Source organism: Capsicum annuum, chromosome 1 (genome assembly GCF_002878395.1).
Source record: "Capsicum annuum cultivar UCD-10X-F1 chromosome 1, UCD10Xv1.1, whole genome shotgun sequence".
Classification (NCBI taxonomy): Eukaryota; Viridiplantae; Streptophyta; class Magnoliopsida; order Solanales; family Solanaceae; genus Capsicum; species Capsicum annuum.
The window spans coordinates 215746803-215878217 of NC_061111.1; the positions used below are offsets into that span (position 1 = coordinate 215746803).

General features: G+C 35.9%; 1 protein-coding gene across 3 annotated transcripts; it reads right to left on the minus strand.

Moving 5' to 3' along the window:
- Positions 1-61149: 61149 nt before the first annotated feature.
- Positions 61150-120500, minus strand: LOC107847838 (vacuolar protein sorting-associated protein 53 A). Of its 3 annotated transcripts, XM_016692379.2 has the most exons (25): positions 119834-120500; positions 118711-118768; positions 117908-118002; positions 114741-114797; positions 114459-114609; positions 112679-112749; positions 111693-111817; positions 90042-90202; positions 89819-89960; positions 89313-89376; positions 68896-69081; positions 68757-68798; positions 68010-68114; positions 67862-67921; positions 67021-67098; positions 65165-65272; positions 65012-65077; positions 64640-64717; positions 64434-64567; positions 64258-64351; positions 64054-64131; positions 63771-63833; positions 61989-62057; positions 61798-61893; positions 61150-61654 (listed from the first exon to the last, which is right to left on the minus strand). In XM_016692379.2, the coding sequence occupies exons 2-25, from the start codon at positions 118757-118759 to the stop codon at positions 61352-61354; spliced, it is 2475 nt and encodes an 824-aa protein (XP_016547865.2). In that variant the 5' UTR covers positions 118760-118768; positions 119834-120500; the 3' UTR covers positions 61150-61351. The 3 variants fall into 3 exon arrangements, with proteins under 3 accessions (XP_016547865.2, XP_047264861.1, XP_047264863.1); XM_047408905.1 differs by lacking the exon at positions 67021-67098; XM_047408907.1 differs by lacking the exons at positions 67021-67098; positions 67862-67921; positions 68010-68114.
- Positions 120501-131415: the final 10915 nt, after the last annotated feature.

The following is a 131415-nucleotide window of genomic DNA, read 5'->3' on the forward strand; positions in this document are numbered from 1 at the left end:
ATAAGATCGATCCCAAAATCAATTTCACAATTAGAAGGAACATCTAGAAATTCATCAGAAAACACCTCAAGAAACTCATTAACTATGACAATAGATTCTAGAGAAGGCTCTTTTGAGTTAGAATCTTTAACTCAAACCAAATGATACAAACACCCTTTTGAGATCAGTTTTTGGTCTTTAAGATAAGAAATGAATTTTCTTCTAGGCACCAAAGAACCAGCTTCCCATACAATGACCGGCTCATTAGGGAATTTGAACATGGCCTTACGGGTTTGACAATCTAAGATATCATAACATGAATACAACCAATCCATCCAAAAAATAACATCAAAATCAACCATGTCCAACTCTATCAAGTATACAAGAGTATCTTTACAACCAACAGATACCACACACCCCCTATAAACCCTTCTAGCAATCACAGAGTCTCCTTTTAAGGTAGAAACAAAAAAAGGAATTGATAGACTCTTGGGACCACAATCAAGATGCACAGACACATACAGGGTCACATAAGAAAATATAGACTCTGGATCAAGAAAATAATATACATCACGAGACAAAAGTCTCAACATACCCATGAAAACATTTGAAGATACCTCAGAATCCTAGCGAGTTGCAAGTGCATACAAGCGGTTTCATCCAGTATTAGTGCCAGAAATAAAAGCAAAAGTAGTCATATTACCCTTTGGTCCGAGAGTATATGGAGTAGCAATAGGTGCCCTGTTGGCCCAAGAAGTTGCTAGAGAAGGGCACTCAAGCTTTATGTTCCCAATCTAACCATAATGAAAACATCTGCTTTTGCCCTTGTCACACTGACCATGATGACTCTAACTATCGAATCTACAAGAAGGATGGGGTAAAGCTGATTGGGCACCACTATCCTGGAATTAGGAACCATGTACCCGAGGCCCACTACTTAATTGAGATCAATGATCACCCAAAAACTTTGGGTAAGGAGAGCGAACAATAGTCCATGGCCACTTGCCACCATCTCCACCACTATGCTCAGAGGACCTAAATATCTTTCCTTGCCTTTCACTAATCTTAACTTGGTTCTTTTTCTCTTCTTTCACTTGTTTTATATACACAATCAACCTAGGAGATGTCCATGTTTTCAATCAACAAGGCCATCTTGGTCTCAAGGACTAACTCAAAGGATAATCCCAAGATAAACTTATGCATACTAGCCCTCATGATAGAGACTATCTCAGGAGCATACCTTGATAATTAATAGAGTTCAAGTCATACTCTTGAACGGACATCCTCCCTTGGTTCAAGTTCATAAACTCTTTCGCCTTTTCTTCCCTCAACTCTTGGCGAAATAAGTGATCGAAGAAAGACTCAAAAAAATCTTCACATATGGCAGGACTAGCATCAACACCTCTAGACAACTCCTACCATTTGTACCATTGGTATGCTAAATCTTTCAATTTTTAGGAAGCAAACTCAACGGCCTCAACCACCAAAGCATGCATGATTCGGAAGATCTTCTCCAATTGATCAATGAAGCCTTGAGGATCTTCCCCAACCATCGTACCCAAAAATATAGGAGGGCTCAACCTCATGAATTGTCCAATTCTTGTGGCCTCTGAAGAAATGGTAGCCAGAGCACCACACTCCGAATGAGAGGCTAACAATTGAGTTAAGAGGTTGATCGAGCGATGAAACTCGGCATTAGTAGCATCCCCTTAAGATGACAAAATAAGAGGGTTACACTCATAGTCCAGGTTAGTGGGGATAGGTGGAACCCCATTAATATTGTAATACCCCATACTTTTTCTAGCTTGAAAAGTTTTCCAAGAATGTTAGAACCTTTCTTTGAAAGATGAATACACTTTTCTACACGTGGTATTTTCAAGATTTTCACTTTTTAGCATGTGGGGAATCGAATAATCTTTCCATCGATACAAAATTTTCCCAAATCCGACACCCGGGTGAAGATTTAGAGCCTTTTTAATGAGACAGTGTATCACCTGAGCCTTCAACGCGTCATGGAGATAGCTCAAATGGCAATTGTTAATTTCCAGTGTTTCTCCATGATAGTAGCACATCGCGCAAAACTTCCAGGTCACAGACAAGGTGGCAATTCCATAGCTCCGCATCGCACCATCGTGCAATTTCCCACTTGTCACATTCAAGTGACTTAGCACGATAGTGGCGCGTCGCACCAAGGATAAAAATTGGGAAATTTTCTCCAAAATTAAAGATGCATCCAGGGTTAAAAGGGTCAATTTCCTACCCCTATTAAACCCAATAACACGTGATTTAGCCATTATTCACCTAAAATATACTTGTTTCTCTTAAGTTTCTCTCAAGAACAAGCTGGGGGTTTTATTAGGGGTTCAAATTCAAGAAGGTTTCACCGTCTATCCTCAAGAAATCATATCCCAGGTATGCGTAGTGTTCATTCATGGATTCCTTTCATCCATGAAGTCCAAGAATCTCTTTTCAAATTCAAGTGTATGGATTTTTGTATAAATTCCATATTGGGTGTGTGTTGCTCATGTTGATAATGACCAATTGAGTTTTAATCCATATTTGGTGATAAATTTCATGTGGAATTGACTAGTAAAGATGTAGACTCATGTAAACCTAGGATTAAAACCCTTGGATGATGAAATTATATATGAATCATGATGTTTGATTGTTGTATAATGTTGTCTACATATATTGTGCCTACCAAGTGTTTGATTAAATGCCTATACAAGAAAAAGTGCCCAACTAGCATGATATTATGAAATCCCCATGTTTGTACAAGTTTATGCATACCACATGTTTGATGGAGTGTTTCAACATATAAATTATGAATTGTGTTGTTAGTCATGTGTTCATGTAAGTCATGCTATGTCAGCTTCTTTCCATAGAGTCTTGGGGGTACTTATACCCGATAATTTAGATGTGTGCCTAAAGCCATGTCATGTTTTCAAGATACTCTCAGGCAAGCTATGATCCAAAGAACTCAATCAGTCATGTGACTCAGGAAAACCCAGAAATCTCCGTAATCTCAGTAGTTTAGTAATCTCAATGATCTTAGTACTCAGTAATCTCAGCAACCTCAGTATTCCCAATCAATCTTAGTAACTTCAGTACTCTCAGTAAGTCCTCAGAACTCAATACATTTTTTCAGTCAACGGATCTCAGTAAACTTAGTTAGCTTCGCTAAATAATATCATTAGTATCATCTCAGTTGAGATAATCACTTCAGTTTAGTTAATCAGTTCAGTGTCTTTCAGATAGGAGTAGGATTTAATATCGAGTGAGCCTAGGGATAGGGACTCACCCACTAGATAGGACAGAGATCCCTAGGAGAAATCCCTAAGTTCTAGAACTATATAGCCAGTCTAGGTATGAGATATCACCAGTTAGATAGGACTGACATACTCAGGGATCACCCGTTAGCACATTTAAATATATAGGACTGATCCTAGGAGTCACCCGCTAGATTAAGACTGACTCCACAGCAGTTGTCTTTATTAGTAGCGCCGTACTGACACCCTTCAAACTAGGGTTACAGGTTGGACCCTAGTTAGCTTAGAATGGGGCATGTTGGTTAGATAAATACATCCCACAATTTCAGTTACAGAATCAGGACTGTCAGATACAGTTAATTCAGCTCAGTACTATAGATTTAGGACTGTCAGATACAGTCACTTCTTATCATTATAAATAGACCTCAGGATCACCCACCAGATAGGACTAATCTCAACTATGGTCAATCAGTATCAATATAATCAGATGTAGAGATCACCCTCTAGATAAGACTAATCTTAGATTTAGTTACTCAGATACAGTACAAAACTCAGCTAGTTCCATCAGGTTCAGGAATGTCAGATATAGTCACTCATATTATTAGTTATATCAGTTATCAGAACTTATGTTATTAGTATTTAGCTTCAGGACTGTCAGATACAGTCACTCATATTATCAGTTATATCAATTATCAGAACTTATGTTATTAGCATTCAGCTTCAAAACTGTCAGATACAGTCAACCAGACTAGTTCTTCATAATCAGAACTATCAGACATAGTTATCCATATATCAGTAACATAGTATCACTCCCTCAGTATTCAGTAATATAATATCAATTTCTTACTCATCAGTGACTCAGATATCAATGTCAGTAGACTCAGTAGTCAGAACTCAGTATTCAGTACTATCATGATCTCAGTTACAGTTACATATGCATGCATGTATTCTCACGTTCATATTAGTTAGTTAGTTAGTATTGTTCATGCATATAAACCTATTGCATTTAGCCTACCTCACTTGCATATCAGTACATTCAACGTACTGGAGTATTTGTGCTATGGTGTCTTATACCATAGGTTTAGAGGCACAAGCTCCAGAGAACCAGTAGCATCCGAGTTCAGCAATCAGAGTTAGCAATGAGTCCTCATGCTTCGAGGACATGATGATCACATTACTATTTTAGTTTTTAGTTTATTTTAGTAGTTGGAATTAGTTGGGGACATGTCCCATGAACTCCTTATTCAGACAGTTTAGAGGCTTTCAGACTACAGTATGTTCAGACAATTATCTTAGTTGTTTTGGTATTTTTATACCATATTTTTCAGTTATGTACTAGTATTGAAACTTATGGCATTTCAGTTCATGTTTCCGCATTTATGATATTATTACTATTATTCAGTGCTTAGTTTACAAATATCAGTCATTGGTTAGCTTGTGGTCCTTCGGAGTCATGGGCACCATGTAGCATTTTGGGTACCAGATTTAGGGCGTTATAAAGATGGTCGGATACTATAGCCCTAGCCCGGGTCTGAACTCCAGAAGTTGGATGAGCTTCGTTCGTAGGGCCCATAGAAGGGTTTGACTAAGTCTCAGATCTCTTTAGAGGCATAACCTGAAAGATAGCAAACAGAAATCAGAGGAATTCAAGATCTTAGTCTCTATAGCTTAAGATTGAAACACAAGAAAGGGAAATATTTCCTAAAATGTCTTGTAGCCCTTCTTTTATAAGTGTGGCACACTTCACACGCATAAAAGAGACTCTTCTTGACACAGTATTATGGACACCCAACTGACCAGGAACCTAGGCTCTGATACCAACATGACATACCCTAAAATTAGGCCATGTCGTAGGGGTACCTCAAGCTCATATAAACTGAAGGTCACCTAAATAACCCAACTCTTATCATCACATCGAACACAAAGATCGAGTGAATCATGATCATATAATTAAATAACAAAAACAATGCTAGAAATCTTAACATATACATGTCTAATCACTTTATTAGGTCCATCAAACTAACCAATATACCCAGTAATGCCCGAAAATATGATCCTGAGACATCACATGGTGCTCAAGACTATGAGTAGCCTTAAGCTAACCCTGTCTGCCTTCTACTAGATATGAATCTCATAATCAAGGTAATATAGACAAAAAAGTCATACTAATTGTGGAAACTGTCTAAAATAACTAAGAATAATCTGAATATAATGTATGAAACATCAATATAGAATAAGCTAAATCATAACTAGTAGTCTGACAAGCCTCTACTACTAACATCTAGAGAGTGACTGGGACAAACCCCTCAGCTAACTTGAACTGTCTGAAATGAATACTAAATCATATAAACTGATGAGCAGCAAAATTTGAGTGAACAAGTCCCCAAACTATGAGGACTCACCAACTGTAGGATGTAGATGAAGATGCTCTGACTACTCATGCTTATGATACTGAGCACCTGAACCTGCATTATGAGACAATGTAGCACATAGCATATATGTGGATCAGTACTTTGAGGATGTACTGAGTATATGGGGGTGAAATGTATAAGTAAAACATCATCTCATCATCATAATTTAAAATAATGCATGCTATATATAAATGACTCACATAAGCTAGAATATCTGAAATACTGAAATCATGAATAACAAATCAATCAAAATTTATAAATCTAGTATATCATAACATTTAGTTATGAAAGCTATACTCGTATTCTGTTTGTAAATCATACTGTCTAAGTGTAGGAAGAGCTCACTTCTGAAATCTAAAATCTAAAAGTTGATGTCTATAACTGTTATCTTACTGTAAAGCATAATCTGAGTAAACTGTGAGCCTTTACACTTAGTTTTCTGAAAATCATTACCACTAAACTGTAGGGAAAACACTTTATCTTAAGGGGATTCTTTCAAATCTTTTCTTTACTAGTAGGGAGGATCTCTTAACTGACATAAACCATGCGAGCTACATGGAGTCCAATGCTTTATCCTCCTAAGGAAGAAACCTCACGTTGGGCTCATACTCTTGCCAGGGAGTATAACATGAGCTAAGTGATCACATCTGAAACTATCATCCACATAGAAGTGGGAATAAGCTGATAATCTATACCTACATTGGCTTCACAATTCTGTAGAAGTAGGATGAATAAACCCACACTTCCTACTCGGTGCTAAATACTACTTCCTTTAGTTTTCTATGCTCATTCTAATGGAAATCCACTTTAAAACTAGCATAAGGGTTCATCTAAAACCAATTATGCATTTATCTGATAAAATCTGTAAATAAAGAATGATATGAATTCTGTAATCTGTAATAATTTGAAAAGTGAATTCCAAAACTTATCTAATGATTAAAAGATCAAAGTTTTACTGAAAATATGTAAATAATCTGATAAAAGAATGCTTAAAGCATCATTTTTCTTGAAATAATAATATTCAATCTTGAGGTAGTAACCCATGCCTCAATCTCATGTCAAAACATCATAATAATCATGCTTGATAATGAAACAATGATAATTCATCTCAAAATCTGTAAATTACTGCAATAGGCATGAAAATATGAAAATAGACATGCAATTCAACTTCTAAAACACTTGAAATCTAAGAATCTTGCAAAGAGCAATAATGAGTATGAACCCTAATTCAAATATAATGAATAATCATTCAAAATCATATGAATTTTAAATAAAATCTTAGTTTTGGGCACAAGAATGGAAGAAGATCCTTGTTCATAAATCCCATACCTTGATAGATGATAAGATGAAGGAACTTGAATTATTGATTCCTAATTGAGTTCTTGGAGATGGATTCTTAATTATCTTGCCTTGGGAATCCTCCATTTTAAGCTTTCTTGGAGAATCAATATAGGATTTGATTTGTTGGAGAAGAGGTTTTAGAGCTTTAGTGTTTTGCTTTTGAGGAGAATGATGAATAATGAGCACAAAGTTCTTTGAATAAGATTAATCTTGTGTTTTGGACGGAGTGGGGCCTTGCAAATTAACCAAAATACCCTTTTTAAACACCTAAACGGAACTGGAAAATGTAACATTTTTTTTATTTGGCTGGCCACCACGACGCGCCACAATCACGGTGGCTTACTGGAAAATGACGAGTGGGAACTGGGTTTTCTCCGCGATGCGGAGCTATTGCGGTGCCATATAATTTTGCCATTTTGGCAACTAGCGCAACGCGCCAATATCGCATTGGGCTACTGGAAATTGACAACTAGGAAATTGGCCATCTCCGCGATGTGTTAATATCGCTTCGGTCTACTGGAATGGGAAAATTAGGAATTTGGGATTCTCCACGATGTAGGGCTATCGCAGAGGGCCATTGGAATTTGACAATCATCATTTTACCCACCTTCGCGACATGCCAAGTGCCTAGGTGGCACACTGTAAACTTAAAAATACTCTAACTCATTCATCAAGTGTCGAAATTGGCAAATTTGGTATTGATGGAAAGCTTATTCAATTTCCCACATAATAGGAGATCTAAATCTGGAAAATTACACATAAAATAAATATTATTCATTTTGGAAGCTATTTCTTAGCATTCTAGGAACGAATTTAAGTTAGGAAAATTATGAGGTATTACAATATCACTTCCTTGGGACCATTTGTCCTCGAATGTGGCTAGATAACATGAAGATACTGAGGAATCTAAGGCTATAAGCTATCATTCAGAACTGAAATAGACTGAATAAATGAATCTCAATTAAAATGAGCTACAGAACTAATCTAAAAGTGCATGAATTCTCATGAAGATAACTATATAGCTAAATCTAAATCTGGAAAAGAACTGAATGAAGGAAAACTATTACCTTTGGCTGAATTTGAGTTCGTGGAGAAGAGATGAGGATACTTGGTACACATTCTACTTCTGCTTCCTAAGTAGCACCCTCAACGGACTAATTTCGCCACAGAACTTTGACCAAGGGAACTTCTTTGTTCCTTAGTCTACAAATCTGATGATCAAGAATCTCTACTGGGACTTCTTCGAAAGAAAGGCTATTCTGAATATTTGTGCTTTCTATAGGAACTATAACGGTTGAATTGTCCATGCACTTCTTTAACAAAGATAAATGGAATACTGGATGGACTGAGGATAAATATGCAGGTAGCTCAAGCTTATACGCTACCTTCCCAACACGACTCAAAATACAGAAGGGACCTACATAACGGGGACTAAGCTTCCCCTTCTTGCCAAATCTCTTCACCCCTTTCATGGGTGAAACTTTCAAATACACAAGATCATCAACCTCAAACTCAAGATCTCTTCTTCTCACGTCGACATAAGATTTTTGATGACTCTAGGCTATTTTTAATCTCTCTCTAATCAATTGAACTTTCTCCATGGCCTCAAACACCATGTCTGGCCTAATCAAAGTGGCCTCACCCACTTTAGACCAGCCAACTGGTGACCTAGATCATTGCCCATAAAGATCCTCAAATGGAGCCATTTGAATACTAGCATAATAACTATTACTAAGCCGAACTCAATCAAAGGCAAATGATAATCCCAACTACCTTTAAAATCAAAAACACATGCCCTCAACATATCCTCCAAAGTCATAATGGTCCTCTCTTCCTGGCCATCTTTCTGAGGATGAAAAGCTGAACTAAGGTGAACTGAGGTACCAAGACCCTTGTCATTCCAAAACTAAGAGGTAAACTGAATAACCCTATCTGAGATGATGGACAAAGAAACTCCATGTAATCTGACTATCTCTCAGATATACAACTTAGCATAATCTTCAGTAGTGTAAGACATGTTAACTGGAAAGAAATGCACTAACTTAGTCAGTCTATCTACAATAACCCAAATCGAGTCATGCTGGTGACGCGAATGGGGTAAACCAGTCATAAAATCCATATTTACCTCTTCCCACTTCCAAGTGGGGATTCCAAACTTTTGCAATGCACCACTAGGTATTTGGTGCTATACCTTAACCTGCTGACAAGTTGCACACTTTGCTACAAACTCGGCTATATCACTTTTCATACCACTCCACCAATAGATTTCTCGTAAGTCGCAGTACATCTTAGTGGCTCCAGGATGGATAGAATAATGCGCACCATGCACTTCCTCCATAATCCGTTGACTCAAATCATCAACACAAGGCACACACAATATACTATGGTATCTCAACATACCATACTCCCCTTGGGAGAAAACCTCTACCTTTTGATCTTTAACTGACTCCTTCAGTTTGACCAAACTAGGATCCTTATAGTGCCTCTCCTTCACTTCTAAAACTAGGAAAGATTCAGAACTACTTTAAACCCAAATATTCCCTTCAGTTGAGTCAACCAACCTAACACCCAATCTAGTTAATCGATGCATTTCTCAAACTAACTCCTTCTTTTATTTCTCCACATGAGCAACACTGCCGATAGACAATCTACTAAGGCATCTACCACTGCATTAGCCTAGTCTGAATGATACAATACACTCTTTATCATTATCCTTCAACAATTCTAACCACTTTCTCTAATAGAGATTCAACTCCTTCTAAGTAAACACATACTGTCAGATTTTGTGATCCGTGAACACATCAACATGCGCTCTATGCAAATAATATCTCCATATTTTCAAAGCAAACCCAACAGTAGCTAATTCAAAATCATGGGTTGGGTAATTCTTTTCATGGGGCTTAAGTTGTCTAGAGGCATAGGCTATGACCTTACCTCTCTGCATTAAAACACAACATAAACCAACTCTAGAGGCATCATAATAAACCACAAAACCATCTGTACTATCAAGCAAAGCTAAAACTGGCACTGAAGTGACTCGAGTCTTCAACTCCTGAAAACTCTTCTCACAGGAATATGACCTCACAGGAATATGACCATTGAAACTTAACTTTCTTTTGGGCCAATCTAGATATAGGAGATGCAATAGACGATAAACCCTCAACCAAACATCTTTAATAACCTGCTAGACCAAAGAAACTCCTAATGTCTAGTGGAGAGACAGGTCTAGACCATTTTCTTATGGCTTCTATCTTTTGGGGATCAACTCTAATACCCTCACTAGAAATAATATGACGAAGGAAAGCTATTGACCTTAGCCAAAATTTGCACTTGCTGAACTTAGTGAACAATTGGTGATCTCTAAGGGTCTGTAACACAATTCTATGATTATCTGCATGATCATCCTCACTACGAGAGTAGACAAGAATATCATCAATAAAGAGTACGACAAACATGTCCAGATACTGTTTGAACACTCTATTCATCAAGTCCATGAAGGCTGCTGGGGAATTTTTTTGTTCGAAGGACATAAATAGAAACTCAAAATGACCATAACGGGTTCTGAAGGCTGTCTTTGGAATATCATATTCCATTACTTTAAGCAGAAGATAGTTGGATCTAAGGTCTATCTTTGAGAAATAACTAGCACCTTGGAGTTGATCAAATAATTCATCGATTATAGGAAGAGGGTATTTGTTTTTTACTGTAACTTTATTCAACTTATGATAGTCAATGCATATAAGCAAAGAACCATCTTTCTTTCGCACGAATAGGATGGGAGCACCCCATGGAGAAACACTAAGCCTTATAAAATCTTTATCTAAAAGATCTTTAAATTGCTCTTTCAACTCTTTAAGCTTGGCGGGAGCCCTACTATATAGAGGTGTAGAAATAGGCTGAGTATTTGGAAGAAGGTCAATACCAAATTTTATTTCCCTATCGAGTGGCACCCCTAGCAAATCTTTGGGAAAAACAATATTTGTGACCTGAATTTGAACTTCTTACAAAATATTTTCTCCTTCCCCATACACTCCTAATTAATTACCCTATCCCTTTCCCATTCATGTCTAACTAATTGGGGGAGTCTTTTTAAATTACTTCTCCACTTTTAATCTCTTTTCAAGAAGACAGGTCTTTTTAATTCCCTTCTTCGTCTCTTAATCTCCTTTCAAAGAGACACCTCCCATTTCTCTTTCTCTATTTTATAACTTCATCTCTTTTGTTTAATAACTTAAGTAAGGCTAGTAATATCTAAGAGCTAAAAAATGGAAAACTTATTGCTAGTATGTATAGATGATAATGATCTATGTCGTGAACTGGAGATGAGGTGCGGCCATAGCTATGTGTTGTTGATGAAGACTTGTTTGGATGCTTCAAATCCCGAAAGATGGTATTAGGCTTGTCCTCTATATGGTGTAAGTTATATGTTCAAAGTTTAATTTAAACTCATCTTTTGTGTTTAGTTTTCTTCCTTCCTACTCGTATTTTAATGAATTTAATTAATATTATAGGGCCCCAAGTATTGCAAATTTTTTCTTGGGAGAGATATGGAAATTTATCTCTGATTGCATTTTATTTTTTCTAAAATTATTGCTCGAATTAATCAGTTATAACTACTGCCGAAATTTCGTAATAGTGAGGGCGATCCTAATGATGATGAATGAAACATCTAGTCTTTAAGCCATTGGATAAAATCCTTCATTTGGTGTCTCTGAGTTGGGTACGACTAGGGGAATGAGTCATATACTTTGGATACGAGTCGTATCCTCCTTCCCCTTCCTTCTCATATCCTAGGCAGTATGGTGAGGGTTACTTATTGTCCTAAGTACAAGTGACCCTTTACTTAATCTTACCAAAGGGTACAAGTTGTACCCAATATGATCGTATGGAGTGAGGTCTTTACTTGAGTGAACAGTTTTTGATACGGTTTAAGCATACGAGTTAGGGGTTGAGTCGTACCCTTTGGATATGACTCCAGGGTGTGTGGTCGTATCCTTAATAGTGTAGTTAACCTAGGAGAATCATAGGTTATGATTTAGGGTACCACTCATACCCTAGGGTATGATTCCTTTAGTGAGTCGTATCCATGGACAAGTCCATTTCTAGCTTTCGACTAAGGGCTTTGTGATCATTTACTATACCTAAAACCCTAAGTCCCTTCAGTATATAAGTGTATATGTCTTTCTTAAAAATATTCTAAGTGTATCAACATCCAAAATTCTCTTTCTAACTTATATTTGGAAGGATTGGAGGCTAGGGTTCAAGGGTGTTCTTTAAGAGGCAAAGTGTAGTCAATATTCTTGGTAAATCAAGTTGTTTAAGGCATTTACCTCTTTACCTTATTAAATAAGTCTAAACCCATGTATTTTACACTTGGATTAGTAAGTTTACATGGTGATTTTGAAATCAAATGAACAAGGTTTTGTTGTCTAATGATGAATAATGTTGAATCTTTCTTAGACTTGTGTTTACGCATATTATTGAAGATGATTTGCACATGTGGTTTCTTGTTGTATGTGGTTTGATATGAGGGTCTTGAGTAACCCTAACCTTGGTGATGTATACCATGGAAATAGCCTTGGTAAGGAAATGCACATAATGTGCTTGTGAAAATATCTAAATGAATTGTCTAGTCAATTATTGATGATGTGTTAATCTAGGTCAATGGCCCAATAGTTGTAAATGGTTGATAAATGATATTGTAAAGGTATTATGAGCCATGCATTATGAAATTGATAACCTTGTTGGTTGATGGCTAATAAAGGGTTAAAGTCCCTAGACATAAAGAGGAACTTGAATTGTGTGTGGAACTAAAGTACAATGAGAAGGTAGTATAAGATTGCTAATGAAATGTGAATAGTTTGTTCGAGTCTTGGTGACCATAAATTGAATTGTATGATGAACTTATTTAAGTTATTGGCCTATTGAAATAATTTAAAAATGAAGTCTCCCATGAGGACCATGTGGCCATATGTAGTGATGATTTGGCTACATGGGTTAAAGTCCTTAAAGGTGAATTGAATAGATGACAATGTATGAGCAAAGGGTTAAAGTCTCATGTCAACTAATGATAGTTATTTTGTCTTGAGGTTGAATTCCCTTACCTTATTAAATGGCTTGAGATTAAAGTCCATTGCCTTATGAAATGGCTTTAGGTTGAAGTCCCTTTTCCTATGAAATTGGTCGAGGTTAAAGTTTTTTTCTTGACGATATCTCTTGAGGTAGAAGTATCTCACGAAATGAAATGGCTTATGGTTAGAGTTCAAGTATGGCATGAGGTTATATTACCTTGCCTAACCAATGGGAATGAGGTTGGAGTCCCTTGCCTTAATGAAATTATGTGTGGTTAGAGTCTCTTGCTGAATGAATGTGTATGTGGTTAATGTCCTTGACGAATGAATGTGTTCACATAATTAAATCCCATTTGCTCATGGTATGTTAATATGTCTAAAGTCCTATGACTACATAAAATAGTGAATCTAAGTATGAAAGGTCAGAGTCCTCCACTTGATGTTTAACGATTAAATGCCTCGAGGATGTTGTTAAGTCTTGATCTTTTGTTTAGAATGTGATGTACTGATATGAATAGATAAGTGAATGAATGTGATTGAATATGATATATTGGCTTATTGTTAAATGAAAATATTATCTATTCCTTATCCTTGAGTTACATGCTAGTGCTCCAACCATTCACCTTCTTTAGACGATTTATTCCCACGGAGCATAGCGGCTGTATCATCATCTTCTCTTCCTGAACAGTGATTAGACAATTGAAGCAGTTCGTGCCTTGACTATGGAGTGGTAAGCTTCCTTACTTCTGAAGACATTCATTCTTTGTCTCCTACCTTTATACTTAGTCTTATTTTGACATGGTTTGGCTATTGTCAGGGGATTGTCCCAACATATACTTTTCTAAACATCAGTTTGTATTGAGGTATTGTGGATGAATTTGGACTTGGGTTGTAATACCCCACACTTTTCCTAGCTTAAATTCATTTCTAAAATGTTAAGAAATATGTTCCAAAATGAAGAATATTTATTTCGTGTGGAATTTTCCATATCTAGACATCCCATTGTGTGGGAAATTGAATAATCATTCCATCAATAACAAATTTTCCCGATTTCGACACTCGATGAAGAAATTAGAGCATTTTTAAGTTGACAGTGTGCCACTGTAATACCCGGGAAATTTTTCATTGAAATTTTCTGCATAAATATGTTGGGTTATAAATTATAAATGAATTATTAATTTTCCATATGTAATGTCTTAGATTATGACCCACCATTGCATAGAGTATCGAATAAGCTTTCCAACGATATGTGGATCATCCAAAATGGATACCCGAGCGATGAGTTATGAACATTCCGATCGAACCGTGAATAGTAGTGAACAGTAAAATGTGCAGGGAAAAAGTACTGAGGCCTGACGTATTTTTGCTCCAACTTTAAATGATCATAACTACTTATACATAATAATTTGGGTGACCTACTATATATCAACGGAAATCTCTGCGAGTCCTCTTTCCAATGAAATTGGTTTCATCTAATTTGTCTATCGGAGCAAAAGGTTATGGTCGATCTACTTCAGCCTATCAAAAGTGAATTTTTGGGTCAAATTCAAACATTCATAACTCCTCGTACACAATGATCTGGGTGAGATACTATATATAAATAGAAATATATGAGAGTCTTCTTTCTAATGAAATTGGTTTCATCCGATTTGGATATCGGAGTAAAACGTTATGGTTGATCTACTTCAAACTATCAAAACAGTCCACCAAAGGATAGATTCGAGAATTTTTTTGGTTTTTAGGGGCGTTTTAGTCATTCCCCCGCACCCAAAATCTGTCCAAACCGTATATTAAAGCCTATTAGAAGCATTATATGTTATATTTCATCAAATTCCCTCAAAAAGAAAACCCTAAGCTCCTACATCCAACTTCAAGAACCTCCAAAGTTCATCATTAATTCTGCAAATTTATTCAAGATTCCAAGTTCCTAGTTCAAGAACTCCAAGAACCATTATTCAAAGGCACGATTAATATCTCAAAAATGAGTATCGATCTAAAGTTCATCATTCAAGGTATGTGGGGTTTTTCAACAAGAACTCTCTTTTGTTCTTGTGCCCAAAAGTAATTTTCTTTACAAAGGCATGATTTTTATTTGATTTTTATGAATTTGAAGCATGAACCCATATCTTATGATGATTATTATGAAATCTTGATGTTTATGATTTTGAAAGATGAATTTATATGTGTGGAGATATAAAGCATGAATCTTGAATGATATTTATCATGATTTTAATATTTGGGTCGTGAATCCCCATTGGAAATTGTGTTTTTTTAGAAAGTGTGTGTTATAAGCACGTTGATGTTGAATATTTGAGATATTTTGAATGATTTGACCTTTTGGTCTTAATGGAGTTGTTTTGAACTCGAGTGAGAAAGAAATCCACAACGTGGTTGATTTTGATAGAAGGGAGGCATGATGGCTCCCGAAGTATATTTATATATTACTAAAATTATTTTGTTGTGGATTATCTTTGAAATGATCTGAGCTAAATCTGGGAGAAATCTTTAGCAACGAGTGGGAGGTATAAAGCGACCTTACTTACCTAGAACTACATGCCCCCGTAAGAGTGAGCCTGAGGCTAATTTATATAGTGATCACTAGTTTGTGTGGATTTGATATTGATAGTCCTACTCCAATGGCAAGGATAAGACAGATCTCCCCAATGTGGGTTGTATGTTGGACTCCATGTTGCTCACATGGTTTATGTCGGTTATAGGATCTCCCAGTGTGTGTGTGTTTGCTTGTGTCTATGGTGAACAGTGAAGTGATTTGAAAGTGGAATTGTGAAAGTTATTCTTTTGAAAGATTTAAATGTTATTTACATTATGAGAATTGATATTCTTGATGAAATGAAAGTGGTTGACAAATTATATGATGACTTACATGTGTTATTATACTTTTTTCATCCTCTCATGATTATGATGATTTTTTTCAGGCTATGTGAGTCTTTCATACATCCTGTATATTTCTTATAAATATTTATGATGATGATGTTTATAAAACTACATACACCCCCATATACTCGGTTCCTTTCCATGGTACTGACCCACATCTTCGGATGTGGGCTACATTTTCTTAGAATGTAGGTTCAGGTGCTCAGTTCCAGGTTCGACAGTAATTTTTTAGGCATACTGTTCTACATACTCTGTCGTGGTGAGTCCTCATGTTCCGAGGATGTGATGTTTGATATTGGTTTCACGGAATTATTTACATTTGATAACTGAGTATGAGTCAGTTAGGGCATGTCTCAATGGCTCGCTGGTTTTATTGATTTTCTTAGAGGCTTGTCAGACTAGTATAGATGTTGGGAGTTGACCAATAAGTCGTATTTTATTATCTTTTAGAAATTCTTTTATTCTTGGATGATGATTACTCTGTTGATATTTGAGGGTTATTTATGGAAACCCCATTGATTTGTGTTGAACTGAATGAAAATAGATCAAAGGGTTAGCTTGGGGCTACTCGTAGCCTCAAGTACCGTGTGACGCTCCGAAACCCATTTTCGGGGCGTTACAAACTTGGTATCAGAGCCTAAGGTTTTAAGGTGTCCTAGGGAGTCTGACAAGCCACGCTAAGTAGAGTCTTGCTCATTGGTGTGTAGTGCGCCACATCTATGAGCAAGAGGATACAAGACGTTTTATGAAAAAGTGTGATTCTTTCTTTCAGAAGTCTATCATGCTTAAAGTGTCTCTCTCTGCTACTGATTCGTGCTCTCCTCTTTCAGAAATTAGCAGCTCTCATGGACCTTATGAATCAAGTGTTCAGACCATATCTGGATATGTTTATCATAGTGTTCATCGATGATATACTGGTGTACTCCAGTAGTGAGGATGAATATTCTGATCATCTCCGAACTGTCTTGCAAACCCTTAGAGATCATAAGTTGTTTGCCAAGTTTAGTAAGTGTGAGTTTTGGCTAAGGTTAGTTGTTTTTCTAGGTCATATCATTTCTTTCGAGGGTATTAGAGTTGATCCCTAAAAGACCGAAGCTGTTAGAAATTAGCCTAGACCTATTTCTCTGACTGATATCTGAAGTTTCTTGGGTTTAGGTGGCTATTACCGCCATTTTGTTAAGAGTTTCTCCTCTATAGCGTCTCCTATGACTCGGTTGACCCAAAAGAAAGTGAAGTTCTTATGGTCCGAATCTTGTGAGAAGAGTTTTCAGGAGTTGAAGACTCGACTCACTTCAGCCCCTGTTTTGACTTTGCCTGATGGTGTTGATGGTTTTCTGGTGTACTGTGATTCTTCGAGAGTTAGGTTGGGTTGCGTATTGATGCAGAAGGGTAAGGTGATAGCTTATGCTTCTAGACAGTTGAAACCCCATGAGAAAAATTATCCCACCCATGACCTTGAGTTGGCTGCTGTTATGTTTGCTTTGAAAATCTGGAGACACTATTTGTATGGTGTCCATGTTGATGTTTTCACTGATCATAAGAGTCTGCAGTATGTGTTTACCCAGAGAGAATTAAATCTTAGGCAGAGACGATGGTTAGAATTGTTAAAGGACTATGATATGAGTGTGCTGTACCATTCGGGCAAGGACAATGTTGTGGCGGATACCCTAAGTAGAGTGTCCATAGGTAGTGTTTCGCATGTGGTAGAAGGTAAAAAAGAGTTGTCTCGTGATGTACATCGTTTGGCTAGATTGGGGGTTAGGTTGTTTGACTCTGCTGAAGGTAGTATAGGGGTTCAAAATAGTTCCGAATCCTCCTTGGTTTTGGAAGTGAAGGAAAAGCAATACTTAGATGCTAGTTTGGTCGGACTGAAGGAGTCAGTCAAAGACCAAAAAGTAGAGGTTTTCTCCCAAGGGGGAGATGGTGTGTTGAGATTGCAGCGTAGATTGTGTGTCCCGAATATTGATAATCTGAGACAGAGGATTATGGCTGAAGCACATGGGGCGCGATATTCTATTCATCCTGGTGCCACCAAGATGTACTGAGACTTGCGGGAAATCTATTGGTGGAGTGGCATGAAGAAGGATATAGCAGAGTTTGTAGCTCAGTGTGCAACATGCCAACAGTTTAAGGTTGAAAACTAAAGACCTGGTGGTATGATGCAAGAGTTTAGTATTCCCACCTGCAAGTGGGAAGAAATAAATATGGACTTCGTGATTGGTTTACCTCCTTCCCGATATAATTATGATTCCATTTGGGTTGTGGTTGATAGGTTGACTAAGTCTGCTCATTTCTTGCCTGTTCATACTTCATATACTACTGAGGATTACGCTAGATTGTATATCCGAGAGCTAGTCAGACTGCATGGAGTTTCCTTATCTATCATTTCGGATAGGGGTACTCAGTTCACTTCGCAATTTTGGAAAGCTTTTCAAAAGGGTCTTGGTACCCAAGTGCTTTTAACTTCTGCTTTTCATCCGCAGACCGATGGTCAGGCTGAGCGGACCATCCAGACCTTAGAGGATATGTTGAGAGCTTGTGCACTTGACTTTAAGGGAATTTAGGATGACCACTTACCATTGATAGAATTTGCTTATAATAATAGCTTTCACTCTAGTATTGGCATGGCTCCGTTTGAAGCCTTGTATGGGAGGAAGTGTAGATCACCCACAGGTTGGTTCGACATGGGTGAAGCGGCTGTGAGTTGTCCTGATTCGGTATTCGAGGCTATGGAAAAAGTTAAGTTGATTAGGGAAAGGTTGAAAACTGTGCAGAGTTGTCAAAAGTCATATGCGGATGTTAGAAAGAGAGACCTTGAGTTTGAAGTTGGTGACCTAGTGTATCCGAAAATTTCACCCATGAGGGGGGTGAAGAGATTCAGAAAGAAGGGGAAGCTTAGTCCCCGTTATGTTGGTCCTTACAAAATTCTTAGCCGTGTTGGTAAGGTAGCTTATGAGGTCGAGTTGCCTTCCGAGTTGTCCTCTGTTCATCCAATATTCCATGTCTCCATGCTTAGAAAGCATATTAGCGATGCTGTGGTAGTGGATTCCTCTGTGAGTGCTGACATTCAAGAAAATCTTTCTTTTGATGAGATTCCTGTTGAGATTCTTGATTTCAGTATCCGAAGACTAAGGAACAAAGAAGTTCCCTTGGTCAAGGTGTTGTGGCGAAACCAATCTGTTGAGGGTGCAACTTGGGAAGCTAAAGCGGATATGCGATCCAAGTACCTACACCTATTTTCCGCGAACTCCGATCAAGCCGAAGGTACCGTTCTTTCCTAAATCATGCACTTTTGATAAAAGTTGCAGCAGTTTAGCTGTCATTTATTATGTGTTCAACTGTAGTTTCTTGAATTTATGCATTCTATGTTGCATTCAGAGTGAGAAACGATGTGGTGATGAGTCTAACGAATGGTTTCAGCTGTGTGCTATATTCCCTATCTAATCTTGGCATGTCTAGTGTCATTCGAGGATGAATGTTTCCAAGGGGGGATGATGTAATACCCCAAAAGTTTTTTTGTTGAAATTTTGTGCGTAAACATGTTGGGTTCTATCTTCTAAAATGAATTATAAATTTTCCGTGAGGAATGTCTTAGATTATGACCCACCATTACTTACAGTATTGAATAAGCTTTCCGACGATATGTGGATCATCTAAAACGGACACCCGAGCGACGAGTTATGAACATTCCGATCGAACCGTGAATAGTAGTGAACAGTAAAACGTGCAGGAAAAAAGTACTGAGGCCTGACATATTTTTGCTCTAACTTTAAATGATTATAACTCCTTGTACATAACAATCTGGGTGATCTACTATATATCAACGGAAAGCTCTACGAGTCCTCTTTCCAATGAAATTGGTTTCATCCAATTTGTCTATCGGAGTAAAAAGTTATGATCGATCTACTTCAGCCTATCAAAAGTGAATTTTTGGGTCAACTTCAAACGATTATAACTCCTCGTACACAATGATATGGGTGACATACTATATATCAACAGAAATATATGAGAGTCCTCTTTCTAATAAAATTGGTTTCGTCCAATTTGGATATCGGAGTAAAACGTTATGGTTGATCTACTTCAGACTATCAAAACAGTCCACCAAAGGACAGATTCAAGATTTTTTTTGTTTTTTAGGGGCGTTTTGGTCATCCCCCCTCACCCAAAATCCGTCCAAACCCTATATTAAAGCCTATTAGAAGCATTATATGTTATATTTCATCAAATTCCCTCAAAAAGAAAACCCTAAGCTCCTACATCCAACTTCAAGAACCTCCAAAGTTCACCATTAATTCTGCAAATTTATTCAAGATTCCAAGTTCCTAGTTCAAGAACTCCAAGAACCATCATTCAAAGGCACAATTAACATCTCAAAAATGAGTATCGATCTAAAGTTCATCATTCAAGGTATGTGGGGTTTTTCAACAAGAACTCTCTTTCGTTCTTGTGCCCAAAAGTAATTTTCTTTACAAAGGCATGATTTTTATTTGATTTTTATGAATTTGAAGCATGAACCCATATCTTATGATGACTATTATGAAATCTTGATATTTATGATTTTGAAAGATGAATTTACATGTGTGGAGATATAAAGCATGAATCTTGAACGATATTTATCATGATTTTGATATTTGGGTCGTGAATCCTCATTGGAAATTGTGTTTTTTTTTTGAGAAAGTGTGTGTTATAAGCACGTTGATGTTGAATATTTGAGATATTTTGAACGATTTTACCTTTTGGTCTTAATGGAGTTGTTTTGAACTCGAGTGAGAAAGAAATCCACAACGTGGTTGATTTTGATAGAAGGGAGGCATGATGGCTCCTAAAGTATATTTATATATTACTGAAATTGTTTTGTTGTGGATTGTCTTTGAGGTATAAAGCGACCTTGCTTCCCTAGAACTACGTGCCCCCATAGGAGTGAGCCTGAGGCTGATTTATATAGTGATCACTAGTTTGTGTGGATTTGATATGGATAGTCCTACTCCGATGGCAAGGATAGGACGGCTCTCCCCAACGTGTGTTGTATGTTGGACTCCATGTAGCTCACATAGTTTATGTCGGTTATAGGATCTCCCAGTGTGTGTGTGTTTCCTTGTGTCTATGGTGAACGGTGAAGTGATTTGAAAGTGGAATTGTGAAAGTTATTCTTTCGAAAGATTTAAATGATATTTACATTATGTGAATTGATATTCTTGATGAACTGAAAGTGATTGACAAATTATATGATGACTCACATGTGTTATTATACTTTTTTCATCCTTTCATGATTATGATGATTTTCTTCGGGCTATGTGAGTCTTTCATACATCCTGTATATTTCTTATAAATATTTATGATGATGATGTTTATAAAATTGCATACACCCCCATATACTCGGTTCCTTTCCATGGTACTGACCCACATCTTCAGATGTGGGCTGCATTTTCTCAGAATGTAGGTTCAGGTGCTCAGTTCTAGGTTCGATAGTGATTCTTCGGGCACGCTGTTCTACATCCTCTGTCGTGGTGAGTCCTCATGTTTCGAGGATGTGATGTCTGATGTTGGTTTCATGGAATTGTTTACATTTGATAACTGAGTATGAGTCAGTTGGGGCATGTCTCAATGGCTCGCTGGTTTTATTGATTTTCTTAGAGGCTTGTCAGACTAGTATAGATGTTGGGAGTTGACCAATAAGTCGTATTTTGTTATCTTTCTGAAATTCTTTTATTCTTGGATGATGATTACTCTGTTGATATTTGAGGGTTATTTATGGAAACCCCGTTGATTGGTGTTGAACTGAATGAAAATGGCTCAAAGGGTTAGCTTGGGGCTACTCATAGCGTCAAGCATCGTGTAACACTTTAGAACTTATTTTTGGGGTATTACAGCCACCTGGGAACTTGACGTATCGTGGAGGTGGGTAAAATAATGATTGTCAAATTCCAGTGGCCTTCTGTGAAATCCCCACATCGCGGAGAATCCTAAATTCCTAATCGTCTCATTCCAGTAGACCGACGTGATATTAGCGCATAACGAAAAGAGCTAATTTCCACGTTGTTGATTTCCAGTAGCCTTACACGATGTTGGTGCATCTCGCTAGTGGCCAAAATGGAAAAACTATAGGGCACCATGATAGCTCTACGTCACGGAGAAAACCCTGTTCCCACTCATCATTTTCTAGTGCGCCACCGTGATTGCGGTGTGACGCGGTGGCCAGCCAAATTGAAAAAAATGTTATGTTTTCTAGTTCCATTTGGGTGTTTAAATAGGGTATTTTGGTCAATTCCCAAGGCCCCAATCCATCCAAAACATAAGATTAATCAAATTCAAAGCACTTTGTGCTCATTATTCATCATTCTCTTCAAAAGCAAAACCCTAGAGCTCTAAAACTTCTTCTCAAAGAAAACAAAATCCTCCATTTATTCTCCAAGAAAGTTTAAGATTGATGATTCCCAAGACAAGATAATCAAGAATGCATCTCCAAAAACTCAATTAGGAATCAATAATTCAAGTTCTTTTATCTAATCATCTATCAAGGTATGTGGGGTTTATGAACAAGGATCTTCTTCCATTCTTGTGCTCAAAACCAAGCTTTTATTTAAAATTCATATGATTTTGAATGATTATTCATGAGATTTGAATTAGGGTTCATACCCATTTTTGCTCTTTGCAAGATTTTTTGATTTCAAGTTTTTTAGAAGTTGAATTGCATGTCTATTTTCATATTTTCATGCCTATTGCAGTAATTTATAGATTTTGAGATGAATTATCATTGTTTTCATTATCAAGCATTATTATTATGATGTTTTTATATGAGATTGAAGCATGGGTTATTACCTCAAGATTGAATATTATAGTTCAAAAAAATGATGCTTTAACCATCCCTTTATCAGATTATTTATAGAATTTCAGTAAAGCTTTGATCTTTCAATCATCAAATAAGTTTTGGAATCCACTTTTCAGATTATTACAGATTACAAAATTCATATCATTATTTATTTACAGATTTTATCAGATAAATGCATAACTAGTTTTAGATAAACCCTCATGCTAGTTTTAAAGTGAATTTCCAACAGAATGAGCGTAGCAAACTAAAGGGAATAGTATTTAGCATCGAACAGAAAGTGTGGGTTTAGCGTATCCTACTTCTACAGAACTACATAGCAAATGTAGGTATGGATTATTAGCTTATTCCTACTTCTATGTAGATGACAATTTTAGATTTGATCACTTAGCTCAGGTTATTCTCCCTGGCAAAGTATGACACCTCTCCCCAATGTGAAATTTCTTCCTTAGGAGGATAAGACGTTGGACTCCATGTAGCTCGCATGGTTTACATCAGTTAAGAGAACCTCCCTACTGGTAAAAAAAAGCTTTGGAAGAATCCCCTTAAGATAAAGTGTTTTCCCTACAGTTTAACGATAAAGATTTTTAGAAAACTAAGTGTAAAGACTCATTATTTACTCAGATTATGCTTTATTGAAAGATAACAGTTATAGACTTTAACTTTTAGATTTTAAATTTCAGAAGTGAGCTCTTCCTATACTTATATAGTATGATTTACAAACAGAATACGAGTATAACTTTTAGAACTAAATGTTATGACTCACTAGATTTATAAAGTATGATTGCTTTATTATTCATGATTTTAGTATTTCAGATATTCCAGTTTATGTTAGTCATTTACATTTAGCATGCATTGTTTTCTAAATTATGATGATGAGATGATATTTTACTTATGCATTTTACCCCATATACTCAGTACATCCTCATAGTACCGATCCATATATATGTCTATGTGATACATTGTCTCATAATGTAGGTTCAGGTGCTCAGTATCAGTAGCATGAGTAGTCCGAGCATCTCTATCTACATCCTACAGTTAGTGAGTCCTCATAGTTTGGGACTTGTTTACTGAAATTTTTGCAGATCATCAGTTTACACGATTTAGTATTCCTTTCAGATAGTTCAAGTTAGCTGGGGGTTTGCCCCACTGACTCTCTAAATATTGGTAGTAGAGGCTTGTCAGACTACTAGTTGTGATTCAGCTTATTCAGTATTGATGTTTTATACATTATATTTAGATTATTCTTAGTTATTTCAGATAGGTCCACATTCAGTATGACTTTTATGTCTATATTACCTTGATTATGAGATTCATATGTAGTAGAAGGCAGATAGGTTTAGCTTAAGGCTATTCATAGTTTTGAGCACCGTGTGACGTCTCAGGATCATATTTTGGGGCATTAAAAACTTGGTATCAGAGCCTAAGGTTTTTAAGAGTCCTAGGGAGTCAAACAAGCTGCGTTACGTAGAGTCTTGATCATGGTTGTGAAGCGCACCATATTTATGAGCAAGAGGCTATAGAACCTTCTTAGGAAATCATCTCTTTCTCTTTTGATCTATCATGCTTACAGTGCCTCTATCTGCTTTTAAATCATGCTCTTATGTGATAATTGAATATGCCTCCTCATCGAGCTAACACCTACAAAAATGATAACTAGCCTCCCCAGCCCACAGATCCTTTGAATAGGAATGTATCCCATGCTGAGTATAGGGCTGCCTTTCAAGCGTTAGCCCAAGTTGTGATAGCCGATGTTTAGGGCAATCATAAAAATCAGGGTGCAGTCCCACTCTAGCAGAATGGGGATTTAGTAGCAACTAGAATCAGAGACTTTATGAGAATGAATCCGCCAGAGTTCTTTGGGTCAAAGAAAAGTGAGAACCCGTAGCTTTATTTAGATGAGGTGAAGAAAATCACCCAAATAATGCATAGTTTAGAAGAGGAGAGTGTAGGGTTAGCATCTTATAGGCTGAAGGATTTAGCGTATGATTGGGTAGTGATATGGAAGAATGGTAGAGGCGAGAATGCTATTCCTATGAGTTGGGAGGTATTTTAGAATATTTTTCTAGATAGGTTCTTCCCACGTGAGATGAGGGAAGCTAAGATAGAAGAGTTTGTGAATTTGAGACTAGGCTCGATGCCAGTGAAGGAGTACTATCTTAAGTTCAATCTGTTGTCTAAGTATCCCATTGATACGATGGCTGATCCTAGTGCTAGTATGAGTAAGTTTGTTACAAGAGTGAATATATTGGTAGTCAAGGAGTGTAGGACTACCATGCTCATTGAAGATATGGATCTCGTGAGATTAATGATGCATGCTCAGTAGATTGAGGCAGAGAAGTTGAAGAGAAGAGAGAGAGAAAATAAGATAGCTAGAATAGGACAGTTTGAATATGGTCAGAATAGGTCTCAAGGAGGAAATCATTTGTAGTTTCAAAATTGTTTATCTATGCCAGTACTATCTTCAGCTAGTACTCCCGCTCCCAGAGGTAGACAGGAGTAGTGGGGTAAGTCTTCTATGTCCAGATCTTAGAATAGTATAAGTGGAAGGCCCAATTATCCAACCTATGATAAGTGTGGTAAAAATCATTTGGGTGAGTATTTGGCCATTAAAAAGATTTTTTTGGATGTGGTAAGTTGGGTCATAATATTAGGGATTGTTCGCATGCTAAGTAGGGAAACAAGGATGTTCATCCCCAGACTCAGGCTAATAGTGCCCCAGCTCTTTTAGGTCGCCTAGTTCCTCCTCAGGGTGCATCATCCAGTACCAGTGGCGGTTAGCGCCAGAATCAATTCTATGCTTTACCATCCCATTGGGGGTAGGAGGATTCACCAGATACTGTTACTGGTATGCTTCGTGTCTTCCACCTTGATGTTTATGTATTGTTAGACCCTGGTTGAGTTTTTCTTATGTGACCCCGTTAGTTGCAGTAAATTTTGAGATAAGTTCCGAAAAGATCCTTGAGCCTTTCTTGGTGTCTACCCCAGTGGGTGAGTCAGTTATTGCTAAACAGATCTATAGAAAGTGTCCTATCACTGTCTTTCATAAAGTCATATTAGTAAACCTAATAGAGTTAAATATGGTTGACTTTGATATTATTCTTGTCATGGATTGGCTTCATTCTTGATATACCTCTATAGATTGTCGCACCCGAGTGGTGAAGTTTCAGTTTCTAGATGAGCCAGTCTTTGAGTGGTCAGGTAATTTATTGTCTCTTAAGAGTCATTTCATATCTTATGTCAAAGCCCGTAAGTTGATCTCCAAAGGGTGTATCTATCATCTTGTTTTTGTTAAAGATATTAAGTATGAGACGCCAACAGTTCAGTTAGTCAGTGTATTTAATGAGTTTCCAGGTCTGGAATTGTTAAATGGTAAGGGTTGGTGGTTATTGTTATGGATAATTAAACCTACTTGTGGGGTACCCAGAATTTCCATAAGCAAATATAATAATGGAACACATGTGGGGGACATATGAATCCCTCAAGTTAATTTTATAATATAATCTATGGGTACATGGGAATCCCTTTACATAAAAAGGATGGCTAAGGATATTTCTTGAAAACTATAGTCGATATGACGATACCACTACTCATAGCCTTGGTTAATAATAATGGTAAATGGTTTGGTTGGATGGTAATGGTTATAATTAGGAAATAATGACGGGGGTGATAGGTAACTATGAAGGTGCGAGTCCAATGGACAGATACTAAAAACATATATTTTCCTACATAAGGGTTGGTCATAGCGACCATATATGATACTATAAGGTATACAGGAATCCTCTAAGTACATTTTACTTTTCCTAGCTTGAATTCATCCCTAGAAGGTTAAACAAAAGCTTCAAACATAGATAATATATTTTTTGCTTAGAATTTTTCAGATTTAGACTTCCCATTTTGTGGGAAATTGAATAAAATTTTTAATGATATAAGATTCGCCTAAATCAGATAATTGAGTAAGAATTTATGGCCATTTTAAGTTCCAGTCATTAGACACCGTCATTTAGGTTGCTAGCGCATTGTGGGGAAGGTTTAAATGACGTTTTTCAATTTCTAGTGGCCATTTACGATATTGGCTAGTCATAGAGAGGGACAAATCCCAATTGTCCAATTCCAGTGAGGGTCGGCGATATTAGCGTGTCGTTCTAAGTTTCCAGGTCCCATCCGAGGTGGAAATGTGATACCACCTCATTGCGCCACCATGTATATTCCCAATTGGCATTTTCCACTGGCTTGGCGCGATAGTAGCGCATTATGCCAAGGCTAAAATTTGGGATTTTGGTCATTTTTGCAGTTCCATTTATGAGTTTAAGAGGGGCATTTGAATAAATCTCCTAACCCCTAATCTGTCTTAAACAATGAATTAAACCCCACCAAGGAACTTTACATCCACTTTTCATTAAATCTCTCTCAAGCAAAACCCTAGTTCATCAAACTTCCTCCCCAAGAAATCTAAATTTCTCCATTTATTCTCCAAGCAATTCAAGATTGAGAATCCCCAATTCAAGAACTCTAAGAAGTCATCTTCAAAGCATCAAAAGAGACCCAAGATTCAAGTTTTAGCATCTAGTTCATCAATTGAAGTATGTGAGGTTATGAACAAGGATACTTCTTTCATCCTTGTGCCCAAAAATTATTTTTAATTACAAAAGTTATTTTATTTTATGTGATTTTCCATGAAATTCAAGTTAGATTTTATATCCATTATTGTTGTGTACAAACTTATGAGATTTCCATTGATTTAAATGTTGAATTACATGACTATATTCATATTTCTATGCATTGTGCAGTAATTTCCAGATTTTATGTTGAATTATAAATGTTTACGTTATTAAGCATGAAATTTTGAGATGTTTTAACATGAGATTGTTGCATGGGTCATTAAGCCCTAATTAAAGATTGTTATTTCAAGATTTTTGTGCTATAAGAACCCTATGACTAGATTCCTTTTAGATTATTTATAAAGATTTGACCTTTTGGTCTTAGAATAGATATGAAATCCACTTTACAGATTTAGATTACAGATTTAGCTTTACAGGATTACAGTTGGTTTTCATTATAAACCATTAAACTATTTTAAAAGTGGTTTTTCATCAGAATGAGCATATAGATATTGTTTTGGGAGTAGTATTTAGCACCGAGATGGGTACGTTGCTATGGTTTCATACCCCAGAACTATATTCCAATGTAGGATGTAGATTATTCCCACTTCTACATGGATGACAAATATGTGATTACTCAAATAGGTTATACTCCCTGGCAAGAGTATGACTCCTTTCCCCAACGTGAGGATGTTCCTCCTTAGGGGGACAAAGATGTTGGACTCGATAAATGCTCACATGGTCTATGTCGGTTAGAAGAACCTCCCCTACAGATAAACCTTCAGATAAAAGATAAAGTATATTCTATATAGACTTACAGATTTCACTTAACCTATATGATTGGAGAAAAAGAACAAAACACATATTTCAGAACTAAGTGTAATGGCTCACAAGATTTATATTATGTGCTTTACTATTCATGATTTATGATATTCAGATTTCTGATTATTCAAGCATATGTGAGTCATTTACAGTTAGCATGCATATTTTATAAATTGTGATGATATTGCTTATTTATTGCATTCACCCTCATATACTCAGTACATCCCTAAAGTACTGATTCACATATTCGTCTATGTGCTACATTGTCTCATAATGTAGGTTCAGGTGCTCAGTATCAGCAGCGTGAGTGATTTTCGAGTATCTCATCTACATTTCCACAGTTGGTGAGTCCTCATAGTTCGGGGACTTAGTTATTCAGATTTCCACTCTATTAGTAGATACTTTAGCATTCCTTTTAGATAGTTTGAGTCAGCTGGGGCCTGTCCTAGTGACTCCCTAGTTTCAGTTAGTGGAGGCTTGTCGGACTACCAGATTTAGTGTTTAGATTTTATTTCAGTATTCAGATTTTTAGTATTTGGTTATTTAGACTGATGATATTAGTATTATCAGACATACTCAGATAGTTCAGACTATTTTTTATATTTAATATGATTTTTCATTCATATTTCCCTACTTTGAGATTCAGATTTAGAAAAGGCAGCCAGGGTTATCTTAGGACTACTTGTAGTTCAAGCACCGTGTGACATCTTGGGAATCAGATTTTGGGGCATTATAAATGTGGTATAAGAGCCTAAGTTTTAGAGAGTCATAGGGTGTCAGAAAAGTCGTGTTATATAGAGTCTTGATCATCGGTGTAAAGTGTAACACATCTATGAGCAAAACGCTATGGAGCATTTTAGGAAATCATCTCTTCTTTCATGATCTATTATGCATTCAGTGTCTCTATCTAATTTTAACTCATTCATTCAAATGATAGAAAATGCCTCCACATTGAGCTAACGGACACAGAAATAATGACTAGCCACCTCAGCCCGCTGATCCTTTGAATGAGAATGTCATATGCAGAGATTCAGGCTTCCTTTCAGGCACTAGCCCAAGCTGTAATAGCTAATCTTCAGGGTAATCACCAGGATACAGCCCTACTTCAACAAGATGAAGACTTAGCCGCAGGCAAAATTTAAGATTTTATGAGAATGAACCCATTGGAGTTTTTTGGGTCGAAGGTAGGTAAGGACCTATAGTTGTATTTAGATGAGGTAAAGAAGATCACCTGAATTATGCATATTTCTAAAGAGGAGAGTGTATAATTAGCATTCTTTAGGATAAAGGATGTTGCTTATGATAGGGTAGTGATGTGGAAAAAAAGTAGAGAGGAGAATGCAGCCCCTATGACTTGGCAAATTTTTCATGATGCATTCTTAGGCATCTTCTTCCCATGGGAGATGAGGGAAGCTAAGATAGAAGAGTTCATGAACCTAAGGCAAGGCTCAATAATAGTAAAGGATTATTGCCTCAAGTTCAATTAGTTGTCTAAGTATGCCTTTGATCAGATGGCGAACCCTAGGTTAAGCATGAGTAAGTTTGTGATCGGTGTGTCTGGGTTGGTAGTTAAGGAGTGTAAGACTGCCATGCTTATTGGAGACATGGATCTTCCTAGTTTGATGATGCATGCTCAGTAGATTAAGGTAGAAAAGACCAAGAAAAGAGAGAGAGTAAATAAGAGGGCTAGAACAGGGCAATTTGACTATGGTCAAAATAGGTCTGGAGGAGGAAACCATTTGCACTTTCAAAATCATTCATCTATGCCCGTACCTTCTCCAGCTAGTGCTCCCGTACCCAAAAATAGTCAAGAGCAGTGGGGTAAGTCTTCTATGTCCAAGTCTCAGAACAGTGTGAGTGGGAAGCCCAACCATCCCCAATATACTAAGTATGGTAAGAATCATGGAGGTGAATGTTTGTGGGGTTAAAAAGGTTGTTATGGTTAAGGCCAAGTGGGTCATGAAATCAAAGAGTGTCGCATGATACACAGGGAAATAGAGTGTTAGTCCCCAGACTTAGTCTAATAGTGCAGCAGCTTATCTAGGTCGCCCAGCCCTACCTCAGGGCGCCTCATCCGGTACTGCTGGCGGTCAGTGCCAAAATCAGTTCTATGCCTTACCATCCCATCTGGAGTAGGAAGATTCATCAAACATTGTTATTAGTATGCTTTGTGTCTTTCATCTTGATGTTTATGTGTTGTTAGAACCCGAATTGAGTTTCTCCTATATTACCCCATTAGTTGGAGTAAATTTTGAGATAAGTTCTAAAAAGATCCCTGAGCCTTTCTTGGTGTCTACTACAGTAGGGGTGTTAGTTGTTTCTAAAAAAATCTATAAAAAGTGTCCTATCACTGTTCTTCATAAATTCATGTTAAAAGACCTTATAGAGTTAGACATGGTTGATTTTGATCTTATCCTTAGTATGGATTAGCTTCATTATTGTAATGCTTCTATACATTGTCGCACTAAATAGGTAAAGTTTCAGTTTCTAGATGAACCAGTTTTTGAGTGGTCAGGTAATTCAGTGTCTCCTAAGAGTTATTTCATATCTTATCTTAAAGCCAGAAAGTTGATTTGTAAAGGATATATCTATCATCCTATTCGAGTCAAAGATACTAAATCGAAGACTCCAATAATTCAGTCAGTCAGTGTAGTCAATGAGTTTCCTGATGTTTTTTCCAAAGATCTCCTAGGGGTACCTCTCGATAGAGAGATAGAATTCGGTATTGACCTTATTCCTGATACTCAGCCTATTTCTATCCCTTTATACTGTATGGCTCCCGCAGAGCTTAAGGAGTTGAAGGAACAACTCAAGGATCTTTTAGATAAAGGCTTCCTAAGGCCTAGTGTTTCTCCATAGGGCATTCCCATCCTATTCGTGCAAAAGAAATATGGTTCTTTGCGAATGTGCATTGACTATCATCAGCTGAATATAGTTATGGTCAAAAATAAATATCCTCTTCCTAGAATTGATGACTTAATTGATCAACTCTAAGGTGCAAGTTATTTCTCAAAGATAGACCTTAGATTCGGCTATCATTAGCTTAAGGTAAGGGAGTGTGATATTCCAAAGATAGCCTTTAGAACCCATTATGGTCATTTTAAGTTCCTAGTCATGTCTTTCGGGCTAACTAATGCTCTAGCAGATTTTATGGACCTCATGAACAGAGTGTTAAAATAGTATCTAGATATGTTTGTCATAGTATTCATAGATGATATCCTTGTGTACTCCCATAGTGAGGATGACCATGTATATCATCTTAGAATTGTCTTGCAAACTCTTAGAGATTATTAATTGTTCACCAAATTCAGCAAGTGTGAATTTTGGCTAAGATCAGTAGCCTTTCTCAGTCATATTGTCTTCGCTGACGGTATTAGATTTTATCCCCAAAATACAGAAGACATAAGAAATTGGCCTAGACCTATCTCTCCTTCAGACATCAGGAATTTCTTAGGTCTAGCTAGTTATTACAGATGTTTTATTGAGGTTTTCTCATCTATTGCATCTCCCATGTCTAGATTGATCCAAAAGAAAGCTAAATTCCAGTGGTCAGATTCCTGCAAGAAGAGTTTTTAGGAGTTTAAGAGTCGACTCACTTCAGCATTAGTTTTAGCATTACTCGATGGTATAGATGATTTTGTGGGTATTTTGATGCCTCTAGAGTTGTTTTGGGTTGTGTGTTAATGCAGAGAGGTAAGGTTATAGCCTATGCCTCAAGACAGCTTAAGCGTAATAAGAAGAATTACCCAACCCATGAACTAGAATTAGTTGTTGTGGTATTTTCTTTGAAAATCTGGAGACATTATCTGTATGGTGTGCATGTTGATGTGTTCACAGACCACAAAAGCTTAAAGTATGTGTTTACTTAGAGAGAATTGAATCTCCTTCAGAGAAGGTGGTTGGAGTTGTTAAAGGATTATGACATAAGTATGTTGTACCATCCGGGTAAGGCCAATGTAGTGGCAGACGCGCTTAGTAGATTGTCTATGGGTAGTGTTTCTCATGTGGAGAGCAATAAGAAAGAGTTAGCTCAAGAAGTTCATCGATTAGCTAGATTGGGGGTTAGGTTGGTTGATTTAGCTGAAGGGGATGTTTGGGTTCAGAATGGTTTTGAATCTTCACTAGTTTTGGAAGTGAAGAAGAAGAAAGATATGGATTCTAGATTGGTTAAACTGAAGGAGTCGGTTAAAAACCAAAAGATGGAGGTTTTCTCCCATGGGGGATGTGGCATGTTGAGACACCAAAGTAGATTATGTGTACCCTGTGTTGATGAGTTGAGATAGAGAATTATGGTGGAAGTGCATGGTATGCGTTATTCTATTAATCCAGGTGCTACCAAGATGTACCACAATTTGCAGGATATCTGTTGGTGGAGTGGTATGAAGAAAGATATAGTAGAGTTTGTAGCAAAGTATGCAACCTGTTAACAGGTTAAGGTAGAACACTAAAGACCTGGTGGTATGTTGCAAGAGTTTGGTAGCCCCACTTGGAAGTGGGAAAAGGTAAATATGGAGTTTGTGACCAATTTACCCCATTCGCGTCGTTAGCATGATTCCATTTGGGTTATTATAGACAGATTGACTAAGTCAACATATTTCTTGTCAGTTAATACATCCTACACAGGTGAGGATTATGCTATGTTGTATATCCGAGAGTTAGTCAGATTTGATAGAGTTCCCTTGTCTATTATCTCAGATAGGGGTACTCAGTTTACTTCTTAGTTTTGAAAAGCCTTTCAGAAGGGTCTTGGTACCTAAGTCCATCTTAGTTCAACTTTCCACTTATAGGTAGATGGTCAACCAGAGAGGACTATCCAAAATCTAGAAGATATGTAGAGGGCATGTGCTCTTAATTTTAAAGTTAGTTGGGATAAGCATTTGTCATTGATTGAGTTTGCTTACAATAACAGTTACCATTCTGGCATACACATGGCCCTATTTGAGGCTCTATATAGGAGGAGATGTAGATCACCCATAGATTGGTTTAAAATGGGTAAGGTCGTTTTGCTTGGGCTCGATGCAGTGTTCGAAGCTATGGATAAAGTTAAGTTGATTAGAGAAAGATTTAAAATAGTCCAGAGTCATCAAAAGTCATATGCAGATGTGAGATGAAGGGACCTGGAGTTTGAGGTTGGCGATTTAGTATATTTGAAGATTTCACCCATGAAAGAGGTGAAGAGATTTGGTCAAAAGGGAAAGCTTAGTCCCCGGTATGTTGGCCCTTACAGAATATTGAGTCATGTAGGGAAAGTAGCTTATGAGCTTGATTTGCCTGCAGATTTGTCAGCCATTCATCCTGTGTTCCACGTCTCTATTCTTTAGAAGTGCATCGGTGACTCTAATATTGTAGTTTCCTTAGAAAACTCAGATATCCAGAATAGCCTGTCATATAAAGAGATTCCAGTTGAGTTTTTAAATCATCAGATCCATAGACTAAGGAACAAAGAAGTTCCCTTAGTCAAAGTTCTTTGGCAGAATCAATTTGTTGAGGGCGCTACTTGGGAAGCAGAAGCAGACATGCGAGCCAAGTACCCTCACCTCTTCTCCACAAACTCAGATCTAGCCAAAGGTAATACTCTTTCTTAATTCCATTATTTTCTAAACATATATCTAGCTATATCGTTGTCCTCATGTAAATTCATGCACTCACAGATTTCTCAAAAGCTCAGAATAATTTAGATACAGTTTAGTAATTTATTTCAGTTGTGCATGATTATTATGTATCCTCAGATTCTTCAATATTCCTAGTCTAATCAACAACATTCGAGGATGAATATTCCCAAGGAAAGATATTGTAACACCCCATACTTTTCCTAGCTGGAATTCATCCCTAGAAGGTTAAAAAAATATTACAAGATAGATAATATATTTTTCTCATAGAATTTTTCAGATTTAGACTTTCCATAGTGTGAAAAATTGAATGAGCTTTCCAACGATATAAGATTTGCCTAAATTTGATAACCGGGTAAGAAGTTATGGCTATTTTAAGTTATAGTCATAAGACACCATTATTTAGGTTATTAGTGAGTCGCGGATAAGGTTTAAATGATGTTTGTCAATTTCCAATGGCCCTCCGTGATATTGGTGTATCGCGGAGAAGGCCAAATCCTCAACTTTCCAATTCCAGTAAGGGTCCGCGATATTAGCGCATCGTGCCAAGTTTCCAGGTCCCATCCGAGGTGGCAACGAGATACCACCACGTCACACCACCATGCATATTCCCAGTTGGCATTTTCCAGAGGCTTGGCACGATAGTGGCGCATCGCGCCAAGGCCAAAAGTCGAGATTTTGGTCATTTTTCCAGTTTTGTTTATGAGTTTAAGAAGGGCATTTTGGTAAATCTCCCAGCCCTTAATCCGTCCTAAACAATGAATTAAACCCCTCCAAAGCACTTTACATCCACTTTTCATTAAATCTCTCTCAAGCAAAACCCTAGTTCATCAAACTTCCTCCCCAAGAAATCCAAATTTCTCCATTTATTCTTCAAGGCAATTCATGATTAAGAATCCCCAATTCAAGAACTCTAAGAAGTCATCTTCAAAGCATCAAATGAGACCCAAGATTTAAGTTTAAGCATTTAGTTCAACAATAGAGGTATGTGAGGTTATGAACAAGGATACTTCTTTCATCCTTGTGCCCAAAAATTATTTTTAATTACAAAAGTTATTTTATTTTATGTGATTTTCCATGAAATTCAAGTTAGGTTTTATATCCATTATTGTTGTGTACAAACTTATGAGATTTCCATTGATTTAGAAGTCGAATTACATAACTATATTCATATTTTGATGCATTGTGTAGTAATTTCCATAAAAAAATTTATGTTGAATTATAAATGTTTACGTTATCAAGCATGAAATTTTGAGATGTTTTAATATGAGATTATTGCATGGGTCATTAAGCCTTTATTAAAGATTATTATTTCAAGATTGTTGTGCTATAAGCACCCTATGACCAGATTCATTTTAGATTATTGATAAAGATTTGACCTTTTGGTCTCACAATAGATCTGAAATCCACTTTATAGATTTTAATTACAGATTTAGCTTTACAGAACTACAGTTGGTTTTCATTATAAACCATTGGACCATTTCAAAAGTGGATTTTCATTAGAATGAGCATATAGATATTGTTTGGGTGTAGTATTTAGCACCGAGATGGGTACGTTATTATGGTTTCATACCCCAGAACTATGTGCCAATGTAGGATGTAGATTATTCCCACTTCTACGTGGATGACAAATATGTGATCACTCAGATAGGTTATACTTCCTGGCAAGAGTATGACTCCTCTCCCCAATATAAGGATGTTCCTTCTTAAGGGAACAAAGACGTTGGACTCCATGAATGCTCACATGGTTTATATCGGTTAGAAGAACCTCCCCTACAGATAAACCTTCATATAAAATATAAAGTATTTTCTATACAAACTTAGAAATTTCACTTAACCTATTGATTTGAGAATAAGAACAGAACACAAATTTCAGAACTAAGTGTAATAGCTCACAAGATTTATATTATGTGCTTTACTATTCATGATTTATGATCTTCAGATTTCAGATTATTCAAGCCTGTGTGAGTCATTCACACTTAGCATGCATGATTTTATAAATTATGATAATACTACTTATTTGTTGCATTCACCCTTATAGACTCAGTACATCCTCAAAGTACTGATCCACATAAATGTTTATGTTACATTGTCTCATAATTTAGGTTTAGGTGCTCAGTCTTAGCAGGGTGAGTAATTTTCGAGTATCTCATCTACATTCTCGCAGTTGGTGAGTCCTCATAGTTTAAGGACATAATTATTTAGCTTTCCAGTCTATTAGTAGATACTTTAGCATTCATTTCAGATAGTTCGAGTTAGCTTAATTATCTAATTCATTCCAGTCTCTTAATGAAATTTATCATTCTATTTCAGCTTAATTGTCTGATTAGTATAAGTAGACAATAAGTCATTTATCCCATCCACCAAAGAAATTAATGTAACTTCAAATATAAATTTTGTAAATAGTAGAAAATTCACAAGAATAATAAATTGTAAGAATTAATGTTTTTGGTTTGCCCAAGCACTCCTAACGAATCAAATTTTGGAAAAACCCTTAGTTATACTATTTTTTGTCTATATTAATTTTAAGAAGAGAAGGAAATTAAGTCATTCAATCACGAATTACTGATGAAAACCCTCAAAAACCAAGATTTAAGAAAACTAAGATTACATTCTTCGAAAGAGCTTTTAGACATTCTTATTGCAGGCTCCTCCACCCTTTCCTGCAGGGTAGAAATTTCAGCGCACACATCCTGTCCTGAAGTCGTTTCCTCTTCACTTTCAGTCTTCTAAATCAGCCTTCAACATACTTAATTCTGCAACTCATAGAGCTAGAAAAGCAGTTAGAGTTTGTATCTCTTTTTTCAGTTGATTCTGCTCATTCATAAGATCAGACACCAGAGACTTAGGCTCTTCATCACACATCCTGAGAAGGCATTCACTTTTCTTATGAGTTGAGAAGCCATACATTCCCTTTATTAAATTAGCATTCACTTTTGTTCACTCAATGTTGAAGTATACACATACTTTACACATCTTGAACCAACAGGATAGCACATACCTTTAAGACTTGATATCAATAAAAGTGCTTATATATGCAATAACAAGGGATGTAAGACTAACCTTCTTGTACTTAAATATTGTCTCCATTAAAAATATATCTTCACTAGTCAGAGTGGTCTATTTATCAGATCTAGGAAGCAAGGTGAAACACCCCAGGTTTGGGACCCTTCGAAAAATTTCCTGGATTTTTAAGTTTTGAACAATATACGCCTGGTGGTTACCAGTCATATAATAGGGTACGAGTGGTATGCCTTAGTGGTATGCTAACCAATGATAGTTGGTGGGTTGAATTGGTTGATGTAATAGATATGACATTGGTAGGTACAAGTCGTATGGTGGTTATGAGTAGTATGGATTATGTTTTTCCATCACTTAATCTGAGACTTAGTAAAATAACTTAGATCTGAGTATGAGTGTCTCATAATAGGTCATATGATAGGGTACAAATCGTATCATCAACTAATATGGTAGACAGTGTTCAAACTTCCTTTGACTTTATTCTATCAGGGATACGGTTTAAGGATACTAATCGTATGGTTGGATAGGACATGGTTAAGTTAAGTTGTATGGTGAACAGTGTAGTGTCCAAAGGTAAGGTCTAGGGTATGAGTAGTGGGTACCGCTCATATTGGAAGGTAAAACTGGTATGAGAGAGTCGTATCTTTTTATGGGACTTTTATATAGTTTAAGTTGGGGGTACTCTAGTCATTTTCCCTTATAACTCCTAGGAACCCCACGACTGATATCAAACTTGAGACATTATTTTCCCTATTATTCTAATCCTAAGCACTTATAAACTCTCTCAAAATACTCTCTAAGGATCTTGGGTAAAGAAAGTCTAGGGTTTCATTTAGAGGATCAATTTGGGGCTTGTACGGGTGATTTCTCTCAATCGATTTCTCTCAATCATCTTCGTAATCTAAGAAATGAACTCCTCCTCAGTGATATTTCCAATTAAGGCATGTTTTATACAATGTTTTCATGGCATGAGTATTTTGGGGTTTTCAAATATATGTTGGGGTTTTGTTTATAATTGCTTAGTTATGGTTTTCCTATGTTTTAATTATGTTTTCACATGCTTAAATGGTGGTTTGTATAATTGGTTGTATGGGAATGGTTAATTGGTAAGTGGAATTACTTTTTGAAACATTAAGCCCCCAACATGTTTTATAAAATGCCTATGAGAATGCTTTTACTATATTATTACACTTTTAATGGAACTATTGCATGGTATGGTTTGGTAATTAAACCCTATATGATATAAATAGTTTAAATGGTTTGAAATGGTTAAATGGTAAGGTTTGGTGGTTATTGTTATGGATAATTAAACCTACTTGTGGGGTACCCAGAATTTCCATAAGCAAATATTATAATGGAACACATGTGGGGTACATAGGAATCCATTAATATAATTTGATAATGTAATCTATGGGTACATGGGAATCCCTTTATCTAAAAAGGATGGCTAAGGGCATTGCTTGAAAGCTATAGTCGATATAACTATACCACTACTCATAGCTTTGGTTAATATTAATGGTAAATGGTTTGGTTGGATGGTAATGGTTTTAATTAGGAAATAATGGTCGGGTGTGATAGCTAATTATGAAGGTAAGAGTCCAATGGACAGACACTAGAAACTCATGATTGCCGACATAAGGGTTGGTCATAGCGACCATAGATGATACTATAAGGTAGACAAGAATCCTCTAAGTACATTTTACATATGTATCATGGAGAGCGAAGGGTACTCAAGAATCCCCTACTCTTATGGTATCTCTTATTCATGCGGCTATACATATCGGGGATCGTTCAGGGAGTTACACTGGACCCATATAGCCCGTGGGTAGTTCTAGGATGGTTAAGCTACACATACCCAGGTTAATTGTTTAATTGCATGCTAAACTCGGTTCCCTTTCTCGACATGGTTATATATATTTATGGTTATGTGCATATTGTTGGTTTACTTGGTTTTACAAGATGGCATTATTTTCTCCTTATCCTGAGTACTTGTTAACATTCACCCGCTAACCCATCCTTGGGCGACTGTGTCCACACGCGATGCTAGAACTGGCCTTTCTACTCAACCTGCTTAGCGATCAGATTTGGGATTGGCTATTGAATTAAAGTGGTGACCTTCCATACTCTGGAAGGCTCTAATTCATATCATGGATATCTTTCTATATTTTGGTTGTTTTATGGATATTGGTTTTGGCTATGGTTGGGGGCATGTGTAACACCCCATACTTTTCCTAGCTTAAATTCATCCCTAGAAGGTTAAAGAAAAGATTCAAATATAGATAATATATTTATTGCTTCAAATTTTTCAGATTTAGACTTCCCATTGTGTGGAAAATTGAATAAGCTTTCCAACGATATAAGATTCACCAAAATCCAATAACTGAGTAAAAAGTTAGGTTTATTTTAAGTTCTAGTTGTAAGGCACCATCATTTAGGTTATTAGCGCGCCGTGGAGAAGGTTTAAATGAAGTTTGTCAATTTCTAGTGGTCCTCTGTGATATTGGCAAGTCACGGAGAGAGACAAATCCCAATTGTCCAATTTTGGTGAAGGTCCACGATATTGGCGCGTTGTGCCAAGTTTCTAGGTCCCATCCGAGGTGGAAATGCGATACCACGATGTTGCGCCACCATGCATATTCCTAGTTGGCATTTTCCAGTGGCTTGGCGTGATAGAGGCGCATCGCGGCAAGGCCAAAAGTCAAAATTTTGGTCATTTTTCCAGTTCTATCTATGAGTTTAAGAGGGACATTTTGATAAATCTCCCAGCCCCTAATCCATCCTAAACAATGAATTAAACCCCACCAAAGAACTTTACATCCACTTTTCATCAAATCTCTCTCAAGAAAAATCCTAGTTCATCAAACTTCCTCCCTAAGAAATCCAAATTTCTCTATTTATTCTCCAAGGCAATTCAACATTGAGAATCCCCAATTCAAGAACTCTAAGAAATCATCTCCAAAGCACCAAAAGAGACCCAAGATTCAAGTTTTAGCATCTAGTTCATCAATTGAAGTATGTGAGGTTATGAACAAGGATACTTCTTTCATCCTTGTGCCCAAAAATTATTTTTAATTACAAAAGTTATTTTATTTTTTGTGATTTTCCATGAAATTCAAGTTAGGTTTTATATCTATTATTGTTTTTTACGAACTTATGAGATTTCCAATGATTTAGAAGTCGAATTACATGACTATATTCATATTTCTATGCATTGTGTAGTAATTTTCTGATTTTATGTTGAATTATAAATGTTTACATTATCAAGGATGAAATTTTGAGATGTTTTAACATGAGATTGTTGCATGGGTCATTAAGCCCTAATAAAAGATTGTTATTTTAAGATTATTGTGCTATAAGCACCTTATGACCAGATTCCTTTCAGATTATTGATAAAGATTTAACCTTTTGGTCTCAGAATAGCTATGAAATCCACTTTACAAATTTATATTACAGATTTAGCTTTACAAAATTACAGTTGGTTTTCATTATAAACTATTAGACTATTTTAAAAATGGATTTTCATCAGAATGAGCATATAGATATTATTTTGGGAGTAATATTTAGCACCGAGATGGGTACGTTACTACGGTTTCATACCCCAGAACTACGTGTCAATGTAGGATGTAGATTATTCCCACTTCTACGTGGATGACAGATATGTTATCACATAGATAGGTTATACTCCCTGGCAAGAGTATGACTCCTCTTCCCAACGTGAGGATGTTCCTCCTTAGGGGGACAAAGACGTTGGAATCTATGAATGCTCACATTGTATATGTCAGTTTGAAGAACCTCCCCTACAGATAAACGTTCAGATAAAAGATAAAGTATTTTCTATACAGAATTACAGATTTCACTTAACCTATATAAATTGAGATGAAGAACAGAACACAGATTTTAGAACTAAGTGTAGTGGCTCATAAGATTTATATTATGTGCTTTACTATTCATGATATATGATTTCTAATTATTCAAGCCTATGTGAGTAATTTACACTTAGCATACATGATTTTATAAATTGTGATGATATTGCTTATTTATCGCATTCACCCCCATATACTCAGTACATCCTCAAAGTACTGATCCATATACATGTCTATGTGCTACATTCTCTCATAATGTAGGTTCAGGTGCTTAGTCTCTGTAGCATGAGTGATTTTTGAGTATCTCATCTATATTCCCGTAATTGGTAAGTCCTCATAGTTCGGGGACTTAGGTATTCAGATTTCCACTTTATTAGTAGATACGTTAGCATTCATTTTAGATAGTTCAAGTCAGCTGGGGCCTGTCCCAGTGACTCCCTAGTTTCAGTTAGTAGAGTCTTGTCGGACTACCAGATTTAGTGTTTAGATTTTGCTTCAGTATTCAGATTTTCAGTATTTTCTTACTTAGACTGATGAGATTAGTATTATCAGACATACTCAGATAGTTCAGACAGTTTTCTATATTTACTATGATTTTTCATTCATATTTCCCTACTTTAAGATCCAGATTTAGAAAATGCAACCAGGGTTAGCTTAGGACTACTTATAGTTCTGAGCACTGTGTGGTGTCCTAGGAATCAAATTTTGAGGCATTACAGCATGTCCCAATCAGATATTGTTTATTCTTTTGATTTTAGGCTTGTATGACTACTATAAGTTAGATTGGGTGAGGTCGGTATTGGTGTCAACCTTAGTATTGGCATTAGTATTTGGGTTGATACCGTTGAACTGGATTTATGATTGTTCTATCATTTTATATTATGTTATGGATAGGAACTTAGTTATCGTTTTATTTGTTTTTTATTTTGGGTTATGGTATGGTTCAATTGGGTCAGCATGATGAGACTTATTTAGGTCAGTCTTGGTAATAGACTTATCCCAGAGTATAGAATTGGACAATTACTCTATCTTGTTATATGCTCAAAATTCAGCCAACTCAAAAAAGGCAGCTGGGGTTGGGTTGGGTAATGGGGGTAGTCTCCAGTATGGGTTGGAATTACGATAACTATTACAATAATGCCCCGAGTTGGGTCATGTCAAGTTGGTATCAGAGCTTTAGGTTCATGGTCAATTGGGAGTCCATAAGTCATGTCGAGTCGATTCTCTTTTAAGGGTATGTAGCACGCCACACTCATAAGGGAGTGGCTATAAGGCATTTAGAAATATTTTACTATCTTGTTATTCTATTTTCAAGCTTTGAGTCAATGTCTTGGAATTCTTTCTAATCCTGGTCTACTCGCTTTTAAGATCATACATCGACGATCTAAGATGTAAGATAACTCTTCTGTTCTAGTTAGGGACAATGTTGAAGGGACATGCTCAACTCAAGAAATCCAAACTCGGTCTTGGGGTCTAGTCCCTGATGTTTTTGGAGTCCCACCGATTGCTACTAGTCCTTCTCAAAGTGAGGTGACAAATGCAGAATTTTGTTAATTGATTCATGTTATTGTTCAGTTGGTTGCTACTCAGGCTAAGCGAGGTGTATCTAGTTTTTCATCTGATGTGGCCACAAGGGTTGGTAGTTTATGAAGATGAATCCTCCTACTTTTACTGGTGTGAAGGTGGAGAAGGATTTTGTAGGGTTTCCCAGATGAAATAAAGAAAATCTTCTAGGTGATGCAGGCAATAAATATAGGATAGGGCGAGAGGTTATTTTGACGAGTCAATCTTGTGGCAGACTTTCTCTAATGCTTTTCTGGAGTGCTTGTTTCCTTAAAAGTTGTGGGAAGCGAAGGCGGAGGAATTTGTCAATCTGAGACAAGGAAAAATATTTGTCAAGGAATATGCCTTAAAATTTCATTAGTTGTCTAGGTATGCATTGGAATTAGTGTCGGATATCAAGGCTAGGTTGAGAAAAATTGCTTCTAGACTGTCTTATGATTTGATCCTTGAAAGAAAGACTACATTGTTGATTAAGGACATAAATATTTCTATATTGGTTGTTCATATGCAATAGGTGGAGAAAGAAAAGAGGAAGCAGGCTGAGCTTGGGGAAAGGCAGGGAAAAAAGTTCAGGCCATCTTAATAGGGTTGTGCTCAATAGCAAGGTAGTTGGGATGGTGGTAAGTGGGCAAAGTAAAAGTGAGGATGTTCTTGTTCCTTCTCTACTACTAGTGCTCCTTATCCAAAGAAGTTGGGTGATAGGCGTCAACAGGGTGGTGATAATCTCCAGGCATAAGGTTTCCAATCTCAGGAAAGTAGGGCTCAGTCGGCGTGATCATGCCCTCCTTGTCAGTTCTGTGGTAGGTTGCATAGAGGTTTTAGTGATGAGAAGGGGGGAGAATGTTTCAAATATGGTCAACCAGGCTATATTCTCATAAATAGTCTGGTTGGTCAAGGTGCTTTAGGAGCGAGTAAGGCTCTAGTTGCCTCAATCTTCTACTCCTGCACCAAAGGGTGTTGCTTCTATATTAGTTTCTACTTCTGGTACTGCCATAGGTTGTAATAGGTTATATGCTCTTGTTACTCTATAGGAATATGAGGCATTACCTTTTGTCATTACTGGTATGTTATAACTCTTCTGTTATAACTCTTCTCTCGTGATATGTATTGTTTGCTTGATATGGGGTCCACTCTCTCTTATGTGACCCCATTTGTGGCTGTGTATTTTAGTTTTGATCCCGAAGTTATTTTAGATACTTTTTCTGTTTTTGCCCCAGATAGAAGACTCTATAGTTGTTAAAAGGGTCTATAAGGGGTATGTGGTATCTTTTGGTAGTAGGCAAAATGTTGTGTATTTGTTTGAACTTGATAAGGTGGATTTTGATTCTATTCTGGGATGTATTAGTTACACTCTTGTTATGGGTCTTTAGATTGTCGGACCCATAAGGATGTCTTTAGGTTCCCTGGTGAAGCGTGTATTGAGTGGGAGGGTAGTTTCCTAGCTCCTAGGGGAGGTTTATTTTATATCTTAGAGCTTGGAGGGTAATCTTTAAAGGGTGTCTATGATTTTTTCTAGGTTATAGATTCTAACTTTGAAGGTCCTTCTTTCCATTTGGTTCCAGTGGTAAATGAGTTTCCTAAGGTCTTTCTGAATGATCTTCCTGATGTTCCTTCGGATTGTCGAAGACAGTAAGAAGAAGTTAGCTTAGGAAGTCCATCAGCTTGCGAGACTAGGCTTTTGCTTAGTCGATTCTCCAGAGGGCGATATATGGGTTCAGAGTAGTTCAGAATTATCTATAGTTTCTGAGGTAAAAGAAAAGAAAGATAGAGATCCCAGCCTTGTCAAGTTGAAAGAGTCAGTTCAGAATCAAATAATAGAGGTTTTCTCCCAAGGGGGAGATGGTGTTTTGCGTTGTCAGGGTCGTCTCTGTGTTCCAGGTGTAGATTACTTAAGGCAGCGAATTCTTGCAGAAGCACATGGTGCGCGCTACTCTATTCATCCAGGGGCCACAAAGATGTACCGTGATTTGTGGAAAGTCTATTAGTGGAGTAGGATGAATAGAAATGTTGCAGAGTTTGTGGCTAAGTGCTCTACATGTCAGAAGGTTAAGATAGAGCATCAGAAGCCTAGTAGTCCTATACAGGAGTTCATTATTCCTACTTAGAAGTGGTAAGAAGTAAACATGGACTTCGTGATGGGTTTGGCTCGAACTCATCATCAGCATGATTCAGTCTCGGTCATTATAGACATAATGACCAAATCAGTCCATTTCCTTCCAGTCCATACCTCTTATTTAGCCGAGGATTACACCAAACTCTACATCAGGAAGGTTGTCAGATTACACGGTGTTCCGCTAACTATTATCTTAGAGAGAGGTACCTAGTTCACCTCTTATTTTTGTAAAGCATTCTAAAAGGGTCTTGGTACCCAAGTTCATCTTAGTACAGCCTTCCATGCTCAGATAGATAGTCAAGCAGAAAGGACCATTCAGACTCTAGAAGATATGCTAAGGGTGTGTGTAATTTATTTCAAGGGTAGTTGGGATGACCACTTGCCTTTGATTGAGTTTTCATATAACAACAGCTATCATTCCAGTATTTATATGGCTCCATTCGAAGCTCTCTATGGTAGGATATGTAGATCTCCAATTGGTTGGTTCAAAGTTAGTGAGGCCTCGATGATAGGTCCTGACTTGGTATTCGACGCCTTAAAAAAAGTCCAGTTAATCAGAGAAAGACTCTGGGCTGCTCAGAACCGACAGAAGTCTTATGCAGATGTTCATAGAAAAGATCTCGAGTTTGAGATTAGTGACTATGTCTATTTAAAGATCTCTCCCATGAAGGGAGTGAAGATGTTCGGGAAGAAGGGAAAGCTCAGTCCTCGATATATCGGTCCCTTCAAGATTCTCAGTTGCTTTGGCAAGGTAGCTTATGAGCTCGAATTTCCTTCAGATCTAGCCTCAGTTCATCCAGTCTCCCATGTCTCTTTGCTCAAGAAATGTTTAAGTGACCCAGCAGTTGTAGTCCCTATTTAGAGCATCGATGTTCAGAATAGCCTCTCTTATGAAGAGATTCCAATTGAAATCCTGGACTATCAGACTCATAGACTAAGGAAAAAAGAAGTCCCTCTAGTTAAAGTTCTTTGGTGAAATCAGTCTGTCGAGGGAGCTACTTAGGAAACAGAAGCAAACATGCATACCAATTATCTTCACCTTTTCTCCACTGACTCAGATCAAGCTTAAGGTAAAAGTTCTCCTTAAGCTTACCCAGTTTCATATTCAGTCTTCGTCACAAACTTGGTATTAAATACCATTGCATATTCAGTCATGCATTCATGTATCAGCTCAGTTATATAATTATGCATCAAACATGCATTCTCATTATGAGAAACTTAGTTCATCAGAACACCCAGTCATGCATTCATAAATGAGTTACACATGCATCAGATATGCATGTTCAGTATGATATGTTCAATTATCCGTCATGTCAGTCATGAGATCATGTTTCACTATTCATGTTTAGTATGTAGGTTGGTTATTCTTTCCCCTCACTCAGTCTCATTCGAGGACGAATGTTCTCAAGGGGGAGATATTGTAATACTCTGTACTTTTCCTAGCTTGAAATCATCTCATGAATATTAGAAGCTTTCTTTGAAAGATGAATCCACTTTTATACATGTGGTATTTTTAATATTTTCACTTTTTATCAAGTGGGAAATTGAATTAGCTTTCCAACAATACCAATTTCATCAAAATCCAACATCAGAGGAGAAAGTTATGGCCAAAATACAGAAGGCAGTAAAAACTGCCCAGGTGCGACGGTGATGCCGACGGACCATCGGACTAGCGATGGACCGTCGCCCATGACCGTCGCAAGGTAAAAAGTGAGGCCACATTATGGATAAGGTACAATAGGCCGGTTGACGGACCATCGTCGCCCAGGCCGTCGCTACTTAGGTAGTAAGCCCTTTTCTTGGTCCACGTACCATGGTCAAAACGATGGACCATTGCCCTAGTGACGGACCATCGCATGAGTCATCACAGGTCCAGATTCAAAAAGTTAAAGCCATTTTTAAAAGGGTATTTTGGTCATTTACCACCCATCTGTATATATACCCAATTATATCCGATTTCAGCCATTTGGTTCATTATTACTTCACAACCAATATTAGGAGTTCTCACTAACATTAATCTCCAAGAACAAAATCCTATCTTCTTCAAGAACTAAGGTATTTCTGATTCTTCAAGTTCAAGAACATCAAGAATCTTAAACCAGTTATGCATAGTGTTCATTCACGGACTCCTTTCGTCCATAAAGTCCAAGAATCTCTTTTCCAACTTCAAGTTATGGATTTTCTTTATGATTTCATGATTGGACTGTTCTTGTTCATGTTGATAAATGAGAAATTAAATTCTACTCCATGTTGGGTGATAATTTCTATGTGGGTTTAATTATTATAGATATAGACTCACGCAAACCTTTGACTAAACCCTTGAATGATGAAATTAGAATGTGACCATGATGTTTAATTGTTGTACAATGATGTTTACATGTACCATGCATACAATATGTTTGATTTAATGCCTAAATGAAGAAAAAGTGCCTAACTAGCATGTTGTCATAAAATCCCCATGTATGTACCAGTTATGCCTATAACATGTTTTGATGGAATGTTTCTATAAATGTATTATGGATTATGATGTTAGTTATATGTTCAAGTAAGTTATGCTTGGTCAGTTTCCTTCTAACGAGTCCTAGGGGGTACTTGTACCTAAAATATTAGTTGTGTGTCTAGAGCTATGTCATGTTTCCACGATACTCTCAGTCAAACTATGATCCTTAGACTTCAGACAGTCTTATGACTCAGGAAATCTCCATGATCTCATGAACTCAGTCAGTTGTCAGTTATTCAGCTCATGTTCAGTTCAGTAAATCATGTTCAGTGTCTATTCAGATGGGAGAAGAAATTAGCACCGAGTGAACCCAAGGATGGGAACTCACCTATTATATAAGGGTGTGATTCGTAGAAGCAATCCTTGTATTCCAAAACTATGTAGCTAGCATAGGTTGAGACATCATAACCTGCTATAAGAGGGTAGATGAGGTGGCTTAGCCTGCTATATAAGGGTTCCCACCATTCTCACTAGAGTTACCTATTATATTAAGGTTACTCACACGTTGTCCTTACTAGTGGCGCGGTATTAACACCCCTCTAATTAGGGTACAGATTGGACCCCAGCTCAACTATTATAGCGCATTTGGGGCATGTTGATTAGATGACTACTTCCCACAGTTTCAGTATTAGTATCAGTCAAGAACTTAGATAGTTCTTCAGATTTTAGGACTGTCAGATACAGTAAACTCAGATACAGTACAGAACTCAGCTAGTTCCATCAGAGTCAGGACTGTCAGATACAGTCACTCATGTTATCAGTTACATCAGTTATCAGTATGTCATATTATCAGTATTCTGATTCAGTAATCATGTTATCATGGTATCAGTGTCAGTTTTTATGTCTTATGCATGTACTCCCACGCTCAAGATAGTCAGTCTGTTCTTATATTTGTTCATGCATATGAACCCCATGCATTCAGCTTACCTCACATGCATACCAGTATATTCAAAGTACTGACGTATTTGCACTATGATGTCTTATACCATAGGTTCAGAGACACGAGTTCTAGAGTATCAGTAGATTCCAACCTCAGCAGTCAGAGTTAGAAGTGAGTATTTATCTTTCTAGGACACGATCATCATTTTATTAACTCGTTAATTAGCTTATTAGTTGGAGTTAGTTGGGGACATAGCCCATCAATGCCTTACTCAGACAGTTCAGTCAGTTAGAGGCTTTCCAGACTATTATGTTCAGATAGTTATTTCAGTTGTTTTGGGTATTTCATACCCCATTTAGATTTATGTTTTACTTTAGTTATGTGAACTTTATGGCCTTTCAGTTCATTTCTACATTATACAGTATGTATGAATTATATAGGTACAAATATCAGTCATGGGTTAGCTTGTGGTCCTTCGGAGTCATGAGCACCGTGTAACATTCTGGGTACCAGATTCGGGGCGTTACAAAACCATTGAAAGAGAGCCTAAGTCCCAAGTAGCAAACTATTCTAGTGCTACGGTCTCTTTCTGAATAGAGCTACCAGCAGGGTTAAGATATGGCCTATGTAAGGGTATCGGGTTAATAAAATGGATGAAATTGCAAAAACTACTCCTGGAAAGTAGATAGAGACTTAGTTGATACAAACCTATGAATAGGAAAACAAAGATGGTTGATCTACATACCCCAAGAATAAAAGCAAGAGAACCTAAGTTTGAAGAAGAGTCTTGGTTTGAGGTGAGAAATCAAGGCCTAAGCTATGATAAAACTAAAATAAATTAACCTTTTGACTTTCACGTACTTGACCCAAAGGTAGAACTTGATTCCCTTGTCCTCAGGTGTACTCAAGAGCATGATTTATCTAGTGTCTGCTTTAATAAATAGTTGATATGTATGGAATTTGTAGAACTACAGTTTCTGCATAGTTGTTTTAAAATATCTGAAAGGGATCATGTTCATATTCTATATGTTTGGTTCGAGATTAAAAGTGTGAATGAAAAATAGAGGGATTAAGTGGAGGGAAAAATTGAGATAACACATAAAAAGGAAAGTGTCCTCAAAAGAAAGGAAAGTCTTCTAATTCCCCCACATTAGTGGGAGAATGAAACTTTTATGTGTTCTATTAAGAAACACAAACTCCACATGGTAAGTGAGGTAAGAACCAAAAGGTGCCTCGCATCATCGTCGTCGTCGCTCGGCTCGGCTTTGATTCAGATTTGTCAAATGATCGATTGATGAGATTAATTTTTTAGACAAAAATTATTTGCATAGTCCAAAATTCCAATAGTTTTTTGTTCCTCCGTTAATATGCATGCATGCAGTGTAGAAACAAGTGCAGAAACACGAAATACTACCTCGAAAAGGATGCAATCCTTTGAGGAAATACACACTATTTTGGGAAAAGGTATGATTGTTTGGATGCTTGTGGCTATTCAGAAAAGACACACTGTTTCGAATGAAAAAACATGAATATTTAGAAAAGATACACATTTTTGATGAACCATTGCCTCTTTTTTTAAGAGGAAATTAATGGCTATATAAACCTGCATTTTTTCATAGGTTTGGCACAAAAATTTTCTTTATTAAAACACTTCTTGTCTTCTTAAAAATTCCATGTGACCATCTTCCGTCGAGTGAGTTCGAAGAAAACCAGAACGTTGAGGTACCGCTACTTTCTGGTTGTGAAGCCATTTTATCCTGGGAGGAAAATTCTATAACCTCGGTATTGAGGGAAATTATTTCCATCAGGACACTTCGTGAATTTGAAGGACATGGCTTATTCTGTTTAATCTTACTTCTTAATAATATAAGACGCTTCTTTGATAGTTCATACTGAACTTGTGTTGGAGGTGTTGGAAAGCTTCATAAGTGTTCTTGAAACGTCTTGAACTTGTGTTGAAGTTTACTGAACTAAATACAGATTTTTTTGTGTACCCAAAACAATAATCTTAAGGAAATAATTATTTAGAATCTGTATTGTTTGGTTCTGTAGATTAAAGTTTTACACTTTCTACTCCATTTGAACTTAACAAGTGATTTTAAGTCATAAAAATTTCATCGTTAAATTAGAAACAATGGGTGTTTAAAGTTTCTACAACTTTATTAATAGTATTTCGATATACTAAGGTTGACAGTATTTTTGTGATAGAAAAATGACTATTGATAGTTATGTGAAGGATGTTGGGACGAATGTAGCAGCAACTAATGTTGCCATAACGAGTCGTACGAGTGCTCCGCAGGCAATGGCACCAACGGAGAAACCCAAACAATTTGCGGGTGTTGATTTTAAAAGGTGGCAACAGATGATATTCTTCTACATTACAACATTGTGTCTTCAAAGATTTACATCTGAAGAAGCTCCAGAGGTGCCCGAAGGAACTTCAGACCAGGAGAAATTTGTAGTTATAGAGGCGTGGAAATACTCTGATTTTCTATGCAGGAATTACATTCTAAGTAGCCTCCAATATGACCTATACAACGTTTATAGTGGAATAAAAACATCAAAAGAGTTGTGGAGTGCGCTGGAAAGAAAATACAAGATTGAGGATGCTGGAACCAAGAAGTTCTTTGTAGCAAGATTCCTTGAGTTTAAAATAATTGACAACAAGTTTGTTGTATCTCAAGTACAGGAACTGCAAGTTGTCATCCATGGTCTCCTTGCGAAAGGTATGAGTTTATTAAATACCTTAGTTGATCATGTTAAAAATATTCTTAATGTTCATATGAACTTTATCATAGGTTTGGTGGTGAACGAGGCATTTCAAGTCGCGACAATAATAGAAAAGTTTTCACCTATGTGGAAGGACTTCAAGAACTACTTGAAATATAAATGAAAGGAGATGATAGTTGAAGATCTCATAGTGAGACTACGCATTGAAGAAGACAAAAAAGCCATGGAAAGGAGTTCGAAAGAAAATTCTACAATGAGCTGAGCAAACATTGTAGAAAATGACCACAACAACTCGAAAAAAGTGAAAGAAAGTTAGACAAGAAAGCAATCAACCTAAGAAGAAATTCAAGGGAAAATGCTTTAATTCTGGCAAGATTATCCACAAGTCAACAGATTGTCGTGCCACAAAGAAAGTCAAAAAGAAGGACCAAGCAAATATGGCTGAATCCAGAAAGTAATGGATGATCTGTGTGTTATGTTGTCTGAATGTAACTTGGTGGGAAATCCTCGAGAATGGTGGATGGATTACGGTGCCCCCCACCACATTTGTACAAATAAGGAGTTGTTTGTTGTATTTGCTCCGGCTCAAGGCGAAGAGAAGATCTATATGGCAAACTCCACAACTGCAAAAGTTGAAAGAACATGAAAGGTCTGCTTAAAAATGACATCAGGAAAAGTGTTGACTTTGAACAATATCCTGTATGTACCGGAGTTAAGGAAGAACTTGATTTTTATATCACTTCTTGATAAAAATGGATTTAAATGTGTATTTATTATTGAAAAAATTATACTTAGTAAAGGAGAAGTGTACGTAGGAAAAGGCTAACTCACTGAGGGCCTATTCAAAATGAATGTAATAAATATTGAAATCAATAAAAGTTCAGTTTCTTCTTACTTGATTAAGTCTAATGATTTGTGGCATGGACGATTAGGACATGTTCATTACAAAACATTGTAAAGACTGATTAACTTAGAAATTCTGCCAAATTGAGTGCAATAAATCAAAATGTCAAACGTGTGTGGAATCAAAGTATGCTAAGCATCCATATAAGTCTATTGAAAGGAATTTCAATTCCTTAGACTTAATCTACACTGACATTTATGATATGATGTCAACACCATCTCGTGGTGAAAAAGAGTATTTTATCTTTTATTGATGATTGCACTTGATATTATTACGTCTATTTGCTAAACAATAAGGATGAAACAATAGATGCATTTAGGTAATATAAAACAGAAGTTGAAAATCAGTTAGAGAAAAAAATCAAAATGATAAGAAATAACAAGGGCGAAGAATATAAATCTCTCTTTGTGGAAATATGTGTAGAGAATGGAATTGTCCATCAAACTACAACCCCTATTCACCTCAATCTAATGGAATTGAGGAAAGGAAAAACCGAACCTCAAAGGAAATTCTGAATGCCTTACTAATAATTTCAGGTTTACCGCAAAACTTGTGGGGGAAACTATCCTTATAGCTAACTGAATACTCAATAGAGTTTCCCATAGTAAGACAAAATCAATTCTATATGAAAAATGGAAAGGAAAAAATGCAACTTGAAATATTTCAAAGTGTGGGGGTGTCTAGCAAAAGTCCAAATTCCCATGCCTAAAAGGGTGAAAATAGAACCTAAGAAAGTGGACTGCATGTTCATAGGATATGCTAAAAGTAATAAAGCATATCAATTTTTGGTTCATAAATTCGAACATTCGGATATCACTAAAAATACGGTAATTGGATCAGATAATGCTGAATTTTTTAAACACATTTATCCGTATAAAATTAGACATGAACAGTCTAATGGAGGGTCTAAACAACCTCGAGATGAACCAAGTGAGGATATACATAATGATGAGAATACAAGACGTAGTACACTTCAAAGAACGTCAACTTTGTTTGGATCGGATTTTGTAATATTTCTCTTAGAAACTGCGCCTCAAACATTTAAAGAAGCAATGTCGTCTTCAGACTCATCCTTTTGGAAAGAGGCATTCAATAGTGAGATTGATTCAATCTTAAGCAACCATACGTGGGAGTTGGTTTATTGATCTTCCTCCAGGAGATACACCTTTAGGTTCTAAATGGATCTTCAAAAGGAAAATGAAAGCGGATGGTACTATTGACAAATACAAGGCAAGACTTGTAGTAAACGGCTTTAAACAGAATAAAGGTCTTGATTACTTTGATACATACTCGCCTGTAACGAGGATAACATCAATTCGGATGTTAATTGCCTTGGCGGGAGTATATGGTCTTGAAATCCATCAAATGGATATAAAAACAGCATTCCTAAATGGAGAATTGGAGGAAGAAATTTACATGGAACAACCTGAGGGTTTTGTGGTTCTAGGAAAAGAAAATAAGGTGTATAAACTTGTTAAGTCACTTTATGAACTAAAACAAGCACCTAAAAAGTGGCATGCAAAGTTTGACCAAGCCATGTTGGCAAACGAGTTTAAGATAAACGAATGCGATAAATGTGTTTTCATTAAAGACACTCCAAATTATAAGGTCATTGTTTGTTTGTATGTGGATGATATGTTGATCATTAGTAGAGACATTTCTAACATAAATGCTACGAAATGTCTGCTTAAGAGCAAGTTTGATATGAAAGATCTTGGAGTTGCAGATGTGATCTTGGGAATAAGAATCCATAGAACTCCACAAGGGTTGGCACTGTCACAGTCTCATTACATCGAAAAGGTACTTGACAAATTCAAGTATTTGGAATTTGGTATTGCTAAGACTCCATTGGACGTGAGCTTTGCACTTTAAAAGAATGAGGGTAAAAGTGACTCACAGTTGTAATATGCAAGACTGTTGGGATGTCTAATGTATATCATGAATTGTACATGGACAGACATAGCATATGTTATTAGTAAGTTGAGTCGGTATACGAGTAATCCCAATAAAACTCATTAGATGGCAATGAAAAGAATTTTGGAGTATCTTAAATACACTCAAGACTATGTTTTGCATTATAATAAATATCCCACGGTAATTGAAGGATATAGTGATACAAATTGGATCACCGGATCAAATAAAGTAAAATCCATGAGTGAATATGTATTTACTATAGGTGGAGTAGTCTCTTAGAAATAGTCCAAACAGACAGTAGTCTCTTAGAAATAGTCCAAACAGACATGTATTGCTCGCTCCACAATGGAATCTAAGTTTATCGCATTGGATAAAGCCGGTGAAAAAGCAGAATGGCTCCAGCACTTCTTGAAAGATATTTCTTATTGGCCCAAACCAATAGCACCAGTATGCATACACTGTGATAGCCAAGCTGCAATAGGTAGGACAGGAAGCATGATGTATAACGGTAAATCTCATCACATAAGACGGAGACATAATACCATTAGAGAACTTCTCTCTAGTGAAATTATCATTGTTGACTATGTGAAGTCAAAGGATAATGTGTAGGATCCACTTACAAAAGGCCTATCTAGAGATGGAGTTGAGAGAACAACTAAGGGAATGGGTTTACAGCCTAGGACAAGTCAGCATGGTAGTAACTCTACCTAGAAGACTGGAGATCCCAAGAGATGGTTCAAGTAGATCAAGCAAAGTTGGGTCTAACGGGTTCAATATTATCAATATACCCAATCCATTCTCATAATGTAGACAATGTTTAGTAAACAAGGATAAGACTTATTGTGTGAAGACTTTTAATGATTATCTAAATTTGGAAAATTTGACCAAATAGTTTAATCTATAGGATTGAACGTTTAGAAATCACCTATGTGAGGGCGAAATGGAAATCGCTTCAAGGAGAATGTTAGTAAAGGCCTATTCTCTAAGCTCTCATAAAATCGAGATGTGTTCATGGCTAAAATGAATAAAATCATAAAAATCATAAACTGTAAAAGGATGGTTGTGTGACATGTGTTGTCTAGGTGTACATTAAAGCTCGACGGTTCAAAGATATCAAATCTACTAATTGACCAAGTGAATTTGATGCATGTTCACTACGGAAAGTTCAAAGGGAACTTTCCAGATGCAATCAGTCTTTACTTGATGATCACATACTTGTCCGTAAAGTTTTACAAAGAATAGCCATTCCTCATTCATGTAGGGGATTGTTGGGTTCAAAATTAAAAGTGTGAATGAAAATGGAGGGATTAAGTGGAGGAAAAATTGAGATAACACTTAAAAAGGAAAGTGTAATAAAAAGAAAGGAAAGTCTACTAATTCTCCCACATTAGTGGGAGAATGAAACTTTCATGTGTTTATATTAAGAAACACAACTCCAAATGCTAAGTGAGGCAAGAACCAAAAGGTGCCTCGCGCCGTCATCGTCAAATGATCGATCGATGAGATTAATTTTTTAGACAAAATTTATTTGCATAGTCCAAAAATCCAATAGTTTTTTGTTCCTCCATTAATGTACATGCATATAGTGCAGAAACAACTGCAGAAACACGAAATGTTGCCTCGGAAAGGATGCAACCCTTCAAGAAAATGACACACTATTTTGGAAAAAGGTATGACTGTTTGGATGGTTGTGGATGTTCGGAAAAGACACACTGTTTCGAATTGACAGACATGACTATTCAGAAAAGATACACCTTTCCGATGAACCATTGTCTCCTTTTCGAAGAGGCACTTCATGGCTATATAAACCTGCATTTATCCACAGGTTTGGCATGAAAATTTTCTGTATTAAAACACTTCTTGTCTTCTTAAAAACCCCGTGTGATCATCCTCCGTTGAGTGAGTTCGAAGAAAACCAGAACGTTTGAGGTACCGCTACTTTCTGGTTGTGAAGCTATTTTCTCCCCTCCGGGTACTTGAGAGGAATTATTTTCTTAAGGACACTTCGTGAATTCGAAGGACTTGACTTATTCTGTTTCATCTTATTTCTTAATAATATAACATACTTCTTTGATAGTTCATAGTGAACTTGTGTTGAAGGTGTTGGAAAACTTAAGTGTTCTTGAAATGTCTTGAACTTTTGGTGAAGTTTATTGAACTAAATACAGATTTTTTTGTGTACCCAAAACAACACTACATGTATTCATAAGAAATAAGAGCAAGTTCTCTCTTATTTTAATTGGTAATGGACCGATTCATCCGGTATGGGTTCCAGGGAATTTGAAGATCGCGAAGTTAGTTAGTCACACAAATAATGTTCGAGAATTATTGATGGATATTACTAACCTGTTTTGTTTGCATAGATCTTTCGGTAACATCAATAGTTTGTTGGATACTGGACGGAATAGGCTCATGCATCTTTCTGTTGTGCATATTGATTTTGTCTATTCAAGTGCTATTTTTCCAACATATAGCCTTGTTTATAGTAGTAAAAGGAGACCTCTCTTCTTTCCACACTCTTGAAGACCTCACGGTAGAGTTTGATTCTTTAGTTCTTGTTAGCATTAGAGAGCATGACATGCCTGGGAGTAATAACGTATATGGGAATAGTATGATATCTGGAAATCTGATTCTTCCAGATATTTTGCTTAATGTCCCATTTTGATATTGGCATAAATTTGCTCACTTCAACCTGTATAAAGTTCCTGTGTCCTTTTGGCCAAGGTAACTGACATTGATTTCCAATTAACCCTGGTTCATGTAGGCGCATCATAACTAGTAGTAATCCCTTGCTTACATCATGTGCAGTAAAATTATTTGAAAGAATCGTCCTCTTATGTATTCCTTGGAAAAGTGCAAATTCCTTCTATATTAATTCTCTAGGTAAGAAACGGGCATGTAAATGTGAATTTTCAAAGTTTCCAACTAAGATTAAAAAAAAGTCTTGTGTGGGTATTGAACTTGCTGCCTGACGGGAAGAAGCTCCAAGGCACATTGCTACAAGTTGCCTATGAATTATGTGGAATGGTTATTGGTGCAAGTTAGTATACTGCAAATTGAGAAAAGAGGTTATTTGATGATGTTTCGAGGATAAGTCATTGAGTTCACTGTCTTGGGAGGATACAGCCAAACATGCCTTTATAAGCAGGATATGAATGATTGCACTCAAGTTTAATGTTCCACTGATTTGCTACAAAACCAAATGAATGAAAAGTTATATTTGACAGGTATCATAATGACTTTTGTACCTGAAAAATTTGTTGACAATGAAAGGTAACAACAATCCTATTGGAACTAATTTCAAGAATTCTTCAATTGGAGAAAAGATTTATAGTGCCTACAGGTTTGGGGAGTGCTCAAGATTAACCAATGGCTATGAGGAGGTCATGTGTTTAGTTCGGATATTGAAAGCTCTTGAAGATATTGAGGGGAAAAAATGTCCATTTGGCATGGTCCCTTCACTCCATCAGATCAATTAGTGTCCCTTCACAACAATAGCCAGTGTATTCCACAAAGTGGGATTTGGGAAGGAAAAAATATAATCCATACCACTATCTCAGAAGTAAAGTAAAGTGGTTATTTCTGATAGACCCTCGGCTCAAGACAAAAAGATATAACAAAGACAATAAAAAACAAGAAACTAGATCAATTGTTGTCCCTACAGCTCATATATTCATTTGAAAGTTTTTTTTTAACTAGAAATACTAGGTAACTTGACCGCGCTTCGCGCGATCATAAAATGTTTATTAAATTTATGAAAGATCTTTAATAATACTTGAACATTAAAAGTAATGAGAAGTAAATTTTTTAAGAACTAAAAAATATTTAAATATGTTTTGGTCTTAAGCCGAGAGTCTATCAAAAACAACCTATTTACCTTCTTTAATATAAAAATAATGTATGTGTACATTCTACCTTATCCAAACTCTTTAATCCTTAATAGCTACAAAATTGCATCATACATATCATATAATTCTGACATGAAGAAATTATTGTTGTTGGCATTGTAATTTGCATCACCACCCTTAAAATTAACATTATGATATGAAAGAATGGTAAAAAAAAAAAAAAAAAAAAAAAAAGCAAGATGCCAAATACTAAATTCGATACTCAGCAGAATCTTAATCCCTCAGCATGAAAAATTGTAGGAGTAAAAGGAATTTGAAGTAAAGTGAATTAAAAACTCAGTAAAACATCACAGAGCAACAACGTGAAGGAAAAAATTATATTTTATTAAATCAATTGATCAATGAATTAAAAACTCAATCAACAATCAAGTAGCAATGGACTGTAGCTACAAATACTAAAAGTTGAAACATAAAGTAATGAAACTAAAATAAAAATAAAGATGGAGCTTACACATTGCAATGACAAGGTCGTGTTGAAGAAAAATAAAAATGATACTCAAGAATATACATAACAAATATTATATTTATAGACCTATGTATGGTGACCCTTCATTCTCCATTATAACTCCTAGATTTCCTTCATTTACTAAAGCAATTTAGAACTAAATATTTGTATGAAATGAAAGAATAGAAACGAAAAAGACTAACCTATTGACATCATCAAATACAATACTATTAACGCTTATACGGTGACTTTCCACCATATGTAACAATACTTCATTAAGATAGCACATTAAACATAATTGTGAGAGTTGAAAGGGCGATTTTTGAGTTTTTATAAGTAACGAAAGTTTAAGACAAGTAAATACTCTAAATTTAATAGGTAAAGTAAATACATATTATATACTTTATGATTTTTTATACAATTAAATGAATTAAAATAGGTGAAAATTCCCCAAAAAGGAGAAAAAGGATAGTAAATGTACACGGAGGTCTTGAATTAAAAAAGATTTATGAAAATAAAAAATATACATTAAATCTACTATAAATGTATATAAAAATTAGTTCTATAAATTTAATCAATTTTAACATTTAAATAGTTTGATAATATTAATAGATCTAATTTCACTACTTTTAGCAACATCCTCTTATATATATTTATATGAGCAGATGAAGAAAAAACAAACAAAATAAAATTGGCTAACATATTATTTTAGGCATTTATAATTTCACATTTATTAATTATTATAAATGACTCATTGCTTTGCTAAAAAGAATAAAATTTGATGAATTTATTTGACTAATTGTTGATCTTATCAAAAAACTTATTTTGATATCTATTCTTTTGATTTTAATTTGTTTACTTATCACATTTATTCCTCTACTTTCATTTTTTGTCAGATAAGATTTTGATATTCTATCTTTACTGTTTTATTCGCCCTTCGTTAAGTATTATTTTTTTCAATAGTAAGAACATAATTTAAATCATACTAACGACTATCTTGGACCTTATTTCTCAAAATTCCTTTTTAATTCTTTGACACCACCATCATTATTTTTATCTTCATCTCATGCACTTCATCTTATCGAATCTCGCAAAACTTCATTTTTTTTCTCCAACATCAATTTTTTTGGAGGAAAAAAAACTACAAATCTTAAATTACTTCTAACTAATCTGTTCATAGGTAAAGCTAATATGAAAACTTTTATGTAATTTAAAAGAGCACAAAATTAATTTTAATTTCTCCCAAGATAATCGAAAATTCATATAAATGATCGTTATAATGTAACGAAAATACCATAAATTCTTAAGGAAGACTTTTCAGATGTCCATTATTAAGCACACAACAATTAAGATATAACTAAAGTTTTTATTATATATAAGTAACTTTGTTATACTTTTGTTCGTCATTGTACAACATCAGATTTTTGTTTTGAATCTTTCTTTACGCGATATCTTTTTCATTCTTATAAATATAATCCACTTACATATAATTTAAATGATATTTTTAAAAATATGTTAATTATTTCAGTGGAACTCAATATAACTTCACTACAAATAAACAAAATATAATACTTAGTAATAACAGACTACAAATGAAATACCCAAAAGAAAATACTTAAAATCGTTGTTTGTGAAATTTTGATCACTTGCCATAACATGAAGACTGCAGAGTGATTCATTTGTCTCTATACAATACATTATCACTAAAAGTTTAAAAAAATTATTAGAAATCAAAAATTAAAACACCCATAAAAAGAGAAAAAATAAAAACATGATAAATTCACATTTTAATTAATTAAATAATGTAAAAGGGATGAGAAAAAAATTAAGAAAAGAGATTATATTAAGAGAGTGAAAGGAGATTGTGCGTTACTTACAATCTACTATTCAAAGATCAAGAAATAAAACCGAAAAGTAGAATTAGTTGAAGAAATCTTTTTTGTACTTGACTTTTTTGTATATGGTTTAATTATAAAGAATACTAATAAAACTAAATGAAAAAAATAAGATTATCTAATATTAATTTCTTTTCATGTGAAATCAAATGTGTAAATGTAGAACTTTTTTAGACGAAAGAAAAATAACTTGTAAACGTATGCACTTTTTGATCAATTAAACCTTTTTGAAAAAGATAATGATATATCTATTATCATTTTATCATGATCTCAAGAAATATCAATTAAAAGAAAACTTAACGATATCTCCATAATTCAAATACAATTGCACGCACCAATCAATTAACCTGTTAAAGAAGTATAAAACTAAAATCAGTGAGACAAGAAAAAGAGAAAAAGATCATAATTTAATACACTATAAACAATTGATATCTTATCTTTTACTACATAAGCTAAAAACAAAGAAAAAAAAAATTCAAACATAATTCAATAACACAATATTTCAACTACAATCAAAAGTAATAAATAAATAATAGCATCTAATAGTAAGAAAATTAATAAGATATTAAAATCGGTGGCAGTAAAATAGAGTACCTGTGTCATCCATAAAAGTGACAAACAACCATCTCTAGTTAGGAGAGATTATATATTCATCACATAGAGTGAGAATTAACTATGAGAATTAACTCTTTTGTTATTTAATTATAAATCTTTTTATGGCTTGAAGATAAAAAGACATATGTATTGTAACTGAAATTCTTTTAAAATGGAGATTAATAGCATTAATGTAGAAGGAAATTAAATGTGGCTACCTTTAATATTTTATAAATTTTTTAAAGTGTATTTTTCATCTTTTAAGGAAGAAAAATATCAAAAAAAATGACAAAAAAGATAAATAACATTCTTGACTTTAGAAAGCGCCACGTCACCGATCTTATGTTTCTCTTTTATATATATATATATATATTGATTCTAGAAATCATCCTTGAGGTGTTGTTTTGAAAGAGGGAATGTAATGGGCTCGAGAATCAAAGGGTGGACTGGACATTAGTTCGATAGGTTATAGGGTGTACACGAGTACGCGCAAGATTTAGAAGTAAACAAATGAGCTTCGGCGGTAGAGATCACCTTAAGGATCACCAATAACAAACTCTCGACTCAGCTAAATGAGTATATGTTATTTTCTTTGCCCCATTCAATTCTGTCTCCTCTCCCCTATTCTCTTCGCAGAAAATTCTCATCAATGGAGCCTTAGCTAGTTAATTAGTTTCCATTTCTTTGCATTTTATTATTCCTGTAATTTCATCTCAGAAATAGCCCTTAATTTTTTATTGTTTGATCGAGATCATTACAAGACTTAGCATATCGTCAACAAATAAAAGTATCAATCATCACTGGGAATGAATACGGTACCTTTCGTGCAGCCAATAAACCTAATTGCAAAGGAAACAGATCAGATTGTTTTGCCAATGATCTTCTGCATATGTTTTAGGTTGGTTATACGTGATTTGAGTCGAATAAGACAAGTACTTCCGGTCAGCACGTCTTGGAAATTTTTGCATTAAAAGTGGAAAAGTCCCTGGTAGCAATTTAAAAAATATGATTTTTATTTTGATAAACACTAATTTATAACCTACACTGCAAAAAATGTCCAATAGCGTCTACTATTCCTGGAAAAACATTAATGAATAGTTGATATTACAATAATAGCGTACAAGGAAGGAAGATACAGAGAAGCTAATAAAGGAAAAGAGCTGCCAAGAATGATAGAGCTCAGAAGTTGGGTGGTTCTCATCCATTGAATAACTTCCTGAATGGCCCGTCCTTCCGATCTTTTGCAGCTTCTGTTAAAGCGAGGAATCTCTTAAAGCCTGTTGTAGCTGCACCTCTTCCAAGAGCAGCTGCTCTGGTCAGCACATCTTCTCTTGAAATGATAGCCCCAGGTGATGATGCTGCATTAGTTATGGTCGGTGCTATTGAGGTGTTTGGAGTAGATGTTACAACTGAAGAGGCCATAATGGTAGGCTGAGAGATGCCTGACCCACGTTTGTTGAAGTCATCCAGTATGCTCTGCTGATCAGCTTTTTTCAGGCCCTGAAATCACAAAGTGCATTCAAAATATTGTGACCAGATGAGAAAAGCATGAAGGAAATAGAGCAAACCGTGTATCTCTCATAGCAACCACGGAGATAACATTTTAGATTTAGAATTCTGGAGAATAAAATGAATAGCAGAACCTTAAGCTCTAAAAGACGCTGAAACTCTGTGAGCGTTCCCTCTGGAAGCAGCGCACAGTATGTATCCGCCACAGAATCTATTGGAGACAGTATGACCTGTTTAAATAAAGTTTAACTCAGTATACTATCCAGAGGAAGGAATACAGGAGCCTCACTTCAGACTATAATTCATCAATTAGGCAATTACTGACCTTCAATAATGCTTCTGCTTTGCTCATCTCACGACTCACAAATTTTGAGTAGCTAGCAGCTCCTGCTGTCTATTCAAAATACAGAAGTTCAAGTAAGTTTAAGCAAATGTTCTTGTTTTGAACTATTGTACCATGGGCACTCAGAAACTTAGCAAGAAGTCTTTTAGGGTTTGTTTGGAAAGCCACCTGGTAATTGGAATTGGTGTAATTACTATAGTAATTACATAGCCTAATAATTACAATGACCTTTTTGTTTGTCACACTGTAATTACAGTGCGATAAGTGTACTATTTAGTTGCACAAGTGTAATCATATGGCTATATTAAATTTTTAAAACAAAAGTTAATTATATAAAATTAAAAATTTATATTAGGGAAATAAGGGCCTTTATAAATGATATTAAATTAAATAATTAAACTATATATTGTCCTTTAAAGATATATTAAGTAATAAAAATATGTTCTTAATTAATATTATAAAAAATTAATTGGTTTATATTTTTAAATTAGTATATTTTAATTAAATTAATCATAAAAATTAAAAGTACAAGATTCAAAGAACATTATGAAATGCATGTTTGACAAAAAGATTAATATAATAAATATAATATCATAAAATTATTAAAACATTTGACAAAAAGATAATCTATCAATTCTAACTAAAATAAATGGCTTGCAATATAAAATATCAAGACAATACAACTAAAACAAATGAAACTGAAGATATAGGGTAAGCTCTAAATTCAAAACAAAAAAGTTAACATAATATTCTTATATCAAATTTAAACATAACGTACATAAATATGATGTAAAAGAAAAGGAAAACGTAAGTCTATAATCTTATTCAACAATGAATTCTACTTAAATTTAAAAATTAGAATACTAACAAAATTATGCTAAGTGAAAAAAAATAATAAATAAATAAATAATACAAGCAATTGCATAGAATCACATGAAATAAAGGTTGAGAATGAGAAGTAAGGAAATGAAATATAAATAATAAAAATAAAAAAGAATTTAAATTAATAGAAATAAAAAGAAGAAATTAAAAGGTAACCAACGTGTAATTACACCATGCAATTACCAACCCCCCCCCCCCCAAATACCCAATTTTGAAGCCAGAATCTTCACTAAAGAGGTTCAAAATCAAAAGTAGGCACATGAACTAGCCGAAGGGGGTTCAACACCAATTATATATACATAAAAAATAATTTTAATCATGTATAAATAGGATAATTCCACCGAAGAAGGTTCGAGCGAACCCCCTAACCAAAAGGTAGGTCCGCCCCCTGCAATTACCTGCTGAGCAATTAATTACCTGATCAACCAAACATGCCAGAAAGTATAATTACACCCAATTACACCAAATCCAGTTCCTAGAATGGCTTTCCTGGAGCCAAAAACTACACGAAGACGACCTCAGTGCACAAAATAGTAGTGGTGGAGAAGGATTTAGATATATTATTACTGTTTTTTTCTGTAGCAGTGTATTTGCATATTCATCAGGAGACTGAATATTTCAAATGAGTGTCGGTCATCTTTGTCTATTCCGCTTTCTAGGATCAATCATATTCAGTTTCAGCTATGAGCCACTTTATTTCATCAAAACTACAAATTACCTCAGGAATAAAGTTTAAACATGCGGTTGCCCCCAAGTATAGAAATGGAAATGTTAAAGAGGATGAGAGTGCTAGTGAAAAATGTCAGTCAAAAATTCATTAAAACAGAAGAAGCAAAAAAAAACAATGAAGGATCCACACTTCTGAAATGCTTGCAATCTTACTTGTTTACCCAGAGAAGGAATTTCCAGCAAAATAGTCTTTACTGCTTGTGTATCCAAAAGCATCTGCAATAATGTCGTGGCAGCTCTATTAAAACTACATTAAGATGATCAACATTTGATACACTACATGGATCTGACACAGCAACACTTATTAAGCCATGCACCAGTGAACTCAAGCTGCTCCAGTAGTTAGAGTGCCAGCTTGGCTCACCCAGTCAAGATCTATGCTGATGAGAAAAACTGTATAGCTGAAGTGATGATAGTAAATCAAGATTATCAGTACTTGCTGTGCTCCAGTCTCTGATAGCTGTTTGCATTTGAAGATGTTATGATAGAACCGTGGACCAAGAGATGACGCAAGCTGCATAATGATGAAAACATGAGTTCAATGTTTGAGAAATGGTGCAGAGATCAAGATATTTACACAGATAAGGCATGGATATTTTTATTTAAAATAAAATTTTCCGAAAATAAAAACTATTTTCACCTTATCCAGGAAGAATTGGAAATAAATGGGAGAGAGAAGACTTCCGAGCACTGGAATGCTACTCGTAAGGATCAAATTTATGCCGTTCACGTAGCTGCAGGAAATTTACAAGCTTTCAAAAAATCATCACAAGTATTTCTGTTTGAAGGTGGCATTGTACGACATAATTAACATACTCTGACTGATCACCAACACTTTCAAGAGTACTCCATGGAACCCGACTCATCGCCGCCATTTCAGAGTCAAACTTTGTTTCGATTCCATGCACTAATGTAATCAATGATTTTGTAATAACTGCTGAAAATTCATCCTGAAAATGGATTTAATGCTAAGCAGTGAAACCACATAAGTTTATCAATCAAACCAATACAGCATGTTCTACCTGTACTTCAGACATATCCACTCCATCCACAAATTGAGCATCAATCAGTTTTGACACATTATCAGCCAATTCTCCGCACTGCGAACACGTAAACACGATAAAATGGAGTTTGGTGAGAGTTTGAGGAGACAGCAAAAAAGAAAATGACATTATTTGGGAATTTCTTTGTGAATTTCCATGACGAATGTTCCTCATCACCTTAGCTTATATTTAAATTTCATTAACCTTTACCAAATAAAAAATGCACTAAAGAAGGTCACATAGTTCTGCACCTTTTCCCATCGTTGGTTAAAGGGATTCCAATTTAGTACATAGTACTGGATATGTTGTTAAATTAAATAAATAAATCACCCATACAAGGAGAGAACTGACCGTTTTGTGACAATACTCTGCAGTATTTACTATGTAGCAGATAACCCTTTCATCCTTGTCCGAAGTCTGGAGATAATATTTCATCGGTAGAAAGTGGAGCATTTAGTAGCAGAAAAAGATAGCCAAGCTTCCAGGTGACAATTGACACTATACCTTTATCTGTCCTTCGATTCCAGTGGCAGCTGCAACAATTCCTGTACCACCCTTTGGCAATCTAGCGAAGAGCTTTGTAGCATAAGCCTTAAGAACTTTTTGAAATACCTATTACAAAGAGATCAACAGTTTTAGTTAATGTAGACCCTTCGCCTAGCTCACTGATCCAGAAGTGTAAAGCCTCTGCACTCAGATCAGTTTTGGGTCATTACATACATGAATATATTCAAGAGGCCTTGTAAATTTCTGCAAATGAATTACATAAGGTGTCATTTCAAATTTAGAAAGGCTAAGGTTCTAACCCGTTGTTACTGTTAGAATATGAGTAAGAATAGGAATAACATATAAAATCCTACTTGAAAAAGGATTGTAATGTAGTGTCCTATTAGGAAAAGGATTGGAATGCATTGTCTATAAATTGGGCCTCAATGTAATAATGTAGTTACAACAATTCAATAATATTTTTCTCTTATATTTCTCACATGGTATCAGAGCTTCCACGATCTTGGTAAAGAATCAAAGAGTTTCCACTGCCGGCGGGCGGCTATGATCCATATATGTCGCCCGTCTGGCCAATGATTATGTTAGCAAAAGTTGGGTCACTGACTCACTGTGTATCTTTCTAGTGACTATTTTCTCATATCTTTGCATAGCACCATGCATCTATCCGGTAACTACTTTTTCATATCTATTTTCCTTAGCACCGTACTTCTTTTCGGTGACTATTTTCTCATATCTGATTTGTGTAGCACCGTGCATCTTTCCGGACTACTGTCTCATATCTGAGTTGCATAGCATCATGCATCTTCCTGGTGACTCCTCAAATTTAATTTATATAGTTCCGTACATCTTTCCGGTGACTCCTCGGATCTTTTTCAGCAGGATCGTGCCATCATTCCAACCCTGCCCATATAATTTCTCTTTTCCAGTAGGATCGTGCCGTCATTCCGACCCTACTCATATAATTTCTATTTCTCAATAGGGTCGTGCCATCATTCCGACCCTACATATATTTCTCTTTTTCAGTAGGGTCGTCTCATCATTCCGACCCTACCCATATACTTTTTTTTTCCTCAGATTGTAGTCACTTTACGGCCATCAAATCTAATAATCCGGCGTGTGAGCGTGTTTCGGCTAAGTTTCCAGTGATCCGGTGACTTTCATGTTCAAGATCTACTCGTCTCTTGATTTCGAGATGACCCGTATATTTTATACCAGTTTTCGGCAATTTTCCAGCGACACATCGACTTTACGGCAATATTTACTACTTTTCAGATCATTTTTTCAGTTTGTTCCATTTCAATTGAGGTCTCCCAGACGTCCAAAGCAGTCCTTATCAGTTTTCTTGCAGATATCTTCACCAAGTCCCTCACCAATTCTCATATTAGTTGCATCCATAACAAGCTTGGTACATATGTCTTCTATGCACCAGCTTGAGGGGGAGTGTTAGAATATGAGTAGGAATAGGAATACCATATAAAATCCTACTTGGAAAAGGATTGTAATGTAGTGTCCTATTAGGAAAAGGATTGGAATGTATTGTCTATAAATAGGGCCTCAATGTAATAATGTAGTTACAACAATTCAATAATATTTTACTCTTATATTTCTCACAGTTATCAATGTGTTTCACAATCAAATGATGGCACCGGACATTTCATTTGTATGTCAAAATCGATCAACTCTCCTCATCAAAACCATAATTTAAGAGCTGATAAGAAGCTCTCTCCATTTATTAATTTAAGAGCTGACAAGAAGCTCTCTCCATTTATTATATACTTTTATCAAATTTCACAAACTCAAGACAGTATACTACGCCAAGAAGCAAAAGCTATCATATAATCTAGAAAAGGCACCTTAAAGAGATTAAACAGTGTCTGGTTTCTCGTCAAAGCACTGCATCGCTTCAAGCTCCTCCTGATGATTACAAAGACCTTAAGAAAACAAAAGGAAACAAGCTAGTGCAATCAGAACAGGTGAGATGAATCTAACTACCATAAAGCTCACACAACAACTTTTAAGCATCTTCTTGAGCTGAATATTAGAGCCATAGAACATCATCTTCATCTGGCATAACGTATTCATCACGTTGAGGCAGCGTTATCAAAGGCGCGCTTAAGCCCCGAAGCGAGGCTTAAAATGTGTTGAGTGCTTCGCCTAGCTTTATGTGCGCTTCACTGTCGTCGTCAAGTTTTTAAGGCATACTTTTCCTTGCCAAGGGATCTCTTTTGAACTTAACAATTGATATTTCACTTTATCGTAATTATTTTTCAATTTCTTTATTCACATATTAGTCATTCATGCTTATAATTATTAATCTTGGACAAACATAATATTTGCATTTTTTCTCCCTTTGCGCTTTTTTTTAATTGAAGCCCACGCTTTTATTTGCGCTTTGATCTTTAAGCCCTAACAGACCTTAGAGCTTTTTTGCACTTTTCGCTTTTGATAACACTGCGTTGGGGGGGATTAGAAGTGATTAAACAGAGGGTTAACCAACATTCAACAATGTACCATTTATGCAATCATATTGTCTCTATACATTATGCAATGTTTCTGCAATCATATATGCTCTACTGATGATGCAGCATTACTGATATGGGAGCTCAATAAAAAACATAAAATAATCCCAAAAACTATTTGAATTTCGCTGATGGGCTCCTGATGCGGAACTACCGAAAATACTGAATACGTTACCTTAATGCTGCTAGACAAAATATTAGTCTGACTTCCCTCCTCAATTTCCCATGTCTCTTCCTAAGTATGAGACAAATTTTTAATCAGTATGGGAGATCTACTTAAGGTGAAGTAACACAATGAACAGTACTTCTATTGACACTTGTACCAGCATTTCTTTCTCCAAACTGTCCATAAGAGTTTTCTCTTCCAGCTCTATATAAACTGACAAGTGAGGTTCAAAGCATGAAGAGATGATGCCTCGGAAATTGAACTGACATGCAACAAAACATAATATCATTCACCTGCTTGATATCCATAAAAAAACCAGACTGAAAGGATAATGTTTAATGTATAGAAAGCAGAACAAGAAAACTTTGGCCAAGACTATTAAGTCACCATGCTAGCAGAGCACCAAGTGGTGTTCCATAACGACATGTCCATAAAAATACAATTTTAGAGATCTATGAGTGCACTATTCTGCCTTCAATTCATTGCAGTTATCTGTATGCAGTAAATATGCTACTGTAATTTCCATCTCAGAATTGAAGCAGTTTTCTGATACCAGCAGCTCTGTAGGAGGTTAAGACTATCAACTTATTAAAATCTGACTAAAAGAATATGTCTTGTGCAGAATGCAAATATGATTAATGAAAGGGAGGATTCCCATCACCATATCAAAACTCTGCAGTTTCATCCCTCCCTCCAGTCAAGGAATGTGACAGAAGATCAAGATGGAGATAATCATGCATCTGAGTCTAACAAAATCCTAGTATGGCATTTTCCTAGATTTGAGGCTTAAAACAGCGTATTACTCGAGCGCACAATGATGTGGGCCTCCAATCTTAGCTAAGTGAGTAAGGGAGGAAATACAACACCAATAACCAAGATTTTCAAGAAAGTAGAAAATACATACACCAGCTCCTGGGACTGATGCATCTTTTTCTCCATGTAGTTCCTGACAAAACACGCAAGGCAATATAAGCGACTGTACAAACTAGCATTATCAGATCCACCCTGATGTTACAACCAAAGAAAGAATCTCAAACACATACTTCATGTTGACTACCATCATGGGCAGCAAGCTTTTTCTCATACTTTTTCCGAATGTCTGAAACTGTCTGACTCTTGTTTCCACTCATTTCTGTTTCTTCATTGTCATCTACAGCATCTTTACTGCGGGTTCCACCACCAAATTTCTCTGCTAACTCCTCTTCAAATTCCAAAGTGCGCTGCAGAGCCTAGAAGTGCACCCACAAGAGTTTCAAAACAATACAAGCGAAAACCGACATGAAGACAAATGCTGAAGTAGAATAATATGAAAAAGACAAAGCAGTGAAGTTGCTTTATCAGCTTCCAAAGTCAACATAAAGACAGATATCGAAGTATAAATAATATGAAAAAGCTAAAACAGTGAAGTTGCCTTTTCAACTTCCAATCAAAAGTAATTTTCTTCTGATGTGTGATTTGCGATGCCTCTGCCAATATTGGAGGAAAGAGAACTTCCCGAAAGGATAGAGAAAAAGTTGTCCCTGTGTTTGTACTTTATACTTTGTTTTACAAATGGGTGAGGGAGTTGTTGATTGATAGACGACTGCAGATTTGGTAGAGCATAAGGGGTAAAGTAAATATCCATGAAGATTTATCATGATCTACCATATTCTAGATTTCGGAAGGCTCGGTAACGTGTGGTAGCAATGATTAATCCATTTAGTAAAAAGAGTTAAATGGTCGTTTATCTCGAGCATCACATTAATTCTTTTTTGATAACCGTGGTGTCCGGGCAAGCATCACATTAAATAATAAAGAAGGATTTGAAGAATAGAAGAGTGCTAAGAAGTAACGAAGGAAATCTGAAAAGCCATAGGTGAAATTTTTAAAACAACTTGTTTCAACAGCTAGGGATGGGGAGAGAGGTGAAAAACAAGTATAAACTATACAAAAGCAAGATTCTAAACCCTTTTTATAGAATAGGATTGTGCCTACTATCCTACATGGAAAAGGAGTTAGGATTGTAATTTGTAGGAATCAGTGAAATAATTAATCTATGAATCTTAATAATTTCTCCTGACCCAGACCCCACTTTGTGGGAATATACTGGGTTTTTTGTTGTTGTTTATTAATAACATTTCCAGAGCCTTTACTCTCACATGGTACCGGAGTACGGTGAGAATCTGGGAAAGAAAGTGTAATACCCCAAGTTTTGGGCTCTGAGATTTCTGGAGTACTGTCAACACTGCCCTGGCAACGACTCAGGTGACGAGTCATTATCACTCATCACGAGTCGTAGGGTGAGACTCGTGGTCTCACCGGTGAGTTGCTTAGGCCTTGGTCTTTTGACAACGAGTCCAAGGTACGACTCGTTAAGAGACGTAACGAGTCGTAGGGAGTGACTCGTTGCCTCAATAGTAAGATTGCCCTAGGTTTTTGCCTTGATCACGAGTCGTGATGTCAGACGAGTCGTGATGTCAGACGAGTCGTGATGTATGACTCGTGGTCATAACAGTGAGGTCCCAGGCTTTTGACCCTCAGGTCACGAGTCGAGGCAACGACTCGTGGTCGGACCTCACGAGTTGTTACCTGAGTCATACCGACTAGGCCCAGCTTTCCTGCACGTTTTTATTAAGGATTTTTTGGTCTTTTTCCTTCCTTTACACTTTACCCACGACATAAAAACATTCCAAGGGTCCTTTAACATCAGTTAATCAAAAAAAAAACTCTTTCCTCTCAAAGTCCCAAGTCAAGTCAAGAGAAAACTAGGATTTTCAAGGAATTCAATCTTTAGGCATCAAACTCCGGATTTCTTCTAAATTCTTATGTGTTTCGGGCATGTCTCTCATACCTAAACCTATATTTTTCATTATGGCATGAATTGATTTAATAATCATGTGGTTTAATTGTGGTATTGAAATTAGGTTGAGGGGTTTTGATGGTAATCACTAGAATTGTTTCCCCGTGGTTCTAAATGCATTGTTATACTTGTGAGAAAATATTATTGAATTGTTGTAACTACATTATTACATTGAAGCCTTATTTATAGACAATACATTCCAATCCTTTTCCTAATAGGACACTACATTACAATTTTTTTCCAAGTAGGATTTTATATGGTATTCCTATTCCTACTCATATCTAACACTCCCCTTCAAACTTGCATAGAAGACATATGTACCAAGCTTGTTATGGATGTAACTAATATGAGAATCGACGAGGGACTTGGTGAAGATATCTGCAAGAAAACTGATAAGGACTGTTTTGAACGTCTAGAAGACCTCAATTGAAACGGAACGAACTGAAAAAGTGATCCGAAAAGTAGTAAATATTGTCGTAAAGTCGATGTGTCACTGGAAAATTATCGAAAACTGGTATAAATTATACGGGTCATCTCGAAATCAAGAGACGAGTAGATCTTGAACATGAAAGTCACCGGAAACTTAGCCGAAACATGCTCACACGCCGGATTATTAGATTTGATGGCTGAAAAGTGACTACAATCTGAGAAAAAAAAAAGTATATGGGTAGCGTCGGAATGATGACACGACCCTACTAAAAAAGAGAAATGTGTAGGGTCGAAATAATGGCAAGATCCTATTGAGAAATAAAAACTATATAAGTTGGGTCGGAATGACGGCACGATCCTACTGGAAAAGAGAAATTATATGGGCAGGGTCGAAATGATGGCACGACCCTATCGAAAAAGATCTGAGGAGTCACCGGAAAGATGTACGGAACGATGTAAATTAAATCTGAGGAGTCACTAGAAGGATGCATGGTGCTATGCAACTCAGATATGAGATAGTAGTCCGAAAAGATGCACGGTGCTACGCAAATCAGATATGAGAAAATAGTCACCGAAAAGAAGTACAGTGCTAAGAAAAATAAATATGAAAAAGTAGTCATCGAACAGATGCATGGTGCTACGCAAAGATATGAGAAAATAGTCACTAGAAAGATACACAGTGAGTCAGTGACCCAACTTTTGCTAACATAATCATTGGCCAGACGGGCGGCATATATGGATTATAGCCGCCTGCGGGCAACGGAAACTCTTTGATTCTTTACCAAGATCGTGGAAGCTCTGATACCATGTGAGAAAATATAAGAGAAAAATATTATTGAATTGTTGTAACTACATTATTACATTGAGGCCCAATTTATAGACAATAAATTCCAATCCTTTTTCTAATAGGACACTACATTGCAATCCTTTTCCAAGTAGGATTTTATATGTTATTCCTATTCCTACTCATATTCTAACAATACTTTAATTAATAGTTTGGGGATGAATTAGGGCAATATAGAATGGTTTGAAATGGGAAACATGAATACGTATTTTGACTTGGAATTAGCATTAACTTCAACCCACTTTTGATACAAGAACGACCTATGAAGTGCTAAAACAGCCCACGAAATGGCACAAAACAGTCCACTATCACGAGATGAACAAGCAACACAAAATGGAAAACAAGATGACTATAACTAAGAAAATAGATAGTGAGACATAATGTACTACACGTTATAGGCACTAAGATGTATATTGAACATCAAAATACAAACAACATGAATACAAGACACCTACACTCTTACGGAGACCTCAAGGGAATCGGAACTCTCAAGCAACCACCGTTTCTAAGCAAGTTAACAACACAAGGACTCCACCTAGCCAAACACACTCAATGAGTTTACAAGATATATCATCAAAGTTCTAAATGACAAAATGACCTAATGTTCTATTTATAGACTAGGGCAACACTTATTACAAAAATGACCAAAAGGCCCTTAATGAGCCCAAACAAAGAGGTGGCCTTGTAGTGTACTCCTTGGACGATTTTGGAGTGTTGGGACTTGTTCTCAACACTTCAAAGCTTGTTCCTTGGATGGGCAGCCCCACAAGTTCGGGTCTTCACTCACATCTTCATGTCCTCGTGAGCTAAGATGCCTCTTTGACCCGTATCATCCTCCTCTCCTTAGAAAGGATTCGTCCTCGAATCTGAACCTTTCAAAACAATAGGAAGGACAAGCAAACAAGTTCCTCAAGGTATAAGGGTTAGGATTAGTGTAATCAATCATAGCATCTTGCCAAGGTGGCTCAAACTTCACATACAACCAAACATCCCTCTTACCCAAAAACCCTCCCAAGAAAGAATAAATTAGGCAACCCACATAAGTATGACAAAAAATAAGGAACAAGAGTTGCTTATCAAGTGGAAAACTTAGACTCTTCTTGGAACAACAAATAAGCTTGAAAGCCGAGATAGGCAAACTATACATTCCATGCACATTCAAGTCATTCCAAAAGACATCATCACCGTATTTCAAATGATCACTGGGGTCAAATGGATGGAGTGTCCATGGGAATGGGTTTGGGACACTTCCCTACCCCAATACTACTACAATTACGATCAAATGTTCCCTCTATACTCGCATGATCTACAACAAAAACAACTAGAGGGTCGTCCTTAGTCAATCGGCCAACATGTTCAACATCACTATTTTCACACACAAGTTGGTCTTCATGACTTACATAAGACAACGTACTATCACTTGTCACAATGGCTTCAACACTAGGTGGATCAACTAGTGTATCCACAATCTCAAGTTGTACATTATCATCATAAAATGAAGGCACATTCGGCTCACCTAAAGACAAACTATCATTCACACTTAGTTGGTTATTAGCCTTATTCACTAGAGTGCAAAAGTTAGTTAGATTACCTAGTAGCTCATGTGGAGCTTGGCCACTCACGGGAATTGGATTAGGAAAGCTTGGATGCTCTATCAAGTTATCCAACTTCTTGCAAATAGAGCTCTCCGTCCTTTCTATTCGTCCTTCCATTCTATCCATTATTCTTTTCATTCTTTCCATTCGTCCTTCCATTCTCTCCACTTTCCCTTCAAAAGATCCCAAGCGGCTATCCATGACATCAAGCTTTGCCACGATGGATTTAAACCAACTAGGCATTTCACCTTTATCCGCCATTGTACCTATCAAGAACTACTAAACAAACAACACAAAAACAGCAAACACATTAAAGGTTAGCAAAAATCAGTCCACAATTCGTCTCAAAACAATCCACAATCTCTCAAGCTCACACTTTTGAAGTATTCACTCTATTGTTCTCACAAGTGTTGATAACTCGCTTATACTCCAATGAGGTTACTTGGTCCCAAATTGTGGCTTGAGGTCGGAGTAGATTCTTGTTTGAAATAACTCAAGAAATGATGTTCAAACTTGGACCAAAGAAAATACTACGACTTAAAAACGAGAAAAGCACACAATACAACGCTTAACACGAAAGAAAACGTACTCAAAAACTAATCTACAACCAAGTAGGTATTTACTAGTTTGCTAATTAGCATGAGAATCAACAAAATTGAAACTAATGGAAACAAGAAAGTGAAACTAGAATATCCAATGCTCTTGAGCTCTTTGATGACATGGCACTTAACTATTGGATGTTGGAATGTGGTTGAAGTTGAAAATTTTTGTTTCAAGAACCTAGTTGTTCAATTTCATGTATGGAAGAGGAGAATTTCGGCCAAGATATGGGATAAAAAAGGTCTAGGCTCCACTTTCAAGACTCATAAAGTCTTTCACCTACTTGCACCAAAATGGCAAGACAAACTTTGGAGGTCTTTGTCCCCCTTTCCACTTTTAGCTTGTCTAGAAAAATTGAATTTACTCCCTTTTGGTATGAAGACTTTTGGGAGGTCTTTTGTTCTTTTTCCCCTTTGGTGATGTCTTGAAAGTTGTTTCAAGACTAACAAGAACCCACATTCTCTTCCCTTTGAATTTGGATCAAACAACAACCTTTTACAAGACTTCTTCAACACAAAACAAGAACTCCAACAACAACAACAAAACCATCCACTCTTCCTACAACAACCTGCAATTTTTTTGGCTCAAGAACTTGTGTTAGACCCAAGTAGTGTTAGAGAGAAAGAAAACCAACACAAGAAACAACAAAGACAATCAAAACAACACCTAAATCTAGACACAAATTCGGCCAAACAACAACAGCATTTCGGCCAAGACACCAAACCCATAAAATAACTTCTTTTTGTGAGATTTTCGACCTTGGACACCTCTTCTACTGTTAGAAAACAAAGATCTAACACTACAACATACAAAACACACAAAAATCACAAGAAAACTAGGCTTCAAATTTCGGCCTAAGCACTAAAACGTGGACAGATTACTATTTTTGAGTTTTTCAGATTTTCAACACTTTTTTTTTTAGTGAACAAGCCCAAAATTGATCTCGTGGGAACGAAATCAATGAAGGCTCTGATACCAAATGATACGAAAACGATCTACGAAGTGCTAAAACAGTCCACAACACAAGGAGAAACCGAGAGCAAAATAGAGACAAGTCACGGCAACAACGCAAATATACGAGATAAAGAAGACAAGATACAAACATACAAAGTGAAATAAGATAAGGGATAGGCAAGATGACATAAGATCTTACGAAACAATGAGAACCAACACGTGTATTGAACAAAGAGACCCTTAAAGTCGCAATAACCAAACACCAATCTTCTTACGGTGACCGCTAAGGGAAGCAACTCACCTCAAGAACCACCGTTTCTAAGCAAATGTCAATATTGGTTTTTCCAAGCCCTAAACTACAATAGCTTTTCCAAGCCCTAACTAAGACTACACTAAGGTGTTCTATTCTCAAAGAGCGGACTTTCAATGTTTCAATATTTCATCATTCATAAAACTAGTAAGAAAAGACCTAAAAGAGACTATATATAGCCTAGCTTATTACATGGCAAAATGACCAAGACACCCTTAATGACCAAGGGGTGGCCTTGGTGTGTTGGAAAACACTATGAATTGTCCAAAATTCCCTTAAGGCTAAGTGACCAAAATGTCCTTAATGAAGGGAGCCAAAATCGTGAACCAACAAAGTGTGATCCAACCCAAGAGTCCTCAAGTCTTCAAGGGTCCAAGCAATCTTCCACACTCGGGTTTGTCCAATGGCATGCTCATAACAACCCCTCCAAGCATGATCCCGTGCCCTCCATACAACCAAAGCTTGATTCTTCACGTAGTCACTTCGAAGGATATCATTGAAAGATAAGGCGGCCATTTGACTTGTATCATCCCCTTTCTTGAAAAGGATTCGACCTAAAATCCGTACCTTGCAAAACTAGAGAAAGGACAAACAAACACATCATCCTCATGGCATGAGGGTCGCCAAGGCGACACATACTTGGATTATAACCAAGGATCCTTTGAAGGGAATATTAAAAACTAAATGAAAGATGTACAAAGGATTTGGTTATGGGATTTTTCATCAAGAGCTACGCTTTACTTGTCATGTAGACCAAGCAACAAGTTGGGTGCACCAACATTACCATTTCTACATTTGGCACCGGGGTCAAACGGGAAAAGTGGCCGGGTCTAGACAATACTTCCCTTTCCCGTGGTCTCCACCCAATCTAAACGGCACTCTCTCTACAATAGCATACATATAATCCAAAGCAAGTAGAGAGTAGATAAAGGTATCACTCAAATCGACTTCTACTAGGGTGCCCTCATGTGTGTACTCACTACTAATTTCCCAACCATCACCATGAGTACTCTCAACAATAAAGTCACACAAAGTAGAAGAAGGAGTAGCTTCCAAGACCACACATTCCTTGCCCTTAAGAGTACTCTTATCTTCCAAAAAGAGATTTCCATCTTTAGGAGGAGGAAGACTGTCACACCATAGTGGGTTAGTATATAGGCAATAGCCTCCAAGGCAAGCTATACCATCATCTTCACCACTAGGCTCCGTAGGAGTGTTTATATCATCTTCAAACAAGACATTATACCTAAAGAGTGCATTATCCAACCCACGAGCAGATTTGGAACAAGCAAGTTCCTCACTCTCTAAAAGATCAATATCGAGTTTCAAGGAGGTTTCAAGCACAAGATTACCCAAAGAGAGCTCTCGGTTCACTCCTATTTCCTTGACCAACATTTTCAAATTCTTCACTCACTTGAGATTCATTAATCATATCACATATAACCTCAAGTGGTGGGCAAGTTTTACACACAAGTTGGCCAACACAATTTTCACACGACGATGTACTTCCATTCAACACAATAGTTTCAACACTAAGTGGACACAAATCGACCTTACAAGAAGAGTCAATTCGGTCATCTATAGGATCAACTAGTGTATCCACTCGCACAACATGTTCATCATCCACAAATGGCAAAGAATCAATATACTTACATGTAGGTAAGCTACTACACACACTCAACGGCTTATTAGCCACACGATCATCATTCACATGCACAAAAGTGTAAGAGTTAGATATTTTACCTTAAAGTTCATTAGTATGTTCGTCTTTACCTTGGTGTAAAGGTCCATCAAGAACTTGGGCAGCAACTTCCTTCGGGAAGCTCTCATAGCAAGTTGTTTGGATAAGAGGAATTAGATTTTGATGGAAAAGCTTAGGTAACAATTGGCGTATAATTTCAATGTGACGTTGCATATCTTCAAGATTGTCATTGATGCGATCACACGTGGCCTTGAAATTATGGGCAGCCATGGTACCTAACCCAAAAAAAAAAAAAAAATAAACAAACAAGGTTAGTAGTAAAAGCTCCGCACCAACACTCGTAGACACTCACTTTTGTGATCCTCACAATTGGAGCGGTGAATATTGAAAGTTGATTATACTTCGGTATTCAATAAGATGTCAATTCTACTTAGCGGCCAGAATAGATTCTTGTTTGAACGACTCAAGACACAAAACAAAAAATTCTACTTACGAACTTGAAACAAAAAATTACGACGAATTAAAAATGAGAAAAGCACACAAATAACGAAGACACGACAAAAACAAATTCAAAAACTAATTCACAATCTAGTAGGTCATTACTAGTTGCTAATTAGTACTATAATCAAGAAATGAAACTAACGAAACAAAAAAAAAAACTTTAAAATCTGAAATTTGAGCTTTAAGATTTTTTGGAACGTTGATGACGTGGCACTTAGATGATGTGGCAGTTTGGTGACGTGGCAGTTTGCAATTTGGATTGGTCAAATTTTTAATTTGGGAGAGTGAAAAATCAGCTAAGGGAGGGAAAGCACAAGACTTAGAGCCTTTTTCAAAATTCAAGAGACTTTGACTGTCCTTGCACCTTTTTGGCAAGACACCTTTTTGAAAGCCTTTGTCCCCTTTCCTCTTTTATTTTTTCTTGGTATGTGCCCTTACTCTCTTTTGGTAATGAGTCTTTTTGAAAGTCCTATTGTCCCCTTTCTTCTTTTGTATGTTCTTTGGGATATGTTTCAAGACTAACAAAAGACTACTCTTTTTTGTATGTTCTTTGGGATATGTTTCAAGACTAACAAAAGACTACTCTTTTCTCCACTCTTTAAGATCAAACCACACCTATTGAATGTTCTTGTTCAACAATAAATGATGAACATGAAGAACAATAAGAACAGTCAAAAGATTGAAACTAAACCAAATGAACTCCAAATTGAATGATTTTGGATTCGTTTTGCTCACGTTAAACTCCACAACACAACCACGCATTTTTTTCAAGCCACAATATCAACAACAACCCTTCCAATTTCGAGCTTCACCTTACTAGTTTCTTTAACCTTAAACTCAACAATGGTGAACAACTCAAAACCACCCGGATTAAGCTCAAATCCAAGATCTAGACTCACTTAGTGTTAAAAAACAAGAACCTAACACTAGAAACAAAACACAACACACTAAAATCTCCTAAATCTAAGTCTCAAATTTCAGCTCAAATACAAAAACGAGACAGATTTCTTTTTTTGAGATTTTTGGTTTTTCAACACTTCTTTTTTTTCTATTTTTTAACTAACAAACCCAAGATTGATTTTGTTGAAACAAAATCAATCCTTGCACTGATACCAAATGATACGAGAACGACCTATGAAGTGCTAAAACAGCCCACGAAATGGCACAAAACAATCCACTATCCCGAGATGAACAAGCAACACAAAATGGAAAACAAGATGACTATAACTAAGAGGATAGATAGTGAGACATAATGTACTACACGTTATAGGCACTAAGATGTATATTGAACATCAAAATACAAACAACATGAATACAAGACACCTACACTCTTACGGAGAACTCAAGGGAATCGGAACTCTCAAGCAACCACCGTTTCTAAGCAAGTTAACAATACAAGGATTCCACCTTGCCACAAGGATTTCACCTAGCCAAACACTCTCAATGAGTTTACAAGATATATCATCAAAGTTCTAAATGACAAAATGACCTAAATGTTCTATTTAGAGACTAGGGCAACACTTATTACAAAAATGACCAAAAGGCCCTTAATGAGCCCAAACAAAGGAGTGGCCTTGTAGTGTACTCCTTGGACGGTTTTGGAGTGTTGGGACTTGTTCTCAACACTTCAAAGCTTGTTCCCTGGATGGGCAGCTCCACAAGCTCGGGTCTTCACTCACGTCTTCATGTCCTCGAGTGCTAAGATGCCTCTTTGACCCGTATCAACTTTGTAATTTGAATTTTGGAACATGGATATATGCATGATTTTACTTACTTTTGGAACCTGGTATTTCATTAAAGGATAATGGAAAATAAAAAAAATGGATACGAAAGGCCTTGGTGGCTATGGTTTTGGTTTTTTAAATGGAACCTTGGGAGTCAAATTGAGTAATTGGTTGAGAATGGCATAATTAGATTTTGCTTGCAAGAATAATTGGTATGACGGTACCAAACAGTAAATGCCTTAAATATCTCCTGGGTTAATGGTTGGGATTATGTGCAAATGTTTTAATATGGGGTTAAAGGGAGTTGTGTAGCTCGCCCTCAAGGTGGAGGTCCCAAGAGACCAATACCGAAAACCACATTTGCCAGTGTGGGTTCTATATGACCGTGTGCATGGTTCACACATTATATATTTTTTTCAGATGGCTGGAGCCTTGGTGTCTCTAGCCATTCCTCGGATTTTCCCGATTCGTGCGGCTAACACGCAATGGGACCCCTTTAGCAGGGGAAGCTAAACCCATATAGCCCGTGGGTGCCCTCAAGACGGATAGAGCTACACAGTCCAAGTTAATATTTTAAAAATCTCATGTTCATGACCTTTTACCCTATCCCGACTTCTTATATATGTATAAATGTGATTTTAACTGATTTCTTACATGGAATTATTTTTTCACTTTTTTTGAGTTACATGCCAGTGCTTATCCCACTGACCATTCCTGGACGCTGCATCATTTCATGATGTAGGGTCCTAGAGTTTTTCTATTACCATGTGCAGCATTAGGAGGTACGAATATTGGTTGAGTTGTTGTGAAGTGGTGAGTCTCCATCATCCGAAAAGCTTTACCAGTTCATTAGGTTTCTTTTCATACCTTGGATTGGTCGGAGGCATGTCCCCACCTAGTTTGGTATTCGATTTTAGAGGCTTTTGTGGACAAGTGTGGGATTGATTGTTGTTTTGACTCTTCGCTTCAATTTGAGTTATCTTATCTAACTTACATATGGTTTGATTGTCTTCCGCTATTTATCTTGACTATGCACTATTGGTTAGGCTAAGGGGATAGTCTCCAACCCTCGGTGGGCTTGAGATACTCGACACGACTAGGCCTTGGTTCGGATAGTGACAAGCTTGGTATCAGAGCATGGTTCAGGATCTTTAGGCGTCCACAAAGCCGTGTTGAGTAGAGTCCATTTTATGGAAGTGTAGCGCTCACACTTATAAAGGAGAGGCTACAAGGCATTTAGGAATGTTTCCTTTCTTGTGTTTTAGTTCAGGCTGTAGAGTCTAGTGTCTTGAACTTCTCTAACTCCAGCTTACTCGCATTTCAAATCATGCCTCCCCGAAGATCTGATGCTCGTAGAAACTCTTCTGGAACCTCTGCCTGAGGGAAATATGGATGGAACTCGCCCTGTCTATGGAGTGCAGACCAAATCTAGGGTCCGCGCTCCTGATTGCACTGCCCCACGTGGAGTTCCTATGGTACCTACTGGTCCTACTCGGGCTGATGATATTCATGCCCAGACGCCTCAGGGAGATCTGTCTAATGCGGAGTTCCGCCAATCTATTCTACTTACTCTATTGAGAGCATCTTTGTCTTGCCAGTCTGATCGTGTTGGTTCTATTGCTCTTTCATCTTCGGGTTGGCCAATTTATGAGGTTGAATCCCCCAACCTTTACAGGTTCTAAGGTTGAGGAGGATCCGCAGGGGTTCGTTGATGAGATGGAGAAGATTTTCAGGGTGATGCATGCTACTAATTCTAAGGGTGTGGAGTTTGCTGCATATTAGTTGAAAGATGTAGCTTATCAGTGGTATGAGTGGGAGCAGTTAAGAGGTGATTATGCGGAGCTGGCCGAGTGGGATGAGTTTTCAGGTGCCTTCCTGGATCATTTCTTTCCTCGGGAGTTGAGGAAAGACAAAGTTGAGAAGCTTGTGAATCTGAAGCAAGGTAAGATGAGTGTGAAAGAGTATGCCTAGAAATTTCAACAGTTGTCCCATTACGCAGCTAAGTTGGTATCTAGCATGAGATCCGAGATGAGAAAGTTTGCTTCTGGGTTGTCCTGTGACTTAGTATTAGAGGGTAAGGCTGCAATGTTGAACAACGTGACTTAGTATAGGAGTGTAAGGGTGCAATGTTAAACAATGATATGGACATCTCAAGGCTTGGGGTTTATACATAGCAAGTGAAAGATAAGAAAAAAAGATAGGCACAGATGAGAGAAAGGCAGAATAAGAAGTTCAGATATTCAAAGCAGTGTGCGAATTAGCATAATAGTGGGAGAGATAGCAGACAATGGACCAAGAAGAAGACTTGGGAAAATTCTAATTCATATTCGTCGGTTAGTGCTCCCTATCCTAAGTCGTCCGGTGATCATCGTATTCAGGCTAGTAATGGTCCTAAGGCACAAGGTGCCCAGTCTCACGCCAGTGGAGCTCAGTCAGCCCCACCTTATCCTCCGTGTCGATTTTTGTAGACAACTTCACCGTGGTTATTGTGATGAGAAGAGGAACTTGTGCTTCAATTGTGGTCGGCGTGGACATATGCAGAGAAACTGTCCTGCAGCTAAGGTAGCCACTAGGCTAATAAGGTTTCGGTCGCCACTTCTTCGGCTCCTGCACCAAAGGGTGACATTTTTTTATTATTTTCTCTGAGTTACATGCCAATTCTTATCCCACTGACCATCCTTGGACACTACATCGTTTCATGATGTAAGGTCCTAGGGTATTTTTGTTACCCTGCACAACATTAGGATGTGTGGATATCGGTTGAGTTGTTGTGAAGTGATGAGCCTCCATCATCCGAAAATCTTTACCATTTCGGTCGGTTTCTTTTCATACCTTGGATATTGTTAGTTTTCTTTGTCATGGTAGGGGCATATGTCCCGACCTAGTTTGGTATTTGGTTTTAGAGGCTCTTGTGAACCAGTGTAGGATTAGTTGTTATTGACTTTTAGTTTCCATTTAAGTTATCATATCTAACCTATGGTTTGATTGTCTTCAGTTGTTTATCTTGATTATGCTCCGTTGGTTAGGCTAAGGGGTAGTCTTCGGCCATCGATGGACTTGAGATACCCGGGCGTTGGTTCAGGTCGTGACAGAAAGCTCAATCAGACAGTTGTCGTGTTTCAATTATCGATAACCACGAGGGTTGTTTTACATCTCTCTCTAGATGGGTCTTCTACGAAATCTGAAACCACCATATGTTAGAGAAAACTCTAGAATGGAACTCCAGAATGAAACCCCATAAAACTATTCTGTTAGAATCACCTTATGGACCTACATCTCCGGCAGCAAGTCTGTTACACGCATCGGGAGCGTGAATCTTTTTCAGCCATATTCTGATGAAGATATTCTTTCCCTAGGGTCATCTAGGAATTCTAACTAACCTGTGATATTTTTCTAAAGATTTCAATTGTCGAAACCCTAGTCCGGCCACTCCAATCAATTTTCCAGCGACCTTTGCTGAACTCAAGACGACAGCAGCTTTTAGACCTTTTTCCAATAACTTTCAAGAATATTTAATAGTATTTGTTGTTAATTGACAACCATGTCCTTTAGGTATGACAATTTTGGCACCAAAAACATAGGAATTGAAAGTTCCAGCCCTATGATCACTTTAGAAACATTAATGAGAAATCCAAACTAATTAACTTGGGCTTCTTTGGTTGTGTTGTAGTGCAAGGGTCAAGGTGTTCGACATCACTTAATGAAAAGGTCTAGTTGGTGAATGAAAAAGCAAAGGCTAGTGAAGTAGATGAAAATTCCCAAGCACAGTGGGAGAAGGTTGACACTCAATTATGTAGTCTTCTGTGGTGATCTATTCATTTCAAGTTATAATCCCTCCTTTCACCTTGTTGTTCTATGTTGTGATGATGACTAAGCTACTTGCTCAGTCCAAGTCCATTATGTGCACTTACTAAAGACCACAGAAGGACAGTTGTACGCTGTCACACTCTGCACACTTTTGTCCTGTAGCTAAATTACTGTGCAGGTGCACAATGTACAATATGGGACACCTAGTCCAATCGAATTCCAACTATAATTCTCACATATCAATATCAGCAAACAAGACCAGCTTTGGGAAACAGTCTTTGCAATCTCATCTTCTCAAAAAGGCAGCAAAAGCTCACCTGCCCAAGATCCATAAATTTACTTGTTCTCCAATTTGCTTTATCTAAAGTCTTGTTTCAAAACTGATTTACTCCAATTATTGTCAGTAAAATTCCATTTTGATTTATTTGTCTTGCTTAGGTAGAGTTGCCTAAGGATGATTAACTAGAGTTGGTCCAATGACTGAGGAGTGAGACAGAGTTGTCTTGTTTGGTTTGTAGTAAAGGTATTACAAGCTTTAGGATTTAGAGTTAAATCCTGTTGGAGTCTGTAATCAATGTTGCCAGATTATAGTGGAGCTTAGGAAATCCTGTAAAGACAGGTCATGGTTTTCCTCCCTTGAGCAAGGAGATTTCCACATAAAAATCTCTTGTGTTGATTTGTTCTGCATATTTATTTTGTTCCTGTTTTATTGTTATTTATAATTCCTCAGGGACCTGGTCCCTTAGTGATGGTGAACCCTTATAATTCAACACACCCAATTCAGATGTCATTCAGTTTGGGACAAAGCTCGCACTTTGGACACTAATGATCCCTTTATGATGTGATATCATGGATGACAACTTAAAACAAGAATCAAATATGTCTATTTACTTGGGATAGCTACGGGTAGTAATAGAGGAATTTGAGAGGTCTCATCACCAACCATTGACTCCTCTGTTCTAAAATCTCAGATAACAGAAAGTCGAACATCCCAGTCTATGGAGAATCGACGAGAACGTCTTGTTGAAAGATCTCGATCTAAGTTTTGTTATTGTAATAGGCCAGGATACACTCGTGAAACATGTTACTCTATGCATGGTCGACAACCCAGGAATGCTTATCCTGCTCAAACTAACACTGCAGGTAATTAGGGGTTTCTTTATCAAAAGGAGAACATAATGAGTTCCTTCAATATTTAGCAAGTAAGCAGACATCTCTACAAGAGATCACGGTTGATCAACCTAATACTTCTATTGCTGGTAACTCTTTTGCTTGTGTTTCACAATCTAGTACCCCTGGATTGTGGGTCGTGGACTAATATGCTTCTAATCATATCTCTAGTGAGAAAATCTAGGAAAGAAAACCGATTGCACATCAAAAAGGTATACGATCGAATCATCAAATTAACCTCGTTATATATATAATTATTGTCTATCATCACCATGTGTGTTTGTATATCAACCGATTGCACATCAAAAAGGTATACGATCGAATCATCAAATTAACCTCGTTATATATATAATTATTGTCTATCATCACCATGTGTGTTTGTATATCTTTGTTCCCTATTGCCATCTCTAAGTCCACACAGGAGAAACACTTTCACATGTGAATAAGTTACGATTGTCGCAAGGTCTGCTTACATGTGAGTGGTACTTGAGAGTTTATTCATCTTCCTTCAGGGAAATCTATGGTTGATTGTTGTGGGGTTTATGCAATCAAAGTTTGTCCGGATGACCAAGTTGATTAAGCTCTTCTTATTGCCAAGGGGTATACACAGATATTTGGGTTTTTTTTTTAGAAGGTAACAATTAGTTTTCTATTCCAAAACAATCAAACCTGCCACAACATGTTACAGGTTTCCATAATTACAATTGTAGGTGAGTAACAGGAAGATCTTCAACCCTATTGCAAACATCCATAACTGATTCTAGATCTTCCATGTACTCCTATTTACACCAAAAATGAAATAAAACTATGCAATTCATCTTCATCTCCTGTATGTTGTTGCACTTGTTCTGGAAGCATCTGAGATTTCTTTCTTTCCACAAAGACCACCAAATGCATGCAGGTATGATTTTCCACCTTTCTTTATGACCTGATATACTAGCTATGCATAGCTGCTCCAGATTTTCAGTGTCTGTACTATCCTCTTTGGCATCACCCAATGCAGTCTCTTCATGTTGATGAAGATTTTCCACAAATAACTAGTGATCCTACAGTGTAGAAAGAGATGAGTGACTATTTCATCCATTTCTTCGCATAGGAAACATGTTGGATTCGGATTGAAACCTCTTTTCATTAGATTTTCCTTGGTAAGCACTGCCTATTTAGCCAATAACCAAGTAAAACATGAAACTTTAACGGGATTTTTACTTTCCAAATTAGTTTCCAGGGCCAACTACCAACTTGATTGTTGAAAGTATTGAACTCCATGTAGGCCTCCCGAGTATTGAATCTGCCTTGATTGTGATTCTGCCATACTAAACTATCTTGTGAAGTGGTTGTTCCTTTGAATTGCTCCAGAATTCTAAAGAACTCTACTAACCTTTGAATCTCTCAATCATTTAATGATTTTCTGAAACTCAAATTCCATCCCTGGTTTAACCATACCTCTGCAACAGTGGCATTTTGCTGCTGGTTGAGGATGTAAATATCAGAAAATAGATCTTTTAAAATGCCTTGCTCCAGCCATCTATCGCCCCAGAATAGAACCTTCATGCCATTTTCCATCTTTATACTGCAGTTTTCTCTTAGTTTTGGCCATAGATTCCTGATAGCTCTCCAAAGGCTAACTCCGTAAGTGCTAGTGACCAATTTGGTAGTCCAGTGACCATCCATTTCATATTTCAGCTTGATTATCTCCTTCCATAAAGCCTGCTCTCCGGATGCAAATCTCCAAAGCCATTTCATCATAAGGCATTGGTTTTGGGTTTTCAAATTCCTTATCCCTAGTCCCCCAGCATGTTTACTACCAATGAGAGCATTCTACTTGGCCAAGTGAATTTTTTTGGTTTCACTATTTCCTTTCCAGAGAAAGTTCCTTCTTAGAGCATCGAGTCTCCGAATAACACCATTAGGAATAGGGAAAAGAGACATCATGTAAGTAGGCATGAAATCCAAAACACTATTAATAAGTGTTAGTCTTCCCCCAAAGAGAGGTATTGGCTTTTCCAGTTCACAAGTCTTCTTTCACATTTTTCCACCACCCCATTCCATATATCTATGGACCTACTTTTGGCTCCCAGTTGCATACCCAAGTATATAGTTGGTAGTTCACCAATTCTACCCCCGAGGGTCCTAGCCAATGAAGATAGGCCAGTCACTTCACTAATGGGATACAAGAAGCTTTTATTCCAATTAATGTGTGGTCCTAAAATTGCCTCAAAGAGAACAAAAATGATCTAGAGCATCATAAGCTGCTCTCTATTAGCATCACAGAAAATCAGTGTATCATCCGCATACTGCAAGTGAGTGATCTCCATGTCAATCCCCAATCGATTTGCAACTTTGAAACCTTTCAGCCAGGATTTTTCTTAGGCAACTTTTAGCATATCATTCAGTCCCTCCATCCCAATCCCAATGATGAATAAGAAAGGGGACAGAGGGTCTCCTTGTCTTAAGTCTCTCTATCTCTCTGTGAAGAGAAAAATCTAGTGGGAGAACCATTAATTAAAACAGAAAATTTCACAGTGCTAATACAAAATTTCACCCATCGTAACCATCTGCCACCAAAAACCCTTTTTGATAGGGTCTCCAGCAGGAAATTCCAATTAAGATGGTTATAAGCTTTTTGTATATCCAGCTTACAGAGGATGCTCGGAACATTACTTCTCATTCTTGAGTCCACACATTCATTTGCCATAAGAATGGCATCCATTATCTGTCTTCCTTTGATGAAGGCTAGCTGTTGAGTATCCACCAACTTATGCATCACTTTTTTGAGTCTTTCTGTTAGCAACTTAGAGATGATTTTATACACACTGCCAATTAGGCTAATGGGTCTAAAATTTGTTAACTCCTTTGCATCCATTTATTTTGGGATCAATGCCACATAGGTAGAGTTGAAGCTTTTTCAAAAACACATCTCTCATGGAAATTTTGAATTGCAGCAACTACCTCCTAACAGTGAACATAAAATGCCATGGTGTATCCATCCGGGCCAAGAGCTTTGTCGCACATAGTTTCACACTTTACCAAATCTCCTGGCTACTAAAGTCTTCTTGTAGCAATAGATTATCTTCCTCAGAGATTCTATTGCCTTCCCTGCAACCACCAGAAGGTCTCCATACCTCCGTCTCTGAATATAATTTCTGGTAAAAGTCGACAATTTCCCTTTTTATAGTTTCAGGATTTCTAATAGCTTCTCCACCCGCATTTAGCTCCTCTATGTTGTTATATCTTCGGTGTGAGTTAGCAGTTCTGTGGAAGAACTTGGTGTTGTTGTCTCCCTGTTTTAACCAGTTAACCCTTGATTTTTGCCTCCATGCTATCTTCTCATGCTTGGCTATGTTTTCAAACTCAATTAGGAGTCCAGCTTTCGCATGAGTCTCTTCTTCACTAAGAGGTCTTTGGTAGAACATTTAGCTCCCTGTTTGATTACAGTGATATATCCTCTCCAATGGTTGTAATAGCTCGTATGTCTACCTTTTTCATCCATGGTTGTTGTTCAACACTAGTCTCTTCCTCAATTGAACAGTAATACTTTTTTTCCACAGTGACCTTGAGGAAGAAGTCTAAGGAGCAACCACTTGATTTGTTGCTTATGGGAATGTAGTAGCCTTGTAAGTCAATTGCGTCAGTCACCCTATGTCTAAAATAGTCTCCCCTCCTCGAGCTTGGTGAGGAAAATTCAACCCAATAATTAGGAGTTTGGCATGACTCATAGTGAAGATGATCACCCTATGTTTTATCAGCATTTTGCTCCAAATCTATGTATTTATTTGGTGGTTTATGTAGACATGATCGTTATCTTTGACAATGATCAGGATGGTATCACTAATCTAAAACATCTCTTTTAGTATTTCAACTCTAAATACCTCGACAAACTGAAGTATTTTCAAGGTATTGAGGTTGCTCAGTTTAGATCAGGTATTGTTATTTCACAACAAAAGCATGCCTTAGACATATTCTTGAAAAGACAAGAATGATGGGATGTAGACCCATTGATACTCGTATGGATCCGATTGTTAAATTTCTACAAGGACAGGGAGAGCCACTTAGTGATCCCAAAGAAATAGGTGACTAATTGGTAAGTTGAATTATATCACAATGACTACACCTGACATTTCTTTTCACGTGAATGTTATAAGTTAGCTTATGGATTCTCCCTGTGATAGTCATTGGGATGCAGTTGTCGCATTTTATAATATATAAAAACAGTTCCAAGCAAAAGGCAACTCTTCGAGGGTCAAGGCCATGCACAAATCGACAGATATGCAGAAGTTGATTGGACAGGATCACCTTCTAATAGACGTTCTACATTCGGATGTTTGTCTTAGTAGGAGATAATATAGTGCACTGGAAGAGTAAGAAACAGAGTGTGTGTGCTAAATTTAGTGCAAAAGCAAAATGCCGAGTGATGTTTGCAGAAACTTGTGAGCTAGTTTGAATTAAACAGTTGCTCAAAGAACTAAAATTTAAAGAAATTAGTCGGATGGAACATGTGTATGATAACCAAGCGACCCTTCATATCGGATCAAATCAGGTATTCACGAGTGGACTAAGCAAATTAAGATTGATTGTCACTTTGACTCTCAGGAGATATTATTACAAAATTTATGAAGCCAAGTAATCAGCTTGCAAATATTTTCACCAACTTCCTCACCGGTCATCATATTAGTTACATATGTACCAAGTTTGGTACACACGACTTATATGTACCAACTTGAGTGGGGGAGTATTAGAATAGGATTGTCTATAGTATCCTTCATGGAGAAAATTGTAATGCCTTGCCTATAATTAGGGCTCAGTGTTATAATTAAATTACACATCTTAATAATATTTCATGAGTTTTTAATAATTCTTATTTATTTAATACCTTAGAAGAATTTGAGGATTTTGATTTAGAAAAAGGCCACTGGTTTATTTCATCCACACTGTCATGAGAAGGGATTAGTTCAAAATGATTAAGCCAACAGTTGAAAGAAACTTACTGTCAACAAGGTTGCTACATCTGGCTTTTCTTTCATGCTAACAAGGATTTCCACAAGTTGAGACCTAGAATGCAAATAAGAGTGTGAGCCAAAAGAGAGCTCAAGACAGTAGGAGGAAAGCAAAGACAACATCTTATTAGTTATTACGTAAGAACACGCAAATAAAAATCTTATAAAAAAAAGTTACTGCAGTTAAACGTAGTTCTACTAATGAGAAAGGGCATTGTCAGATAGAACAGGGAAAGTTCATCTCCTCATGGAATCAACGTCTGAGACAGTTTTAACTAGTAATAACCATGATGATACCATTGAAAATTCCTTTGATAGGTAGAGGATGCAATGCAATTTGAGAAAAAATTACTGGTACCATGAGAGTTTTTTGGGTATATAAGATGCTGGGAGGAATTCCCAAAGGAGAATTTGTTTCAACATGCTGCTTAGATCATTGAAGTAATCATACTTTCTTCAGGCAGCCAAAAAGGGTGAGGAGAAATCAAATATCCAACCTTGTCAACTTGCAGAACTGAATGCAAAGCAAATAATCGACGTGCCACGAACGGGGGAAAATTTTCCAAATCTCCTCATTTGTTCTTAGCCGACGCTTGATCCAAGCATATCTCCTTTCAGTTTTGTCCAACTTAGCTAGTTCTGTAGTTGCAAATGCAACAGGCATTTAGGAACCCAGACATCCAACTATCTTAAGGACTAATCAAACTTGAATTTAGGAACCTGCTCCTTCAAATATCTGCTGGTACGAGGTGAGTTCTCTATTACAAAAAATTTTCACCAACTCTTCTCTAACAGAAGGCTCGAGAGCGTCAACAACTAAGGACGCGTCTGATAACTGCTGTAATAGATTACTTTCTTCTGTCTCCTTCCCTGTGCCTAAACTGTAAGTGATGAAAAAGTGATGAAAGAATGTTGAGGAAAATGATGGAAACAACATAGAACAAAGACATGCAGTATCAGGTAAAATATATATATATATATACACAAACACACACTCTCTATATGCACACACAAAAACACATACATATACACACACCCAATACTTCTTCATGTCCCACTGGAAGATTAATTATTGAAATTCCAACACTATATGTTTTAGAGAGTGAACTCATCTAGTTCAAGGCAGTGTGTACACTAACACAATCAAAACATTGGAAAATTTTAGAAATCAAATTTTCATTAAAGAAGAAACATCCAGTGAAGTTTAAAGTATACAGAAAAAAACATCAGAGCAGGACTGTATCTTTTGTAATCATCTATACTATATTAAAAGTGGAAAGACCCAAAGTTGAATTACAATCCATTAAAAATTGAACGACCATTTAATTCTTCACTCAAATACTGTTCATTCAATCTTTCGTACAAAAAAGAAGATAAATAAACCTTGATTCAACGTTTTTGCTCAAAGTGCACGTTATGCGAGGCTACAAACGTACACTGAAACCTAAAAACATGGTCCGCTGGCACAAACTCAGGCTACGACAGCGACTACAACTACTCTAGTGACCCCTGCTAGTGGCACTCAACACCTTCAGCGATTGATATTCGAAAGCTTTACTAAAGGCAACAAGGGAAAAGAACAAGTGGGCTTGCATGCGCCTCAAAGGCTACAGTTCTTTGAAATTGAGACCTCCTCGAACACAACTCCAGCTGCAGGAAGCTTGCAGATGCGACTCTGCTGGAGGGTAAAGCCGCTCAATTCACAATGGGAATTCTCGCCTCAAAGGCTACAGTTCTTTGAAATTGAGACCTCCTCGAACACAACTCCAGCTGCAGGAAGCTTGCAGATGCGTCTCTGCTGGAGGGTAAAGCCGCTCAATTCACAATGGGAATTCTCAGATGGATAAGCCTCTTTCCTATATCCCTCCTGTCGTGCGCAGTGGTAAAATGATAGTCACCATAGTTAAGGATAATATAAAAGAGCAAAAGGATTGCAGGAGCACAACACCGATTGGATATGTATGAGGTGATAACCCGTTTGAAAAATCCACAGATAGCTATGTAACTGTTGTTGGCCGTTTGAAAAATCCATGGACAGCTACGTAAGTGTTGTTTGAGGATTTGTCTCAAAGCCTTGAATTCTTCATCCGAACGAGGGTTATTAACTTTTCAAGTTTGATACAATAAGGAAGAGGGACTTGGTAATGTAAGCAGGACCATACACTTCCATAACAAGCCTTTAATACTGAAGCATTGGGAAATTGATTTCTGTTTTGATCCAGAATGTCTGATTACTATTCCTTTGTGGGTCAAATTCCCTAGGCTACCAGTGGGATATTGGTAAATAGAGGCTTTGAGTAAACTGGTAATATGAGGTGGTTTTCAACTTTTCATAAACGTTCAAAATAGACATGAACATGAACAGGATTTAAAATTAAAAGAATGAATTCAATTTATGAGATATCTAAGAATTTCATGGAGGATTCAAGAATTAAGGCACAACCACAATTTCATGGAGTTTTTATAATTTATTAAAGCTAGATTTCAATATAATCAACCCAAGAAGTAAACGAAATTAAATTGGGCATTTGGGTCAAAACCTAACATAAATACAACTAAAATAAACTTTGGAATCGTGGGGGGTGGGGATGGACAAGATTTCTGCACTAAAATAACCTCACATACCTTGGAGGAGAAGATGAAACTTGAAAGAAGAGTCAGGGAAGAACCTTTCTTGACTTCTAGCGTTGCTTCACTCTTGAACCTTGCTTTTGATGATGGGGAGGGGGAGGAGAAGTGTCATGCGTACGAAACTTAATGGTTTCTTTTTCTTTTTTTTTTTGAAACTGCAAAAAACTTATTCAATGGTTTCTAACTGATAAAGTGGGTTTCAATCATGCAAGAGGGTTTTAAAATGTTTATAATGAGTACCCAAAAGCCCTAGGACAAAATTACCCCTAAGTGGGCAAAGGGCTCAATCTCCACTGCCTAAAAGGCTTGGGGCGTCACCTGGCCCCAGGCATTTTCGGCAGTAGCCCATCTGTTCTAACTGTTCCTCAATAAAACACACCTAACTTTCTACTCGAGACTTGGATTGTCTAGCAGCCGGTGGCATTGGAAAGAAGACTCAAAAAACCTCATTTTGGTAGGTAATGGATCGTGTAACTCTTCAATCTTCATATTCAAGGAGAAATGCTCGTTTGAAGTTCACTCTAGTAGAAAATTAAATGAAAACTTAATCAGTAGAGAAGCTTTCAACTCAACTTTTTGAAACTGGTAACTTTGTATATTTCTCCAAAAGCAGTACATAGGTTGAATCAAATCCGTATTTACATCATTTACTATACTATCCCGCTAGGCTGCTATCTCTATCTAATTTGAATCTAGAACATCAATTGCAGAAATAGTATCATTTGAGTACACTTGATTACACCAAAAACATAGCAACAAAAGACACTTAAGCTTAATTTTCTGCATACTACTCTCTCTGCTCTCAAAACATCTCGCATTCCTCTCCTTCCATACAGTCCACCAGATACTTGCAGGGACCATTCTTCATCTGTCTCTATTTTTTGCGTGCACACCAGTTTCCAGCCTTGGAGGAACTGGTAAAGTTACTGCCATGTGACCAGGAGGTCCCGAGTTCAAGCTTTGGAAACAGCCTCTGGCAGAAATGCAAGGTAAGGCTGCGTACAATACACCCTTATGGAAGGGCCTTCCCCGGACACAGCGCATAGCGATATCTTTAGTCCACCGAGCTGCCCTTTTTTCCACACCAGTCTCCTCCCAGCTTTGAATTGTTTTTGTATAATCTTGCCATGCATAGTCCAGGAAATGCCCTTGAGATTTAGAAACATCCTCCATAGTTGTCCAGTGATTTTGCAATGAAGAAAAAGATGATTAACTATCTCCACATTTTTTCCCAAAAAAAAAAAAAACATCTAGGGCACAATTGTATCCCTCTCTTCATCAAATTATCTTGAGTGGGAGCAGCTTCTTTAGCCAGCAACCAGACATAGCATGCTACTTTGCGTGGAACGCGATTTTTCCAGATGCCTTTCCAAGACCAGTTTCTTATAAATTTGGGGGGAGGGGGGTGTTTCATCCAGCTATTAGCATTACTCACCTTAAACTGGCCCTTCATGCTACCTTTCCACCATAGAGTATCTTGATCTGTTTCAAAACCATTGAACTAGTCAATAGTGTTGAAGAAGACTGCTACTCTTTGAATTTCCCAGTCATTCAACTATCTTCTAAAGTTGAAAGTCCATCCTTGGTATGTTCATAACTCTGTGATTGTCTTTTGTTGGTGAGAGACTAATGCATAGATGTCTGGAAACTGAATTTCTAGTCGTCCTATCTCATGCTACTTATCTTTCCAAAAGTCAATTTTGCCTCCATTTGCCACTTAAATCTTTGTGTTGGTCTTGAATTCACTCCATAAAGCTCTAATGGATCCCTATAAACTAACTCCACATGGTGTGGTGGTTTCATTTGTCATCCAGTTATCTTCCTCTTCACACTTAGAACTAATGACATTCCTCTATAAAGATGGATCGTCATTACAGTACATCCAAAGCCATTTCATTCTTAGGGGTCGTTTGGTGTGAGGTATAAAGGATAAATAGTCCCGAGATAAAAGAAAGGATTATTTATCTCATGTTTGGTTTGTATTGAGATTACTTAGTGTTTCAGGACTAGACTTTTGCAAAGATTGAGCTTGGTGTGGATGTCAATGTCGAGCTTGTAGATGATGGAAGGTGTTAGGATCAATATCGGGAAGCAAGAAGAGCTTAAAGAAAGTTGGAAAGGCATCTATAAGGCATAGGACACGAAGCAAAGTGGAGAGACAACACCATGTTGGGAAATTGGAGTTTGAAACACAGCTATGTGCCAAGGAAACTAAGCCACGCGATAAGAGTGTGGCACGAAGTTGGCCAAAAATTGAATGGCACAAAATAGTGTTGATCCGCAACAAGGGCGTGCCACGCCCCTTGGGCCACCTGACAAAGGCGTGGCACGAAGGGGTGTTTTCGATAGCTTTTACCCTTCTACTATAAATAGGACACATTTTATTCTGTGGATCATACTTGGACGACTTGGGAGAGAACACTCGAGGGAGACTCTTTTCATTACATAATTCTGGTATGAACTGCATTAATTCGGTGATTGTAAAGTAAATTATGAGCAGCTAAAAACCCTCTTTCTAGGGTTAAGGCTACGAACATGATAACTTAGCGTTCAATTAAGTTGGTTCAAAGCTGATTATCATATTTGGTTGTTCATACGTTCTTGCAATTACTATTCTATTGATTTGCGACCTTTAGAATAAACCTATATTTCTATTGTGAGCCCCAAAGGAGAAACATTAGATTAGAACATGGAACATATGGAGTGGATTCTTGTTTTTTTGAATGAATTAAAGATAGGAATCGCGATTAGGATAGGAATATACCTAATTCGCCTTATTTGGCTCGAATACAAGATGTCATACAAACGCATTTGAATTAAATCTCACACCCCCGCTCAATGATGTAGTTGTGAGGTTAATTTAGATAGGTGATTAGAGGCTCAGAAGACCATAATCGTGTTATTAACCCCGTGAATCAACAACTAAGATAGTTAACTTGACCAACAAGATTGTATAGCTTTGTAGGATTGTTCAAATTGCCTCATTATTTCAAACACTTTATATTCTCATTATTGTTTATTGTTACGTTTTAAATCTTCAAAACTCAAACTCTCCTTTGGTTACAACTCGCACTTATTTAATCTTATTAGTAACGATAGAGTTAAATTGCTTGCTAAACACCAAGTTCTGTGGGGTCGATATTTGGCTCGAAAGGGCCGCTTTATTACTTGCACGACCACATATACTTGCGTGTGTTGTAGGACGCAACAAGTTTTTGGCGCTGTTGCCAGGACTTGAAAAATTAGCAACTCTCTGAATTTTAGTTTTACTACTCAGTTTGATAAGTGTTAACGAATTGGTCTTAGCTTCTGAATTTGCAAGTACAGGTTTAAATCTCAAGTAAGTTGGCAAAGAAAAGGGATTTGGTTGAACCATACCCCAAACCCCAATTGCGGAGAGAAGCAGCACTTCTCTATCCCATCCCGCAAGTTCAACAAGGTGAAGCCATCACTGCAGTCATGGGCTAAGTTGCATGGACTCGAGTGCAGGTATCCGAGATGAGTGCAGATCCGGGAGTCGGATTCGTCAAAATTTAAATTTTAAGATTCGGGGGTGCGAATCCGAATATGGATACAGGTGCGGTGATTCAACTAAAAAAAATTAAATATTATACATATAGAGTTATAAAGATATTAAAAATTCACTTTTTAACTTTTAAGATAACTTTTAGTTACTTTTTCAATTAGGATTAATCAACAGTATATACTTGTATTTTTGGAAAACCAACAAACACATAATTTTTTCTTTTTATATGGGAAACCAACAGGCACATAGATTTTTTTACTATATACTATAACTAACCCTTATATAATAAGGACTCACCAAACACTATTGTTGATATAATGTAGAATCATACTAAGTGCAATCTAGATGCTGAACATCAGAACCTATATTATAAGACAATATAGTGCAAAAGAAAGTTACGATCAGTACTTTAAATGTACTGAGTGTGTGAGATGGGAAATAACTGATATAGGATGAAATGATGCATGTGACATGGTAAACTGATGCAAGACCAAGTAATAAACATGTACTGTATGATAAGTTGAACATCTGAATACAAAGTCATACATCTGAATACAAAGTCATGCAAGAATCTGAATTTAAACTATGAATTGTAGACTGTGGGAGCTATCATTAATCGACAAATCCTAATATGAGCTAACCGAGGTCCAACCTATAACCCCAGTTGGATGGGTTCTTAGTACCTTGCCAAGGGTACAAATACTGACTGATGTGGATCCACTAAAATGATGTCTGAAAGGACTAAGGTGCCAAGCCTGATCTGATGAGTGACCCTTTTAACCTATGGTGGCGCCATAGTTTTAGGACTTAGAGACTTCTACTAAAGGTCTCAACCTAACTGACTGGTGAGCCATCATCCTTGCATCCGCTCGATGGTAAGTAGTACTCCTAACTCAATGACACTGATAACTAAAAATGCTCAATAATAGTAATATTCTAAAAACTGAAAATAAATGCATAATTTGAAAGTATTCACTAACATGTAAGCTGGAGGATCTAACACTAATAAGTTTATGCATGAAATCCTGGATCATTGGGTGTTCATAACCTACCATCTCTAAAGAATGCAACTAATCATGGCAATACTACAATCTAAATGTAATAAGGAATTTCATAACTCAAGCCCAAAACCAAGAATTTATCAATATAATGAGATTTTATAGTCATGAGCATGGAAAGATGTTCAAATTTATGGGAAAACATATATTCATGGTTTAGTAAAAGCAATAAACTGAATACTAAAGGAGTTCGCACTTTACATGGATACCCTAAGCTTGAAGGGTGAATCAAACTTGGGAAATTGAGTTAACATTGGGACTCAATGGATAAAAGGAAACCCATTGATCAAATCAAACATACCTGAGGTTGAAAACTTTGATGACACCTTTGACTTTAGAGCCTGAAGTTTTAGAACCCAAACCATTGGCTGAAGGAGAAAAATCACCTCTTCTCTTTAAATTTTCTAAGTGTTGAGTGAATTATGAGAAATTAGGGACTTGGGGGAGTTTTAAAAGAATTATTCAAACCTCGAATAGCTTAAACGACGTAGTTTTAGGGTCAACAGAGTGGGAAAAGACCAAATAACCCCTTTAAAATCATTTGGAAAACTATTAGAAGTCTCTACGGCTCACGTGATGACTCGTACAGTCTGGCTACGAGTTGTAGCCTGAGTCGTAGCCCACAGACTCAAATTTTGGTCCCTACTTCTGTCACTATGAGTCACCCTATGACTCATAGTATCTCAGAACGACCCATAGGGTTTGACGACGACTAGTGTTTGAGTCATCATCACTGACAGCTTTGAAAATGCTTCAGTAAATTGATCATAACCTTTTACTTCGATATCGGATAAAGGTGAAACTGGATGAGTTGGAAAAATTATTCAAATATATATCATTTTGTGGGTATTCAGATCAAAAACCTCTTTGTAATATAGAAGTTATGCTCATTTAAAGTTGACTAGAACAAGATTCTTCTCAAAAATTCAATCAGTAAAGGATGTTTTGGCTTGTCTATAAGAAGCTAGGAGTTATTTGTGGTCTTAATATATGTCTAAATCAATTCTCATACTATAAAAATATGAAGTTTTATTTGCATGCACCTGAAGCATGGTTCAAATCTTGTCCTAGATTTTTGGGGTGTTATAGTGGCGGCCATTCTAGATCAGTAAGTATAGTACCTCAAGAGTATTCCAAGAGCCTATTTTGATTGTGGTGAGGTTGTCATTGCTCTAGCAAATTCCCCAAGCATTAATCGGTCAGCCAGTTGTGGTCAGCTCGTGTTTGTCGCTAGGTTAAAAGCTTCATGAGGAGTTATAACTGTAGGGAAGCTAGTCATTGGTCTAGAGAGTGTCCACGATGAGGGACTATTAGTCAATCAGCATAGACAATCAGCCTCACAGGGTTGTGACCTCTTCAGTTGGAGGTAGTGTACTTGGTGCCTTAGTTGGTCATTTAGTTGCTCAATCTGGGTTGGACATGCTTAGATCTGTACTCCTTTGGTCACGTTGGGACTATGACTTTGAACTCCATCGATATATGTGTGATTTGACTTTCTATATTTTAGTTATTATTTTAATTGTGTTGGAGTTTCCATACCCATCAGTGATTCATGCCTTGATATTACTATATTGGTTGTTGAAATTGTGTTAGGTTTCCATACCCATCGGTGATTCATGCCTTGATATTACTATATTGGTTGTTGTATAACTTGTGTGGATTTATGCATAGGTGACTAACACCGTAGATGATTCTTTTTAGTAGTGTATTGAGTGGATCGGTGTGGTATTTTCCTAGGGGTGTAGCACTTGGGTTTTGGCATATTGGCCTTCTTACGTCTCTAGAGTGGTACTTACTGTTGATTATCTTTTTTGGTACCACCTACACCTTATATTAGTGTTGCTATTACTACTATTATTATTGTCATTATTGTTACATTCATATTATTGCTTTATAGATAGCTAGAGAGGTGTTATCTATTTAATATTTCCATTTTTGCTAATCTTATCCATTTGGCTTAGAGCCTAGGTTGATTGGTTTTCTATTTAGTCTAAGGCAAAGGCAACTTTGTTTGCTTCTGTTTCAACAACTATTTTTACAAGAATTATGTCTCTCACCTCACCAAAAGAAATTTGGGATTATCTGAAGAAAGAATATGCTGGAGATGAAAGAATCTGCGGAATGCAACTATTGAATTTAATAAGAGAGTTTGCGTTGCAGAGAGTCAAAGAGTACTAGGACAGATTGAAGATGCCAGAAATCCAAAGGAGATTTCAATGTTCCTAAAGGAATTGAAGCAATGGAAGAGTTATCTATGCATTAGAAAAATAAAACGGGTAAATTCAAATTCAAGATGCAAACGAAGCAGGAAGACATGCCAAAAGGATTTAATAGTCAAGGGTTGCATTCAAGACAAGAAGTGAATTTAGTTCACTACAAGCCAAAAGATGAATCTGCAGATTTATTAACAAGGTCACTTTCGGTTATCAAGTGTGGAGATCCCAAGATAGAAGACCAAAATTTTGCAGTTCCTAAAGCAAGGAGGAGTGTTAAAAGTTGTTTTAAGGAATAATGCACGTGATTTATTTTTTATTTTTCTCCAACTTTTTTACATACAACTCCTCGTCAAATTAGAATTTTTAGTTTTGATAGGAAACTGATTAGTTATTATTTTTGGTAGCAAATAGGTTTTCTTTTAGGGTAAGATTAATCTATTTTTTGTTGTAATAGCACTATTTTAAGGAAGAGTTGATGATCAATAATATGTAGTTTTACTAGAAAAGAAAAATAAACTTCTCTCCGTCTCCTCTTCTAACTCATCTCTATTTTCAGTTTTTAAAAGTATTAAAACCAACATATTCAACAGATGTGGAGTTGATGGCTAGTGTCTTCTATCGGTGGTACTCCCTAATTGTGGTTTTTTTTCTTTAGCTATATTTTAGCTTAGGTGTTGAGATTTCAGTTGTGAGTTGTAGATGCTTGGGTGCAGCCTCCATTTTCAATTTTGTCTCAACTGAGACTTTGTTTATAGGCTGGATAAGCCTACTTATTAACTATCGACTCAATTTTTTCAGTTCAGATAGGGTATGCTTGATAGATGCTCGGATGATGGTCCGTTGACACATGGTATTGTCTTTTACTACTCTTGACCTTGATACTAAGTTTTTGTCAAAAAATTTTATTGTCTTCTCAGCATAAGAAGTGTGCTTAAGTTGGGCTTAGCATAGTTTCACCCATAGTCGGTGGGACACATTGTAATGGATTGTTCGATTTCAAGAGTTTGTGCTTTGGACTCTTTATTATTGGTTTTAAGGGTCATCCAAACCAATTATAGTTTTGGCAAGAGATCTCAGGCTTCGATCATCTCCAATTGTGTATCCAAGTAGTACCTTACGGGATTATTCTTATGCTTGCCATTATGGATCTTTAGTGGATCAGCTCCAGTCTTTTGAGGATAGTGAGATGTGTTTGAATGGATAGGACTCGGATGATATTATGTGTGGTTAGTAGTAGATAGCAGGTTTGGAAAGGAAAAAGAAGGTTATATTTGGATATTTAAGTTGGTTGCATAATTCATGACTTGAATTGCCTTTAGCTTGGTTGGGTTTTTGCTTGGTTGTGCTTGTATTGGTGTGATATTAGTGTGTTGTGGTTTGAATTTGCATGCACCAAATTCAAGATTCATTTGGAGGCTAGTTTATTGTAAAGGTTGAGTTTTGGTTATTTGGAAAGTGAAGTAAGAAGGTTGAAAAAAGGATGCTTATATCAAAATACCTTGGGAGTGTCAAGGTTATGGATAGAGACATACTCGAGGCATGCGAGCCCAATCCCTCATTCTTTCGAGCTCTTTCTATCCACCGACTTTCGTGGACAAAAAACCTTTTCGTGGTGGAATGTAATGAACTTCCAGATCATTTCCTCAATTTTTACACATTTCTGGCATTTTGAGCCTTCCCACAGTGACTACAGGTCATTTATGACTTGTCGAAACTGTTGGTTTGGTTATCGGGCAGTTCATTTGGGTTTTAGTCTCATTCCCTTATTTAGAAGCTATCACTATTAAAGCTATCACTATTAAAGAATTGACCTCGAACCAAAAATCCTAGTAAACGGTCTCAAATGATAAATCTGATAGCACCGTTAGATCTAAAACGTTGATTTTAAGCTAAGAGGACCCTAAGTTCGGGTCCTAAGGCATTCGTACTTGTTTTGGGCCATTGGGTGGATTTTGGTTAAAATCGCCCTTTGGGAGTGGGACCCACATTTTATCGAAACAACCTCAAATGAAAATTTCGATGGCGTTGATTCCAAAATGTCGAATTTAGTATGGTAGCATAGTTAGTTCGGGTCCTGAGCCTTTACATTTTGTTTTGAATGTTATATAAAAATTAGTTATAATAGCCTAGTAGCGGTCCCGGGGGTTACATTATTAAAAACAATCTTTTTACCTAAATCTAATGATTCCATTGGATATGGAATGCATTTTATAATCAATTTGAACTATTGGTTTATTTTCATGGGGTTCCGTATGAGTTTCGAGGGTCAAAAATATGTTTTGGAAGTTGTTGGTGCTGGTGAGACAGACCGTTGACCGTTTGACCCGGTCGCTTAAGCGATCAGATCGCTTAAGCAACCATCCGGCTGCTTAAGCGGTATTTTGACCTTGTTACCAGGTCGCTTAAGCGAACAAAGCGACCATTGCTGAGGATAAGACTCAAACCGAACCTATTTTGTATTTTTGACATTTTGGGGAGCTAGAAAGCTCCATTTTTGACAATTCTCAATGGGTTTTTCTTGTATAATCATTGTATATGTGATTTAACTATCATTTTCCAAGAATACCTATTTCGTTTTTTATAATTTTCGACCAAAATTATGAGTCAAAACCCTTTTTCCGCCATTATTGGAGCTTGGAGCATAGGAAATCATCCATTGAGGCTAAGGTAAAATAATTCAACACCTCTTGATCATTTTCTATTGTTTTCCCTATTAAGTTCCACTTTTTTCCCTTGTAAATTCCTAGAAATTAGGTCTTGAGTTTCTGAACTTTGTGGGTTGATTTGGGCCTCGACTCAAGCTCCGTTTGTGCTCAGATTTTGAGCGTGCATTCCTTGTCCTTTGAGGGAAACGTCGTGACGAATTCAATTTGAGATTCTTTTAGCAGGTCCCATGAGCCCATTATTGACCCAATTTTGGGACCAAATTTTTATATAGCAATATAGGTGTAGTTTTACTCCTATTAACGTGTAAATGACCATTTTGATAGGGTGACATCATTTTTGGGATCTTGGAGCAAAGGCAAGTGATATGTGGATGGTTCAAGACTTGAGATTTGGAATTGAGGTAGGCTTCGGTCTACTTTTCTCTATGAGATTGTGTATAATATAGACTGCATGCTAGTTAAGGATTATAGGATGGGATTATGATTAGTATATTAGGTCTTAGCCTATTTAGGGAACTTGGGATAGAACTGTGACCAAAACCATTATATAAATTACTTGCTATGGCCTTAGAATCCCGTTATCCTTGATTATAAGAATGTTAACCATAGAGTGATAATAAGGAACCTTTCGTATAACATTCACTATTTAACTTAGTGACTTGGACCATAGTTTCCCAGATTATAGTGCTATTATTATGCTAGTTATATGTTGTTGGGCTTGAGGCGTGGTTACGATACCAGTGGAACTCCAGGTGAGTATTCTATACTTAGAAAGATTATGATTATAGTTTGTGGACACTTAGGCGCTTATTGTTGTATTCTTCCGATACTGGTGATGGCATGCATATTTTTAGGTGCATTCATGCTCACTTAGTAGTATGATTCCAACAAAAACCATGATTTTACTATTGTTTTCTAAAAAGAGATTTATTCCTACTTTTTAATTTTAAAACGAATTCTTTATAATGGGAATTGCGTCACTTTATTTAATAATTTATGATCTTTTAAAACTAAAGATGATGATTTAGAAATTAGATCGAGATTTACTTCAGTTTGTGGTTTATCCACTCTTTTACCACTACCACTTACTTTGGCCGAGAGAGAGTTCCGACCCTTTCTACACTAAAATGTTGATTTAGACCTGGAGTTGATCTCAAGCAATGCTTATTCAGTTATATGGCACTTATGATACTATTTATGGTTTGAGGTCCAGTATTTATGATACTATTTTTGGTTCAAGTCTGGCATTTATGATACTATTTTCGATTCAAGTTCAACACTTGTGATACTATTTCTGGTTTGAGTCCGACATCTATAATACTATTTCCAATTTGAGACCGACACTGATGGAGTACTTACCATGTTAAAGAATCGGTTCGGCTTCGAATCTTATGGTATGGGAGGATTCATGGACATGATCTACTATTGGTTTATGTTGCATTCATTCATTTATATGCATTGCCTCTCACCAATATACTTGTTTGGTGGTTACATCTATCTGCCTTATGGGAAGTTTCATAGGTATAAGCTATGATTGTTGTTTGTTGAGTATTTGATTGGACCTTCTAGGCTTATATGGCCCTAGTTATGTTATATTTTTTCCGGACAAGCTGGTTATTTTATTGTTGGTTATTATGGTTACTTCGTGGCAGGATCATTATGGACTGGTGCTCGAGATTCTCGGTAAATTTTTTATTACTTTTCTTTCTCATAGTAAAATATGTTTTTGCTAGACCATCCCATGTTTAGTCATCCTTGGGTTAGAGATCCTGATTATGTCAGGATTAGCTTTTCCCTCGGCTATGATCCTCGAGAGGTTAGACTCCCCCTCATGTTATTATCTCTCTCTCTTTATATATATATATATATTCTTTTTATATTTAAAAAAATTATTTATTAAAAAACACCTAGTAGATCTGAAAAGTTATTCTTCACAGTTTTCAACCAATCTTTCTCTTTCTTCCCAACTATTCAAATTCCGACAACAATATAATTACAGTCACCGGATTTTTCCCTTCAGGCGATGACAGCAGTTGCTTGGTATTCTCTCTTCCGTCGATCACAACAACCGTCAATTTTCTCACTTCCGGCAACGATAACCCTAAACTCATCACCGATCTTTCTCCCTTTCAGCGAAGATAACCCTAAAGTTGTCGTCGGTCTTTCTCCCTTCCGGCAAAGACATCCAACTTTGTTCTTGATGTTGGGGCAACATCTCCGGATTCATTTGACCGAATCGGAAATGCACCCCGTGTCCGCATCCGCGCCCACACCAACGTCGCGTCGGGACAGGTTCGGCGGCGAAACCCGCGAGTCCGTGCGACATAGGTCATGGGTGATGAACAACAAGCCCGCAGGATAGTGCGCGAAATGACAATCCCACTCGCAACTAATGTTACCAGCATCCACAGACTGGCTGCAGAAGGTCGATTTAAGCTCAAGCAAAACATGGTGCAATTGTTGCACAGTAATGGGCAGTTTACAGGCTTGTCGCATAAGGACTCACAAGTCCACTTGTAAAATTTCTCAAAGATCAACAACACTTCTATTCCCGCAGGAGTCTCCACAGACTACGTGAGGCCTACACTCTTCTTATTCTCTATTGGGGGAAGCGTAGAAATGGTTGAAGGCTGAACCTTTAAACTCAATCACAACTTGGGACGACTTGGCAAAGAAAATACCTCATCCAATTCTTTCCTTCGGGCAAAATTGCAAGGTTAAGGAGTGAGATTCTGAGTTTCAAACAAACAAAAGCCAGATGAGAATCTCTATAATGCACGGGAGAGATTCTAACTCTTTTCTCAGAGATTGTCCGCATCACCAACCGACCAACGAGGTATTAGCTCATACTTTTGTTGAAGGACTTGACCATGACACAAAAATTTTACTATATTCGGCTGCAGGTGGTCAGGCAAATGGCGAAAACTTATGATAAGTTAAACACTCTCCTTAACCGAATTGCATAAGGTAATCCGAATCGCACGATGATGTATCTAGAAGTGTGGTAAAAAAGCCTGTAGGTATGATGTAGGTATGATCGAGGTCGACACTAACACAACCTTCACTGCATAATTGGTTGCCTTTCAAAACCAAATGATGACGCAGTTCAACAAGTTGAGTGTAAATCAACCTCGGGATAAAGTTAATGCAATTCAGCGGGGCTAAACTTGGGGTGAAATTTATGGAGGTTGTGGTAACTCAGCAGACTTATGCGAAGCAACTCCGAAGCCAGCGAATTTTGTGGGCAATGCACAAAAGGGATATCAGAAATATGGTAATGCCTACCGCTGCAATTGGCAGAGTCAGCCCAATTACTCATGGGGCAACAGACAGGCTCAACCTCAACAATTTCAGCAGCAGCAAGGTATTCAGAACAACGCTCAGGCCGGAAGAGGCTTTGAAAAAAATCTTGACCAACCAAGAACAAATGGCTACCGAAATTAAAAAAAATCAGCAACTAACTTAGAAAAATTTGGACAAAGTTGGCCAGTTGGCTCATGCGAAGACACAAGACCTTAAAGGGGTTTGCCTAGTGATACAGAAAATCCAAAGCAAGTGATGGCAATCACCTTGAGGAATGGTAGAGACCTAATTAACAAACCTCCAAAGAAAAATCATGAGGTACAAGCAGAGTTGGTCCCACAGCAAGCTAATGAGAAGCAAGTGGCAGCCAAAGAAGCTGAAAATTTGGAAAGTCTTAGTACCCAAAATCAAAGGCAGCTGAGCAATCACAAGAGAGACCACTACCATCATTCCCTCATAAGCTTAAAAAAGCCATACAGGACGCTTGTTTTAAGAAGTTCTTTGACACGCTCAAGAACTTCACATTAACCTTCCTTTGTTATTAGATGTTTTGCAGGAAATGTGTAAGTATGCTAAGTACTTAAAAGATGTGGTGACAAACAAGACGAAGCTTGGTGGCATTATGACAGTAGCACTTACAGAGGAGTGCAGCTCTGTGGTGATAAGCAAAATGCCCAAAAAGCTCAAGGACCCTGGGAGATTCACCCTCCCATACAAATTGGTAAAAGTGATGTAGTTTATGCTTTGATTGATTTAGGGCAAGCATCAACTCAATATCCCTATCAATATTTAATACTCTTGGTTGGTTTGGGAAAATCAAGGACATGTTCGGTCGTGCTCCAAATGGAGGACAGAACAAGAGTGGTTCCCGAAGGAATCATAGAAGATGTTCTCATTAAGGTTGGTAATGAAAGCTCAACCTCAACAATTTCAGGAGCAACAAGGTATTCAGAACAGCGCTCAGGCCAGCAATATAGAAGAGACTTTGAAAAAGATCTTGGCCAACCAAGAACAAATGGCTGCCGAAATAAAAAATCAGCAACTAGCTTAAAAAAATTTGGAGACACAGTTGGCCAATTAGCTTAGGCAAGGACACAAGACCTCAAAGGGGTTTGCCTAGCGATACAGAAAATCAAAAGCAAGTGATGGCAATCACCTTGTGAGAGTGAGTGAAATTTGATTCTTACACATAAATTGCATAGTATTGAGTGAATATGGGTGTGACCCTCTTGTGGTAAGGGCGCATGTTTAATGATAGAAAGGCGACTCATATGATCTCTTGGTCGAGTAATATGCAGGAGTTTGCCAACTTAGTAGAGTCAATTCTTGAGGCTAGGAAAGTCCTAAAGTAGTAGTCGTTTCAATTGTAATATGACATGCCTAACGTAGAACTTGTTATTCATGTAGTCATTGTAGTTCTAGCTTGAGTGCCTAAGTTCAAGTAGTAATGTTAGAGTCTCCCTTGATTGTGCGTGGTGTAAAGAGTTGTTCGAGGACGAACAAGACTCTAAGTATGGGGTGGTGATCTTGGGCGTATTTATACATTCAAGTGTTAATTATTTACCATCCTTTTGTCTATCTAGTGAGCTATATTGCATATATAGTCATTTGATTGAGCTTAACTTGTGTTCATGAAATAATGGATATGATTAGTGTTTCAGGCCTAGACTTTTGCAAGGATTGATCTTGATGTGGATGTCAATGCAGAGCTTGTGGATGATTTAAGGTGCTAGGATTAATATCAGGAAACAAGAAGAGCTTAAAGAAAGTTGAAAAGGCATCTACAAAGCATGGGACACAAAGCAAAGTAGAGAGACTACACCATATTAGGAAACTGGAGTTTCAAACACAGCTCCGTGCCACGGAAGCTAAGCCACGCGATAAGGGTGTGGCACGGAGCTGGCCAAAAATTGAATGGCACAAAACAGTGTTGATCCGCAACAAGGGTGTGCCATGCCCATTGAGCCACGCGATAAAGGCATGGCATGGAAGGGTGTTTTCGACAGCTTTTACCTTTCTACTATAAATAGGATACTTGTTTTAATTTGTGGATCATACCTGGACGACTTAAGAGAGCACACACACGAAGAAGGCTCCAAATAGGGTTTTTATTCTTCTCTTTTCATTATTTAATTATTGTACAAACTACATTAGTTTGGTGATTGTAAAGTAGATTATGAGTAGTTAAAAACCCTCCTTCTAGGGTTGAGGCTACAAACATGATTACTTAGCGTTCAATTAAGTTGGTTTAAAGTTGATTATCATATTTGGTCGTTCATATGTTCTTCCAATTACTATTCTATTGATTCGCGACCTTAAAAATACACCTGTATTTCTATTGTGAGCCCGGAAGGAGGAACATTGGATTAGAACGTGGAACATATGGAGTGGGTTCTTTGTCTTCTTTTTTTTTTTTTTTAAACTGGTAACTTTGGAGTGGGTTCTTGTCTTTTGAATGAATTAAAAATAGGAACCACGGTTAGGATAGAAATATACCTAATTCACCCTATTTGGTTCGAATACGGAATGTCAAACAAATGCATTTGAATTAATTCTTACATCCCCGCTCAATGATGTAGTTGTGGGCTAATTTAGATAGACGATTAGAAACTCGAAAGACCATAAAGTTTATTTTTATAACAGTGGTGTTCGGGCCAGCTTGCACGCACCTCGACTAATTCCATGGGATACCTACCACCTCCCGCAAGTATCAGGTACCAGGTAACTCTGTCCACCACGGCTACCACGGATAGGACAGATGGGAAGAAATCACCTAATGTTTGTCTCTATTGGGAACTGAATCTAAGACGTCATGGTGCTCAACCCAACTTTATTGAACCACTAGGCCATAACCTTGGGTGCCCATAATCATGTTATTAACCCCGTGATTCAACAACAAAGATAGGTAACTTGACCAACAAAATTTTACAGCTTTGTAGGATTGTTCAAATTGCATTGACCCTAGATTCCTCCTTATTATTGTTTCAAACACTTCATATTTTCGTTATTGTTGTTTTAAATCTTCAAAACTCAAACTCTCCTTTGGTTACAACTCCCACTTATTTAATCTCATTAGTAACACTAGAGTTGTATTGCTTGCTATTGTTTCAAACACTTCATATTCTCATTATTGTTTAATGTTACGTTTTAAATCTTTAAAACTCAAACTCTCCTTTGGTTACAATTCGCACTTATTTAATCTCATTAGTAACGCTAGAGTTGGATTGCTTGCTAAACAACAAGTCCTTGTGGGATCGATATTTGGCTCGAAAGCGCCACTTTATTAATTGCACGACCATGTATACTTTGCGTGTGCGGTAGGACACAACAAGTCTTCCAAAGTAGTTGAAAGAGCTCCAACATTCCTTAATTTTGTCATTGAAACCATCTGTACCTAACCATCAATTTTCAAATTTGAAATAGTTTTTGTTTCTGTTCCACATTCACCCTTGAAGGGCAATAGAGGAGTGATCAGACCTTAACCTCGGCAATGTCCTCTATTTTAAATTGTTGAAGTTGTCATCCCACTCTTCTGAGAACAAAATTCTATCGATCCTGGAACCACCTCCTGGTTATCCCGGAATTGTCCTCAGCATATCAACCAGCTTCAAGTCTTCAATGACATTTCAACCCAACTTTGTGCTAAGGGATTCTTCTAGCCTTAATTCACAACCAATACACCTCCTACACTTGAGGATTGACCTTCATACCTAGGTACAACTAAATTCATCAGGTTCGGGTCTATCTACGTACCTAGAACGTTTCAAATCTTTGTTTGAATGTTTGAGGTGTTAGACAGAGTATATTGATTGACTTGGGATTTCCTTTCAAGTTTCAAGTTTATTTCTTGGATAATGGAGTGACAATTATATCTTACTCTTTGGTATTGAATGGAGATCTATCCAAGACATTCTACCCAAGTAGAAGAGATCTAAGACAGCGTGAGTCCATGTCACCCTATCTTTTTTGTTATTGCAGTACCTACACAAAGGGAGATGACTCAACTTGCTCTAAATGGGGATTTCAACTTCCATCCTAGGTGCAAGAAACTAGGAGTGACACATATTTGCTCTGTAGATGACTTACTCATGTTATGTAAAGCTAATCTTATTTCTAGCCAGTTGCTGTAGGCCACTTTCCAGAAGTTTTCCTCTGTTGTTGGTTTGCAAGCTAGTGTTGGTAAGAGTTCAATATATGTGGTTGGTAGATGATGAGAAACAAATGATACTGAAGGAGCTGGGATATGTTGAGGTCAACCTTCCTTTTAAATATCTAGATGTCCCACTACCATCCCAAAAACTCATTATAAGTTGACGCTTGCCAGGATTACATGTTGGTCTGCTAGACTTCTATCCTATGATGGGAAGGCCCAATTAATTAAAGTTGTGTTGATTGGTGTCCAAACTTGTTGGGCTCAAATTTCCAATACTCCCCAAAAAAATAATGAAGATGATAGATGTTATTTGTAGATCTTTCTTGTGGATAGGTGCGGCTATTGGGTCAAAGAAAGCCATATTTCTTGTGGATACGTCCATGCAAGGTTGTTGAGGTCTCCACTTCAAAAACTGGCAAGCATGGACATGCTAAATGTCACTTTGTGGCTATTGACATTTTCAATGGAAAGAAACTTGAAGATATTGTTCCTTCCTCCCACAATTGTGATGTAATGAAGTGTTTCTTTCGCCTCTTTCTGTTTCTACCATTGTATGTTTGGGTTACCAGCTACAAAAGTTCGATTCTTTCTGGTTTTGTTCATGTTCTTCCCAGGTTCCACATGTGAACCGTACTGACTACTGATTGACATCTCTGAAGATGGTTTTGTAAGTTTCTTTTACTTCCCCACTTACGTGAAGTGGATCAGTCACCCTACTCTATTTTTGGCATTGCTTTTAATAAAGACCAGTCATCTTGTTTCTTGCTTTATTAAGACTTTGTTTACTGCCTTTTTGGTAATGAGCTAGGGGTCTGTCGGAAACAACCTCTCTACTTCTTCAGAGGTAGTGGTATGGACTACGTACATTCTACCCTCCCTAGACCCCACTAGAAGGGAATACACTGGGTTTGTTGTTGCCAGACTCAAGCTACAGGTGAACTTAACATCCCAAACTTGATTATATGGAATAAGGTTATTGTTATGAAGCAACTTTGGGTTGTTGCAGTTAAAAAGGATTGTTTGTGGATCAAATGGATCAATAATTATTGTATCAAGAACAGACCTCTAGAATCAGCGGCTATACCCAAATCTGTTGCTTGGGTGGTGAGGAAAATATTGCAAACTGGAGATCTGCTAATGCAGCAAGGTCAACTTCAGGGTGATCTACTGCAACTTTGGGCTGTTGCACTTAAAAAGGATTGTTTGTGGATCAAATGGATCAATAATTATTGTATCAAAAACAAACCTCTAGAATCAGCTGCTATACCCAAATCGGTTGCTTGGGTGGTGAGGAAAATATTGCAAACTGGAGATCTGCTAATGCAGCAAGGTCAACTTCAGGGTGATCTACACACTAGATTGGCCAGCTTGCATAGTGAGGGTTACTTTGAAATACACAAGGCTTATTTGCTCCATATACCTCAATATACAAAGGTGGCCCGGAAGAGTGTAGTGCTGCATACACATTTGCACCCCAGATTTAAGTTCATGGTTAGCTGTCCAGAATAGACTAGCCAGAGTTGCTAGATTGCTGAAAATTAGGATTGTGGTTCCCTCAGACGGCATTTTGTGCAACAGCCGAGAAACATTTGATCATCTTTCCTTTGAGTTGTGCTATAATGACTGTTTGGAATAGGCTGACAGTGTGGCTAGGTTGCCCTAGAACTATTGGTGCCTAGACTGTTGAATTGAACTGGGCGTACCAGATGGCTAAGAGGAAGAACGGCAGCTGCTCAATTTTTGCATAACAGGAATATCTGAAGCAGACAAGATTTGTAGAGAGATTGTTATTCATGTTCATATCAGAGGAGGCAGAATTGGGCTTTGGAAGAATGCTTGCCTTAGTCTTAATTCTTTTACATAACCTCTGTGTAGGATATCTCTTTGTTTTACAGTGCTTTCACTGATAATAGGTGCTCCTTGTGTTCCATTTGTAAACTAACATGCTGCTACTGAGAAAGCAGAGGGTCAGCGCTGTGTAGTTCTGTAATGTTCACTTTTTGGTTAAATGAAATCTTTCAGTTACCTAAAAAAATTGTACCAAAAAGGTGAATTTACGTTCCACCAAATGATGGCGTTGTAAAAAATTGTTTCAACAATAGTTATTAAAATAATTAAATTACAATTGTGTTTGGGATTTTAATGTATACATGGAAATTTTTAAAGAATTTTTTTTGTTTGTTTGTTTGTTTTTGAACTTGGTAACTTTAAATTTTTAAAGAAATTATTATAATTTATGTTTCCAAAATTTTAAAAATTTTCAAGATTAACCTTTCAAACTCTTATACTAACGAATTAGTAGTAGAAGTGATGGAATATTTTAAAATCATAAGAAAACATGGTAAGTTATTATTGACAAAAGGAGCAAAATTTCATTTATGTATAGCAACAGCAACACTCTTAGGAACAAATGCAATCCAGATGGTGGTTAGTTAAATATCATTCTATAATTCCTATGGCACAAGAAGCAGCTCGCCCATGCATATAGAGAAGAGGTACCTTCAGCAAACAAATCATTATCATAGTAAGGGCTAAATAGAAAACCTAGAAACAATTTCAATGTGTTTGAAATCAAAAATAAAAATCTTCGTCTTTCTTATATCCAAGAGCTCTTATTCAGAAGAACCTATCACAACAACTTTTAAGAGAAGACACGAGCAGAATGTTGATTCTTGAATTGACAAAGGTACATATGAGCTACCATGGTGGATGAAGAAAAGTTAATTGAAGCCAACCAATAGAGTACAATATTTTCTTTTCTAAGAAGTATTTGCCAATCATGTCCGACAGTAATATTACTAGGATTTCTAGTACACACCTGGAGAAGTCAGAGAACACGTGTGACTTGAGGACTTGTTTGATGCTCTTAAACTTTTCTCTAAGTTCTGTTATCTTAGGAATATCCCTATAGGCTTCAAAATGACTACAGAGCTGGTTTACAGCCTGAAACATCACAAGATAGGAATTAGAAGCATATCCATCCTATTCGCAGAGAGCGACAGCATTAGAATATTAAAGAAGAAACTGTGTTTGTTGGTTGATGAAGGCATTCAGTGATATGTATAACTTCATACAGTTCTTTCAGCCAATACAAATTACAAGATATGCATATCTAAGAGAGATAACTAACATTTGTGAATAAATCAGTACTCAAGAAAACCTACTGGATACAGACAACTTAAATTCACCTCAGAAAAAAGAGGGAAGAGAAACTGGGGGCTCACAAGAACAAGTGAACTTTCAATTGAAATAAGTAAGTTTAGGAGTAGTGCTTCTCAAGCAAAACATACTTTAGAAATATCTATTAGGAGTAATGCTTCTCAAGCAAAACATACTTTAGAAATATCTATTACCATGTAATTATATTTCTAATGACAATTACAGAGTACTACTAGAGTTCCAACTTCTTATGGAGCAAAAAATAAAGACCGAGAGAAGATAGAATTTTAAATCACCAGCATCCAGATGAAGTCTTAGGATAAGTGAAGCCTCTAATCATACACCAATATATGAGATTGACCACATAAATAGTAAATCAGTGAGCCCAAAAATAATAAATGACACAAAAACCTCCTTTTGTACACCAATATTTTGAAAACCATGGGTCAACTCGGAACTTCTCTTATAAAATCCAGCAACTCTGGTTTAGCAAGCATCTTGCGACAAAAGAAGTTTCAATTATAACTAAATCTAGTGCACAATATTCATTGTTTTACAAGAAACAATTGTAGTCGCAAATTGTCATGTGATGGTGAAGGTTAAATAATGAAAAGTTTATACAGTGGAAAAGCAACAGCAAAATACCTCAAGCTGTGCAGCTGCCTCTTTATAGTGACGTTTGGAAGCCATTACTTGAAGTTGCTCTACTGCAGAGACTGTTACAGGACAAAAGAATCACATTGAGATGATGCTTTTTTATTAAGGAGAAACGCGTTGAGATAATGCATCTCTTTGGCTAAAGTACGCATGCATAGATGCTCTTTGTTGATAACTCATATCACATAACTTCAATTAGTAATAAAAGTAGAGAAAAAGTAAGTATTTTTTCCTTTTCTCATTATCCACGATCACTTTTCAGAGGAAATTTATGCTAGTTTCCATGTTGGGTACAACACTCATGTCCTTCAATAATACATACAAATGAAATTCTACATCCTCTTGGCTGGTAAAGTATCTGATGCTGATTCATAAACAACAACATACCCAGTATATTCCCACAAAGTGCGGTTTGGGGAGGGTAATTGTACGCAGTCCTTCAGAGAAAAAAGTGAAGTATCTGATGCAGGGAACATGATGTCATTGAATAAAGATAAAGATCTTTCTGCAGCATGAACCATTAGAAAAGAGTCTTTAAAGTTCCTATTCATTTCAGTTATGTATTTACACCTACAAACCTTACCTCTATGAACTTTTATTTTTTAACCAACTATTTGGCAAAAGTAAATAGCTTTTGAAATCATACAAGCAGCAAAAGCGCTAGATGAACCACATCAAGTAGTGTGTCAAATGGAATCAGATTGTTATGTCATATGAGTAAATGGGCTAATGGGCTGAGGAGTGGGTTAGAAAAGAGTTAGTCGCTAGCGTTCTGAATTGAGATGAGGAATCCCACAACTGCTTGATGGACTCAATCGATAGAGTGCCCATCGCAATGGATATGTAGAGAAAGACAGTTGTTAAAGGAAGTTCCCAGAGTTTGGCTCTGATAACCTTATGAAAGAATCTAGGTGTTCAATCCAAAAGCTTAATACAATGGGCGGAATAACTTAAAAAAAAAAAAATCTTTACGGCCCTGGTGAGGGAGATGTAACAATGCTTCTAACACCATGTAAGTGGCTAGACCCGCTTTGATGAATTTTTTGTAATTTCATAGAAAACCTTAAGCTTATTAACATGAGTATTTTCCATAACAAGGGAAAATACTTCATTAAGGGAGCTAAAGTGAAATTACGCACATTCCTTTCTTTTTCTTTTTCATAATTACTCTAGAAACAAAACAAAGAACAAAAAAACTATCACTTATCTGCTCAGTCCTCTCCTCTCTTTTCTTTAAGTTCCATTTATTTATCAGGTGATTTTCCGTGCAACATAACACAAATGAGGCATCTTTTTACCTTCTCCCTACATGTATAAGTTGTGATCCAGCCATCTCACAAACAAGCACTTAAAAAAGATATAGAGAGTAAAAGAGAGAAAAACACTTGGACAACACCAATGGGTCTCTCCTAATTCGTGCAAGAACATGGACAAGATTTGATTTTTATACTCTTGGAAAAAATGAAGAATTAAGTCTCTCAATGGAATTTTCCTCCGCACTGATTCATTATTCCAACGCATCCACCTTGCTTAGAAGGTGTCAAACCGCATGCTCAAATCTGAAATTTTCTTTAATCCAGATACAGCCTAGCATCTAACAAAAAAGCCTAGCAAAGTGCATATAGTATATGATATAATAAAAGATTTACTAGTTTCATCAACAATGTACTTTTTAAGCATGGAGAAGGAAGCGATCGGCCTAAAATCTTCTTACAAGCACAAAACAGAAAAAATCAAAAGAACTGTGACAGTGAAAATTGAGACTAACCTAGCATGGTTAGGCGGTGAAGGGCAGTAATTGTTGTTGTTATGTGCTTCTTTGCAAAATCCAATTTCTTAATATCGCGACATATTTCTTGAACCATTGTTTCACTTTGCTCTGCTTTGGTTTTAATTTCTCGAATCTTATTCATGAGTTCCTGGTTTAAAAAAGTCAAAGATAGATAGCAATATCAGAATTTTTTCTGTATCTAGAACTATAGATTTTATTCCTCACAGAGTTAAAGCTTCTGCCATACAATAGAAAAGATAGAAAGTCTGAAGAACATACCTGCACAGCACTCGTAGCTGCAGCAAGATCTTCTCTGGCTTTGGTCCCAGAGTTACTCTGAAATATGAAAAAGCGAAAGGCCAGAAAAACATAGTTCTTACCAAGATTATGAAAATAAAAACCACAAACATCATGAAGTTTCATTGATCAGGAAAAAAAATAATAGCAATTGCTTTTCTTGAGAAAGAAAAAGAAAATAATAGCAATTACTTAAATAAGGTAATCTCGATGAATTTAACATTCTAGGTTTCTGATCTCTCTCTCTTCTTTTTCTCTTAAGAGGAAAGTCAAAATTGATGTATTTCTTACCTATCACCAAATAAAAGACAAAAGAGTAAAAAGAAAGGAAAAGCATAATAAAATATGGCACAAAAATCTAGTACATTTACCTTATTGAAGAATTCCTGACAAATTCTTCAATAAGGTAATTTCCTAGCAAAATGCAAACAATTCAGATATTTAGGAACGTTGTTCCAGAAGAATGAAATAATAGATGAAGATATTACTCATATAATTTAAAACTGGATGGTTAAAATGGGGTGTCATGTTATAGAACAACACCTACCAAAGTGAAACGTATGTTTTACAGTTATAAGACCAACAATGTGATATAATAGTGAAAGTTCGTCCATAAAAGTGCAACACAACCGCTAGATGAGCCTCACCAAGATGTGGATGCTAAGATGGATGTGTGTAGTCATACAAGATCAAATAAGATTAAAAATGACCACATTTGTCAGAAGGTGCAAGTAGCACGCATTGAAAATAAAATGAGAGAAGATTATTTGAGATGATTTAGTCATATCTTGCGTCAACCTCCAGATGCACCAATATGTAGATGTGAAACCATGATGAGTGAAGGAACTAAAAGGAGACGAGGAAGATTTAAAATTAGATGGAAGGAAATTGCCTCAAAAGACCTATAATTTCTTGGAATCCATGTAGAAGTAGTGGGTGTTGGGATGAGCTTAAAGCATTTGACTTATAAGCCAAAAGCCATAAGTTAGAATTCCTAACATATGGCTTCTGGCTTATTTTTACCTTTTTAGCTTAAAAACAAGTGCTTAAAAACACTTTTTTATAGTACCCAAACACTACAAAAATGCTTCAAAGCACTTAATATAAGCCAATCCAAACAGAAACTAATTTAAAAATTGGGCAGAATGGAAGAAAAAGATCTTTATAGATGATACCAATTTTTTTAAGAAAAAGAAATTTCCCTGGAGCCAACACTTTGGGCCAACCATAGCCTTCAAACTCAGGTATGATGGGTCTGCCCCTCTACCTCTCTAATTATATATTAAACTTAGTTCGCTTGGCACAACGTTTGAACTTGTGACCTAAGACACAAGTTTTTCAACCTTTGCCAATTGAACTAGTCCTTACGAATTAATATATTTGGTATCAACTAGTTAGGAATATGTTTTAGACAAGTTAGTACTCCTACTTAAGTCTGATGCTTTTTAAGAGTACTCTTGATTTATATACCAGTAAAAACATAGAGAACTCCTAATATTTTTTTTTAGCGCTCCTCACAATTTATGTGATGGTGTTTGACTAGGCACAAAGTTTAAGAAAGAAAGAAAGACTTTTGAAGCTTCTGGTCTAAAATATGAATTTGTGAGACTATAAATCATCCCATTAAAGGAAAATGGGCATTTTAAAGTTAAGTTGTTACTAAATAAAACAAAAGGTAACATTCTTTTTGGGATTGACTAACAACTAACAAGGAAAGAGTGTCACATAATTTGGGATGGAGAGTATTGTTTATATATATTTTCCTTCTTTTTTACTGTTACTTTTACTTTTATTTGGTATGACCATGGCATGAGATAAATTGAATTGGAGAAACATATCAGTTAGGATTCATATAGCCGACTCTAACTTGTTTGGGATTGAACCGTTGTTGTTGAAGAATTCCTAGTAAAATAAACTCACTTCTAATGCAATCTTAGAGGTACATAATATACAGGCACGCCTGCATCGTGAATCCGTGACACAGATTGCCAAAAGATTTGCTTTTGGTAAAGTAATAATTTTATATAAGCAAGTGGTACACAAAAGGTAGAGGCTCAAAACAACAAGTTCTCCAAATATACTGGGGACCATCTTTCTTATAATCTTTTTATACTAGAGAAAATCAAAAAATGAATTTGAAGAATTGCCGGGGGTCTATCGGAAACAGCCTTTCTACTTCTTTAGAGGTAGAGGTATGGACTGCGTACATCTTACCCTCCCCAGATCTCACTATGTAGGAATACACTGGGTTTGTTGTTGTTGTTGTTGAATACATAATCTTAAAGGTTTGTTCTGTCATACTCTTAGCCTTGTCAATTGGGCTAGGCCTTGTTAGCAACAGTGGGCAATCATAATAGTTTATATAACCTATCTAACAGTTGTTGCAAATTATCGTCTAGCTTTGGTCATTTATTGAAATACTAATCAATGACCATCAATTTTCTATTTGGGAATAACAAACATGTTGTTTAACAGAATTGGAATCATACTATGGATTTAATTTATTTTTTAGAAACAACATATGATGGACATCAGTGGCGGAGCAAGGTTTTTGATTAAGGGGGTTCAAAAGTAAATATACGAATTAGCCAAAGGGAGTTCAGCATCTACTATGTATACATAAAAATTAATTTTGATGATGTATAAATAGTATAGTTTTCCATCGAGGAGGGTTCGAATGAACCCCTTGTCCAAAGGTGGCTCCGCCCTTGATGCACGTTCAAATAACTTATCACCTTTTCTCCATAATCATTTATCCCAAAATATGGTTTGAACTATGGATGAATAGAGTGGAAAAGATAGTTGCCAACACCAACTAGTTTGGAATTAAGGCATAGATGATCCACATCAGTTTCTCCAATAGGGTAAAGAAATTCCTATCTTATACTTTTACATGGTGTAACATTAGGGAGTAGTTCTAAATTTTTAGAATAATCAAGATTTTATAAATTAACTGAGTACAAAGTACAAGAACAACAGAATTATAGTGTCTGTTTGCACTAATGCTTTCTCCTAAAAGCAACAGCAATTACAGTCTAAGGATTATAATCAGCAGTCATGTAGCAGGACGTAATCATTTGTAAATATCTGTCCTTGAAGAAAGCTAGGCAAAGGGTAGAGAATGAGAAAGGTGATGCAAAAAAATGCACCTGTTGCCGAACAGCAGTCAATATTTCAGCATCAACACGACGAATTTCACTATGTATCTTCTGCATAAGGGGCTCAACGCCAGATAGAGATGCTTCTGCACAAATGTGTCATCTGATTATTCAAAAAAGGGACATAATTGGCTAAGATCAGCATGTTTTATCTAAAGAATGAGAATGACCCCGGGTCTTAATTATATTCGAGACATGCTATTGAAAAATTGTAGTAATAGCTACACCTAGAGCACTAAAATTTTTGAAGTTATAAGCCTTACTCAATGGATCACCAGTAAAATCTTAATTCCTACAATTTTGGACTTTTTCGTTGTTATTAAATGAACATAGACCATAATGCAGTTATATTGCTACTTCACAATTCTATCATATGAGCCTTGATATCAAGGCAAGGAATGAGATTTTCAACCAAATATTGAGAAAACTATATTTTCTGGACATGTTTAAGCCCACGAGATCCATTGGTGCAAATAATAAATGGACTTTACGAATCCCAATACTTTTCCCTAAACTTTATTTATTATACCTCTTGTTCACAGAAATTACACATGTTATCAATGGATTCACAGCAGTAATGCCCAAAGTAAAAGAAAAAGGAGCAGAAAAAATGATTTAACCAGGAAAGAAAAATAATTGTTGAAATGAATCAAAGACAAATGTTAATTCAAGCCCAAATCTTAACCGAAAGGTTGAATTCAGAAAAAATAATTCGGACAAATCTCTACTACATCAGATTCAGATGGAAAGAAAAAGAAGGAAAAAAGAAAGGAAAATGTGAACAAGTAAAAGACCTGTGGGAAACATCTGGTTGATGTAATCCAACGTATTCTGCTTCTCCATGATAATTCACTGCCAAGGACAGATCACAACAATGATTTGAGTACGACTATTCTATTATACCATCTGTCACACCCCTTTTTTACCAAAAAAATGATTTTAAGTTTGAAAGGATTTTATTATTTAAAATGACTAAAAATGAAAATTTATTTCGAAAAGGATTCTTTTACATTTAAACTCAAAGTCGCCACTTAGCATAAATCTGGTGTGCCAAGTCGTCTTTGGAAATCCTTTTTCAAAACGATTTTGGGCTCTTTAAAACTGATCCAAGAACAGAGATTTTGGTTAAGAAATTCTGTTGACCGAGGGAAGGTGTTCGGCACCCCTCGGTCCCGTGGTTCGACCACGATTGCTTCGTGGAGTATATCGGCTAGTACGATACTATTACAACACTATGGAATGTATAAACCAACAAAACACATAAACAAGAAAACAAAGAACTAAACAATCAAAATCCGAAAGAATAGTGTCCTGTCTAAATTATACAGTCCCAAAAATAAAAGAAATGCAGAAATGAAAACTCTATTCTAAACCAGCCTTAGACTAAGCTCCACCTGACATTCCGAATCTTGATCACGCACAGTCTTTGAGTACAACTCCATCGAGGCATTCCCCGAATAAGACAATACAAACACCCTCGGGCATTCCCGGCCAAATGAGTACAATTGATCCAAATACGATAAAACAAAACCATTCAACAAACATTTCGAACATTCAACCATCCACAAGCCCTAAATTTTGCCTACCCAACCTACCGTTTGCCTACCCATTTCGACCTATCATGGTACTATCGTGTTCCACAAAATTAACATCATTTCAAATCAAACGACAAGCAATGAATCAAACTAACCAATATTAACCTTTTTATCAATTTTTAATTTCCACCCCAAATAACTAGTTTTAACTCTCAAAAGAGATGTAATTTACATCACACAATCCATAGCCAAAGGGACCAACAACCAATCAAAACAAACCACTATTCACCACCAACACAAATCAACCAACACATCATGTCAATTCAATGTATCCAATATGATAAACAACGAAATAAAGAGAGTGGAAAGAATAGAATTGGACCTTGATGGAGCTTTCGAAACGGAATCCGCGCCGAAGAACCTCGAATCAAACCTCAATAACGACAACGACAACTCGGTATTGAGAAATACAACCCGCACAGATTTGGAAACCGACGGACAACCTCAAAATGAACGAAACCAGCCCAGAATCGAGAACCGCAAAACCGAACAGAAATCAAAGCAACGAAAAAAAAAAAACTTAATACGAACTCCAAATCACAAATCCACAAAGAAAACGAGCAATAACACAGTTCCGGGTCGGGTTTGGGAAGAGTGGAGCTAGTGGCGTCGTTTTCCGGCGGGTTTCGCCGGAACAGTAACAACAAATAGTGACTGGGGGTGTTTTCTGGTGGCTAGTCCAGCGGATTACCGGCGAGAACACGCCACAAACAGTCGCGATACGTCTGTTTTTCCTCTCGATCGATCGATCTCTCTTTCCTCAACTTTCTCTCCCCTTTCTCCTCTCTCTCTCCCTTTTACTCCATTTTCCTCTCTCCGGCCTGTGTTCGTATATCAGCTTGTGTGTGTGTTGTGTTTTGATGCAGGAGGTTCAACCATCCGCCCAACCACCCAACGTCGCCAATCCAGAAACTGAAACTATTGCAGAAAAGAATAATGTCATTTCCAGAGGTAATTTTTACCGTTTTCTTTATAAATTTAGTACTAACTTCATGTAATAATAATTAGGCCTTTAATAATTAGGCCACAGCCATTGATAGCGCTCAAACTTTGTCCAAAAATTCACTTACATCATTTGTACTTATTAAATTTTTAAATTTTGAATTTGGTTTCAAATAGATATTTTTTACTCAATCAGCTAAAAGCTTAAAGTGTGTGTTGCACACACGCAATAATATGGCAAAAAAGACTAATTGAAAGCTGACACGTAGCATTGTGTGTCCAATAATTATTAAAAATTAATTATAAAATTATTTAAAAAATAAAAATAAAAAACTGATTATTCAAAAGAAATTATAAAATTAAAAAAAACAAATTATTAAAAAATAATTAAAAAATTATTTAAAAAAATATAATTATAAAAAAAATTAAAAAATGGCATTGAGGATCCAAATTATTAAAAATAATTATAAAATTATTTTAAAAATAAAAATAAAAAACTGATAATTAAAAAGAAATTATAAAATTTTAAAAAAATAAAAATAAAAATGTCATTAAATCCAGATTATTAATAAATAATTATAAAATTATTAAAAAAATAAAAATAAAAAACTGATTATAAAAAAAAATTATAATATTTTATAAAAATGAAAATAAAAAATGGCATTGAGGATCCAAATTATTAAAAAAGTAATTAAAAATTTATTTAAAAAATAAAAATAAAAAACTGATTATTAAAAAAGAAATTATAAATTTATTTAAAAATAAAATTATAAAATTTTAAAAAATGACAATAAAAAATGGCATTGAGGAATTCAAATTATAAAAAAATAATTATAAAATTATTTAAAAAATAAAAATAAAAAATTGATTATTAAAAAGAAATTATAAAATTTTTACAAATGAAAATTTATAAAATTATTTAAAAAATGAAAATAAAAAACTAATCCCCACCTACCCCAAGGTCCCTTCCCAGCGTTCATCTTCACTGCCCCCTTCCCCGCGTTCATCTTTTTCACCATTATAGTGAACTTTGCTTCACTGCGAAGCTCAAAAACACGCATACACAAAATTTTTGTTTAAAATCTACTTCAAGAATTCAAAAGAGGGTCTAAAAAAAAGCCATCTTTATTACAAATTTTCATAAAATAATGATATTAAAGGAGAAAAAAGTGACCTTTATTGCAAAAAATTACAAGAAATGAAAAAAAAAGTGATTTTTTTTGTAATTTTTCAAGAAATGGTGATACTAGTGGAGAAAAAAAAATTGTTGGAATTGTTCAAGAAATTGGAATAATTATGATGGATTAAAAATAAATTGTTCATGTGAAGACGATGAAGACGTGGGGTGGGGTGGGGTGGGGGTGGGGTGCTGTGAAGAAGGTGACACTGTAGGAGGTGGGGTGTTTTTTTTAAAAAAAAAAGATTAAGAAATTAAAAATTATATTAATAAATTAATTTAAATATAAATTTTTCAATTAATATTTTTTGGAGCCTCAGTGCCACTTGGCACCTTTCTATTGGATAATTATTCAAAAAAGCGTGCCTCACGCGCCCCTAGTGAGTGGACAACACGCGGAATGCCACATAAGCAAAAAAGACCTGATTGAATCAAATTTGGGGGGTTTAGGGGTCTGATAGGTACAAGCCTTAGTTTAGGGGCTTAAGTGAATTTTAGGGATAAGTTTGAGGGACTATCGATGGGTTTGGCCTAATAATTATTGGGATGTTTCAAAAATAGCTTGTAATGTCCTAAACACGATGACTATGAATTGCGAATCACAGTAATAAAAAGGAATTTTGTTTACAGAAGAGTCAACGGTTACAAGTATACAACTAAAAGATAACAACTCAAGACGAAAAAGATGAGATAGGAAAGACTAGGTTAGATAGGAAAAACGAAGAAGATAAAGAAGACTATAGAAATAAGAATTTAAGAAAAGAGTACTAGCAATTCAATAACTGTTTTTCCCAATTTCGGTTAGGCTATTTATAGATTTTGCTGACTTAGCCGAGTTGGTGATGAGCTGGACTATTTGATGTATTAATCCCCACCGTTGATTCCTGACGATCTCTACCGTTTATTTAAACTAATTCCCAATTTCTTTTTTCATGATTATTCAATTGCCACATGCAGACATAACAACTTTGGGTCATTACAATCCTTCCCGCTTGAAATTGACCTTGTCCTCAAGGTCAAGGATGATGCACTCAACCGTGATAACGGTTGGTTCTTACTAGTATGCAACAGGGAGAACTGAACACCCACAAAAATGCCAGTGCCAACTACAGTAGAACAGGTGAACGAGCTGCTGACGTGGAGCCTTGTTAAGCTGCATTATCAACCTAGCAAATGACGAAGGAATTGGTTCTGTCTCATTGCCTAACCTTAAGCCGGCTCTGCTTGCACCACAAGGAACCTTGGCTACGCCAATAACAACACTCTTACACTGATGTTTGTCGTCACTAATAAACCAAGAACAGCTCTTGCACTTCAAAGTCTCACTAGATTTCCTTGTCATTTGTCTTTGAACTACACCAGTACAATAGCAGGACACACCAATAATGTTGATCATAAGCAACCCAACAGTGAAGCTAACAATTATACCTTTAGGCAGACACCTTGTGTTTTTAGCATGAGAACTTACATGTCCTAATGAGAAGCATGAGAAAACTTCTATGTCAAGGCATGTAACGTTATAGTCCAATCCTCCTAGATCAAATACTAGAACTAGCTTGCCAATCTTCTTTCTATCATCCATGTCACAGTAAATAAGTAAGTGAGAATCGAAACTAAATGGATTTGAAAGCTGGAGTTTCCAATCCTTAAGAGCACCTATGAACCTAAAAAATGACTTGAAAGGAATGAAGGAAAGGTTGTGTCCCATGATGTTAGAAAGACCCTCATTCTGCACTACCTCAGCTGAACCCACGACTAGATTTCTATGCAGTATATCAATTTGAGAAGTGCTCAACCCAACAACAATAATGATACCCCACTCAATCAAGGAACATTATAAAAGTTTATATTGTAATCCATTATCATTAGATTTGATGCTCCTCTAGTAAACATTAAGCACCCAAATAAACTGCCTCTCATTCCACTCCATCACAACCTTACAACCGTTAATACTATATGTTCGGCCATAATCCACAAAAGGCACAAAAGAAGAAACTGTAAAAATAAAGAAAGTGAGGCACCAAAAACAAATTGCAGCTCTGTCATGCATCTCCTTTAATTGATGCAACCAATTGAATGTCATTCCATCCAAGTCACAAACTGTATTAGTTTTACCATTTTTCCTTTTGGAAGCATAAGATAAAGATACAATATTAGCCATATCAGGATCATCTAAGCTCAAGTTAAATTTCTCGACAATCAAACTTAAAGCCTGCACATCTCCACAACATATCCCTGGATCCCATACATGAGAAATCAATCCCTGCTCAACTAATACAAGGGTAAACTTTTCCTTAATTCTTATGAATAAATACACTGCTTGGACATGATTCCTATTTGACATTTCATCAAACAAGTAGGAAGCAACTCTTAGTTTCTTTCCCTTCCAATTCCTTTTTATTACTACCAGACGAGAGATTCGTCCACCAAACAAAGACATTGCCCCCAGTAGTTTGCAAATTTAACTCATTAGTAAGAAAGTAGACAAATGTTTTACCTGCTATGTCAACTTCCACCGTTGTTATGATAGCCTCGATTTTGACACATTCGTTTAACTCATTGCACTTCCCAGTAAAACATACACCCACACTAGATTTATCCTTTTGTTCAGCAATTTCCACCATCGATTCCATCATCTCAACCCGATTTTCCCCTTCATTCTTTTCCCCCAAACAATCATCACGACAAATGTAGCAATGACAGTCAATGCCGCGTACGCAACCATAGGCACAAAATTCACATTGGCAGTCAATGATACATATGCAATCCTCACACCACCTCTGTAATTGTTTAACATTCACAACTATACCTCACATTCCATCCATATGGGTCATTCTTTTTGCATTGTTTCGTTCAACCAATTCAACCAAGGTTGATGATTCTACAAAAATCTTCTTCGAATTACTATCCACAGTCGAGATAGGTTCGTTGCTTTAACCACTTGTAATGTCCTAAACACGATGACTATGAATTGCGAATCACAGTAATGAAAAGAAATTTTGTTTATAGAAGAGTCAACGGTTACAAGTATACAGCTAAAAGATAACTACTCAAGACGAAGAAGAGGAGATAGGAAAGACCAGATTAGATAGGAAAGACGAAGAAGAAGAAGAAGAGAAGAAGATAAAGAAGACCATAGAAAGAAGAATTTAGAAAAAAAGTACTGGCAATTCAATAACTACTTTTCCCAATTTCGGTTAGGCTATTTATAGATTTTGCTGACTTAGCTGAGTTGGTGATGAGCTGGACTATTTGATGTATTAATCCCCACCGTTGATTCCTTATGATCTTCACCGTTTATTTAAACTAATTCTCAATTTTACTTTTCATGATTATTCAATTGCCACATGCAGACATAACAACTTTGGGTCATTACATAGCAGCATTTTGCTATAAAATTTATTTTTCATTAGTCATATTTTATATAATTATCATTTATATTTGGTGTATTCAATTTATGCCTGCTGTATTTAGTTTTACAGATAGTATGTATTCATATAAAATATGAATACAGTCTCTATTTAGTTGCGCCAAAAATGGAATTCAATATTTTTAAAAAGAAAAAAATCTCAATCACGCTTATCTCGTTGAACTGAATATTTTTTTTACCTAACACTATCATTATATTTTTTTATATGTTTTTATTTTTTGTGTGTTTTCCATTTTTTTCTTCTTCTTGTTTTCTACTTTTATTTTTTTTTCATTTCTTTCCTTTTATTTTTTATTTTTTTCTTTTTAATCTCTAACTTCTATTTCTCTTTCTTCTTTTCTTTTCTTCTTTGATTTTTTTATATTTTTTTTTTGTACTTATTTTTTTTATTTTTTATTCTATTTTATATTTTTTATATTTTCAAAAAATATGACCAATCGAGCACAAGTCATGGATGATAACATAAATATCACAATTGTTTATTGTATTTGTAGTCACACCGCCATTTATATTTTTGTATTTATTGATACAACTGTATTTGTATTTTAAAGTTCGCACTTGTATTTACATTTTAGAGTTCGCATGTGTATTTGTATTTAATAGTTCGCACTTGTATTTGTATTTGTTAGTTTGCATCATCGTTTATATTTTATATAATTCACACTTGTATTTTAAAGAACTATTTTGTATTTGTATTTGTAAGTTGATTCTATATTATATTTAGTCGTGACTATATACAATTTATCATTTGTATTTGTATACAAACAAGTAAGTGCATTAATTGTATTTTTGTGATTCTAAAATATATAAATATGTAATGTATCATTTGATACAAATGTACCGTTTATATTTGTATATCAAAATTATCATTCGTATTTGTAAATAAACAAATATCACTTGACACAAATACAATGACAAACAAATGAAACAAATGATTTTACAAATACAAATACAACATGTATTTGTATATATTGTATTTGTATAAAAATTTGAGTTGTATTTATTTGTATAAATAAATACAACTAGTATCAATAAATACAAACAAGTATTCGTAGAAAGAAAATCAATCGTTCCTTTTTCAATAATGAAAAAATACAAATGATAGTTTACACTTGTATTTATATGTTATAGTTCGCATTTGTATTTATATTTTATAGTTCACACTTGTATTTATATATGATAGTTCACACTTGTATTTATATGTTATAGTTCGCATTTGTATTTATATTTTATAGTTCACACTTGTATTTATATGTTATAGTTCACATTTGAATTTGTATTTTATAGTACGCATTTGTATTTGTATGTTATAGTTCGCATTTGTATTTGTACTTTATAGTTCGCACTTGTATTTGTGTTTGCTAGTTCGCACAAATAAAAAAAGAAGAGAAATTGAAAAGAAAAAAAAAGAAAAATGAGAGAAAAAAAAAGGAGAAAAAATACAAAAAGACAAGAAGAGAAAAAAAGGAGAAAAATGAATAGAAAGAAAAGAAAAAGAAAAAAATGAATAAAAAAATAAAGAGAAAAAGCAACAAAAAGGGAAAAAAAATTGAAGAAAAAAAAGCTGAAAAGGTAAAATTTAGAAGAGAATAATAGAAAATAAAAAAAAGAGAGAAAATACATGAGAAAGGTTATGAATTATAATTAGGAATAATTAATAGGCAAAAGGGTGCTATGAATTGTAATTAATTGAAAAATAAGCTTTAAATGGTAATAAAAGCCCAATAATAACTAATCCGGATAATTTTCTCATAATTATTTATTATTAACTTAATACATATTTAAGAAATAATGAATAATATTATTTTATAGTAAATTTAATATAATTAAAAAATATATGGAGTGATAAATAATATTTAATAATAAGATAAAATAAGTAGAAAAAAGATTTATACATTAATTTTTCGAACTAAACAAATATTGTTGTACATATGTATGAGGAAGACTTAAAACATATATTAAGAAGTAATAAATAATATCATCCTATAATAAATTTAATGTATGTAAGAAATACAATATTTAATAACAAGATAAAATGAATAAAAAATTTAAATTATTGATTAATTTTTTAAATAACATTAATACTGTTGCACACATAAATATGCAGAAGTATTCTTATACGGAGAAAGTATAAAAGTTAAGGCTTCGTTTGGTCATGAAAATTAAAATTTTTTGGAGTTGGAGTTGGAATTAGAGTTGAAATTGAAGTTGGAGTTGTGTTTGACCATGAATGCAAAGTTGTTTTTGAAATTTTGTGAGAGAAATATCAGTGAAAAAATGAAAACAAGTAAATCTTGTTTCACTTTTTTAAATATAATTTCAGAATTGTATTTGAAATTTTCATAGTCAAATGTATCATGTTATCTCTTTTTTTACTAAAGTGAAATAATTTTTCGAAAAAAGAAAATAATTTTTATGGCCAAACAGCTACTAAGTTTCTTAATAATTGTCACACCTACTCGGGGCCTTGGGCTCTAGGTGATGAAAGAGTTTTAAAATGAAGTGTGGGTGACACAAGTCTGAATAATTGAGTGGAGGTGATCATTACTTTATTAAGGATTAAGAAAGTAAGAAAAGTTTGAAAATAACCCACAATTTTTTTAATTTACACTTTGATCCAATGTAAAACCTAGTATAACTAGAAATGGAGGGAAAAAAGGCACGTTTCTCTTTTTTCTCATTTATTGAAGTTTTCTCTCTTTTCGTGATTTTTGTTGTTCATTGTTGTTGTTGCTTTATTCATCATCTTGTTCTTCATTATCATCTCTTTTTGTTTATCATCATCATCTTCTTGTTGTTGAACATTGTTGTTACTACTACTATTGCTACTTGATCAAATTTTTTTAGGTCAAATTTTATTCGTATATCACTTGGGAATTACTTCTAGGTGATTTTAGTAAGTAAAATTATAATTTTTAGTTGAATTTCTCATCTGGGCGTATCTGCTACTTCTGTTTTTTCAATAGTAGATAAAACATGTAACCTGAATCCAACATATGAGTAATCTGTTGCAATATATTAACTAATCTGTTGCAACATATTGACTAATATGTTGCAACATATTGACTAATTTATTGCAACATATGAGTAATTTCTTGTAACATACATGACTAATCTGTTGCAACAGATTACTCATCTGTTGGATTTGTATTATAGTGTTGTAACATGAATCCAACATATGGATCATCTGTTGCAACATATTAGTCATATGTTGCAAAAGATCACTCACTTGTTGCAATAAATGACTCATATATTGGATTCATGTTGCAGGTTCTATCCATTGTAGCAGTAGCAAATATACCAAATAAAAAATTCAATAAAAATCATAATTATACTTACAAAATCACTTATAAAGTAATGTCCAAGTGATATACGAACAAAATTTGACCTAAAAAAATTCTAAGACTTCAACAAGGGCACAACAAATAAGTGAAACACATGAAAAATTTCATGAAACAGGTAAAAAAAGACAAAAATAGTGTATACATCAAATGCAAAAGGATTGAGGGGACAAACGTTTGAGTTCTCCTAAAAATATTTAAGTTCCCTAGTATTTTAATTGATTTCTAATGGATAACCAATTTATTATAACAGATTTTCTATCTATTTGATAATTTCCAACAGATGAATCATCTGTTGCAACATGTCAGTCATCTGTTGATTCAAATTAAGCAATTATTAGTAATAACTAAATTGATTTAGCTAAAATTAAAGACAATTCTTTAAGACAATGGGACAAACATTTGAGTTCTCCTAAAAATATTTAAGTTCCCTAGTATTTTAATTATTTTTCAACAGATCACCTATTTGTTGCAACAAGTTAGTCATCTGTTGCAATAAATGCTTATAACATGTTAGTCATTTGTTAATTCAAATTAATCAATTATTAATAATAATTAAATTGATTTGACTAAAATTGAAGACAAGACCTTAGACAAGGGGGAAAACATTTGAGTTCTCCTAAAAAATATTTGAACTTTAGTATTTTAAATTGTTTTCAATACATATTTTATCTATTTAGTAATTTCCAACAGATGAGTCATATGTTGCAACAACTTAGTCATCTGTTCCAACAGATGTCTATATCTATTTGATAATTTTCAATAGATGAATTAGTTGTTGCAACAAGTGAGTCATTTGTTGCAACAGATGTCCATATATGTTTGGTCATTTTCAACAAATGTTTTTATTTGTTTGGTGATTTCCAATAGATTATTCATCTGTTGTAACATGCTAGTCATCTATTGATTCACATTAGGTCATTATTAGTAATAACTAAATTAATTACTAAAATAAAATATGAATTAATAAGTTCAATTATAGTTTCAATTAATCTCATGGTAATTACACGATCAACTAAGTATGTTCGTCCTGGGTAGAGTGATCAATTGACCAATTTTATTTGAAATGATTCAAACTAAGTCATCATTAGAAATAACTATATTTATTTAACTAAAACTAAAGATGAATTATTAAGTTCAATTGTGATTTCAATTAATTTCATAGTAATTATATGATCAATTAAGTGTTTTGTACTGAGTAGAATGATTAATTGACAAATTTTATGTGAAATAATTCAAATTAAAACATTATTAGAATTAACTACATTGATTTAACTAAAATTAAAGATGAATTAGTAAGTTCAATTACGATTTCAATTAATCTCAATAATTAAATGATCAATTAAGTGTTTCATCCTTAGTAAAATAATTAATTGACCAGTTTTATTTCAAATGATTCAAATTAAGCCTTTATTAGTAATAACTATGTAGATTTAACTAAAATTAAACTTGAATTAATGAGTTCACTTACAATTTCAATTAATCTCATCGTAATTACATGATTAACTAAGTGTATTCGTCCCAGGTAGAGTGATCAATCGACCAATTTTATTTGAAATAATTCAAATTAAGATATTATTAGTAATAACTAAATTGATTTAACTAAAATTAAAGATAAACTTACAATTTCAATTAATCTCATAGTAATTAAATTATCAACTAAGTGTATTCGTCATGATTAGAGTGATCAATTGACCAATTTTATTTGAAATGAATCAAATTAAGCCATTATTCGTAATAACTAAATTGATAAAACTAAAATTAAAGATGAATTGATAAATTCACTTACAATTTCAATTAATCTCATAGTAATTACATGATCAACTATGTGTATTCGTCTCGAGGAGAGGGATCAATCGACCAATTTTATTTCAAATGATTCAAATTAAGTCATTATTAGTAATAAATTAATTAATTTTGACTAAATTAAAAATGAATTGATAAGTCCACTTACAATTTCAATTAATGTATTCGTCCTTAATAGAATGATCAATTGATAAATTTTATTTTAAATGATTCAAATTAAGCAATTATTAGTAATAACTAAATTGATTTAACTAAAATTAAAGACAAGACCTTAGACAAGGGGACAAACATTTGAGCTTTACTATTTTAAATTATTTTCCAACATATATCCTATATGTTTGATAATTTTCAATAGATGAGTCATCTGTTGCAACAACTGTTGCAACAACTTAGTCATCTATTGCAATAGGTGTCTATATTTATTTGATAATTTTCAATAGATGAGTTATTTATTGCAATAGGTTAGCCATCTATTGCAACATATGCCTATATTTGTTTGGACATTTCCAACAGATGTCTTTATCTGTTTATTTATTTTCAATAGATTACTCATCTTTTGCAACATGTTAGTCATCTATTGATTCATATTAATCCATTATATTAGTAATAACTAAATTTATTTAACTAGAATTAAACATGAATTAATAAGTTCAATTACAGTTTCAATTAATCTCATGGTAATTACACTATCAACTAAGTGTGTTCATCTTGAGTAGAGTGATCAATTGACCAATTTTATTTGAAATGATTAAAACCAAACCACAATTAGAAATATATATTGATTTAACTAAAATTAAAGATAAATTAGTAAGTTGACTTACAATTTCAATTAATTTTATAGTAATTACATGATCAACTAAGTGTTTCGTCTTAAGTAGAATGATCAATTGACCAATTTTATTTAAAATAATTAAAATCAACCAATTATTAGTAATAATTAAATTAATTAACTAAAATTAAAGATGAATTGATAATTTTAATTACGATTTCAATTAATCTCACAGTTAGTAATTACATGATCACTAAGTGTATTCGTCTTGAGTAAAGTGTTGATTGACCAATTTTATTTGAAATGATTCAAATTAAGATATTATTAGTAATAACTACATTGATATAACTAAAATTAAAGATGAATTGATAAGTTCAATTACGATTTCAATTATTCTCATATTAATTACATGATCATCTTAGTGTGTTCGTTCTGAGTA

What these genes read in the sequence shown, in the direction of transcription:
- LOC107847838 (XM_016692379.2), bottom strand. Translation starts at nt 118,759, where the DNA reads ATGGAGAAGCAGAATACGTTGGATTACATCAACCAGATGTTTCCCACA. An exon ending in TGGATATGTCTGAAGTACAG is followed by an intron (nt 64,568 to 64,639) that starts GTAGAACATGCT and finishes ATCCATTTTCAG; the next exon opens with GATGAATTTTCAGCAGTTAT. An exon ending in TCCAATTCTTCCTGGATAAG is followed by an intron (nt 64,132 to 64,257) that starts GTGAAAATAGTT and finishes ATCATTATGCAG; the next exon opens with CTTGCGTCATCTCTTGGTCC.